Below are 142,290 nucleotides of genomic sequence, written 5' to 3'. Positions count from 1 at the left end.
TTCACTGTGTGAGTGTGTGTGAGTGTGGTTAAGATATGTTATGTTTTCATGGAACTGTTTCTTTACTTTTTGCATTTAGGCAGGTGGTGTCTGTTTTTTTATTTTTATTTAACCTTTATTTATTGTGCATAATTACCTGTCTGTATGGAAATGAATGTTCATGTTCAGTGTGTGTGTGTGTCTGTGTGTGTGTGTTTGCACCTATCCTGCATCCTCTCACCCTGAGCTGGCTGACGGAGCTCAGAGCTTCATGTCGACTTATCAGGGATCCAGAGGGAAACAAAAACAGAACTCATTTACTGTCTCCTCAGGGACCAACATCCCAACACACCCACCACCACCACCCAACTCCCAACTCCCTCCTCAGCACATCAGCTCATCTGCCTCATGTGACAATGACAGATGTATTTTTAGATGTAGTTTGGCAAAGCATTGCACTACTGAATTACCCAACACTACAGTGAGTAATGGTGTGTGTGCGTGTGTGTGTAATTGATGAGTCTGAAGACTCTCAGAGGTGTGTTTCCAGTAATAGAGAGCACATGAAAAGGACATATTACCATATTTCATGAAGCAGTGGGGGAGGTTAAAATGGAAAAAACCTCTTTGGTCTCAGTCCAACACCGTTTTTTTTAGATTGGATCTTAAAAATCTGAGATTGTGAGCATGTTTTCCTCTTAAAGGTGAACTGAACAGCTTTCATCAGTAGGTTTTTTCCCCCATTGCTTGAAAAATACTTGAAGCTGCAGCATTTAATGACCTTTTCTAATCCCAACCGTTTAGCACTGTGAACTGTGAATAACTAATAGTTGCTAATTTGGTCTTTTTTTTTTCAATGCTCCTGGTGAGGAAGACTCTACCAGCTTTAACTCTGTGATACGAGTGATGCTTTAGATCGGTTTGAGCTTGGGCTTGGGCACGCACACACATGCACGTGCACATCATTTTCAAACGTGAATTTTACCTATTAGTTCAGTGTCACCTCTTCAGGCCTCTGCGCTGTAGAGTGTGTGGAGTGAATCTGAAATATTTCCCAGCTTCATTCTCTTTTCTATTTGAAATCGGTTTGACCGAAGGGCTGTTTTTTGTGCAAGAACCCAAAGAGCTTCCGTGAGATTGAGGAGAGGAGATAAGAGGAGAGGAGAGGAGAGGAGAGTGCACACCTTCTCAGAAAAATGTCCCTCATGGCCTAACACTTGCAGAGCATACAGCACAAGGTTCATTTTAAGATAAATCTTTTCCCATGCTGCCACACAAATGCTGAAAAGTAGCGTGAGGGAAATGGGGCGCTGACCAGGAGGCTGCTGAGTCGGATCCATGAGCTGATACGAGCAATGTGTGCTAGGAATTAAAGAAATTGTTTCTCTATCCGTGAAAACTGGTGTTGCAGTGGTTTGGTGTCTGTGAGTGCTTTAGAGGAGTTCCTTGGTAGGAGGCAGCAGTAAAGACAAAAAGGATCCAGATCATCCAGGCTCGATACACTCCCTGACTGAATAAAAAACACATTTTCTGCAACTTCCATAAACCACATTTAAATTCTGGTAACATCATTATTGCTTCCTGTCACAGGTCTGTTGTAGCTGGAAATTAAATGTGGAGCCTATCCAGTGGAACTTTGTGATAAATTATTCATTTAGTTTTGCTTCATGGTGCGGGAGGACAGGTGTTTAAACTGAAAACAAAATGCATCATTTCATACTGTGTCATGATGTAACAGATTCTGACTGAACAGAGGACACTCTGGTTAAAACAAGGCATCACTTTCATTTAAAGACTAAATGTAATATGTTGTTCGTCACAAAGTTAAAGGGGAGATGTAAAACAGTTTGTGTGAGTCAGTCAGTTAATGTGATGAACATGAGCAGCTTCTGACTGACTGACTGACTGACTGATGGTGTTTCTACTTGTCAGTGGAGTGGGGAGCCACATCAACTGGCTGCTTGGGAACTTCAGTGAAGTGCAGGAGCACTCCCACTACACTTACTGACGACTTTCCTTCCATGTATCATCAGTACTAAAGGAGGCAGTGGAATAAATACAGATAAGACACACTGTGAGACATAATTAACAAGACTTAACAGCTATGACTAACTCTACATATCAAACTGAGGGAGCAGCAGAAATCACAGCGCAGTCTTTATCTTTCATTTCTCTGTTGATCTCTTATCAGACGTCACTGCAGATATAAAATTAGGATCAGACAGTCCAGCCATTGGTTCTTGTTTCCTAACTATATCTGATGTGTAAGATAAAATATATTAACTTTTATCTTGTATTCACACTTGTTGTGGTGTTCATAATTAATTGCAAGCCCTTATCTGTTAAATTACTTACACAGTTCTTTTATCACTGTGTCTCTTAAACAGACACCATCATTCTTCTTACTCATAAGATTTTGTGCTTTGAATGAAGTTTTAGAGAACACTAAAAGGTAGTGTTGGAGATCCTATTTTGGAACATTTCTTTTACAAAATTGCTTGAAATCCTCTTCACACTCCGATTGCAACCAATTAATTAAATGTAATATGTTGTTCTTCACAAAGTTAAAGCGGAGATGTAAAACAGTCTGTGTCATTATTGTCTTGAATATGAGAGAAGAAGTCCAGTTGCTTTTTTACTACAACTCCACAAGAATAAGATGACCTGGATGACTGAGAACCTTCACGGACAAATTAATTAAATGCTTTTTTTTTTTTAAATGTCAAAAGTGGGATGGACAATCCAATAAAAACAGCATCCAATCCTTCTTTAATTTAAGTTAATTGGATCGTTATGTGTCAATCAAGCTGCTGTCTCTCTCCCTCTCTCCCTCCTCTGTGCGTACCACTCTACCACACAACGACAGCCCAATGTACCACACTCCAGTCTGGTCGGTGGCAATGTAGCTTTAAGTTGTATGCTGGGTGGTTTATTCTTTCACGTGAATGAGTCGTGAGAAAAAGCTGGCGGACAGTTAGCGTTGCTGCACAGTGATACTCAACAGTATTGCGTCGCTCACAGTGGGATTACATTGGGTCGCACCACGAGGGCGACACCTTCGCGGCTTCACCTTGATGTGAACTCAGCGCTGAACAAGCGTTGCATGTTCTTGACCTCTGGAGACGTGGCTTCAGAGAGAAGTCTGAGAAAAGGGGCTTGGACTTTTGACTTGACTATTTTCAAAATGTGGCCTGCTAGAACCATTTTTCCAGGATCTCCAACCCTACCTTTCAGGTTTTCCAGCTGTCATCTCAATTTACATAATTTCACTTTGATGTATAAGGAATCTACTGTCACAAATGTAATTTTATGCTTACGAAACTGCAAAATCATCACCTCTACAAACTAAATGCACAAACGCCTGGAGAAAGATGAGAAGTTGAGGTGAAAACCTGGTAATTGTGAGTAAAGCAGAGGTATGGATGTCTGCTTGCCCTTTAGTTTCCACCTGCAGTGTGACCACAGTTGTATACAAAAATATACACGCAAGCCAAAAACAGAAAGTAGACCGGCAACATCAGCATCACACGCACGACTCTAATTCCTTGACTAAGAAGCTATTTGGCAGCAGCCTGAGGACTGAAACTGACTTTAGACCAGAACACAATGGAGGAACACTTGGCATACAGAGGAAACACGCAGCCCAGTTCCTCTGGTTTCTTCCTAACTCTCTTTTTCTTCTAGACATTTTCCTTTTACGCCCTATTTAACCTCAATTTATTCACTGATTTCCTGTGTGCTCTTACATAGTCACTCAGCTGATGCACTTATCTTGAGTGACCTTTTGTACAGTAAAGGCAGCGCAGCACTATTATCCTCTGAATTCCTAAATGATTGGCATTATAAATAGATGCTTATCCATAATCTGATGATTTACCCCCAGAATTACAAGCCATCAATGACCTGTCACTTTTTCAATCCAATCTTAAAACCTTTTTATTTACAGTGGCTTTTAACATTGAGTGATGCTATTTTACATGTTTTAATTTTGTTATCATTTAATGTTTTAATGTTTCAATGTTTGTCTCACTCTTGCTGTGTTCTTAAGTTTTAGATTTAATTTTATATATTGTAAAACACTCTGCTATAAATAAACTTTGATTTGATTTGATTTTGATTTGATGATGTAAGAGGAAGCCATGGGACGACTGAAAGAAGCAAATAGTGGAGGATAAAGAAATGTGAAGAGTTGTATTTTATGTCCACAGCTTTTTAGTGTTTTTCTATCGAGTTCAACTGTGACAGTCACTCAATTAGATCACAGAGAGTTTGATTTTAGACACCGTGAGACTGTCTCTCTGAAGGTAGAAGCACAGTAATCCACACAGAACCAGTGAAAACAATGAATTCACACAAGACGAGCTCAGGAGCTAGACTCTGATTTCTGCCTCGAACAAAGTCAATAAATCAGCCCAACAGACGGACATGATGTCTCTGATGTTTTGTCACTAGAGGAAAAAGTCTGGTGGTTTTAAGATGAATTGTCTCCAACGTATGAAGCCCTTATCCTCTGCTGTACCCAATGTAAGACACCTTGATAATAACAACTGCCTTGTGGGTCTGAACTTTGAACAACAGAGAAATTGTTTGAAGAACAGAGCAGTGGTTTCAGACCTGTGGGTTGCAAGTTCACTGACAGATCAGTTAGAAAATAGTGTTTGGTGAAAAATGAAAATCTGGTTTAAAGTGTTTTTTTTAAACCATAAAAAGTATTAGTCCCATATTAAGACCCATATTAACCCTAACCCTATCATTGTGTTGGCAATGCTGGAAACATTAATGTTGTCAGCTGCCCTCATCGAATGCTACTGCTATGTGTGCTAAAAGATAAGAACCAAAAAAACGTAAGTATCAAACTAAACAGAAGAATAAAAAGAGGACCTGGTGTCTCCCTGACCTAAGAACAAATCAATTTAAGATTCCCCTGGTCTCAGTTCAGCCATGAATGTTTCCATTGTCACTATTGAAATAAAAATTGCTTTGAGAATATGTTATTTGGCCTCCGTGTTGTTATGAGGTCAAATGTGTGCTGCAACAATCTGGAAAGTTTCATTAATGTTGGAACTGCTGCGATAAAGTGACAGAGGCTATTAGTTTCAGGTTTTTCAAGTAAGGATAATCAATGTTAGCCACAGAGAAGATGGAAACCAGGAAAAGAAGAAGTGTTAAGAGAAGCAGACAAAGAAAGACAGACAACATCTATGTACAAATAAACATCTCTATATTTCAGTTTTTTACAGGAAACACTCTAAATCACTCAAAATAGTTTTTCAATGAGTTTCAGCTGCTGTTTTGTTTTTGCTCTTGTTTTTTTTTTTTTTTACCATCTTGTGAATCTGCATCAATCAGTGGACGCTGAGGTTTTCAGCTGGATCACACCATCTTTATTCTGACTTTCAGTCACAGCCTCACACACGCTCCTGTCCAACTCTTTTGGAGGAGACCTGGGACCACAGAGAGACTTTCTTTTAGCATTTTTAAGGCTTTCCTGTGGGTCTGTGGATTTGAACATGACACTGTGCTGCTCCTCTCTGTCTCTGTGTCTCTGTGCTGTGTCGACTGACACTGATTGTCCGCTCCAAGACAACAAGGCTCAGAGGACATAAAGAAAATGATTGTTGAGAGAACAATTTGCTCCCTGATTTAGCCTCAATTTATCCTAATGAGAGTTTGTGTGTGAGAGAGAGAGAGGGAGAGAAAGAGAGGTTGTATTGGTTAGCCTCCCTTTGTTATTTGTGCTGTGTGATTTGACAGGCAGGCCATGTGCAGCATACAGTCTACAGTCATATCGTCTTTACGAGACAAAACCAACTCTAAACCAACTCATTCTGTACCTAATTTGAGTCAAGGGTTTGTTGTACAAATCGCCATCAAAGCAGAAATATGGTCATTATAAGTGGCAGTGAGAGCAGAAACCGAATTAAATCTCATGAATGAAAGCTGACGGACCTTCCCAGTTCTTAATCTCAGTGGACGAAGTGCAGAAAATGAAAATGGAAAACCTGAAAGCAGAATGCAAATGACGTGTTTGCTGTGTACATCATCCAGCCAGCGCTTCTACATGCACATCATTTTCACATTCATCATCTGCAAATGAGCTCTACAAAACTGAGAGAGACCACAGTGTTGGGAAAGGAGAAATTCTCGCAGCAGATGGGACGGAGGTTGATCATCTAACATTTTGAGGCAGAGAGCAGAAAAGAGAGGCGTAAGGAAAACACGGTAGTAAAGAAGAGTTGAAGAAGTGCTGTGCGTCTGAAACACCGGGTGTTTAGTTTGAATCTAATTACAAGCAGAGTTCAATTAGAATTTCAAATGAAATGCAAAACATTATGCTATTGTGACTTTCATTAAACACCTAGACTTTAAATGTGATTTAAATTACAAACAAATTTCCTTGAGAATGCATATGCGCTGCTTTCAATTTGAAACAAACTGCCTCATTTATATGAATCAATACAGCCCCTGGCATTCTCTCACACAAGTGTGACTGTTGCTACTCTCTGGAGTGTGAGGCAATTAACAATTAATGCAGTGAGACAGCCAGTACCATGAAAACTAATGCCCCATGTTCTGTTTGTGCCTTCAGAACAACCCAGAGGTGAATGAGATGGAAGTCAAGATGAGAAACTGTACGGTTGACGGAAGGGACTATGATACATCATATTGACATTTGATTCAATTTCAAGAAAAGTGTGTAAAGTCAGGGCTGATAGCAGAAGCAGTTCAGTAAGGCAACCATCATAAACAGATGAGCTGAAGCAAAAGGGGGTCATCAACTCTGCAACTCACTGGTTGACCCTCAGGCCATCAGAAGATGATCCACCTCTCTCATTGAAATCAAACAGGAATCGCTCTCCTCACTCATGTTCACTATTATGCGTGAACAGGTTAACTGATCATCTTGCATCCTGATGCAGTTTATGGTCTCATTTAATTACCTCTCAGTTGTTTAGTTACAGTGCAGTAGAGTGGAGTCACATCAGTGTTGTTTCCTGATAGATGTCTCACTGTTCACTCGCAGCTATCAGAGCTGAATCAAGTTACTGCAAATGTATGTATTTCCTTCTGCTGCATCAGAAACATTCAGCTTACAAAGCTCAGGGTGGCTTTATTTGCCAGGAACTTACAGTAGTTCTGCTATTGATCACTAAAAAAAACAAAAAACTAAGCAAACAGTTCAGTGAGTGTCTGATTGAGGAGCTGCCACTGGGCTGTAAGATGAGATGGAGGCTTCTCACCTCCAACTGTTCATCAAGGTAAACCACTCCTTCTACCGAGCCCTGCTGTTGTGTGGAAAACTGATTGCTCAGCGAACACCACAAAGTCAGATTGTGGTTTCTCACAGCCTGACTGAAATTCTTGACTTTATTAAAACGTGACACAATGAATCCTCATACGATCCTACCATTTGTTTGGCTGCACTGTAAACAGATGCACCAGCTGCTCTCTCTCTCTCTCTCTCTCTCTCTCTCTCTCTCTCTCTCTCTCTCTCTCTCTCTCTCTCTCTCTCTCTCTGCTGCACACATGCACACTCACCGGTCCGTTACCATTAGCAATCACAACAGTCACGAAAGTCAGTCAGCAGTCAGCAGCTGCTTTATGTTTTAAGAATTTTTTTAAATACAAAATGTGTCACTGTTTTTTTCTTCTATAATGTTAATGAAGCACCATTTAGCATTTTAGTAGAATATGTTTCTCAGGGTCAAAGCGGCTGCGTTGGAAATATCCCTGTCGTATCGCTTAACTGTAGAATTTCTAGTAAGTAAATTTCCCACAGGAAATATGTGAGAAAGCTTTATTACTAATATTTCCACATGGACTGACAAGTTAAACTACTGTATTTAAGCAGCCAGTTTAATTCTCTGGTGTCAAACTACACACACACTATTATTGAGTCTATGATAACTTACTGACTCGGCTGAGGTCACCTGGATTCTCCTCCTCCTGCCACTTGAGCTTTTACAAAGAAACTACTCCACTGTTATCTGCTGACTGCATGTTCTCTGTTTACTGAGCTGCCTGGACTGTCTCCATGAATAATTCACACATGCTGGAAATGTTGGTCTGTACTCAGGAGTGGCCTTGTTCGTGTTGTTTAATTCCCTCCACATCTTTACTGACTGGCAGTAATGCAGACCATCCACAATTTCTAGTTTAATCTAGTTTATTTGTGCACTCAGCAGGAGTTGTGTGTAAAAGCTTCAGCTGAATGAATGAAACAGATAAGTGTTTCTGTTTCAGTGAGCCCAGTATTACACGCTCTTATCATTAGCTTTTAATGTTGGTGGAAACATAATAAAAACCCTTTTTCTTCTTCATTTTATGTAGTTTCTCATCTGCTGCTTCAGTTGATAGCTGGTAAACAGACCAACCTCGCATTGACACAGCATTTTATATGTGGGTGTGCGTACATGCTTGTATACGCGTTGCTAAGCAGCAACTTGTTGTTGCCAAAGTGCTGTTTGTGCCGTGCTCTTTGAGAATTCCCCTGAAACAAAGGGAGATCAGCGAGACACACACACACCCAATCAAATTAGCTGTTATTAACATTGTAAATGTATCACTGAAATTATGCAATGTCTGCAGCAGAAAAAAATGCAACACACTCACACTTTCTCATCAAGTGATGAGGCGAGATGTTCTCCCAGCAATCCCATGATGCTCTGGGTGCCACAGATAAAATACATAAGGTACCAATAGCAAGAGGAGAGACAGATACTGAGCATGAGAGAGGGAGAATGCCAACCTTCCATGCATCTTAGATATTATATTGTGTCCGTGTACAGTATGTATGTGTGCATGTAACAGCAGTGTGTTGAGTCCCTGTGTCTCACAGGTCGGGTCATTAATCACTTTTACTGGCTACCTGCTGTTGCTAGCTGACGCTGCTTTGCCAGGTACAGGCCAGAGACACACACTGTTGGTGTGATGGATGGGAGCTGATGTGTGTGTTGAGCTGTGTGTTTGTTTGCTACAAATTTGTGATCCAAAGGGCTATTCAAAGCTCATGCATGATGGGGAGATAATGTCAGGTGCGTGAGATTTATGTGGAAGCATGTGAAGTGTGTTGCTGTTTGTTGAATAAAAACTGTGGGATTCTGACTTATGAACTAAGTTTAGTTTAGTTTAGTTTAATTACGTTTATTTGTATCAGGGACAATGTACAAAATAACATTGGTCTCGAAATGAGAAGAGATGCCTTGTACCGGATTTAGCTTACTAGCTACTTTCCAATCCGTAGTCCCTGGGCAGGTGAATAAGAACAATAGAAAGGTAAGCTTATCAAAGCAGTGAGATGAGAGATGAGATGAGAGATTCACATATAGTAACAGTATTACTGTCATTGTCTCTAATTAGACACAGAGGTGTAGACATAAGCATTGATTAGTTGTTGATCCATGACAAGTCCAACGAGTTCTTGCAAGTCACATAAGTTAGAGGTCTGGAAATATCTACTAGTTTTCTCAGTAAAGTTATTTACCTCGTGTTATTTATCTAAGTATATGCTGTGTATAAGATTTCAAAATTTATAAAGCTGTAATCCGTAAAGTATTTACCTGGGTTCTCTAAATGAGATTGGTGGCCTTAGAAACTGGGAGCCCACTGCTTTGTGGGAGCCCCAAAGTGAAAATGGTTGTTTAAGGGCTAAGACTTATTTTCTTGGCTGGGGTTGGGTGTTTAACTGTGAGGATGGGGAGAGGGAACACACAGTGTCGGTGAGTGTCCTCACAAAGATAGGTGAACAAGGACGTGTGCGTGTTTGTTGGCGTCCTGCTGCTTACACAGATGCCTCCTGTTTTATCTTTTGCCAGTCGAGAGTGACATCACCTCTGAAAGGGCACCACACCCACACACACACATGCAGACCTATTGTAAGCCCGCATCAACACTGGACGTTTTGCAAAAAGCAGATTATGTTAACACTATCGAGATCAGATGGACCTTCAAACTCAGAGGTTAAACGAGGACATTAGAATTTAAATAAATACATCAGAGCCTGTCCACACACAGGTGCATGCTGGGATCATTAACATCCATCACAGATGAGATTCCTCTTGAGAAACACCTGACAATCATTTCTTCCTAGAAATTAGCGTCATCAAATTTTACAGCTGACAATTTTTTCACTGAACCACAGCCAGCTGGTGTGGTGTCCGATGACGGCCAATCAAATCATTCCTTTGATAATGGATGATGAAGTGGGCACAGAGGGAGGCAGTAGTGTGAGAGAGGAAGATGGAAGCAGCTGAGGACAGTATTCAACATCAGTAATTTCCAGTGACTCAAATTAAGGTTTAACCCTCTGTGTCTACAGGCAGCGATGAAAACAACATTTCAGCCATTTGTAGAAGAAAGCTGAGCTGCCTTCTTTTCTCTCTGTATGCCAGCCCATGTAATCTCAACTTTTTCCAAGCTTACGAATGCAATCTGGGAAAGATCCATGGCACACAGGGCTGTAAATCTTCTTGATTCTGCTTTAATTTCTCTCCTAATGCTTTCACATTACATCTAATGATTAACATGGTTATCTGTTAAGTGAGGTTAAATGTTTATGTTTCAAAGTTAAATGATCACAAATCATCCTCAAGTTTGGGAAATCTAATGCACAGTGAAGCGTTTGTCAGAACAAGCAAACTCTCCTAAACTGAGTGAATGCTGAGTGCGTGAGTGAGTGAGTGAGTGTTTCTGAGTAACAGCCGACTCAGATGAGCAGGTGAATGTGCTTCAAAATGTGAGAGCTCGCAGAAGTCAGTGTAAGAAGCTGGAGAACAAAAATCTGAATTTGTGTTTAAGTTTTCACTCATGTTAAATATTCCCACCCATACAGTAGTCTGATCACCAGTTCGACTCCCAACCGAGACACACATGTCATCTCCCCTGTCTCTCTTCACTGTTGTATCTAATAAAGACATATAAATGCTCCAAAAATAACTAAAATTGGAAAAGCAAATTTATTTTCTCTTGAACAATTACAGAAACCATATTAAAATAGTCATCTATTCATTTTTTTTTAGAACTAATTGCTTAGTTGCATTGCAGTACATCATACTGCCTTTGTGTCCATATGAGAGCTGTTAAATTTAAAACTCTTGCAAGTCATAATTTTAAATGGAAATAAGAAAATATTTCTCAATTTCTGTCCAAAATCATCATATAATGCATGATACCAACCAAAGGTTTGTGATAAAGACAAAGCATGTTTGTGCTGCAAACTCTTCTCGGATGCATAAGGGTTAAAAGTAAAAGAGCAAGTCCTTTTGACATTTTGGTTTCATTAGACAGAGTGGTCTGCTGCCTCTCATCTGTAGATTAATGCTCTAAAGCCTCAAACACTACTGCCTGATGTTCTGGCAGCAGCTGAGAGGACAAACAAAAAGCCCTTCACAAAACAAGACGCTGTGTACAAGGAGCAAACAGAGCGAGATTAGGGAGGCTGAGATGATGGAGAGAATTAGTGGCAAAGCATCACATAAGATGTTTATTGGCTGACGACAGGAGAATTTTTTCAGTCCAGGTAACCTGCTGTGTTTGGCTAATCCTTGTCCTTTAATCGGGGAAACACTCACACATGGTAAAAACCCACCAAACAAATGTAGTTGAAAAGCTGCTGAGGGAGAGGGTCTGTGCATGAAGTATAATTCAAATGTGTCGTTCATGTTGTATAATGAAAAATCCCATGCATGGACCGGAGAGAAGGTGGGAGAGAGAGAGAGAGTATCTCTGCCACCACTAATGAAATCTGCTTTTAAAACAAAGTTGTAAATAGCCCAGAGTGACAGGTGTCCTTGAGTTTACTGTCCTTTCATCCTTTCCCAAATGCTTCACTTCTTTATGGTGCAGTAGAGTCACTGAGGACAGGCAGGAAGTGAGGGGAGTGAGAGTACAGGAATGACATGCAGTAAATATCAGACCGGGAACTCACAGCTCAGGGCATTTACAGCCAGTGACATGTAGTAGGTTAGTGATGCAACTGTTGTGATTACTTAAAGGAGAATTACGGTAATTTGTGACCCCTAAATCGTTGTCCTGATGGTCACCCGGTGTTGGGGGGAGCAAAAAACGCTTGTTGTGATGATTTCTTTACAAAAATAAAAGGTCAAGCAGTGCAGTGGTAATGTCCAAAATATCTCTGACCATTTATTTTTGTAAAGAAATCATCACAACAAGGAAAAAATGTTTGTTTCTGTGGCGGGGAGAAGGCGCTCTGCGATCGCTTAATGTCTTTCCAGGATGTTTCAGAGTTAAGCTGTCTGAGGTGAGTGATTACATGCAAAAACACAAAGATACTGTTTATACCGGTTTTTATGAGTTCAGTGGTGTGTCATAAGGATTCGAGTCATGTACCATAGATATTTGATTGTTTTTTGAGTGATTGGGCCCTAATTTCTTGGCGCAACTCAGGGTGGCGCAGCGAAGCGAGCCCTGACGCAGCTGGCGAAGTGGTATTTTCGTCCAGTGCAACAAGGTGCGCAGCGGATTCGGTAAATTGGCAGACTGCTGTGCGCTGAGATGGGAGTGGTCGCGCAGCAGGGGGAGGTGTCGACAGATTCGCCGTGGCGCAGTGACAATTTGTTGCCGATAGACCGCGCGGAGAGTGCGCCGAAAGCTCGCCAGCTCCAACCTGGTCTAATGTCAGCGCAAGGCGAAGCGCAGCCAGCGCAGTGGCAATTTGACTGCCCAGCGCGCAGTGCAGACACGTCACCAAGACCCCACAGGCAGATTTCCACACTTCCAGGCACATTTAAATGCAATTAACAATAATAATAATAATAATAATATAATCACAATAACCCCTATTTATTGTATCTGAATCAGCACATACACCTATATCTATATAGATTGTCCCGTCACACTGATGGCAGACCAAAGGCTTGCGTAATGGAAACTCAGCCTGACTGAATTAACACAGATGAAACCAGGTAGGGACTGAGACAGCCGTGGATGTCCCAAGAGCAGGTGTTGACACTACACACTGTGCCGTTGCAGATGATCAGCTATTTATTTATTTATTTACTTATTGATTTATTAGGGGCCAGCGCCGCATCTCACGCGACCATAACAAATAAAACTGAAATGCCTCCGTTACGCACAGCTGTTTGTTTATGCTGTGATCTGTGCACACTGTTTAAATATAGGTTAGATAGATAGATAGACCTGCTCCCTCCTCCTCCCTCCTCCCTCCCAGACTACTTTTGCATCATCAGCCCGTGAGGTCTGTTCGCGCGACCGGACACTGCCAGCTTGGACCGGACGAGAACATCAGTTTCCTCCCGTCTCACTTGCTCTGACAGATTGAGAGCTGTTGCCCAGTAAAAAAAACAAAAAACAAAACACACACACCCCTTTTCCATTAATAAAGACACTCATATTTAGTAACCTATATTTAAACACGTGTGCACAGATCACAATATAAACAAACAGCTGTGCATAACGGAGGCATCACGGAGCGTCTCTCTTTTTCTTTTTTCTTTAGAATTTACCTGAGATGGATATGTTAATATCTGCTCACTATGATGCCAGGCTGATTGTGGTTTGCTGTGAGAGATGATAGTTTATTTGTTTTCAGTTTTATTTGTTATGGTCGCGTGACGATGCGGCTCAATAAATCAATAAGTAAATACATAAATATAGCAGATAATCGTGTAGTGTCAACACAGTAGTAATCCATCCTCATCTTTCATCTGTGCAGCCTTTGATGTGTCATCAGTGTGACGGGACAATCGATATAGATGTGCTGAATGTCTATGCTGTAATCTGTAGGTGCTGATTCAAATCTTCTCTTCCACGGTGAAATCAAACGTCCGCCTTGCGCGCGCGGCGGATTTAAAGGCGAGGAGAGGAGCTCATTTGATTGGTGAAGATCTGACTCGGCTGTGTCAAACCCACTCCACGCCTTCTCTCCTCCCTCTATGCCATTTGCGCCGGTGGGAGGGAAGTAGGCAGGATGCGCTCCGCTGCGTCTCGAAGGAAAATTGCAATCTACTCCTGACCACTCCCCGTTGGTGAAGCGAAGGCGAGGCGCAGGCCTGATCCGCTCCGCCTGCACCTAGTTCACGAAAGTAGAGCCCTTTGTTGTGGTTGAAAAAATTGCCCTCGTACTTTAGCGTTGTGGCTATCGCTAGCGCCGTTCAGCCATGGTGCAACTCCGGTTTGCCTGCATCAATTTTTGTCGCGTTTTTTGCTCCCCCCAACACTGGGTGACCATCAGGACAACGATTTAGGGGTCAAAAATGACCGGAATCCTCCTTTAATCAACGCAATCTAGTCCAAATAGTCACCAGTTAATTGTGTGAATGTGTCGTTAGTTAGGACACCTGTCCAGATGAGATACTGGACGTGTAATAGCTATGGTCGTCTGTGTAACTTTCAAGCTCTATTTATTTGCAGCCAACCTGTTGGTGTTCCCAGCTGATGCTCCTCCACTGCAGCGCCCAAGTTCAAACTGACATGACAGCATAAATCCAGCAGACTGAGTAAAGGCTCTAGATCCCTTATGTCTCTAGGGCCTTTTCTGAAGCTGACCTCTGACCTCCCTGTGGAGGATGACACATGTAAAGAGATAATAACCCCCTCAGGGATCAATAGAGTGTAGTAAAGAGGAGAAGAAGTATAGCTGGCTGTAAACTCATTTCACAGTACACATGTACACATTCTCAGGATGGCTGACCCAGTGACAGAGGAACAAAAACAAGGCATTTAAATATTAAATTCCTACACACTTGAGATTTTCATATGTTCAGTATCAGATACTGTATGGGTGTTATAGGCACAGCCACAATGATTGTAATGTTTGGATTTTGATTGAAGGAATTCATTATTCATTTATCTAAATGTAATCAATAATGTCATAAAGCTTTCTTGCGTATGTACCAGCAGACACTACACAGCGCTGGAAAAGGGTATTGGGTTTATTTTTTTATTTTATTATAGGTCCCTTAATTTAACTTTTCTTTAATTTATTTAATCCATAAAAGGATAAATGTGAGATTTTAAAAACCTGCAGTGTAGCTTTATATCTTCTATCTCTCTCCAGTACCAACAGGCCAGCTGACTGTTTTCTTAATTCTTAATCAGCCAAAAACGATGGCTCATCCTGAGGCTGCGTTTCTGAATCGAGGCTGTGGGCGTTTCTACTTTCACAATGTTAATATCGAAGTTGGCCCTTCTTCATGATCAATAAAGACATGGACATAAAAAATATAAAACATAATATACGGGAACTTTAAATAAATGATATGATCTCCATATCTTTATCCATAATTGATATTGATCACCAGCCTAATATGGGAGAGTAAAGCAGCCGGCTCTTTGTAGTAAAGTTTGTTTCATTCGTTTGATCCATTAAAAAGTATCAGGTGTCTGTAGGAGACAATGAGTCAAGTCAGCAAACTATATAGTGGTTTATATACGGTAGATAGCATTTTCTCCTTATACTGCCATTATCATTGAATACATAATAACCCATTACCTGAAACCAGACCCACACCCTTGATTCAGTTAAGTAGTACAGCTGCATTTCATGGGATGTCATGTTATTTCATGGTGCAGAACGGTTTAAAGGCTGTTTTAATGAGGAGCTGGCCTGCTCCGGCCCCTGTGACCCTGAACAGGATAAACGCTGTCAAAAATGAAGTAAAGTCATTTCACTGTTGCACTGATATCTGGACCTTTTCTCCCTGTGTTCTCATATACATTTGGTTAAGTGTAGTCAGCGTTTCTCCTCCTCCTCTTCTTCTCCCTCCTCCTCTTCCTCTCCCTCTTCCTCTCCCTCCTCCTCCTCTTCTGCTTCCTCCTCCTCCCTCCACATGTGATCAGATCTAAATTAGTTCTCTTCTGAAAACTCAGTTAGTGTGTTTGTTGCTGTGGAAACCTGTATGGTTGTAATGAAATCCTTCGCTGCCCAGTCAGTTTCAGCTCAAATTACTTATTGATATGAAACATCGATTTGTCATTTGCTATGTTATTTGCTCAGTGGATAATGGAGGGAGGGAGGGACGTCTCAACATGTGTAGTATGACTCTACTGTAGATGGCAGAATGTGTGTGTTTAGTTTTTCAGTGGAATATCATGTTTTACAATTTATTCAAATGAATTTTATCAGTTTGTCTTTTAATCCCTTACTATGGAGTCTAATGGCTCAAGGAGCTCCATGTGTAACAACAGAGGCAGCAGCAGCAGTCAAACCTCTTCTCTGTTGATTCTTAAAGGCTAATTAATGGTTTAGTGTCTAAATGTCACTGTGGTTATGAACGGGAAGTATTAATGCTATCAGCACACACAAACAACACATCAATCTTAAACTGACTCGTACTTGTTTTGTTGAACACTAACACACCACAGCTCAGGAAACCAGGAAAAAACAGTTCACACAGTTTATTCACCTGGACATGCTACATGCCAGATGGGAACCAGACTGAAATTAAATGTTCCACTTGTGCTGTGTTCAACAAAATAAGCAACACAACTCAGACTGGGTAATAACATAACATTAAACTTGTTAAAAGTCCCAGTGATGACTATTTTATAAAGTGGACACATGTATGACTTCTTTCACAGCGGTGGGGTGTGGCTAAAGACATTTCCCCAGGTTGAACACTCATAAAACATGATGCATTGTTATAAATGAGGTTATCTAATATATATATATATATATCACTGACCCAGTTTCACATTTGCAGGGCTCTAACGAAACACCAGGTTACCTTTTGTTGTGAGGAGCTCCTATTGTAGCAACTAGGATCATAGTGTATGACTATATCTATGGTCGGTGTATGTGAGGCAGTGGAGAACTTTAGTAAAAGAAAAAAGGGTCAGGTAGCCAGTGTAGTGCAGAAAGTATTGAGGGTGATATGGATTGGAGTGATATGGTATCATGTGAACAATCGTAAGGTGGGAGATGTCCTTTTTACTGAGCCCCAAATAGCAATCCAGATAAGATGAGATGAAAGCATGAATTACTTATTCAAAGTCTTGGGGTAAATAATATTAAAGGGGAACTATGCAAGTCCGGTCACTTTTCTGCTGTTTTGCTAACACTCCTGCTGGCCATGTGTATTTGTTTACAACGACGCCGGCGAGAAATCAATCAATAGAGCGGTAGATAACGTTATATATCATGATGTTACAACGTGTATGTGTAGTGTTATCTGTCATAAACAAGAGATTACAGGTTACGGGGTGTGTTTGTGTCGTTTTTCAGCCAAGAGACGCGTACGTGGAAGGCAGAGAGCCTCCATCTCCCTCGTAACAAGTTACGGGTCATTTATTAAACCATCACAATTACTCTGAAGCTGTTTAATCAAGGTAAAAATGTAGCATAGTTAAGCTAAAAATCCTGCATAGTTCAATAATGAATAAATGAATGCATGACTAAATAATATTTACCTTTTGCAATGAGAAACCCTAATCCTGTGCTACGTTTGTGGCTGTTATATAAAATATAATTTCGTAATCAAAGATCACATCCAGACTGCTGAAGAAATGTTTGACGATGGAGAATAGGTTCCTAATATTCTTTCAATGTTGCAGGTTTGGGAAGCCGAATAAGGTTCCCAGTCACTCATTTAATGGATGAAGAGGTTTTCTGATGACGGTATTTGATAGCCAAGAGTCAATCCATAACATGAGGACATTTGTTTTTGTCACTGTCAGTCTGGAACATGAAGTTACACGTCTTCTGCATAACAGCGGAAATTACTATCACACCTACAATACAGATCCTTTGACCCAATGGAATAAGATTGCAAAAGGACAGAGCAGTTGACTAAGAGAAGTTGATAATAGAGATGATGTGTGGTCTCAGCCTAAAAGACCTCTTTCAAAAAATATAGTGCAGTGTCTAGTTGACAGGAGGAAGAATTTAAGTGGGAGATTACCTCCTCTAATTCTAGCATTGAAGTGAGACATACCAGCAGAGGGTTCAGTGCAGATGAGGAGATTTTTTTTGTCACAGGTGTGATTTGGAACTTAATGTCAATTATTTTATACATGAAATAGTGAAGAAATTACCCACATATCTCAGTGGAGGATTAACCACTAAGGCGATTTCCTGAAATAAAACCCTAATAAAATTGGAAAAGTAAGAATACACTGATAGGCCAACATCAGGCTTTTTAGGCAGGGCTTTACAATTTACACATTTTATAGGGTCAAATCAACAAGGATTATCGAGCAGATCATTCACGGAGAGGCCCTTTGATTAAGGGTATTATAAGAGGCATCTTTTTATGGAGACTGCAAGCTGACATGGAATTAAAAGACCCAGAGAGAGGAGAGAGATAGGGGGCTAATGAGCAGGAGACATGAGCAAGATACAGAGAATTACTGCCTTGTGATCAGAGACGATGAAATTTAGCAATTCACAGTAGGATTCAGAGAGACACCACAGGACAACACACAGTTCAAAGGTTAACATGAAAAGACTCAAAGAGGGGGCGACACAATGTTTATTTTAACACCAAGAATAAAAACTTATATTTGGCCTTAAAGGGATAGTTCACCCAAAATTCAAATTTCACTCATTATCTACTCACCCTCATATCGACTAAGGGCTGGGAGAATCCGTGCCTTCTCGGAGTTTACGGGGGGGTCCGCGCAGCAGTATTTGTCCATATAATGGTTGTGAATGGTACTCACTTTGCTTCGTCCAAGAAGACACACCAAAAAACATCCAAATACCTCCATACTGCTCATCTGTAATGTCCCTCTTGTATTGAAGCCCCGACATGAGAAATTGTTCCGCCGGTCAGATTTGCACTGACACAGGCAGAGCAGTGAACTGAGACACTGGGAGCTTCCGCTACAAACAAGCTTAAAATATAGACTTATTTCATTTTTTCGGAACAATTTCTCATGTCGGGGCTTCAATACAAGAGGGACATTACAGACGAGCAGTATGGAGGTATTTGGATGTTTTTTGGTGTGTCTTTTTGGACGAAGAAAAGTGAGCATCATTCACAACTATTATATGGACAAATACTGCTGCGCGGACCCCCCCCCCCCCGTAAATCCGAGAAGGCACGGAGGACTCTGAAACTTCTCCCAGCCCTTAGTCGACATGAGGGTGAGTAGATAATGAGTTGTGAGAAATTTGAATTTTGGGTGAACTATCCCTTTAATAAATGAGAAGATCAGAAAATCCAGTATTCATAGAATCACATAGTACCGGGCATTGCACATTTTAAAGACAGAAAGGAAACAGACAGAGATACAACAAAAGAAAAAGAACTAAGAGAGAAAAGGTAAGTAGATTATACGAGAAGCTGAAATCGCTTGTTGAAACCTAGAAATATTGTATTATTTTACAGTGTGTGCAGAGCAACAGCAGCTCACCTCAGCTGTAACTGGCAAGGTTAGGCCCCTTCGTTTCCCTTTCTTGCTGATGTTGCTGATGTCTTTTTGGTGCACCAGTGAACACTGTGGGCCCTAGTTTGCTGGCGCAGCGCAGGTGGCGCAAGGTAGCGCAGCCAGTCTAATGCAAGTTTCGACCAGCGCAGCCTAGCGCAAAGTCAGATTGGAAGATTTGTAGATCGCGCTGCGCTGAGATAGGCGTGGCGGCGCAGCAGGGGGAGGCGTCACAGATTCTGCTTGGTGCAGTGGAAGTTTCGTCCGAAAATGTCCCGCCGAAGTTGCGCTGAAAGCTCGCCACCTCCAACCAGGTCTAGTCTCAGCGCAGGGCGGAGCGCAGCAGGTGCAGTGCAAGTTTGGCTGACTGACCTGCAGTGCACACACGTCACCAAGACCTCACAGGCAGATCTCCACAGTTCCAGACACATTTCAATGCAATAAATATCCACAATAACCACTATTTAATGCAACTAACGGAATCAACACGTGGATTTATATCTATATAGATTGTCCCGTCACATCTGACGTCAGATCAAAGCAGAGATCAAAGGCTGTCGGCGCGTAAAGGAAACTCCACCTGAATTAACACAGCAGGGACGAACTGGCACTGAAAAGCAGCTGTGGATGTCCCAAAAGCAGGACTGAGGGTGGATGACTGCATGTCGCTGCCGTGTTGAGATACCACTCTGCCCTTGTGATGATCGCTGTATTTATTTATTTACTTATTAATTCATAAGCACGTGCGACCGCATCACGCAGCCGTAATGAAAAACAAAACACAAATCATCATCTCTCTTAGTCCACCACCACTGCCTCGGTATCAGATAGTCAGTATATAGCCTACTACAGTATATTCAGCATCTCTATCACAGAGAAAAAAAGAGAAAAAAAGAGACGGACAGAGAGAGAGAGAGAGAGAGAGAGAGAGAGAGAGAGAGAGAGAGGGAGAGAGAGAGAGAGAGCGCGTCCTTGCTGATTTCATCCACATGGTGTGTGTTTATGTTGTGATTAGTGTAGCCTACACCTCTGATCTTATACACAGGGTTTGAATAAATGTGAGTTTCTTTATTAGTTTATTAGTTGTTGTTTCTTAGATTGCGTAGGGGTTCTCAGTGTATCAGATCAATCCTGGTTAAGTATATTAGTAAACTCATTATTGGTCACTCTGAGCTCGGACCTCCGGGGAAACAGCTGTTTCCTCCGGGGAGAGGTTCGGCCTCTGGCGTCGCTGTTTCCTCCGTCCATGTCCAAGTATAAAATGACAAACTTGCAGCGCGCATCACCCGCCGCGCAGTTAAAGGTGAGGAGAGGAGCTCCTTTGATTGGTGAAGATCTGACTCGGCTGTGTCAAACCCACTCCACGCCTTTCTCTCCTCCTTCTGTCTCCCTCCCGCCCTCTCTCCTCCCTCTTCGCCGTTTGCGCCGGTGGGAGGGACGAGGGGAGGGTTTACGCTGGTCTAAGTCTGACTGCGCGGCCCACGAATCTTGCGAAATGGACCTGGTCCAGCCCCGTTGGCGTGGCGAAGCTGCGCTGATCACAGACTTCACCTGGTCGACGAAACTAGGGCCCTGTGACATTCAGGCCCCTGTGTGTGTCTATTTGTGTTTGTGTCCTGACAGAACACACACACATTACAGTAATAGGTTTAAATGTACCTTTCTTCCTGCCCACCACCAAAAGGAATTAATAGGAACAGAGCTATCAGCATCAGCAGTCATTGTTTAATGCACTGTTTAAACGACTGTTAGATGAGAGGAGGACTATAGCCAGAGGCTGATGAAGGCACTTACGGTAACATGTGAGATGGAAGAGCTAGAGATCAGATAAACACAGATAAGAGAGGGAGGAGGAAACTGGAGTGAAACACTAGAAGCAGGAGTGTAACAGTGTGTGTGCAGTTATGTGTGTAACATAAACAAGACTAGGTCAAAACCACACATAACCACGTTGTGCATTCTCCCAAGTATCAGCCGGTTTCAGCTCTGTATCTGTTTGCTCCTCTGTTCTCATATACACAGTATCTTAAAGGGATATTCCGGCATAAGTTTAACTAATGGTCTAACACACCGTGACACAGAGTAAGACCCCCCCCCCCCCCCCCCCCCCCCCCTCAAGAGATCAAGCAACTTTAGCAAAGACCGCACGATAGCAATACACTGCAGTCTATTTCTCCACCAACCAAGCGCCATCAAAAAAGCCACTCATAGCCACAAATAACGCTCAGAAAAGCACCAAACTTCAGCAACAGTACAAATAGTGTCCCAGCCCATAATACAAGGCATCAAACACCTGCTGGCTTTGCCTGAAAAGAGACGAAAACAACTTACCCACTCTATCTATAATTATCTATCTATCTATCTATCTATCTATCTATCTATCTATCTATCTATCTATCTATCTATCTATCTATCTATCTATCTATCTATCTATCTATCTATCTATCTATCTACTGTATCTATCTATCTATCTATCTATCTATCTATCTATCTATTTACCTTCTATTTTTTGACCTCTCTCCCTCCTGCACTCTCTCTCTCTCCCCCACCTCAACATTGCTTGTGATGATCAATCACCCCACCAAACCTTTCCCCTGGTTGCCGTGGCGACATACTTCGCCTGTTCTCTCAATGGTGACCATAAACATGTTTATGACTTTGGTCCACATCATTCCCGTGTCCCTGATTTTATTCCTCCAACCCTCCAACCATCGCTTCCTCTGCCTTTTCTATACTGTTTTTTTTTATTATTTATTTTTTTTATCCCTCCTCCTGTTCTGTCCTGCACTTTGATCATTTCCTGTTTTTCCATCCTGGTCTCCATTACGTCTTGGGGTCCCCCTCTTATTTATTTTCTTTCCATTACTCCAGCTACAACCTCTTTTTCTCATTTCATTCCTCCATCTGTGCCTTTATGACTTAATTCATCACCTATTTTTACGCCTCTTTAATCAACCCTTTACACACACACACACACACACACACACACACACACAGCTTTTTACTTCTCCTACCCCTCCTCTTATCCAACCCTCTCCCACTCCTGTCATTTCTCCATTCTCCCATCTATCACTCCCTCTAACTCCCTTTGAGCCCTCTCATCCCTCCTTTTTTCTTCTCTCCATTTATCATGTTTTTTTCGCCCCATCTACCTTCATATCAACCCTTTTCCACCTTCCACCTCCACTTTATCTCTCCTCCCCTCCTCATGTTTTCTTCTTGTTGTTTCCCTTCTTCCTACCTATTCTACATTACGTTCCCTCTAGCTCTGTCTCATTTTTTCTTTCTTGCCTTCATTCTCCCTCCAGTCTTTCTCTTCTCCCTCTCTCTTTAAGCTCCACCTTCATCCCTCGCTCTCACATTCTGTCACCTCATCAGTCAACGTGAACATTTCACAGAGAACATTTCTTTTTCTTTCTGCTCTGTGTAAACACCTGTTGGAAACACGGAGACATGCTTAAAGGAAACTGTCTATGTATGTTAGCAGCATGTTGTCTGCTCTTTGATGATGCCATTTCATTCATGCACCTCTGCCAACACATCAGTTAAATAAATAACTTCTTTCAAACTGCACTTTTTAATGGGGACTATATCAAAAGAAACCAATGTTGGATACAAATCACAGAGGAGTCCATTAGTCTTCAGTCTCATCTCAGCTCATCTTCACTGTAGCGCTTTCAGATTGGAGGTGAGCTCAGACTCTTTGTAATGAAGCAGCTGAAAGAGGAAATAAAATTACATTGATATGACATCTAAACTGATTATTATCATCAGTCATACTCAGCTATGACCCTAACCCTAACCTATAAAAAACAGGGGCATTATTTTGAAATGATGTTGACCTTTAAGAAAACAGAGACAAATAGAAGAATTAGTGCAATATAATAACTTGTCACAGGTGTTCAGACAAAGCGTGTCTCTGAGGCTTCACCATGGAAGACACCATTACATCTCTACTAATTAGCTGCAGTCCCTCCCCGACCCTTACTTTAACTTTAGTCACAGCAGCACTGGGTGAAGCCTGGAAATTGGTATTAGAAACAAATGGATTGACTGTATAACTAATCACTCTGGTACCACTGTTCAGAGAGAGAGAGAGAGAGAGAGAGAGAGAGAGAGAGAGAGAGATACGTTTTTCATGACATGTTTGTTCTATTGATATATTAATGTGTAAATACATATCATTTGTCAGGGGTCAGTCATTGTTGTACTTGATCCTAAAAATGTTGACCTTTGCACTGCCCCTCTGACCACAGTCTGTACCCTATGATGACAGGCCTTTTGGCGCCATTTCCTGGTCGTATGAACATGATAATAGGAAAAAGTGGTGTGTGTGTGTGTCTGACATGTGTGTGTAGATGTGCAATATGTGCAGACAGACTATTATTAGAGACAATTCACATCTGCCTGTATGTTTTATTTGAGCATCTGAGCTGATCATTGTAGTCGGCCAATAGGAAAAGAGCTGCAGCCTGGAGCTGCTTCTCTGATGGGTTTTGAGAACAAACTGAACTTTCCGGATATGTTGCACTTTTCATCCTGACAACATGATTCTCATTCATGTTGTGTTTCTTGGCAGAACCGTTCAGCAGCTTTTAGTGTGCTTTAGGGTTCAGGCCACGGGAGATACAGAGAAGCAAACAGGGAAAATAAACACAGTGTGTATAGTTACACAAATCAAAATCGCACACACGATAAACATCTACTGCCATGTGTGTTTGTCATATCAAAACACTTTGCTATCTCCGCATGAGTGATCAGGTTTGTCAAAGGCGACATCCAACATTTAGAAAAGCTGAATTGCTTTGTTATGTAAATATTACACAGTATTACACAGCAGCAGGAGCTCAAACTCAAACTTTATTTATTTAGCATCTTTCATACATATAAAATGCTACACAGTGCTTTACAGGTTAAAAAGACCCTACCCCTCCCACACACACACAGACACACACACTCACACACTCAGGCATGCCCACACAGCCGCAAACATATACTTGTTAAGATATGGCTGGGCACGGAGGATCCAGGAAGTCACCAGTCGGTAAACTGGGAGGTTTTCTGTGGCAATGAAGAGTTTTATTTTTCAGCTATGTATAAAAGATGTTCTCACATCATAATGGCAATATTAGCAGTGTTAAAAAGTTGTTAACATGTGATAAAGTTCAGATTACTCATTATGGATGTATTGTTTGTCTTCACATGAACTTCATGAGAGAAACATATTTTTTAGCCACTTCTTCAAAGTTTCAGAACAAATTGTGTGACATCATCTGTAAGAACGTAAAAATGAAATAAGCCCCTATACTATACTATCTGTTTTTTGACAAACATACACATCACACACATTTAAATACCAACAGGAAAAACGAACAAATCCATGACCACTAGTCTTTATAAAATCAGCTTGTTTTTCCACTCAGTGTCTTGCATACATGACAGAGAAAGGCTGTGCAGTGATAGATGGAGTAGGAGTTGAAAAATATAAAGGCAATAAACTGAGATTATCTGAGGTGTGTTACAACAGAAGGTGTTAGCAGGTGCTCTCCTCCTCGCAAATGGACAGATGGAGAGAGAGAGATGAAACAAGAGGAAGGAAGAGAGAGGTAGAAGATTAAGGGCCGATGCACATACTGTAGGAAACAGGGTTTAGTCCATCTGTCCATGCTTTGGTTTCACGCTGAGGTTTAAATCTCACCAGTCGGTGTACACACGCAGACCTGGTCTGCTATTCCTGTGGGGACACTCGCTGATAAAAATGCCTCCCACAGCCCCTAACGTCAACCATGATTAAACCATCAGGTAAATATCTAACCCTACACCTGGTTCTGCCCCTGACCCTAAAACCTCAGAGAGCAGCCTCTACCCGACAGAGAGCCAAAAAATGTGTGTGTGGAGGACGTTCGGTAAATAGTCCTGGGTTTATATGATTATAATAAACTCAAACACAGACCTCGTGTCATCAGCCTCTTTATCAAGAGGTCACCATGGTGACTCATCCCATCCCCTCTTCCTCTCTCCGTACCTTCTCTCTATGTCAGATTTTGTATTCTCTGCCAAATTCATCTGCCAATATCTCTCTTCCTCTGTGTTTGTCTTCTTTCTTTTCCTTTCCTCTAAATTTTCTTTCATGCCTGATGTGCGAAAAAGAAATTGAGAGACACAGGATCTGCAGATGATGCCACGCCGCTGCAGGGTGTGAGATGCGCATCTCATGCGTGTGTCACACAGGCAGTGTGTTGCCAGCCATCCTAACTCGCAGACAGGACTCTGACTCCTGGTGTCTGCTGCGATTGTCAAACACTTTGCCTGCCATTCACCCCAACCACTTCATGCTGACTCCTCTGTCATTGATTAATGTGACAGTTCATTCCCTCAAAAATCTGCAGCCTCTTAATGGGAAAATAATCCTAAAGATGTGTTGTGTTGTGGTGCAGTTTAGTTGTATACAAATGTAATTAATAGGAGACATGGATGTGAAGTGTATTCATGGTGAACACAGTGAGGCCAGGGCGTCCTGACTAATGTCCATGAGTGATCGGTCAAAGTGAGAACGTCTTGCTCTTCATCTCTCTCTTGTGATCTTCTTCTCTGTTGTCTTTCTAGCTCCTCCTCCTGCCTTTGCTTCTTCACCAACTCTTTTGTAAGAACTGTTTTGTTGTATTTCAGTGACTCACCACCATCAATAGAGTGAGCCAGGTTCTCAGCCAAATCACGTCATCTGCTGTGAATCATGCTTTTCACCTCCCTGCTTTTCTCAGAAATCTTTTATGCCGGTTAATTCTGGATATTTAAGTGCGCCCACTTGAGGTCGTGCTTAATGTCCAAGGACCACCGTCACATGGGGAGTGACAACTCCATGTGAATGGAGGCAGAGAAAAGAAATTAGCCTGGACTGTGCATCCTGAGAGGGCTGCGTCATTAAAAAGCAAAAGAGTGCCACTGTTACTGCACAGCATGATTTTTGAGTTTCTGCACCCATGTCAGCCTGACTGAGCAGAGCAAGGTTACTGGCTGCTGGGGAAAGGTGGTAGATTAACAAATAAATCGAATGGACAAGCAAACAAAAAGAAAATGAAAGTTTTTTGCCCTGCGATCAGATCAAAAATAATGAAACCTGTGCAGAAAACCACTCAAACCAAACAAAAACAGTTGCACAACAAAGGCAGCAAATTGATCTCTGATGCCTCGATCTACTTTCCTACTACCTCACAACTCGATACCTCACTCATTTATCCAGCTGCTCTTTTTCTAGACACCACCAACTGTTACACATTTTCGTTAGCCAATGAGCTGAGCATTTGTTGGCTGGTGATGTTCACTAACTGGTCACATACACAGTGACTGCATACGTACCTGTGAGAGTGTGTATTTCTATTTCTATTAAAAAAGTCCAGATCTCTCTGTGTCTGTTCCTTTTCGAACTTTAAACAGCTGCAGTTACTTTGCTTACATTTAAAAACTGTGGTCATTTCCTTTCACTTTGTATTATAGCTTCCTCTTAAACTTGCTTTGTGATCACTTGAATACACCTTCACATTTCTGACCAAACAAACAGACCTATGTGAGGGACAAGCTGTTTTCACTGTCCACTCTGTTGTGTGTTCTTTGTAATGGGATTTTCTTCTGTGTTTTACAAGCTAATGTATTTTCTCTCTCTCTCTCTCTCTCTCTCTCTCTCTCTGTAGGTGAGCTAGTCGCACCACCCTCAGTTCTACCAACACCTCCCCCTCCTACTCTTCCTCAACCCATCATCCTTTGCAGTTCCCCTTCCCTCCCACTTCTTGTGGGAACCACACGCTGCCATGTCTCTCTTCACCTCACCCACCTCCATCCTCCTCCTCCTCCTACCCCTCCTCCTCCTGCTGCCTCCCTGTCAGACAGAGTCCCTGCGCAGCGACCCCAGCAGTGACCCCACAGTCTCGTCCTCCACGTTCTCCTCGTCCTTCCTGCCCACGGAGTCTAATGGTAACAGCAGCAAGCCCACTCCCAGGGACAAGTGTAACGAGGCCACGGTGTGTAGAAATGGCATCCTGCTGCCCATATGGATGCCTAAACAGCCCGCGCTGGGCGAACAGGTGGCCAGAGCTGTGGTCTACTTTGTGTCGCTCATGTACATGTTCCTGGGAGTGTCCATCATCGCTGACCGCTTCATGGCGTCCATAGAGGTCATCACATCACAGGTGAGGATGGGGGAATGGAGAGGTACATTGGCAGAGTGGTCAAGGAGAAAATAGTGGGAAGACACCATACCTCATGCAATACATGCCAGAGTCCACCTGTAAATCTAACTTCTTTAATATACAGTAGGTCGCAGTAAATTTCATGCCATAGGACGTATAGAAATGTATTTTGTAGCAGGCAAACTGACCGTCAGTGTGTCCTGTCTTCACTGAATACATCCTGGCGTAGACTCCGGATCAGACAACAAGTTACATGGATTATTTTGATTATCCTGTGAGGGTTTTTCAGTGAATTGTTTGGTCCATAAAATATCTTAAAGCTGTGGAAAATGCCTGAAGCTCCGAGTCCTCAGAGACTCTAAGTGAGTGTAAGCCTCAGGCATTTAGGCATGGTTTCACAGCAGCCACATGGTTCAACTCCTGCTGGACGCTGTCCTTGTTCGTCAAACTCTTCACTCCCCACTGAATCCTCTCGACTGTAAAGTCAAAAATACCAACAAAAAAAAAAAAAATCTTTTAAAGCAGTGAATCACTACAGTACATCTGAGAAGCTTGAACTCATTCATGTTGGGCATGTTGCTCTTTAAAATGGATGAATGCTCCACGTGGGAGTTGTTTTTAACTTATTTAATATTCACTTTTCCCAAATTTACATCTTTGAAAAGTTAATTGGATTTAATGAATATCATCAGCACTTTATCCTCTGAGAAAATATGCGGTGCTGTTAGAAGTAAAGGAAGCTAATCACCCATGACGCCTGTAAATAGAGAGGCGAGGGTCTGATTACCAAACATTCAGTGCAGAACCCTAACAGAAGACAGGACGATTGTCTCACAGTGTAAGGACACACAAGTCTGTATTACTGAACATTTCAGTCTGCCTCATGACCCTTCATCTGTTTAACATTTATGCCAGGAATTATTTTTTCTTATTATTTTTTTCACTAATGAGTTGTTGCATCCAAACTTAATGCACAGATTTCAACCGTATCAAGTCCTCTAACACAGTCATGCTTCCCAACCAGTCTGTGTGCATACAGGCAGTTTGCTTCAGTTTTAAACTAGAATAATAATTTATTATTTTATTTTAAGAATTTCAAAATAAGACCAAAACCTTCTAATTTTTTCGTTCTGGTTTAAAACTTAAAAAAGGAACTTCCTGAACATTCACAGACCCAAGCACCAGATCATGGATCACTTGAAAATCTATAGATCCAGGCTACATGATGCTTTCTCACTGCAGTGATGTTTCTTTTTAAGCAGCTCTTAATAGATCTTTGACACTTCATTTTGCCATGGGTGTCATCTTTTAATACACAATCTCTCTGACAAACATGTGAACACTGTCTGATCACAGCTGTAGAAAATTAGCTCCAAAGAGTTTCTGCATTATTGGCACCACAGTTAGAGCCGTAGGACCGGAGGAGAGACAGTTTGTTCTCCTTTCCAATGACGTCCACTCAGTCAGGTGACTGTTGCAGGTGATTTAATGGCTTAAAGGCTAAAGAAAGCAATAATCAGTCAAGAGCCGTGTCTAATTTAATGAGAGCATGTTAATTATTGAATGATGCAACTGCAGTAACTATAAGTATCAATACTGACAACTTCAGGCAGTATTACAAGCAGATCAACATGCTGCAGCAAACAGGGAGAGATTGAATGGGGCCCAGTCCAGGTATCAGCATTTTACATCTTTTCACCATAGTTTTGTTTTGTTAATGAATTGTCGGCCCACTTGCAAAACCAGAACACTTCATCAGTGTGTCCACTGGGAAGCTCTGCTCTAAAATGTCAACCTTTCATTGACTTTTCTTCAGCTGTAGCACTGACTTCCACCTACAGCTCTCAACCCTGTCCATTATGGGAGGCAGTTGATTCACATGGTTTGCAGAAACCACACTGGCTGTGCAACAAATAGATATAGATGGACAAACTCTGATAAGGCAGTGAGGTTGGATCCAGGTCTGTGATTCATCCATAAGTGATTCATTAAGGCCTGATATGTTCAAGGTCAGTGAGTGCATTTGATGATCCCTGATGTAGTGAAGCATCCAGTAAATGTTTCAGCGTCATCATATCGCCATCTCTTTACTGCAACCTCAGCTTGATCAGTGTCCTTCATGGACTCACACAGAGTTCCCTCTCCATTCATTTATCCTCTATAATAGTGTAAATGGCCCTCAGCTGTTTTCGACACAGAAACGTGTTATTCAGCCAGAAGGCCAATAGTTGTGAAGGAATCTATCACTCTCAATGTGTGTGTGTGTGTGTGTGTGTTCTCTCCCAGACGGCCTGTACTAGTTCGAGTGTTGAGGTTGTGCTGTCCTACAGTATGTGCTGGAGAAAAAGAGAGGAAGGGTCCTGAGAGGTTTGGATGGAGGCAGATGCTCAATGTGAGAGAGGAGGATGAGGAGATGTGAAGGTCAGCTGCAGGGAGAAAAGAAAAGAGGATGGACATGGACAATGTAAAACTAACTCCAAGAATGAAGAATCAGATCTGTTATAAAGTAAAAGGACCACAGTGTACAAATACTCTGTTGCTAGTTAATTCTTTAAAGCATATATACGGCCCATTTCCACATATCATCCATGATATTATCAGGTTTTTATTTGTATTTTTTTGTGATCAGTTGTTTATTGTTCTTTTCCATGTTAATAGAGGCAGTCATACAGTCTTTACGTGTCGAGGTTGACCCAATACAAATTACAATGGCAACTGTATCTGCCCCAACCCAGTATGCCTAACACAAAGTAGAACCTACAAGCCATATTATCAGGTTATAATTATTGCTTCATTATGTGCTCATCACTTTAATATTGCAACTTGTAAAGATGGAGCTCATTATGATAACTTAATATAGGCTACTGCTGCTGTGTGAATAATTATTCAAATCAATCTCATCTGATCTTTGCATTATTAAAAAAGCTAAAAGTAATGTCTTATGTGAAGTAAAAAGTACTTTGTAGTGTTATATTGATGTATGAGCACAGCAGGTGACCTATCCAGTGTCACCTGATTGACTCCATCACCGTTATGGAAGGATGAATACGCAGCAGAAACACAGCAGTTAACAATGTAATACTATGAGACAGGGCTGTGGAAAGTTATCAGTGGTATGTTGGTCAGTGAAGGGTAAACAGCAGAAATATGTTCTCACGTTACAAAATCAACATGCAGAAATGTCCATCTGCATCCATATCCGACCCACCACCCATGTTTCTCACTGGATGGTGTCACATTGCTTCAGCAGTTGAGCTTAGTTCAACTTTTCAGCTGTTTTTCTGTCATTTCTGATTCAAATGGCTTCTTACATTTCTTTTCAACATTCAGTAGATATACACAGTTGGAAATGAGGCCTATTTAAAGTAAATTGAAGGTATGGGAAATACAGTAATGATACTGTAATAGAGAGGGCATGAATAGAGAAAGAGAGAGAAGGCTGGGCGGGGGTCGAGTTGTTGGAGTGGGAGGGTGGGATGAATATACATGAGAGGGTTAATGGAGGAAGGAGGGTGTTCATCCATCCTTTACAAGGTCAGTGTAAATTAATGTCTGATTGTGTCCATAATCCAGTGTCCCATAATCCATCACTGTGGCAGCCAAAACACCTCAGCTATTTTGGCAGGGTTGGTCCTTGGTGTGTGTGTGTGTGTGTGTGTGTGTGTGTGTGTGTGTGTGTGTGTGTGTGTGTGTGTGTGTGTGTGTGTGTGTGTGTGTGTGTGTGTGTGTGTGTGTGTGTGGGGGGGGGGGGGGGGGGGGGGGGTCTAGTGCAAATATGTATTTTTAGCCTTCATGTTCTTTCCTGCACTTTATAAGTGTGTGTCTGTGTGTGTTTTGGTACTATGAGGATTCATGAGTGTAGGGAGGACCCACAATAGAAGGAGTGAATAAGCTGCATAAAGTGATGACTACAGTAGTGACAGGGGGATAAATCTGTCTGTGGATAAATATGAAGAGGTTGTGATGGCAGAGCCACATGTTTGATCCCTTGTAGCTCCTCATCACAGTGGCCTTCCTAACCGAATACATCTAATAAAACAGAGAAACTAATAATAAACTACATCAAAATGTAAACACTGTGTTGGTATCTGTCTGTCTCTGGTATCCGTCTTGCTCACTATTAGTCTACATTGCTTGTGCAGTAGCTCACCTGTCAGCCACACTGTGTTTCATGTTATAGCTGCAGTCTGCTGTGTGCTGCCTGTTGCTGCTCCGGCTCATCATCCACCTCTTTTTCTTTCAAGAGTTGTTTGCACTGCTGCAGTGCGTTTCTCAGCAACAGACCTTGAAGACACAGCAGTAAATAAAAGGGCTTCAATTAAATGAAATATGCCAGAAGTACATTCTGCAATGATAACAAGTAATGAGAAAACAGTTGACATACTGTAATTTGTTGGCTGTAACTTAAATAGAGCAGCTCAGTATTGCTATTAAAAGTCTGCCCTTTACTTGCATGAATTTTACAATTATATGAAAATTGCTCTGATAACTAAAGGGACCAATGAGGACAACTTCTTAAATCTAAATCGTAGTTTTTATTTTAACTGCAACACACAACTCTGTTGTTTGCTGTGCTTGAATACACCTGTTTCATTGTTGTAATGATGAAGTGGGGCTACAACTACATAGTGTGCCTCTGTGTGTGTGTTTGGACCAACAGGAGAAGGAGGTGACCATCACGATGCCTAATGGGGAAACAACAGTGGCAACAGTTCGAATCTGGAATGAAACTGTGTCCAACTTGACGCTCATGGCTCTGGGCTCCAGCGCCCCGGAGATACTGCTGTCTGTTATAGAGGTACACACATATACAGTATACTGCACACTTTCTTCTTTATCTTCATCGCGTGTTTTCTTCTACGTTCCAAACAAAACAGTCAGATGATTAGTTCTGTACCTGTTTAACTTTCTAACTCCCTCCCCTGCTACCAACCCTTAAATGCACTCTCTCCTTCTCCAGGTGTGTGGTCACAACTTCAAGGCTGGTGAGTTGGGACCAGGAACCATCGTTGGCAGCGCCGCCTTCAACATGTTTGTGATCATCGGGATCTGCGTGTGGGTGATCCCCAACGACGAGTCCCGCAAGATCAAACACCTCAGGGTGTTCTTCATCACCGCCTTCTGGAGCATCTTCGCCTACATCTGGCTCTACCTCATCCTGTCTGTGATCACGCCGGGCGTCGTGGAGGTGAGACACACTGTGGTTTACTGTAGCAGGAAAGAGGAGAGACAGAATGAGTGACACTGCACGCTTGTGCCGGAGTCAGTCTCTAAAATACATGGAGACTAGAAGACATCTTGGTCCATGTTGTCTCCTTCCTTCTTTACTTGTGTAATTGCAGATTGTGTGATGAATTGTCAAACATAACAGTATATGATGAAAAACGGTGTGGAGCTCTCACAGTTTTGCTTGTACTACTGACTTTCTACCCATTGATGCAAAATGGTGCAAATTTAATAATTTGTTTATTAGTTTTATTTGTCCCGGTTTTGAGACCTACCTGACGCAATTTAAAAAGTTGGGGCATAGCATCTTTTCCCCTCCAAATTAATGTGTATTCATGCACTGTTGTGACACTGCCCTTGTAGGAGTTTCTTGTATTTGAGTTGTTAGGGTGTATTCGTGCCCTGCAGCTCTCCTCCCAGACAATAAGAGCCCTCTCCTCAGAGGAGGAGGCTGCCTGTCTCCTCCTGCTCATTAAACTGTCTGCTGTGTTTACAGGAGTTTATCTAAAGAGACTGGCTGTTGTTTAAGCTCCCACTAACACCACCCGCTGATACTACACAATATATCTTCAAGATGCTCCATCCTTTCAGTAACCGATGGTTTGATGACAGTGAAGATGATGTCAGTACTGTAGCCTTCACATTTCTCTTCTCAGTTGAACATCGATGTGAGAGAAAGTGTGGGGCAACATGTTGAAACATGTTAAGACAGTGCTCTCACTACCATCATCAAACAGCACATGAGTGAATATACTGTATGTTTGTGGACTGGTGTTCATCTCTACTTTAGATTCAAACCACCTTAATATTGGTTCTTAGGGTTATTTGTCACCTGTGCGTCCAGTGCACCCAGATTCAGACATTGTCATTAGTGATTAACTTTCATCTAATCTAAACTGTGTGTGTGTGTGTGTGTGTGTGTGTGTGTGTGTGTGTGTGTGTGTGTGTGTGTGTGTGTGTGTGTGTGTGTGTGTGTGTGTGTGTGTGTGTGTGTGTGTGTGTGTGTGTGTGTGTGTGTGTGTGTGTGTGACAGGTGTGGGAGGCCCTGGTGACCCTGCTCTACTTCCCTGTGTGTGTCATCTTGGCTTGGATCGCCGACCGCCGCCTGCTCTTCTACAAGTACATGGGCAAGCGCTACCGTGCGGACAAGCGCCACGGCATCGTCGTGGAGACAGAGGGAGACCTGACACCCAACAAGGGTGGCATGGAGATGATCATAGACGGCAAGTTCCCGCCTCGGGGGGGTGCTGTGGTCCCCGCCGAGAACTGCGGGGGAACTCAGGATGGTGCTGCGGCCAATAACATTGGCGCGGCAGCAGGGGGCCGAGCAACGGGAACCGGAGGGAACCTGCCCAACTCCAACAGCATGATGGTCAACGTGGAGAGCAGCAAGGAGCTGGACGAGAGTCGCAAGGAGGTGAGAGACTGAGAGGGAGGGGCCACCGTTAAGCGTAGAGAGAACTGTTGTGGATGATATTTCACAAGCAGGATGTAATTCACATACTAAACGTTTTAGACATTTCTATATGATATAGGTAATATGGATATGCTGTGGTTATGGCCTCTGATTTGACATCACGTGGTCAGACAACGACAAACTAAGCTCAGCATCCATGGTTGGTTTAATATCAGTTGACATGAATCATCATCCTGTGTTGTGATTGTTCCTGTTCTAGGGGGGAGCATCGTATCAGCTCATACTGTCTGAAATATTTCTCAATACCTCAGTTTGCCAAGGGGACAAAAAAGATCAGAGCTCAGAAAAAATATAAAGGATGACGGGATGTTTGCTGTGTTGTTTCCCAGAAAAAGTGTAAAGTTCAAATCCTCATCATTTGAAAAGTCTGAGTGGAAGGATTTGCAGAAAACGTTGTATGGTTTATAAAGTGCCAGGATTTTATAACTCACAGCAACAATTTGTTTATCTCTTGTCTTAGCAGTCACAAGGAAAACAACAAGATACATGTTCATTTTACAATCTATCAGGGATGTGTAGCTACTTGATGCATGTGATTGACAGACATAGCAGTTCAATGAATGACGTCCTGTTGTGGAAAAGGTGGAGAGAGGAGATTAAGAGGAAAGAGAAATGACTGAGTGTGTGAGGTTTGACATACAAAGATGGACAAACACTGATGAGGATACATCTTATCTTAACAATTGACCTGATTGATGAGATACTTTTTGCAACGAGAACAAAACATTCCTTTGGATTTTGCTTGATAAAGTGACTTTTCACTGAATGTCAGTGTGTGTTCTCCAGTGCTGCATCGTGCTGCAGAGTGACAGGCCGTGTGGTTTGGACTTGAGAGGAGAGAGAGAGAGCAGGGACAGGCTGTGGCTTCACTTCACTTCACTGGTTCATTGAATTGAAGCTTTGACACATTGACATTTTCTTACTATGAAAATCACTCTCTTTCTCTGACACACACACAATGCATGTACACAATGTGTCATTCACAAGTCTTTAAACAAATTGAAATTTCAAACATTTATTCTCACTTTTATGTTCCAAAATCAAACCACAGTATAAACAATAAAACACTCCGCGTACCAAACTAAAAAACTTGGCAGCTAAATTGTTTCTAATGAAATACTTGGCAGGTATTGAATGTCCTCTCTGCAAATGGAGCTGATTAAATGGAGCAATGGAAATTACTCAACGATTAATTAATTTTTCTCTTTTCATTTTCCCAGCTGGCACTGAAGTCAATAAAAAAGTTGAAAAAAAGAGAAAATACCAAGGCACTCATCTTGAATAAAAATATTAAAATGCCTTTATTGCATTAAGGGCCAAACAATGTTTTCAAAGTTGCAGAATTTTAGATAGAAGTAATCATTTATCAGGCACATTAAAATTGTCATTAGCTAATGAGAGGTAAATAAAACTGTAGATAAATATGGACACAGCCTCAGCGACATCACCCACAGGTTTCTGAGGTGTAGCTCTGAGGCTGAGACTGAGCTGCTCTGCTGTCGCCAACTTGTCAGTGTCTGACTCCGCCCCCTCACTTCCAGCTAATCCAAATATGGTCAAAGAGGAAGAGTGATGTTGTTCAATAACTGACTGAAGTGTTGACTCCTGTTAACCAAAGGTAATTCACTTACTGACTATTCAGCCCACTAACAACCTAAGCCAACAAGCCAGGTATGGGGAGCACAGACACAGATATCTGCTAAAATTCATGCTATAATTTCTCTCACTTCAAACTAGAGGAGAACAGACTTCACCAGCTTCTGTCAGTCAGTAAACGTCACACGAAGACACCAACACACAGACACACTGAGACGAGTCACGTTCAGTGACTGTTGTTACCTGAGGTGAGGCTGAGCAGACGGCTAGCAACTAGTCTACTGACAGGACACCCACCTGTCACTCAAAGAGGCCACGCCCCCTATAATATATACCACTAAGCTTTAATCAAGTTGAAACAGGTGTAACTGTGTTTATTTTAGCTGTTAAACATTTTTACATGGGCGTGTACACGGACTGAGTCAGACTCTAGCGGACATTAGAAGAACTGCAGGAGGGCACTTCTGTGTTGGCTTCATTTTAAAGCCTGGATGGCTGCCACTTGATTTGAAGGTTCAAATATTTTAAGAAGGGAGGCAGTGATGTTTGTGTTGGGCTGAGAACTGAAGCATAAATCCCTCCAATCATCCACCTGCTACAGGGGCCGAAGGTGCCAAGAATCTTCACTCTGCTACAGTCAGTGTTTGTGTGATCAGGCAGGCATGCTGTCAGCGTGGGTTGTGCAGAAATGTTAATCATGAATGTGTCCTCTGCTGCTCTCTCTTCCAGGTGATTCGTATCCTGAAGGAACTGAAGCAGAAATACCCCGACAAAGAGCTGGACCAGCTGGTGGAGCTGGCCAACTACTACGCCCTGCTGCACCAGCAGAAGAGCAGAGCCTTCTACCGCATACAGGTAACACACACATACACACAGATTTATTCATAAATAGTACCTGATAAAACTCAAGGTTGCTCAGAAACTTCAAAATAACAGCTCAGGATGAAACAAGTTTATGAGTCAAAGTTAATTAATAATAAGATCTGTTTTTGATGTATGTTCTGTATTTCATTTCATTTATTTCCTTTTGACCCATCCCTGGGGTATAAGGGACAAAAAAAAGTAGGCTACAACTAATCAGAGCAGACAGTGGCCAGAATATATTAACATTGAGTTAAAGGGACAACGAGGAGTTTTGGAAAGCAAAGTGTTTTTACACTACATTTACCACGAGCCTCCGCGCACACGGTGAAATTCTTGGACCGGCGCAAGACGGACGTCTTGCCAAGAATGTTTTCATTCATCAAGAATTAACAACAGAGGTTCGAAGACGATCAGATACCGCTGTAGTTCCGACCATAAATGGCGATTTGGCGGCGTTGTTATCATGACCCGCCGGGCAGCGTCAGCGAAACCGAAAGTAAGGAAACGCTGGTCGGCTCGCCCAGCATTTCCACCATTAATTAAAATAACAAAATAACGATAGAGACAAAACGATATATTTATCGAAAATGGAGCCATTAACAAGTGTGGGTAGCGTAGATTCATCCACATTAATGTGAGACTTTTTTATAACCAAATAGAAACTCCTCGTTGTCCCTTTAATGTACATATCGACAGCTCATCAGGAGAAAATACTTAGGATTCAGTTTAAACAAATTTAACAAAATCTTTACATTATGAGATGATGAAAGCTTTTTAAATTTGTAAAGATTTGGATTTACTCTACATAACCTTCTGATGAGCTCTTTTCTATCTTCATTGAAAAAAGGACATTATGGTAAATGTGACACTACATTTAGGAAATTCCCGTCTGCCTCTCTGTGTGAAAGCGTGAGAAATGATAGCTCTTTCTGTGGCCTTCAAGGCGACTCGTATGATGATCGGAGCTGGTAACGTCCTGAAGAAGCACGCAGCCGACCACGCTCGACGTACAGCCGTGACTGACGAGGAAGCTCCAGAAGAAGAAGATGACCTGGGGATATGCAGCCGCATCTCATTTGAAAGCGCCCACAGTCAGTGCATGGAGAACTGTGGCGTTCTGACACTGGCTGTAGTCTGCCAAGGTAGTGAAATGAATAAGTCATGATCTAATATTGGATTCACATTATTCAGTCAGTGGAGACTAAGGATGGTGCAGTAATAAAGTATAACATCTTTCCTGTCTTCAAATTAATGCCAGTAGTTGAACTAACTTTTTTAACAGTCTTTGATCTGTTCAAGTTTTAGTCTCTGAGAACCATCTTCATTTTACTGCCAGGTATTTGAACACACTGGCATGTGCTTTCAGTTGCTAGCGGTAGAGGAAGTACTCTGCATCCAAGATCTTGCTTTAGGGAGCAGCGTGTAAGATTTATAATACTCTTGATTATGTTTTCATAGTCACCTCCTGTAGGGGAGATCGGGGTAAGATGAGCCACTTTTCATATTCAGGATCACATGCTCAATTTTTCTTATGGTTTCCTAGCAACAATGGGTGGTTTAACTTACCCCTAGGCTCAACTTACCCCAGTCTCCACTATCTACAAATCAGTGGGACAAATTAGGTTTTTCAACCTAAAATGATGAATAAGTAATAATCTTCATAGTAAGCTAGTCCTCTTGACAAACCCAACGCTGGTGGTAGAGAGCGCTTTTTTACCTATTTTTACCTGATCACCACTACGGGTTCTCCTGTAAACTTGGAGCAGGGTTGGCACTGTAGAGGACGTGTTCTGCAAACTCACAGCCAGATGCCACTAAATCCTAAATAAGTTATTTGATTTTTGTTTAAGCATAGTTTCATGTATAGTTCATGAAGATGAAGAATTTCCAGATGAAAATTTGCAGATAAATATATTTGTATGAAGAAAGTTGGAAAAACTCCAATCTGTGTAAGTAAAGCTACTCACTTTTTTGGTGGCCAGGCCTCATCTGTAGCAAAACAAACGTTCAGCATTAACTTTCCCAATGATATTCAGAAACTCATGGCAAAGCAGAAATTCATCAATATGTGAAAATCTGACAAGCTTTTATTACATAATCTTACATCTTATATTCTAATGTCATAAGTGATTATATGTGTCGGGTCCAGTATTATTCTGTTTTCTCTCTGCTCTTCAGGCGGTCTGGGAGAGAACACCTTCTATGTGGACTACAGGACAGAAGATGGTTCAGCCAACGCCGGGTCAGACTACGACTACAGCGAGGGCACGCTGGTGTTCAAACCAGGGGAGACTTGTAAAGAGATCAAGGTGAGTGAGTGATGAGGAGAGGTAAAAAGAGAGAGACTTAGGCAGTAGTAAACTGATTGAGGGGGGCATTTCATCTTATCTGAGCTCTGCACCACAAACTACCTGGTTGGTCCCAAACCAAAACATGTCTGTGCCACAGATAAACATTAACCCTCTCTCAGACATGGTAAAACTTCTCTGATGTTCCCTTTCTGTGGAAACAAGTTCACTCTGGAAAAACAGCAACACTGCTATTGTCTCTCCTGGATTTCCATTCAAATTATATTTATTTATCTGATCTACAAGCAGGGATTGTTTGAGACAACGTGGCAACATGATACGATTTTGTTTCCCCATAGCTTTGCATTCATTTGACAGAACACAGACTGCCACATATATAGATGGAGAACACATTTCCATGCTACCAATCATATTTTGCTTTAAGCCGCAACAGTGTTGTATCACATGTAGAGTAGACGGCCACAGAGGCAGACAGCAACTGCAACACAACACAAGAGCCACACACTGCTACACACAACAGCCCACAGCAGAGTCTCCTTCTCTAACCTCTAAACACCTGCAGCTCAACGTGCTGAAGGAGCCACTAAAGACACATTCACTACCAATGTCACTTCAAGCAATATAGTTAATTAGCTGCTCAGCTAATTAAACGGCATGTACGTGTTACTTACTACAAGCTAATATTGTATAGGAGAGCTGGACTAATTAATCAATAAATCAGTCTGTCAATGCACGGACAGTTTGTGACAACAAACTAACCATATCTGAAAAAAGAAAACCACTCATTCTCATTTTGTTAAGTCTCAGTTGTTCAGATGTTAAACACTTAAAAAACCTCTAACTCTGTTCAGTGTGTAGCCAAACACAAACATCCTTTGCAGTCCCTCATACAGTTTGACAGTAAGGAGAGGACTATTAAAGGATAAATTCACTATTTTTGGAGATGAGATAAAACTTTAATGATGTGCTATGTCATATACATTATTAAGCAGAGGATCTATCCATCCATTAGCTGCACAGCCTCTCAGTGCAGGGTCACGGGGGTAAACAGAAGATCCCTCTGTTGATTCAAATGCTCTGAGCTCAGAGTTTTATTTGATAAAAGACTGGGAGTAGAAGCCGATGGATCTTTATCTCAGAATATCAATGCATTGGCCTCTTATGATCACTTCAAACTCAGAAACCTTCCTCAGTTGGATTTTAAGTTCCCACCTCTGTCAGGTGGAGTTCTGAGCTGAGGCAAGTTTGACTTTATGGAGCTGCATCAACATGCTGCAGGCACCTGAATAACCTGCAGTACAGCTGTAAAATGTGGAGAGATATCCAAGGAGATCAAAGTGAGGGGAGAGAGTAGGAGAGGGGTGATGAGATAAATAATGAGAGTCCCAGCAGGAGACAGAGAAAGGCTGAACAGAGACAGATGTTAATATTCAAGGAGAAGACGGAGATACTGGTGCCACCAGACAAACTACTGCTGATCCCTGCTGCCACACTGTGAGACGCCACTTTTTTGTTTCACTGTTTTTCCAATTTATTTCATTTTCTCTCTATGTTAGCAGTACAGTGATTCAGTGGTTAGCACGTTTGTCTCACAGCAAGAAGATTCGATCCCCTGGGCCTGGGGGGGCTTTCTGGGTAGAGTTTACATGTTCTCTCCCCGTTCTCCAGCCTCCTCCCGCAGTCTAAACACATGCACATTGGATTAACTAGTAACACAAAATGGCCCACAGGTGTGAATGTGAGTGTGTGGGAGGTTGTTTGTCTCTGAGTCAGCCCTGTGCTAAACTCATGACCTGTCCCAGGTGTACCCCGCCCTCGCCCTCTGTCAGCTGGGATTGCAGAGATGAGCGGTACAGCTGATGGATGGAGTGATATATCATTTTTCAATTTCATATATTTATTTATAATTTTAATATATTATCTTGTGCCATTTAGTTTCAGTGTTTTTTTGTTTTTTTTTTCAAATTGATTTCCTGGTCTATATTTACCCATATTTCCACTCCTGTGAGCTGTTTTAAACAGTGTGAAAAGCGTTGACCGATTAACTGGTACTACTGCAGCTCAGTGTTACTATGATGTGCAAAAACCACCAGTAAAAATATATAATCATAACACTTTAACTGCTAACAAAGTGAAACAGATTAGTGTTTCTCAGTCTTCACATACTTACCAATGATAACAAACAGATTTTGTACAGAATGTTTCCATAATTGTTTTAGAGTTACGAATCATGTTCTACTTTTAGATCATGTTTCATTGGCCTTTACTATGTTTGTTGTGCATCTAGTGTTGTGTTTATGTTGTTTGATGTCTCTGTGCTGTTTGTCGGCTGTATGATTTTTTTGACCTGGTAGTAAAATAGTTTCCTCCATGCGGGATCAATAAAGCTTATCTACTAGTTCAATTCCAATACTAACAATAATAAATAACACAGTATCATATCAGCCATGAACTGCAATTTAGGAACAGCTGCCGAGAGAAGAGAGCACAAACAACGGAAATAGTTTCAGAATGATGACAAACACAAGAGAGACAAGAGAGATTATATATAGGTGGTTTTCCCTCATCCATTTTTTCAAGTCAAATAAAAAATAACTCATGTCAGATTATTTTAAAGGAAAAATGAGAGAAGAGAATCCCTTACATTTTAGAGAAATACAGTAATAACTTACTATGCTGCTTTTTTAAATGATCAACAACTGTCTGGTTCTCCAAATCAAGCAGCACTGTTACAGTAAAGTAATAGCACAGTTAAAGTTAGGTGATCAGCCGATGTGCTGTCTCAGCGTCCACTGTCTTCTTTGATTCCAAATGCTCCTAACTTTTTTCCCGCAGTCTGAACTTGGGATCAAACAACATCCTGAAGTTTTTTTTCCCCTGTAGATGGAAACCCAGAAATTAGTCTTTTTAAAGCACCCTGCGCCTTGTGAATTAAAAGCATATAGGATGACGGCACGAGGTAAAGATGTAATAAGATCAGTAATCTCTGCTCACATTCAAAGTCTGATGAGAGATCAAAGGGAGTGTGAGGGCTGAATGAGAGGAGAATGGTGCAATAGCCCGAAGAGTCACATAAAAGAAGCACGGGGAGAATAGGACATTAAAAAACATAAAGTATAAATTGGCCATCTAAAATAAGCGAATGGATGGAGCAACGCCGAGTGAGTAAATTACATAGGCCGGTGTCATCCATTTCTATAGCACACCAGTGGATTTCATTGATCACTGTGCCAGAAATGAGAAGCTGGGAAACCAATTTAACCTGAACGTCTCGCTCGTCTATCAGATCTCCACTTTCACTGCCGTATCAGTTCCAGTGTGTAACCATCACCGCAGCCTCCATGCTGCTAAACAGAAAAAGATGGGCTGACAGAAGCAATAAGAGGCCTGCTGGTCAGGGCTGTCCTTATCAAGAGCCACACTAGTCATATCATAATGGAGAGACTGTTGCGCTCGGGATCAAACTATCACAGTCCACCATCATTTTGATTCCATATTTATTAATTCTATGGATATAAATACTATGTTTTTTCTGGGTTTTTTTTACTAGTTAAAGTAAATGTACAGTATGCTACAGTATGGAGGGCCATGCATAAAATGACCTGTCACTGCATATCCACTGAGTGAAGGTCTGAGCTGCATCTTAAACAGGCAGTGACCCCATGAAGTTGTTGGATGAGATTGCAAGATGTAATAAATGTCTGAAATAATCAGTTGATACTGATTAATTTGCTATTCAGTAATCTAAATGCATTCATCGGTCTATCCATTTGTTTTCTTCCACTTATCCAATGTCCGAGTAGTTCAGTTGGCGCTCTTCCCAGTTAGGTTTTAAAGCTTTTACTTATTCAATTATTTTTCATGGATTCAGGCTGAAATGAAGTGTTTCTGTGTGTGTAAGGTCAGATATTATAACCTATTTCATATCTGCCCACACCCAACTCAATTTACAGGTGTCAGTTCACTTTGTTGTACCTGTGTACACCTGTTCATCACTGCAGCAAGCTCGAAAAGTAAACCACTGTTGGTCAGCAACATGGTATTCACAAGATGGCTTTTATCAACTCTTCTGAGCTTCAATCCTCATACCTGAACCTGTTAGAGAGCATGCTCCACTCTGGGTCCAGAATGTGGTGGAGACATTTTGTTCAGTGTCTTCTCCACCACTTCAAAGCTGATGAGTTGGGCCACAACAGACTAATATCCAACATCTTGCTTCACACGGTTAAGGATCTCAGCTTCCTGCAGAAATAGAGTCCGCTCATCTTCTTCTTATATACAGGGTCTGTGTTGGTCTTTTACTCCACCTTCTCAACCAGAGCATGTAGGGCTCACAAGTTGTTTTGGACTACTACTACTACTACTACATGATGGAATGAAAGACGTTACTCAAGTCCAGCAGCATACAGGATAAATAACGTTTAAAAAAAGACCCTATAATAACCAAAAAGAATGAATACAAATAGAAACAGAAATGGACACATCTTGCATCAAGATTTGATTAATCAGCACAGCAGTGCAAAGTGTTAATTAATGTAATCTTCTATAGAGAACTCATTTTTCAAAGTTTTCAAAGTGGCCTTCTTCATCCCTGCATCAGAGCTCGACTCCAGCCACAATACGGTGACATGTGGCACACACACACACACATGGCAGTATGTGGTCTGGCTTACTGCATTACAATACCAACCTAGAATAATCTGATTTGGGAGCAGCCATCTGTCATCTAGTGTGCAATGGTGTGATCAGATGACAACAATCTCATGAAGATGGCTATTGTAACTGGAGCCTCTGTTTGTGAGCCTGCTGAGGGAGAAGACTGGCTCTCAGCCCTGCTCACACTCAGTATTCAGCACAGCCATCCAGACACACACAGATCTAGCACCAGCAACCGCGCCAGTGTTAACGTTCATTCACTTCATTCAATTCAGAACCTGAGGTGAAACTGTTGTTTACATGATAAATAGTCTGGGATCTTTATTCTGCTGGCAATGAAAACATTCAGTTTTCACTTTCTCTTAGACATAATTCCACCTTCAGAGCAAAGTTCATTGGCCACAAGTATTCTGCTTTATAAAAGTGGGTATGTACAGTATCAGGCCTGTGTGTTAAGATGTGAATAGTCTGAATAATCACAGAGTAGGCTACTTGAATCCAACCCAGTTATATCTTCATTCATGCCCTCGCTTCTTGTCTCTCTCTGAAGATCTTTTTCTCAGATGCACTGTCACACCTCATGTCTTTCACATTTGCTGTGATATTGAAAGACAAAGATGTACTGTAGAGCATCAGAAGATTTGTGGAGTTTACTCACCAGAGTGTTAAGAATACATACGATCCTGATGAAGGGAATCTACTGTATGATCTGAGAAGGCTCAAATTCCATATTTAAAACACCAGGCACACATGAAAGTACTTATTTTTGATTGGCTGGGAGATTTGGTAGAGTGCATATTGAATCAGCAGGTATTGTTGTTGTCCATCCTTGTTTTACACTTGAGCAGTTATAGCTTGGTAGCTAAAAGTTAAGCTAGTCTCACTGATGGTACAGCCATGAGACAAAGACGCCACTCTGCTGCACTTTGTTGTTTTTGTGTGTCAGGACTTCCTGTTGTCTGTTTTTGCTCATGCATGGAAATGGCAGAAACATTGAAGACATTTTACAGCTGGTGTGCTCTTCTAATCTATCAAATGGCAGAGAGCAGAGCTGTGAGAGTCTGATCAGTGGTGCCTGAAGATAACGACCTTCTGTCTCTCCCTGTCTCCAGGTCGGTATAATCGATGATGACATATTTGAAGAGGACGAGCACTTCTTTGTGCGCCTGCTGAATCTGCGCGTAGGTGACGCCGAGGGCATGTTTGAGAGCGACGAAGTGGGCGCCGCCCCCAAAGCTCGCTTGGTTGAGCCTCTGGTTGCCACGGTGACCATCCTGGATGACGACCACGCTGGCATTTTTACCTTCAGCGAGCGCATGTTACGTGTGAGCGAGAGCGTGGGCACCATGGAGGTGACGGTGTCTCGCAACTCGGGCGCCCGCGGCACCGTCATCCTGCCATACCACACCGAGCCGGGCACCGCCAAGTCCGGAGAAGACTACGAGGAGGCTCGAGGAGAGCTGGAGTTCACCAACGATCAGACCACGTGAGTGAAACTTAACACCACTTCTCTTACTCTCTGGAGAGCCCTTAACCTCCATCTTCATCCAGAGTGGTTTAGTGAAACTCCTCTGCTGCTGGAGAGCAGCTGTGTTGTAGCTGTAGTAGCATGACTGTCGTTGATAATGAATAGAAAAGCATTAAAGCTTCACTAATCATCTCCTATACTGATAATGGATAAATGACTTTGTCCAGTGTGCGCTCACTCATAATGAACCCATCTATTTAGATTTTAAGGTTGTTCCAGCTGACTATTCGTGGTCACTCTCATGGCTCTCCTCATCCTGTTGAGTGGTGGGTTTACTGGGTGACTCTTACTGACGAATTGGTGAAGAAAGTGGACTGTGAAGCAGCCAGAGTGACGTGTGTTTCTGAGTAGTTGGCGAAGACCAGAGACTATATTTAGGGATTGACATTTAACCTTCATGACACCTCTCATACATTTCTGAAGAGTAGTTTTGAAGTTCAGAGTGAGCTGCTCCTCTGTCGCCATCTTGCCAGTTCTGACTCCACCTACTTATTTCTGCTGTAAATTTGGACATTTTGCATTGGCATTTATTTTTCCTTGGCTTTTTCAAGCAGGGAGTTCATCTATAAAATATAATGACCCAAACCCTCCTTATTCACGCTCACCTCTTCGCTCACTGTGCCTCTCCTCTTTGTCTCTTTCAACTTTTTCCTCTATTTCACACACACAACAGACCTGTCCATGGTTCCTTGTGGCTGATGTGAACACATTCATGTTGACTCCTCTCTAAATTTCAGTGAAAAGAAAATGTTATGTTTGTGAGTTGAAGTGCCACTTTGTTTTTCATAGTGAAGTGTTTTGGATTGTTGGGTTCACTAATTGTTCAGTGACTGCAGAGTGGTAAATGCTCCCATATAGCCTAGCTGCTAAACAGACTGACACCTCCACCTGGAAGCTGGTATTAATTCATATCAAATATTAAGCTATTTTGTCATGTCATTTGGTCAAGACTGAAATATTCCAACAAGTAGCCTAAAAATCTTAAGACATTCATGTTGCCCTCAGGGTGAATTGTAATAACACGAATGAATGACATTCCCATCAGCTAACTAAGTTGCGCACTGCATCTCACAGATGTTAGCCTGCTAACATGCTAAACTAGGAGGGTGAACATGATGTACCTGCAAAGCATCAGCATGTTAGCATTGATATTGTGAGAAAGTTACCATGCTGACATTAGCATTTAGCTTGAAGCTTGACTCTTGTCTTGTTCTGGCACTGAGTGGACTAACACCGATAGTACAGTAGATGCATATGTGACCAAAGATGCAGATGAAGGACAGCTTTTATTCTTAAACTCAGTAACTGCTGTCACCCAGGGAGTTGCAGTAGTAGATGATGGCTCTATGAGATGTTCTTGTAATCGACTGTAAACTTCTAATTTATCAATGGTTAATTCTTTATTAGCAGAAGATCAATAAAGCTTAAGAGGGCATCAAGTTAGTTAGTTACAGTAGTTAGTTAAATGTATTTGTCCCATAGGAAATATGTCTAGGACATGCATGCAGGCTGCTACATGTACATACAATAGTGCATGGTGCATGGACAGGACATTAGTGCATGTACAATTAAAGTGCATCACAATACATCTACGAATATAAATACAATCACAACACTATACTCAGCGTTGATACTGCTTTGAGTTCAGGAGACCCACTGAAAGTGGAATGAAGGAGTTCCTGTATCTTTTGAGGTAGCGTTTTTTATTCTTAACTGGAACTCTATAGCATCTGCCGGATGGAAGCAGCTCGTATTCGCTGTGTAGGACATGAGAGGGGTCGGTGGTGATTTTCTTAGCCTGTCTAATAATGATTTTATCAAAAAGCATCTGGAGGGAGGGGTATTCCTTCACCCCCATCACTTTCCTTGCAAAATGAACTCTGCTTATTTGAGATCTTAACCTAACTGATAAATTACCAAACCAAGCAGAAATCATACAACATAAAATGCTAACAGAGGTAGAATACTATCAATACTCTCTGTTCGACCCCTAGTTGTCAGATAAGTTGGTGAGTGTATGTTTTGATGTCTTTGACATCTGTGTGTTTCTGTGTTGCCATTGGTTTTATGTTTGTGCAGCAGCTTTGACAAACTGGAGTGGGCTGTCGTTAGTGAGGTGTTGATTCCAGCAGCCGCAGCAGCTCTAAGCTGATGTTGACTGACAGGTTTGTTGACAGAGACCTGGATTAGGTGAGACAGGGACGGTGTTGGGTGATTGGTGAGTAGGTGGATGTCATGTTTCTCTGATAGTGGAAAAGTTGGTATAATTTTATGGCCCCAGCACCACCTTGGCCCTGTGCTGGAGGGGTTTATTCCAGGTTGTTTTCCATGTGGTTAACGACAGCACTGTCTGCTTCAAACCAGACACCTGGAACATTCCTGCAGCTGGACTGATCATTTTGACATCTTTTTCACCTCATCTATGACTATGACCACATCTCTGGCTACTGTGGCTCTCTTCAGCTTCTCTATGACTATATAAACTCAGTCGATAAATGATGATACACTGACAAGCCTTCAGATTTGAATGGGAAAATGGCTGTAACTGCAGTTCCACATGACTTCATGCATCTGCAGCCAGCTCAGCTTTTACCTCTGTCTGTGACTCCTCAGCTCAGTGAGCTCGTTCAGGAGCTCCATCAGGAGCAGTCTGGCTCCTCACGGCTCCACCCTTTCAGAAAGAATTATGGTAAAAAGACACTACTGAGAACTGGACTAGACTCATCCAGCACTGGACTTTTATAGTCTGTCCCTGAACTTGAATCTCTGTAGGCTGAGTGAACACCGACTGGTTGTAACAAAACAGCAGAGAGAGCTTAGGCTCCTTTGTTTATACATTAAATTGTGTAGAAGCAAAATCAGGTGACACAAACCTGTCAAAGCTCGGTGTGAACAGCAAATAGTTCTAAACAAATATCAATTCCCCCACATAGACTATGAATTTTTAATGTAATCAAACTGACATTTAAATTGACCTCACAATCAGCCTTAAAATTCATGTGACATTTATAATAACGGAGTCCAGCCTGTATAACTCGCATCATCTGAGTAACACCTTGAGGGAAGTTCTTCAAGTTTGAACATTCACTTGAACTCAAAGATCAATTGAATATATACAGTATTTGATGGTCAAAGGTCACAAAACACACGGTTGTCCATAACACAACTCTTTAATTACCACTGGACTGTTTGGAGCAGGCACAGTGGTTGACTTAGCAACCTGTCCAGGTTGTATCCCACCACCAGTCAAATGTCAGCTACGATTGGCTCCAGTTAATTATTACCGTATAATAACCTAAGCAGTTATTACAGCACCAACAGACAGAGTTTCTAATTTGCACTGACTTCAGTCTGCATGGGGCAACACTTAAGGTGTGAGTAGAGTTTATAGCTCTCAGCAGTGTGATCACTGCTGTAACTCATCTTCACCCTGTCTAATCATCCAATCATCATCTAATCCCTCCTAATTTATGTCATTTCATGCCATATTGTTCTGCAGTCAGGATGACTGCCCAGTGATTGCCTCTCTCCATCTCCCTCATTTCCATCCTAATCCCTCTTTCACTTCACTTCTTTTCTGTTTGTAGCCCCACCCCCACACCTTCCCACCCTCCTCCCTAATTTTTCCTCTTTCTTCCCATCATTGTTCCCTGTCTTATGCACCCTTCCATCCAAGACATCCCTCATTCCCATCCCTTTTTTCCCATCTTCCTGTGTCAACTCCTTCCATTCTTCTTTACTCTACTGTCCTCATCATCACTCCTTCCTGGCCAACTCTGTTCTCCCCCTTCAGTTTGTTCTTTGGTCCTCTGTACCTTTCCCTCCACCTGTCATTTCCTTTCTCTCTCCATCCTTCTCTTGCTCTCTGTTGTCGGTGTTGGTTTTCCTTAAGCTGCTCTCTGCGCTGACATTTCAGTCTGGTGCTCCTCAGAGACACTAACAGGTCTTGTCATCATCAATTTATCTTCTTTTCTTCTCCTCTAGCACCAGGCCATCAATCCTCAAATGTCAGCATAAAAGTCTCTCGAACTCACTTTTTTTTTTCATTTTATGTTCTTTTGATAAATAGGTACTCTGATTTGCCTCATACAGAACATCAATATGCTGTGCATCGGCTGTTTATCAATTTATTGTCTATCATAAATTAAATATTGATATAAAAAATTATATCAAACTTTCACTTTAAAATTAATTAACGTTTCTCAGGGTAAGGAGAGTCAGAAGTTTGTGTCAGTCTCAAAATTATTACTATTGATCTGGAACACTGATTGATAATTAACCTAATAACTACAACCAAAAGGACATTAGTAAGTAAAGACTGAAGAAGTGGAGTTCATGTCTTTCTTTCTCTCACTTTCTTTTTGATTCTTTTTTGTTTCTTTTTAACCTTCTTACCTCGGCTCCTGTCTTCAACTGAATTATTGATTTTGTGTCTCTTTTCCTCCTGCTCTGATTCACACAGCAGCAGGCCCTGATCACACACAGCAGGAGGGAGGCCATCACATAGGCAGCTGTGTGTGTGTGCTTGTCTGTTCTGTATGTTTCTTTTAAATATGCCAATAATTAAAATGTGTCTATGTGTGTGAACAGTCAGACTCTTCAGATAAGAATAATCGATGACGAAGAATATGAGAAACATGAAAACTTCTTTGTCGTGCTGGAGGAGCCACGCTGGCTAAAGAGAGGGATCTCAGGTACGTGCAGACATGTTTTCTTTTTGATAGATCCTTCTGTATTCTATATTATGTGTGTGTCCATTCAGTCTCATGCAAACTGAGTGTTTTTGCCTGAGCGACGTGTTTCTCTGAAGTGTGAAATTGAACTGTGAATGTATATAATTGCCTGCATTCATTGACAGCTGACTGGAGCTGCTCCAGTGAACTGTGTTTTAATGCAGCTGAATTCACTGTATACTGTAGTTGTTCTGTTCTGTATACTGTATGTTGACTTTTGGTTATTTGCACACTGTAAAACATAATTTTCAATTCAGCAGAATCAGAATAGTTTTTCAGTTTGTTGACCTAATGTTACGTAATATGTAAGTTTTGCTTGTTTCAAGTCAGTTCAGTCTAGATCAGATTTAAGATTTATTTGAATTTTCACGCCACTACAGAGCTTGAATCAGACAAGATGGAACCTCACTGTGTGTGAGAGTCAGCCTTTGACTGACTCTGGTGTAAACTGGTTCGAGCTGTGGCTGTAGCTTCTTCTTGGCAGATGAAGAACGTCTTGAATCCATTACTTTTTCATCAGCGAGCAAGCTGCTGACTTCTCACTGAAGGCAGAAAGTGAACTCATGTTTCCATGTTCAACAGATGTAAGATGATTCACAGTGAAAGCTGCTGAGCTGCAGATGAAATCCACAGACAGAATAGATAAGAATACGGCAGCTGACTAATCTGATCTAAAATGATGACAGAGTGGAAGTAGAGGGAACAAAAAGAAATCAACAAGTAAACGAGCTGCAATATTTATCCATGAAATACAAAGAAAAAATGTGGAAAATTAAGTTTAAAATAAAAGAACAACAGTCACACAGACAGACAGAAAGGTCAGGTTATGCCTGATGTCCTGTCTCACCTCACACATGCACATTTTGACCATAACTGTATATTCCTTACCAATTCATAATGATCATACCACTGAACACAAATGTGGATAAAGAAATTAAGTGTCAATATTTTGTATCCAAAAGGTCAAGGGTCAACTTCACTTTGACTTCATAATGTTTTCCAAAGCACTTGTCTAGCCAGTCTGCAGTGAATGTTTGATGTTTAATCAGAGAGTGAATCATCAGCTGGAGTCATTCATCTCAATATAGTGCTAACTTCTATTTCACTAAAGAAATAGTCTTTCGTCTTCAATTTACTACATGGACAAACATATACTGCTATTCGACTGGTTCATTCATTAAATTTAATTCTAGCTGTCTGACTTGGTGTTTTATAGCCTTTCATTGCTTTTTTAGTTAATCATTACGTAACTGCATATACGCCCTGTTAAGTAATTAATTAAAATGTATACAGGTAATCCAAACCAGATCACATTTATTCTGGTAGGCTACATTCTGTATTCCTGGGGTTTGTTAGTTTTTCTGATCGACAGTCTGTTCTTTCTTTTGTTTTGTTTGTTCTGTTTTTAGCTGCATCAGTGACTTAACTCAAAGGGATCAATAAAGTTTAATCTCACCTTAGACAAAAAGACACTCAAAAAACTGCACACTCATTGAGGAACACAGCCATTCATCCATTACTTGTCCCAACAATAACAGACTCTCTGTGGAAAACCTGGAATGACAGAGAGAGAGAGAGAGAGAGAGAGAGAGGGTGGTTTATTTAAATGTAAAGATTGTTAAGACTCAGAGATTGTTAAGGCAGTGGTAGCTGAGCCTTTTATTAATGGTAAATACAAGAGCATTTGTTTATTTGTGGAGATAGTGGGTGAAATGAAGGCATTTCTAATAATGAGCAGGAGTGATGGAGTGATTACTGACTGTGAGCATCTGTGAGTTTGTGAACATGGAGTGCAGTTTTATGTGTTATTACAGCCTTTGATTCTGTGAATGTGTGATTTTACTCATTGCTCTTTCTTCTTGCCTCCCCCCGTCTCTGGTCTTTACAGCCCTGCTGCTCAACCAAGGTAAGACCATCTGATTATTCCTCCCACTTTAAACCCAAGATCCGTTTGCAAGGAAGTCTAGTAGATGATTTACCTCACTCTGCGTGAATATGTCAGGCAGTAAGATTGTTGGTTGGACATTAGACGTTATATTAGACATTAGACGTTGGATAAATAAGAGTCATATGATCGAGTAATCTGCTGATTCATTTCTTACTTACTTAATTGTTCAATAGAATGTCTAAAAAGATTGACATTTGCTAAAGTCAAAGATGTTAACTCTGACCAACAGTGGAAAACACAAAGATGTTTAGATTATAATGATAAGCAGCCGATCCACACAGCTGAGATGATTCAGTTGCTCATACTGCTGATTAATTTTCTAAAGATGAACTAATTGTTTCAGTTTGAAATCTGAGGCTGATGTCATCTAAAAGCCAATTACTGATCTGATATATTTGAAGCTTTAGTTAAGTCACATCAAAGCATCTGCATATTTAGAAAGCGACTGATCCATCCAGTCAGTCTGTGTTGCTAGAAAAAGAAAAGAACATTAAATGGCATGCAGATCAGCCTCTTACACAACATAATAGAAAACACATGTTTAGCTTGATGTCGTTTAATCTCTGCCTCAGCTTCTTCTGTGGGTTTATCAGTATTTCTCCATCGTCTATCCACCCACATTTATTATAACAACCTGCCCTGATGGCAACGGACATCAATGAAAGATTTAAGTTTAATTTTTAGTCAGAATTTAAAATCGCAGTCAAAACCCAATGGTGACTAATTGACGATGTGAGGTTTAGCAGACATTTGGTTTTGTTCACAACTAAAGAGTCGATATTTACATGTCAAGATGGTGTCTGCGTGAAACACTGACAGACATTGGGATTTTAGTTACTTAACGACACAACTTAAACCTAATAATAAAAATGTCTACTGTGACATTGAAATTTGGTCAAAACTTACATCCAACCAACCAAGGCTCTGTGTTTGATTTCCAGGCCTGGGAGTTTGCATATACTGTCTGTGTCTATGTGGGTTCTCTATAGGTTCTCCAGCTGCCTCCCTGGTAATGACTATAAGTTACTGAAACACTAGAGATGACACTAAAGCAGCGGGTTTTTTGTTTGTTTGTTTGTTTTTTTGAAAAAGATAATTTGTTAAAAAGCTGCGTTCAACTCAAATTTCCTTTTAGACAAGGTATTTTATCCCCATGAACAGACATTGAGTGCTGACACTTGTTGCAAATGACTTTAATGGTAAAAGAGTCATTTGCTTTCAGACGCAGAATAGATAGATAGAATAGATAGAAAGCCTTTATTGTCCCCATAAGGGAAATTCATTTTCATACTCATTTTCAGCCACCAGACACTAAGCATATCCATATACACACCAGACAACCAAACTCAGCAGGGCTGGGTCCATGCAGGGCTATTGGGGGAGGTTGTTGAGTGCGGAGATGGCAGAGAAGATGTGAATAGATGTCACATTTTCTTTCTGTTGCAGCAGCTCAGCTTCCCTCCCTCTCCATGAGGACATTGTTTACTCTGGCCCACACTCTAATAGCCTGGCTCACATTTCTGGCACTTCTTGTAGCCTGGCTAGGTGGAGAAATTGGTCTTTGTCTGTTTACATTTGGATCACAGCAGAACTGGCCCCTGGATCTCAAGAGAACAGCATTGAATGAATGCATAGATTTGCCGCGTTGATGCAGATGTAACAGCGTGTTTGTGGCCTTTCTTAGACAACCAAAGGGCTGGCTTATATGAAGACCCTGCCTTCCTTTGCTTCATATATCATATTAGAATTTGATTTTATATCTTTCTGTGACTGTTTGGGAGTCTTGTGCGTTGGAGCCAAAAGAGGGTAGCCATGTTTTCTCTAAACGTCTTCATTACACTTTGAAATTGCAAATTTGCAAAAGAGAAATTGAAACATGTGAAATTCATAAAAACGCAAACGCCACAAACATGATTTACACCCTAACAAGATGGGGGTTTTTTGCTAAAATTTAAACACTTTTTTCCACATTCACGTAACTGCTCCTGTCGTGTCAGGCCACAGGAAGTCAGTTGCAACTGAGAGGCAGACTGTGAGAAACCCCACCAGTGTAAAAAGGATACTTGGAAAACTTGATTGGTTTTTATGAAACTTATCTTATTTTTGGGAGTAGACAAGAAGACTAGAGAATGAAGATGTGTACAACATGATAGTCTGTTGAAAATGCTCAGATTTGTTTTTGAGTTGGAAATCCTCTGAGCTTGAGGCAGATCAACATTTTTCTCCACACCAGCAACAGCTGAACACAAAGGAGGAGAGATTTGCTAATAAGCATTGTCATGTGAAGAATCAGATGCACTGATTTCCACTGGGTGCACAGGTCACTGACTTCACATGCTTTTTCTCAGATGACGCAACACAACACTCGACTTTTCCAAAATTCAAAACACCTCCTGCGGCGGGGGGGGGGGGGGGGGGGGGGGGGGGGGGCTGATCGGCAGCTGAAGCAGAAATCTGAGGCTACATGAAAAGTGCAGTGAGAGCGGGAAGCCCTGCAGTGGTGATGACACATAATGATGATCATTGTCCCAAAGGTTGTTTCTCAGCCGTCTGTCACAGCAGGGCAGCTCTGGTGATGGTACTGCTCAGTGGGGCGGCAGAGTGGAAAGAAAACATATTTGAGTGTGTGCGGTCATGTGTATATTCATGCATGGGTCTGAGAATGTGTGTAGCTATGAATTATGTCAATGAATACTGTTGGGATGGCTGCCATATGCTGCTGTACTCCTACAGTATTTTCATAATTAGACTTGGCGGGTAGTGGGGGGCTATAATGCTCTTCATTCACTCATAAACGCACACTCTGCCTCCATACTTACTGAACAGAAGGGACAAATGAGAAAATGCCACTTCCAACAGACATGAACACACACTCTCGCTTTAGAAGGCCTGAAGTGTTTGTGAAGCTCTTTGTGGACCACCACAGTGTTGCACCCTCTGTTCTGTGAGACTTCAGGCTTTAATAACATGATCCCTGATTGGCTCCATTTCTCGGTTATTTCTTTAAGTTGAGCTGTGGCTGGTGGAGCTGTGGTTGCTTCTCTGTTGGCAGCTGATCAATACCACAAACTGGGCCACGCTCGCTCTCTAATAATGTTTGGAAGCAGCGCAAGAAAGACTCCCAAGTGGATCGATGTTATCAGGAGGCACAAGGTTAAGCTTTTTAGCTCCATCAAATCTATCTTTGTTGCTTTCCAACCAGCCAAGTAAATCAGGAGCAAAATCTTTATTCAAGGCCGAGTTAGTTATTTTTGCCTTAATTGCATTGCAATTAAAATTAATTTTCCATTCGTTAGTGGCAATCAGTTAATTAAACCGCAACAGGACAAAATGAATCAACAACAATTATGATAATCCATTAATTCTACAGTATAAGTCATTTATTAAGCAAACAATGATAAATAGTAAACATTCCCTGGCTACAACTCTTAAAACAACAGGATTTACTCTGTGTGACTGTATTTGGTCAGCAGTTTTATTATGGTGTTGTTTTAGATCCTGGGGAACTGTGATTTAAAGAAATCATTTAAAATGTGTGTGTATATGAATTGTCATATAAAGAATAAGGAAAGATTAACTGTGCCTTTACACTGTGTTGTTTTGGGTTGCTCCAGGTTAAAGTGGTGAATTATTTGATTGTCAGGCAACATTTGGGACCAAAACGCTACTTTAACCCGTGTTTATACATGACATGATGCAGAACACACTGGGAATACACATTATTTGGGCATTTGTTCATCAGTAGTACTGTGTTTTACAATGTGATGAAATGGCTGTGAAAATATTTATTGTACGCTGACCAAGGGGTTTGGTGGGGACAGGTCACCAGTCTGTCACAGGGCTGACATAGAGACAAACAACTTCACACACTCACACTTACATTAACACCTATGGGCAATCTAGAGCCACCAATTTATCCAGTGTGCATGACTTTTTGGACTGTGGGAGGAAGCTAGAAGCTAGATAACCTGCAGAGAGCCCACACAGTCACAGGGAGAACATGCAAACTCCCCAGGCCCCAGGCCTGGGAATCAAACCTAGAACCTTCTTGCTGAGAGTCACCACCGTGCTGCCTTGTGGAAAACATGCAAGATGGTTACCGTACGCACACATATATATTTATATGTCATATCATTTAGTCTAAAAATGAATAATTTCATTTTTATTCTCAACTTCAGTGAATAAGACAACCAACCAAATGTTGATATTTACATTTGGAGGATACTTTCTGCAAATCCTCCTCTCTATCACACATACACACATGCACACACACATGCACACACACGCACACATACAGTCAGATATCATCCATCTGTCATTTTCTCATGTCCCTCTCCCACACTGTGTGAGAAAATACACAAACGCACGCACACACACATACACACTCGCATACACTACAGGATGAAATACATTTTTCAGACCTCAGAAATGTAGTGCTGCTCTAAATAAAATGCTGAATCACAATCTATTATTGATATAGGTAGAACTTGGGAATCTCTGTGACATTTTATTTTCAACCCACGGCATCTGATCGTATCTTTCTTGTTTCCTTCAAATCACCGCTCCTTCTGTCTCTCTTTCCCTCTCTACTTTCTTTCTTCCCACAGAGGGGGTGGAGGGACAGATGAGCGCTGAGGAGGAGGAGGCCCGCAAGATAGCTGAGATGGGGAAGCCCATCCTGGGAGAGCACAGCCGCCTGGAGGTGGTCATCGAGGAGTCATATGAGTTTAAGGTGCAGCATCATTCATTTTTTTTCATTTTTTCATATTTTCATCAATCTGGTAAAATAAAGGTTCAATAAAGAATAAAGAAGAGGCTAATTCGAGGCCGTAATACTATATAAAGTACAGTATGTAGCTACTTCCTGCCCTAGAATATTTGGGCATCTCTATCCTGACGCCAAAAACCACAACACTGACAGTGTTTGAGGACTGAGGATTTGTGGACATGAAGGGAACTCTGCTCCTCTGGATGTTGCATAATCCACCTTTATACTTTTTTTTTCACACTAGTGAACCCGGTCCTAACCCTCTCAGCAAGCAGGATCTAGAATGGGTTTGAATTATTCAAAATGTATGAGTTGCCCTTGATACAGCAGCTCACTCTAGGCGTGCAGGATTCAAGCTCTCATGACATGCACAGAGGGCTGCTGCTGCTCTGCCCTCCAGGCTTCCACTGCCTTCCCCTGTGAACGGAGCAAAATTGGACAAATTAGCTCAATCCAAATGTTTGAAACGTGTGAGCTCAGGTGTATTCTAAGCAAATAAAAGCAGACAACCCTCACATGAGCCAATATAGACTGCAGGTCCCACTGAGCAATGAAATGAGTCTGTTGGAACAGCAATAAGTCTCCATTCACAAAAGGGACAGAAGGTGTAATTGCTTATCAATTCAACAATGGACTTTTACATTAGAACATTGAGGCTCCATCAAGTGCAGTGAATGTCTTCTTACAGTGTTTTACCAGAAAGAACAACAGTTGTATAACTCTGTCCGTGTGAGATGCACAAAATAAATAATTTAAATATGGCACCGCAGCATAGCCTGTTGTCATCTGCACTGTTGGCATCTGTGTTTGTAAGTTAGGCAGTCGGTGTCTCACGGTTCAGAGGCCCAGCAATCCTGGAAGTCAATCAAACATTCCTGGTTATTATCCGATCACTGACTTTAGCAGCCTTTGGTTAGGAAATATAAAATCCCTCCTTTGCTCTTCTGCAGCTTCTGTAAACAAGAATTAACACTTTATCTTTTAAAATGGAAACTTTTCACTCAACAGAGAAAGCAAACAAATCAAACATCTGCCTCAATCTGAGCCAATTAAAAATCAACAGTGGCAGAGATCGTTTGAGAATTCACCGCAGAGGGCCAGAGAGTACAACAGCAACGAGCACTGAACAAACAACATCAACAAAAGAAATGAATGAGAACCTGTTGTTCCTTCATCACTCCAAACACAGTCGACTTAAATTCAATATCCTCACCCTATATGTGATTACTTTCACCCCGTGTGGAAGTCCAATTGGCCTAGTCTCTTATGATTAGTGAGAACAAACTCACAACAACAAACTGCAGTTCAGTGTGACTGGGATTCAGAATCAGTTCACTGGAGATCAATGTGAGAAGCTCCGGCTGCTGTAGGCACCAGTAGATGAAAATGGCAAGGAATGATGTTTAATAGTGGATTGCTGTAGACTGGTGTAAGTGTGGTGTCTCTGCTCGTCATTTAACTTACTGATCACAGCTCCAAAAAACAAAACAAAACATAATTAGCTTCCTCCTTTAGTAGTAAGTGAAGCTGTAGACAATCTCTTTATGCTGCGTATAGATGTTTTTATTATTGATGCATAGACTCTGTTGTTTTTACTCTGGGAGGTTTATTTTGCTCAGCTTATAACCAACACCATTTAGATACAGAGGTTTATGAGTTTTGTGAGGTGGTGGCAGACATTTCAGCAGTTAGGAAATCCAATCCTCTGCAAATGTAACAAATGGTGCAGATCTTTTCTCTCAATTACATTTCTGTTGTTAATGTGGTTGCTGCCTTGTGTCATCAGTTTACAAAACAGAAGGCACGGCTTACAATATACTGGCACATAAACCCCTGTGAAGAACAAGACATAACTGAATTAGCTAAAATGTTAGGAGGTTTGTTTTCCTACTTTTAAACAGGGTAGTTGTTTCCCTTTGTTATTGGAGTTTGTGCTTAGCTAATTTTAAAGTACAGACATAAGAATGGTATTCATCCTAATCCATAGCTGTTGTTCACTCCTCTTTCCACCTCTTTCACTTCATATAGTCTAACAAAACTTGAACCTTCAAAGAAGACAAACTCTCCAGTACTATCCAGGCAGTTTGAAGAAGCAGCTGCAACAGACCTGTCAATAAAGAAATATAGTTTATTTATGCTCTACAGTAGTTCAGTCTGACTGCGCCTTCACCTTGTCACCTGTCCTCGCTTGCTACTGGTTGCTAATGGAGTGTACTGTGCTTCTGATTGGCAGAGCACTGTCGACAAGCTCATTAAGAAGACCAACCTGGCGCTGGTGATCGGCACACACTCCTGGAGGGAACAATTTGTTGAGGCCGTCACTGTCAGCGCAGGTGAGCTGTGTGTGTGTGTGTGTGTGTGTGTGTGTGTGTGTGTGTGTGTGTGTGTGTGTGTGTGTGTGTGTGTGTGTGTGTGTGTGTGTGTGTGTGTGTGTGTGTGTGTGTGTGTGTTTAAATAAAAACATATTCCTGAACGGAGACAAAGTCTGAGCGTCTGCTGTATGAGTGGTGAATGAGACTGATCTACCTGGTTTATTATTCATCGCGGCTCCGTGAACCAGGGGCCCCAAGTTACCCAATTACTATTGTGGTAATTCAGGTTGGTTGTCTTCACTGATAATGAATAACATCAGCCAGTTAACTTCTTCAGAAATGAGCCCAGTCTGTCTGTTTTGTGACTCTGGGTTTTGTTCTGTCTTGTTTACACCGTGTGGCTTTGAGCTGTTCACGGATGAAAGTTAAATTTTGTGACAGAAGTCTTTGTGTAGCCTATCAGATGGACTGAGATTGTAGCCCACCATCAGCTGAGTGAGAGTTTTTCTACATTTTCAAAACATGGGAGCAGATGGCTTTGATTTCTCTACTTGCATCTGTTCAGTTTCAATCCTATTCAGCAGGACTTCATTCCACCACATTGTAGAGTCTGACACAGGTGATTGGTTGAATGAAAATGGTTTCACAACTCATATATAAAATTGTGTCAGTGTGACACAGTTTCTTGCCACATTGTTGTTACAGTAACTACAACATTGATTTATGTGAAGGTTGTTCGGCATACGACCGCCCACCTAGACCAGTGTTTAACCATCTGATAATTAAAATACTGCATGTTTGATTAAAAATTGTACTCACTGAAGAATGATAATGCTGAAACATGACAATTCATGCAGGTGTCTGTCAGAATGAAATCTGTGTTGTTACTGAACCATGAATGGCTGTTAGGACTGTGACTCAAGGCCACCATCTAGTGGAAGTAACGGTTCACTGTCGACAGTGAGGACTCCACCCTGGTGTTTTTTGTACAGGAGTTTACCACATCTGTCACAGATATCATTTGTGCCTGGAAACAGCCTGCTAAGAAATTAATCTTGTGGAGAACCTTAAACTGAACTGAACTAAGAGGGGCACAAGAAGATGGAGAATTTACCCTGATTAGTGCTTCTCTCCACCATCTGTCCGTCACCACAAAGCTGAGCTCTAAAAGTCTGAATATATAATATGCACATGCTGTGACATACACAAACTGTTCATATATTTTAATATGAATGCTTAAAACTAAAACCTGTCCTCACTCCATGTTTAAATGTAAAACTTCTCTCACCAATCTTCTCATATTTCTGCTGTTTCTCTCCCCGTCAGGAGACGGTGATGATGATGAGGAAGGTCGTGAGGAGCACCTACCATCTTGTTACGACTACGTCATGCATTTCCTCACTGTTTTCTGGAAGGTTCTGTTCGCCTGCGTCCCGCCCACAGAGTACTGGAACGGCTGGGCGTGTTTCCTTGTCTCCATCAGTGTCATCGGCCTTCTTACTGCTTTCATCGGCGATTTGGCGTCACACTTCGGCTGCACTGTGGGGCTCCGGGACACTGTGACCGCAGTGGTCTTTGTGGCATTGGGAACTTCTATTCCAGGTGAGTGGAAGTCCTCTGTCAGTGTATGAGAGCAGGAAGGTATGGAGGGTAACACAAGCGAGACCAAAGAGGAACGTTTGTGGCCTAACAATCATCCTAACAAACATGTTCCACTTTGGGATTTTTAAGAGTAAGAGTAAAAGTAACAACAATGAGCCAGTCAGAGAAGGTGTTAGGGTGTGTCCTCAAGGCCTCAGTGTCTGGTTTAACCAGTTTATTTAAGGTTTTCATCAGGGCCGCTCCAAGCCTCAAACAAATTCTTTTGGGGCCCTCTATTACTGACAGTAATACTGATTATTGATCATTTACATACCTAGTATTGACTTAGTTATTTCATTTTATAATCTGGCATTATGAATCATCATCCTAACATGGCATGTTTTTACCCATATGGTTTTTTAATCTGAAATATTACTAAATTCAGCTAATAGTGTGGCCTGGGGTAGATTTACACTTAACAGTCAAAGTGGTACAGTACTAGGTGGGATTCTGAATGTCATCATCTAGGCCTACGTAACAAAATAAACCAATAGACAATGCATTTGCTATAAACATGTCATGTTTTTGGGGGTTTTAAATAAACTGCAACAGAAAAGTGCATCACTTAACAACATCAACAACAATTAAAGGTTTTGTAATTATGCAGAATTTCTTTAGGGATCAAAAGAATTTACGCACTCTAGCTGAAACAGTTAATTGCTCTTTGAGGCCCCCTAATGGTCACGGGGCCCTACTCAGGTGCTTAGTTCGCCTATGCCGTATGCTTTTTATTGCCAAAGATGTGAGGATAATTTGTCAAATGGATGTCAATGTGACTATTTTTCCACTGTATCAAACATTTGCCCAGGAAAGCAGCAGACAGTAGCATCTCCCTGCATGGCCCAGTCCGTCCACATCCCTGGTTTGGTCGATATCTAGTGCAGCTGTGTTTGTACGTGCACATGTGTGTGAGAAGGTGCATGATTTACTCCTGTCACCTCTCTCTCTCACTCAGACACCTTTGCTAGCAAAGTGGCCGCCATGCAGGACCAGCACGCCGATGCGTCCGTCGGAAACGTCACCGGCAGCAACGCTGTCAACGTGTTCTTGGGGATCGGCGTGGCCTGGTCAGTGGCCGCCATCTACTGTAAAATCCAGGGGCGAGAGTTCAAGGTGGACCCGGGGTCGCTGGCCTTCTCCGTCACCCTCTTCACCATCTTTGCTTTCATCTGCATGGCGGTGCTCCTGTTCAGACGCCGGCCCTCCATCGGCGGAGAGCTGGGCGGCCCCAGGGTGCCCCGCCTCCTGACCACCCTGCTGTTCCTGGGTCTGTGGTTCCTCTACATCCTCTTCTCCAGCCTGGAGGCCTACTGCCACATCAGCGGCTTTTAAACAGGAGATGGAGAAAGTTCTGGAAGAATATTGCACAACAACACACACATACACTTTAACTCGCAGCCCATACAGTTCACAGCTCAACATGAAACAAGTGTATGATTCATCTGTTTAATCAGCCTCACTGCAGCCTGGAGGAGTCCTGAGCTTTGATGCAGGGGCACTCAAACACTTCAGATACAGTACATGTTCACACACACACTTTATATGTACACATGTGTAAACAGATCAGATTGTAAGGGGGACACACAGGCACAGTTACAGTTGGGCATGGTGGAGGATGAGAGGAAGTGTTTGTGAGGGCCAGGAAGTGAGAATTCAGAAGGTTATAGCAGCAAATTTAGCAGGAGGAAGAAAAGATGTAGAGACAAAGAGGGTGACTGTGAAGTTTACAAGGCGACGAGAGCAGAGGTCAGCCTCTGGAGCTGTTTCAGCCTGAGAGATTAAAGTCAGGTGGGTTTAGGCTGGATCAGAGGAGCAGGCCTGTTAGTGTTAAGATGGGAGAGAGCTGTCCACACTGGAGTTACATCCCACAACAAAACATGTCCCGGTCATCTCTCCATCTTTACTGGTACAGCTCTGCGTTTCTTCTCCGAGGTGGTGGAGCGAAAAAAAAAGGAGTGGAATGTTTACAACAACATTGAGTCTGTTTACTACGGGAGATTCATATAAAGTGGCGATGCTTGTCTAATGCACAGTATAGATGAAAGCTGTTCTCCACACGCGCTGTAAATAGTAAAAACTAATGTACATATAGAGTGTAGTGTTTTCAGTAGGCAGGTAGTGCTGCCTACCCCGGGAAAGAGTTGGAGAGGGTGAAAGAGAGGATTCCCCCAGAATGCAAAGCTACTTATCTGTATAGAAAGCCAGATTACAGGAAACGGAATCGTCTGTTTCAATTCATGCACAGACTGGAACTAGGCCATAGGTCCCAAACACAGGGAAATGAAGACATCATAAATGGAGACTGAAATCTTAACAGACCAAATAAAGAAATGGTAAACTGGTGAAATCAAAGTGCAGAAGTGGCTGACAGTCTTAATGGAGCCACAGCTCCTCAGCATCTTTTTGTGTCGTGTTCCAGTCACAATGTGTCTCTTTACAGGATGTTCCCTCTCTGGTGGAAGATCGTATAGCAAACTGAAGGATTATATTTCTGCATGTGTAGCCAGTTACAGAGCATCTTCTCATATTAAGTCAGATTTATACTATGTAAAAGGGAATGAACAGAATCCACCTGTAGATTACATGCCCGCATTTGTGTGTCTGCTCAGAGAATCAGCTGGTCCTTGGTGTGTGAATCTGTGTGTAGGCAGACAGGAAGGAGAGAGCATTTTGGTCTGTACGGAACAAACAAGACATTTTCCTCCTCAGAAAGACCAAACGTGTGGAATCTCTGAGGGTTTCTGCTCCATCCATGGGCTGAGATCGCTGAACAGACATCAGTCATCACTCTTCAATCATTACAAGTGACAACCTCACTACTGTGGCATGTATCCTGACAGACTAATCCTCTATCTTTAGTGACCACAGCATGTCAGACAACCAAGACTTTAACAGTGTTTGTTTAACTTTTTGGGGCATGCCCCCCTTCTGAGGCCAAAAACGGTTTTTATCCACCATCCAAACCAACAACAGGGGAAGTAACTAATAACAGGATTGTTGTTTTGGTGAAATACAGGTCAGCAAAAACTTGTTTGTTTGTTTTTCTGACATAAATGACATTCATTCAGTTTAGTTTCACTCCATATTGTCCTCAGTCTTCACAACCCCCCTGAAGTGACTCTACTCCCTCCCTGCACAGACACACACAATTTGAGAACAACAATCTAAAGCCAGTAAATTACAATTAATAGTGATTTAAATACTGTCTATACACAAAACACCAAGATTCACTTATTGATTGGGACACAAGGTCCTGCAGGATGTTAGTCTACACCACACTGATGATTCAAGATAGTACCTATACAATGCCTTAAGGAAAATGTCCAAGTAAAAATCTAGTATTCAAGCTCTCAGCTGATCTAACTGTTCAGACTGCACTTTGTTTGATATAACTAAAACATATTGTGTTGTGTTTTCGTGTTTTTGTCTTTAGTCGAGAAACTGTTGAAGGGAGGGTCACTGGAGGAAAACTGTGAACTGTCACAAGTTTGACACATGTAACACTGGATGTTTCTTTTCTGTGGGAAGGGTTTTGTGGTAATTTGTCCCTGGCCATCCATATGTGTTGAGAGCACAATATACTCTGTGTAAGTACCTGCTTAGAATGACTCTCCATCCTGGTGGACGTTGTTTAAAAGGACTAACTAAGCTATCATGTGACGTTCACCAGGCTTTGTTTACAGTCTGTAGGTCAGCAGCAGATAGGGCTTCATTTTGCAGACAGCTGTTAAGTGCACACTGTCTAATCTAGATTTAAATGAGAGACAGTTTCTGTAGTCATGATACCATAGCACATGCTGCTTTCTGCAAAAAATCACAATAGAAAACATCCCCCTCCCTCAATTCATGTGTTGCTCAGTATTGCATAAAAGAGTTGGAACACGGTAAAATGTTCACAAGCTACTGAAACTACTGGCTGCTAAATAGACAGGATGCACAACAGAGATGCAAACCAGTGAAAAACAATGAACTATGTGACAACATCCTCTGATTTGCTGTGATGTTTACATTCTGACGTTTCAGGTTTTGATCACTGAGAAACATGAAGCCAAAAGCTCTATACATGAAAAGAGCAAATGTCACAGCAAACGTAGTGAGCAGCGCGCAGCATCATGGTGTGATATGAACTGTTAACTTCGACATGACACATCATCAGCCCCACATCTTTTTGTACACATCACAATAGACAATACAATTACTGTAATATTTACTGCCTAATATCAGTCACCTTAAAATATTTCTGTGAGAACATTGTACTTAGTGCTGCAGCTGCATTACAAACATTTCACCCTCAAATGATAAGTGCTATACAAGTGGAAATTGTTATTACTCTTATTATACACAGTAACATGAGAAAGATTCATTTACCCTTAACTAAGTATACTTTGTAAACTTTCTAAAACCGATTTTGTATCTTTTCCTTACAGATATATCCAAAGTAGATTTTTTTGTACTTCTAAACAATGTTTAGGGTAGAATCAGTATCTAGAGATGGCTGTGTAGATGACATCTTTACTGAATTTAGTGGATTAGATTTTGATATATTTTCCACAGAGGAAGCTCCCCTTTGAACCGCTCAAACAGTAGTGTATCATAACCGAGCGTAATCTCATCTCATTTAGTCAAACCCTTTATCTGCTGACATGTTCGCGTCTATGTTACTTATGTATATTTCGTCTCATGAGATTATTTAGATATTTATTTATTTATAAAAGGATTATTTATCTATGGATAAGGTGTGCCACAGGTCCTTGAGGTGAACAGTTTGGAGTTTAGTTCAAGGCGTGTGGTCTCAATGTGCAATAAAGGAAAAAAATTCATACACATCTAATTTCGTTAGTGGGTTTTTCAAGAGAGGTCAGTTGAGATGTTTTTTTCTGCTGCAGTGTTTGTTGTTAACCTCTGCCAACATACATTTCTTCATCCAGTCCTCCTGAAGAAGGAGTTTTGACTGTAAGTAGCATGTTTACATGAAGAAACAGTGTGGAACATTGTAAGTTTGATTGTCAGTCTTGGGTTGATATGAGCTGAACAGGGACATTTTGTCGATGTTAGTGGTGGCAGGTCAGTGGTGTGTGAGGTAGTGGCAGTGACATAACTGAAGTCTACTCACTGAACCAACCAGGTGGGACCAAGATAACACACATACACACACACACACACACATACACATACACATACACGGGTCTGCTGAAGTAAACTGTGACTGGGTAAAAAAAAAAATCATCAGCCTACTGCACGGACCAGATCAGCTCATGTGCCCAGTGCTCCCAGCTTTGTCCCAGCAGATGTGAACCAGATGTGGTTCAGCACCCAAGTCCAGAACTGTCTACAATGTCCGGACAATGTTCCGTGTTTCCATGAACTTCTGTACTAACTGTCTGGCTTCGGCCTTTGCTGTTCTGTAGCTAGATGTGATGCCTCCCCGATTCCAGACTCTCTTCCTCACCCCTCCCTCCCCAGTGTGTGTCTGTGTTTGCCTCCCTCCGTGTTCCTCTGCAGATGCATGATGAATCCCTGTGTATGTGTGCTAGCAGCATGGTCTACCGTGATGGACGCCTATAAGTATATTTTAACAGGTTGATTCCCCACAATCCCAAACACAAGAGATTAAGTAAAATGAGCAGGTGATGCGCACAGACACAACCACAACTCCATACAGATTGAACCAACACACACACACACACACACACACACACATAGGCAGACAGGATATGGATTCAGAGTCTCCTGCGAATTCAATTTTTTTAACCTTCAGAAGCTCTGAAAAGAGATCCTGCTCTGTTGTGTCAATGCTGCGTCTGCAATGAGCAGCACCCCAGGTCATCTTTTTTGTTTGTTGATGTACGATATTTCTGTGTCCGTGTTAGTGTCCCCTTCTTCTCCCTCCCCCTCCTCCTTGTACTCTTCCTCTACCATTCACTCCCTCCCAGGTCTTGCTCATTGTGTTTCTCTGTGAAGTTTTTTCCTGTGATGATGAAAATTTCTCTCTGCCTGAACCTTTGTAGGTAAATAATGACAGAGTTACTACAATACCATGTGATAGGCATAAACATTTATTCAATACTGTAATAAATTATTAACTGAAGATGATACAAAAGTTTTTTATGAAATGCAGAAGAAAAAAAATCTTAGAAAAAGATGACAATTTGTTTTTGAGAACATGGCATGAGGTGTAATGTGTTACTGAAAGAAAACGAAGGTCTTTAATCAAGTGAAGTTGACCTTGTTTGAATATAGTTTATTTATTTTCAAGGCGTCATGTGTCTGAGTCATTATTTTTCCACTAAATGAGACAACAGCATCTTTTCATATTATTTTGTGTCTGCACCACACATGTTGTTATGGGCTTTCATCAAAAAATATTAAAAGCATTTAACAGAGAGGCACAGCGGGGCCTCCAAACCCACTGGCCAGTTTACACCCTCAGTAATGCATCACTTTATCAAACAAACATTTAATACATAAATCATGATCAGGATTTAGGTGAGGATAGATGTAAACTACATGTATAAACCACACTTGGATATCTTGTGTGTTTTTTCGATAATGATGCGACATGACTTTAATTCACCTGTTTAACCCACAACCATGAAATATGAAGACCATTAAAAGGAGAAAACAACAGAAAGGAAAACAGACGTGGGGTTTTCATCTACTTGAACTGAATCATAGGCTACACTGTGGATGATTGCTGTTGTCTGGCATTGCCATCCCTGTAAAAGAAAAAAAGACAATCTCAGTCTGACTCCTCTGGTCTGTGGTTCCATGAAAATGGAGCAAGCCGTTGTATCGTTGTTAGAACAGGAGCAACTCTCTATATTCAAGAATGCCATGAAGACTCCTCTTAACACCTTCAACACAATAACCCACCCCCTTTCTTTTATAACTCATATTAATTGAATCTGTCTATAGATCCTTCTTTTTTGTAGTTTAAATGACAAAGTAGGCTAGTATGTACTATCTACGCTTGTAGGTTTTTAGTGTCAGATGAAGAACTGACCATATAAACTGAGAAAATATAAAGGTAATGAAAATATGTCTGTATTGACTTCCAACGTAACTAAACAGTCAACCCCACTAAATGCCCACAGGTAGGCCTAACCAAACTTGTTTTTTCAAGTTCACTTAAAGCAGAAGTAAGTGATATATTTGTGTTAATATAAGTCTTAAATAGTTATATCTTCCGACAGCAATCACTTACATAGAGTGTTTGGACTGAAACACGGGTCTCCCAGTCCCTCTGCTCTGCTCTGAGCCGAGGAGAAAACATTTATCGTATCCTACAGTTTTTATCCAATGAGGAGAGAGAACGGCATGCAGGGCTGTGTGTGCAGCCAAGGGACCCCGTGAATGTGGCGACGTAGGGACGAGGACTGTTATTGTGCGTTCAAGGAAACTCGTAACTCGTGTTTTTCCGACCTGTGAAGTTGTACCAGTTCGATCTGGTACGAGTTCACGGGTCGAAAGTTACGAGTGGCCGTTATAGTGACTTTCACAGGTAAAACAGGTCGGAAAAACACGAGTGGGTTGCCTGGAACGCTACAAAGTCGTAAGTTGTGACTTGAAGCTGTAATTTACGATTTCAAAAGCCGGCCTGGAACGCAGCATTAGCGAAAACGACCGGGTCACTTACTTCTGCTTTAACTTGGTTTTACACTTTTAAAACTGAACACAAAGTTGAGTAGGCCAAGCTGTTTAGCCGAATACAGTTAGCCAAACATTGTTATTATGACAGCAGAGGACCTTATGTTTAACAAACATAAAAAATATTTAAAGTGTAGTCTATACCAAAGCAAACAAACAAACAAAAAGACAAAAAAAATACAATTAGGCCTACCGGTAACTCTCTTTGAGTTTTGATGGTAAATTAATAAGTAGGTAAAGGCAGCCTGTAATCACTAGTGTATGTGGGACTGTAACATTTTTGTTAAAGTAGGACTATTTGTTTTTCTTTTTCGCCACAACCTACATAAAACACACAATTACCACCAATATTTCGATAGCCTATAAAGAAACAAACACCTTGCAGCGACACAACTAAACAAACTAATGTCATAGGCTATTTATTAAAACCATACACAGTCTATGATTAAAACAAACGGAAATGAATAGAATTGCAGGTTTTGGGTTTTGCTGCAACATAACATCAACAACAACAAAAAAAACACCGTCAGTTTGTCGGAGTTTTTATTTATTTATTTATTTATTTAGCAATAGCAGAACCACAGCACATCAAAAACTCAAATAGTCAAAAGCACAATAATAGACCATTACAGAAATATAGTTTAAGTTAAAGATGAATAAGTCAAAGATAGGTAGCCTACATAGGGAAAATAAAACGAGGTTTGGTTTAACCGGAAGTGCCTTCCTGCGCAGATGCGGACGTCACGTCGTCACGTCAGGAGGAGGGGGCTTTTCGTCGCTCGTTGCTAACACGGTCACCGACAGGACCGACCTGTAGACGAGCTGTTAGAGCTCGAAAGTGGCTGGCTAGCAAGTCCATATTGTAAACAACCTTTTTTTTATGTTAAAAACCACCTCAAACTTCTGTTTGAGTTGGTCCAAACCGCATTTACGCTGGGAGCCGAATCAGAAACCAACGGGGGAAGGTAAGCCTAGCCAACGTGCCGCCGCCATTGTTTATGAGCAGGCTGCGAGCGAGGCCTTGCATTCACGGGCTGAAATGCTTATATGCTCATGCGTGAAATGCATGTTGTGTATTCGGTTTTGTTAATTTTGAATGAAAATATCTGCCTTTCTTAAATTAGTGTGGAGCTTTAGAGAGCTAGAAATGCCTCCACGGTCTTAAAGACTCTGGTTTCGATTCATGAATTGCAGCGGGGCCGTTTCACAGTAACATTAACGTTAATGATCTCGCTCCGTATAATATACGATGGCTGTATATCCGTACTGCGCCATGGTTATTCAGATAAACCAGTCGCGTTTGTGAGCGAGTGTGACTCGACTGGTTTGAAACGGTATCAGTGGGAGCTGGTATCGGTGTAAAGAGACCGTGTTTGGCGCGCTAACACACCACAGGAACCAAGCGGCGCTGCTGCCGCACCTGCTCAGCCACCGACCGAGATGTGTGTAAAACCTGCTCCTCCGGGGCGCTGTTGGTCATTGTTGTATTGGAGCCACTGAGCCCACTGATGCTTTAAGGATGTTATTCTCCACACTGGTCGGTGGCTCTAGATCTATGTGTGTGGAGGGTAACGGTAGACGCCCTTAAAAACCCAAATATTCAATTCCCAATGATTAACACTTTCGCCTGTGAGGTTGGGTCACACCCCGTTTCCAAACAATAGTCTCTACAGATGTTCTGTTTTGTTTGAAAGACGACTGAAACCATTGTACTTTCAGATAGTTGTAGATCAATTTACTGAGTAATTAACTGTGTCAGGTCTACTTTACATTACACACATTTAAATTTTGCCCCTCTATCAACAGGAAGGGGGAGATGTCCTATTATTCCTCCTCCCGTAGTTCATCCCGGGCCACTGACTGTAAAGTGTATGTGGGTGACCTGGGAAATGGTGCTGCCAAGGGCGAACTGGAGCGGGCGTTCAGTTATTATGGCCCACTGAGAAGTGTCTGGGTTGCCAGGAACCCACCTGGGTTTGCCTTTGTGGAGTTTGAGGATCCCAGAGATGCAGAAGATGCTGTGAAGGGCATGGATGGAAAGTGAGTAGTAATATTCTCCTTTAATACTTCAGGAGTGTTTTTTTGTTTTTGTTTTTTGAGAGTGGTATCTCTTTGCTCTTGTGTGTTCTGTCTTGTAACAAAGTTAACAATTGCCAGATTTTACATAAAGACCTAAGTGTCATTGTATCTAAATATGTGAATTCATGCAGCCTGGAGACTACTGGCCTCTCTAACTGACTTTTTATCTGTTCAGGGTCCTCTGTGGTTCCCGTGTTCGCGTGGAGATGTCAACAGGTATGTCCAGGAAAGGCCGTGGGCGCCCCAGCAGACGCCAATTTGACCCCAATGACCGGTGCTACCAGTGTGGGGATCGTGGCCACTATGCCTACGACTGCTACCGCTTCAGCAAAAGAGGCGGCCGTCGCAGCAGGTGAAGGAATACAGGCTGTTTTGCTGCTGGCTTACACAAGCAGTATTTGCCATGGAAGGGGCAAAGGACTTACTGGAACATGTTTGTTTTTCCATTTCAGGTCTCGCTCCCGTTCTCGATCCCGGTCCAGGTCCAGGTCCCGTGGACGCCGCTATCGCTCTCGTTCCCGCAGCAGAAGCTACAGCCGGTAAGTTGGGGTCATACCTAAAAGGAAATATTAATGTAGATGCTGGCATGCTGACTAAAGTAGTGTTATTTTGCTTGTAAAGTTTGTAATGCAGACATAATAATGTTAATATATTCAAAATAATGAGTGTGAGTTCTAGAGATGGGAATCGAGAACCAGTTTCAGTTTAGAACTGATTCCAACTTGTTTCATCCATCAACATCATTTACCTTTCACTCTAGTGTAACCGTGTCTGTGTTTGTGATTTATCAGCACGGTGCTGCAAGGTGATAGGTCTGTTGGTCGTGTTTGCGCTATGAAACATGGCACAGGTGTTGTTGCAAATGACACTTGTACTCTGTCACATTAACAAGTACAGCCACTTGTTAGTAGGTAGTACGTCACACACTTGTTGAACTGCCTGTAGCTTTGATTACAGCATCTTTTCGATAGGCAATGTCACAACATTTATTTTGATCAGGAGTTGCATTCATTTTTCAAAGACTCTCATTGGGGTTCAGGTCTGGACTCTGTGGTCACATTAGACCACATTTCTTCCTTGAAGATGATGGTTCCTCACTATCCTTTCAGTCTTTAATAATGCGTTGGACAGTTCTTAACCCAATTTTAGCAGTCTCTGCAATCTTCTTAGATGTTTTATTTGCTTGATGCATGCCAGTAATTTGACCCTTCTGAAACAGACTTTTCCACAGCCACAGGATGTGTCTTCCAACATGGTTGTTTAAGAAATGAGACTGCATCAGTTAAGATTAAATAAATTGTTGCCAGCTGAAAAATAATCATCCATGCAGTAACTATCCAATGGGAGGCTCTTAACCTATTAGCTCAGTTAAATCCAAGTGGTGACTTGTTTTTTTGGAAGGGCAACTGAACTGTTTTGTCATGTTTATTACTAACAGTTAACTCTTTTTTTATTTTCTCAGGAGCCACCGCCGATCTCCATCCTATTCTAGACGCAGAAGCAGGTGAGAACAGAGTTTATATGCTGTAATGATATTTAACTCATATGGCAGTGCATTCATTTGGATGCTATGTGTACTTAAGAAGATGTGAGAGATGTAACTGCTGCTCATCTGGGTTGTGTTGATCCATTTTTTTGAGAAGGGGGGAGGACTGATGGGCAGGGGAAATAATTGTTAACTCCCTCAGGGATCAATTATAGACATTTGCTACATGTTATTTTCTCCGCCTCACTCTTGTTGTTAACACCTCCAGTGTTGCCCTTATTCCGTCACAGCTGCAATTAAAGCCTCTTTCTCCTGTAACATTAGGTCTGGCTCCCAGCCCCGTTCTAAGTCTCGGACTCCAGTGAGAAGGTGGGTTGTGTTCGCTTCATTTGAGCACAGTTTGTCTGAAATACACTGTCACTGCTGTCCCCTCTGTCCTGATGGCATGATTGTAGAGTAAGACACGCACAAAGTAAAGATTGCTTACAAAATGCTATCAACCAGTTTATCTCTGTACTTTGTAATAAGTCCTATTTTTCATAGTGACTTCAGCCATGTGAGACATATTTGTTAATACATTTCTTGTAGATTTGAGGTTCAGTGTGTAAAGGAAGCAAAGACACTTCACAATGTAAAGAAAAAAAGTGAATCGATGGAAAGGAAATACTTTTCACTAGTAACCATGTAAAGTCACTACAATCACATCACAACCATCTGCTAGATTTTATCCACGTAGATGGAGTGAACTGACAAGATGGGCAACAAAATGACATACCATACAGAGGAATTTGTTCTTGTGCACTTGAAATGTTCGTCCAAACTCTCAAACAAAAAGGGAGAACTTCCTGACACAATGGTGGATCAACCCGCCGGTCCTGTCAACAGTACACAATCAGGTTTAGATTTGTGTACGTCTGCTATTCTGTGGTTCTCTGCAGCCATCAATGACACCCATCTCTGCGTAGGTTTGTAAAGACATTTACATAACCCACCTTTATCATTTATAGTGACACTGGTAAACTTTTGTTGTTGTGTCCTCTCCAGTCGCTCCAGATCTCGATCTCGGTCTGGCTCTGCACCCAGAAGACGCTCTGTGTCTCGATCCCGCTCACGATCTCCGTCAACCAACCACAAGCGGAACAGGTAAACCCTCAGTCACTGAAACAGTTTAGGTTGTCTAATGAATTACTAGTGCATTGTTTTACTAAGACATTTATAAGTGTGTAACACCTGGGTAGGAAGAAGCTTCAGTGAGGTCTAGATGATCCATTATAGATTGTATATATCACAGCTCAGATCACAACCATCCTGTGTTCCAAGTGAGGGTGAGTTATGTTTTTTACACTGGCCAGAGCTAGATACTCCAAGGCAGGGATTGTCTAATAGACCCTCATTCCACGTGGGAGCGCTATGCTGCCAAACGACCACCACACGACGATGAGATGGGCGACTGCTGAGACTCCACACCCTCGGCGACTCGGAGAGATCTGCATCCTGCGCCATGTCTTCTGCTTCTGCTGTTGGCTAGTAGTGGAGAGAGAGGGCTAGAGGACAGGGACTTGGGCCCTCTGATGTAGAGAAGTAAAAGTAAATGTAAGATTAGACCTCTCTCTTGTGCTCTCTTTTCCAGCAATCACAAGCTCTGCACTGTTCAACCTAAATGTAACTCCTAATCAGTCCCAGTTGATCTTGGAAAAAAGAGCACATGACAGACAGTCTTTGTGAAGTCTGTAAACTGTTGACACACATTTTATTGGATTATTAACTGTTAAGTAGACATGAACAGAGCTAGCATTTTAAATGTTTTACTTTTTCTTAAATTTGAATTCCCTCCATCTTGAATTTGGCTAGATGAAGAGAACTCAGAAACATATTAGCTGACATAAGACAACACGACACCCTTGGTGTGACTAAGGGTAAGCATCTTTGCAGCACAGTTTTGTTTATTTTTCATATTTTCTTTAAAGCGTGTGGTGGGAGCTGAGCACTGCACAGACACCGCAGCTGATCCCAGGCCCAGGGTCTGCCAGCTGGCGGTGTGTACGTCCTGCGGGAGGGTGACTAAGAGCTGACCTGAGATCAGCCTTCGCCTGCATCTGGTGTTAGACAGCGAGAAAGAGGTCGACCTACCGACCAAACCCTCCCCACAGTGAACGGGCGACCGTCTGTTCAACCGACGCACACGCTCAGACGAGATCAGCCCGCGCACACATACAGTTGTTCTACTAGAGTCACCCAGCCAGCCAGCCAGCCTTCAGACGTACCAGAGGGCTGACCCACACAGATCAGAGTGCGACCACTACCTTTTTTAATCCTAACCTACCAACCAGACCCCCCTACCTACCTACCAGAGTTCTACGGCCTCTGACTTAGCTTCTGAAAGTGAGAGAAAGAGAGCTGACGAGAGATCAGTCTTCAAGAGCCTCCCAGCGCAGTGTTTCTCCAAGTTGTAGTCATCCGTCCTTCAGTCCTTTCATCCTTCGCTTCTCTGTACTTGTTGTTTCTGCCACTGTCTCCAAAGGTAACCAAAAATCAAACCCCCTGACAAGCTCATTTTGATGATGAAAGAAAATGCACAGACTTAAATGTAGTCTGGAAAACTGGTGATGACAGAGCTAAAGTTGAGCATTTAACAAGCATGCACAGAGTACAAATGTGTGGCTGCATGTGAGAGTGTGTGGATGACTGAGTGCGAGAGAAGAAAGCAATATGAATTTTAATGGGCTGATATCTCTGAGGAGGCTTTGTCAGATATGTTTTTCTTCTTGTGCCATACATGTCACAACATCAATATCATTTTAGGATTATTCTCTATTATAGTATATCCTTTGATACTCAAAACGATCTGTAGTTCATTTTCTGTTCTTGGTATAGAATAGTTTCCATCTGTTTGTGCTGACCCCTCTTTCTGTGTTGTAGTTGTTGAAGGTTTAAGTTTTAAATCTCTCTACTATGCTGACAACCTGTTCAAGTAGCATTAAAGGACACGGTGTCGCAGACTTATGATATATTTGATTAGGTGTTTGTCCTGAGGGCTCATTTGTGTTTTTAGCTTTAGACCCTGGACACTTATTATTTATTTAAAAGGGACAATACACATTAATGAACATTCGTACGTGTGCACAAATGTAAATGCGTCAGAGTTAACAACTTGCTAATTTGCATCCGTAGTCCCTTGGCAGGTAACACACAAACAGACAGAAATGCACAAGAATTGCACTTAAAAATAATCTGTGGCTCTTGAGATGAATCTTGGTTTGACAAGTTGAAGAAATATTTACAGTTAAATATAAATGCCCATCCACTTTAAAAAAAAAAATGGTATCAATATATTGAGTAATGTGGGATATTGTTCTGATTATTCTTCCAGCCTCCCTTGTGGCAAGCTAACTCTTTTCCATTTCTGTTTCAGTCGTTCCCGTTCAGCAAGTCCAAACCGCAGCCCTACGCCAGCAGATGTCTGAGTGAAGAAGACTATTAGTCCCTACCCATTACATTTCTCCTTAACAGACCGACCCTCAGTCCCTGCGCCACATCTGCTTTTTACAGCCCTAAAGCAGCTGTTTTTTGTACATGTCTGTCTAGTCTCAGTCATTGAGGTTCAGTTTTCCCCTATAGACTATTCTTTTTGCTGTCTTGCATTGTTTAGGCTTTTGTCAACACAGCAGACTGGCATCAGTTTTCAATGGACAGGGGTTATTTTAAATTATCTTTTTGCTGCGGACATAGGCCGTCTTTCTTCTTGGAAGCTGTGTAGCAAATGTGACAAGCAACACTTTAAGGTAAAACTGATTGTTGCATTTGACTTTTAGCAGTGGTTTGGGCAGCTTATACAGTTAACTGCAGTTGAAGAAACCCCATTGAAACAGTTCCCAAGGGTGAGGACATTGTATCAAAAAATGCTTTTATTTCTTGTGCTTAAATTTATCAGCCTGAAGACCCCCCCCCCCCCCCCCCCCCCAATTAAAAATCGGCATAGATCTTTTTTTTTTGTCTTGCACTCCAGTATGACTATTGAGTTCAAATGCTGTTTATTTCCACTCATAAGAGATACTTACTGGCCTGCATGCCTTTATCTATGGTGGCACATTCCTACTGTTTGTTGTTTCTGTGCTGCACTTCCCTTTTTACAACCATGATCATCTTCACTCTGCTGAATCCTTCCCCCCTCCCCGTGTGTTTACTGATTTGTTTCTGTGACCTGATTTTAGATTAAATACTGTGCTCAAGTTTGATTTCAGTAAGGGCTGCTTCAACATTTTGGTTCTGTTTCTGGCTTGTACGGTAAGACAGTGGCAGTTTTATTTTTGAATAAACCTCTTCAACAAACATCATTGCCTTTTTTTTTCTTCTTCACCTAGGTGTGTTGGGACTTGCTTTATGAATATTAGCTGCAGTTTTCACTACAAATTTTAACAGTAATGTGTCATTGGATTTTCATATGAATGCTCTTACTGTATTTGAACTCTTGTAAGAGGGGACCGCTTGTCAAGCAAAGGACAGCATAACACATTTGTGATGCTCTACTTTCAAATAAGGGCTACCAAGCTGAAGGAAAATGAGTCAAGTAGTAACTCGACTCGATTTTATGCATAACAGGCCCTGAAGTGGTCTCAGCTTTGGACAAACGCATCAGGGTGTCTTACTAGATGCTTCATAAACGTCGGACAATTACTGTAATGTCGCGTCATCGCCTTCTTACGCCTTTCTGTAACCCCATTGGCTACAACTCGGGTCACAAATTGATTGGCAGCTGATTCAGCCTATCACAGTACACGATGGCGTCTTAGTGGGCGTGGAAACCCGAGCTTCGTTTTTCTTGACTTTTCCGTCCATTTCAGTTGATCGTCACAACCACCATCCTTTTTAACCGGGACAACATGGCTACTGCAGCGAGCCGTTACTACAGCGAAGACGGCAGGGCAACGAAGCGACAGAAAACCGACGGAATGGCCACGGTGAGTCGGTTTTGTGTGGGTCGCATTGGGGAATAGTTTAAGTTGCACAATGCACCCGACCGGCCCGGTAACAGTCGTCTCGGTGGATTTTAATTCATTGAAATGCGCGTTGGGGGGGAAAAAAACTGTCACGACGCGTCGCAGCCAGGTCGTCAAATGTGTTGAGAGCGAAAGGTTGTTGTTCATGGCTCGTCTTCTTATGAACTTAAACGGGTCAACGTTGTGTATTTGTGGGGTGGACACGGGGAAATTTTGTCAGGGTGGCTGTGCTGTACCAGTGTGAATGGGCTCCTCAGAGGGCGGTTTCCCCGGCTGGGCCTCGTCTGAGCCCGGCTTTGTTCTAGCGCCGGTAACGTTAGCTGCCTGCTAGCTTCGAGCTAACGTACATAACCGTGCTCATGATCAGATTAGACCGGTCAGCATCAAACTAGTCTCTGCTTTGTGTTTGAGCCATGTTTGTCTTGGTTGCACATAAGAGTTTGAGTACTTTTTAAAGCAATGATAATGTTTTAGATCAGGGGAAATGCCCATTAAATTAAACACAGGTCACCAGGGGCAATTAACGGCCCCTTCCCCCAGCTGGCCAGAGCAATGCGAGGTTAATTAAAGGTTTGCGTAAAGGGAGCTTGGGCGAGGAAAGAGAATAAAAGTGACGCTATCGGCGAATAAAACCGCCAAATTACAAGTTTCACATGCTCCTTGCCTCATATAGCAGGAGGCGTGCTCATTCATCTAAAAGAAAGATGTTAGCAAACCACTTAAAAGAATAACAGTAAAACTTAAAATCCGCATCCACTGATAAATCAACTGCAGTGCAACACATGGTAGTTTGCTAACACCCATGCTAAACACGAGGACTGGATAACAGCACTCATCTCCACATATGATTTTGGTTCACCTAAAATAGATTCAAGTCCAGAATCTCTTCTTGAGGATTCAGTGGCATCAGATTAAGGGTTGGCACGATGGGAAATTAAGAAATGCCCGTTTTTATAATATCTATCTAATTTAGATATATTTGTCTGTTTAAGTTTTAATGCATTTTGGCGATGCTGAGCAGGAAAAACACAGCTAACATGTGTGACAAATAGTATGTGTCAAGGAACATAGTGTTGCAATGCAGAAGTGGATAACATTGATTCCACATTTGAGTCCCGACTTATTTTCCTGTAATATTTCTATGAAAAAATAACAGTTGCACCACTTGACATTGAGTTGCATCACGTCATTGACCCTAGTACAGATGTTAAGTGCATATAAAGTTCCCAGGATAAGTAATGCAAACTGCTTTTTGCAACAAGTGAGCAAGAAGATGGTTTTCCTGAATTTTAAGATATAATGCATATTGTTTGCTAACGCACATCCTCTTAAAACCGTGGACAAAGGATTTATTTTTGTTGGCAAATGCAGAACGACTGACACAATTTTTTATTTGTTAGGCACATAACATAATACAAGGATGTTAACAAGACATTGTTATCATGAAAAGGGATGCAGTGCCTATTTTCAGTCACTAGAGTTGGCTAACCGTTAACCGCTGTAACTATCACAGTGTAAATGTCTGATATCAGTTGAGGTGGTGCATACAGGCAGCTGGTTGCTTTTTATGCCTGTGCCAGAAACAGCCAGAGATCAGGTTGTTCTGTTAACTCATTCATGGATGCAATATCTCAGCAAGGGAATTTCTTAAATTTTTGTCTTGAATTGTTTATTAAACTTAGATTCTGTGTTCAGGGTCAGTGTGACCACGAACTACTTGCATAGTTGACTTTCACGTGTACTTAATATGTCATAACTCTGGATAACTAGATGTAATCTGAGTGTCTAGGACACAACTATGAAGCTGTAATTAATTCAAAACTTTACCTTTACAAGTGTATTGCGTGAGAATTGATGATAATGTTTTCTTTGACACAGGGATATGAGGATCCACACAAGACCCTTCCATCTGTTGTGGTGCATGTCCGGGGGCTGGTGGACGGAGTCACAGAAGCCGACCTTGTGGAGGCTTTGCAAGAATTTGGAGCAATCAGGTAGAACAAAAAAAATAGCAACTTCATCTGCGTAGAAGGAGGGGGTGGGTGACATTCCTCTACATGGACTTTGACGGACAAACCAATATGGGGTTTAGAAAGGACATGACATTAAGAACAACGTTTTTAAAGGCAGCTAGCTACAAAATTGGTCCAACTGACTTTGTAGTATCTGCCATTTTATCTAAGCCCACCATTACTTTGTTTTCAGCTATGTGGTGGTTATGCCCAAGAAGCGTCAGGCACTAGTGGAATATGAAGACATGAACGGATCATCCACAGCTGTAACCTACGCTGCAGACAACCAAGTTTACATTGCTGGCCACCCAGCCTTTATCAACTACTCCACTAGCCAGAAGATCTCCAGACCGGGCGACTCGGACGACTCGAGAAGTGTTAACAATGTTCTTCTGCTCACCATCATGAATCCAATCTACCCCATCACTACGGTAAATATTTTTAATTAAATTTGGCCAGTATTTTCTAATTTGTATGTGCTGGATTTTGGCTCGAAGTTGTGCTGTAATGTTGTGCTGAAAACATGTTGCATAGTAAGAATGTCAGCTGGATGCTACGAGCACGGCTACAATACAGGACTGCAATTTAAGATTATCTTCCTTGTCAATCTACCAGATATTTACTATATATGCACTATTTTATGACATCTTGTAAACTATTTAATTGAGTAGAATGCCATTAATGGGTTGCATGAGTTCTTTGATTGTGAAAAGGGAAAAACTGATGTGCATAAACAATGAAATTCTAAGGCAAAATCAAATTGTTGCCTGTAGACATCAGTGCATGATGGTTTGTTAAATTTTGTACATTTTCACAGGATGTCCTTTACACTATCTGCAACAACTGTGGTCCTGTCCAGAGAATCGTCATCTTCAGGAAGAACGGCGTCCAGGCAATGGTTGAATATCCTTTTCTATGGGTGCTGTTTGGCATGGAGATGACCTTCTGTTTGAATACTGTTCTACCTGAACAAACAGTGTGGTGGCAATTTCCAACACCTGTTTCATGTATAGACTTGTTCTGGAACATGTAGGCATATTTCACAGATGTTTGCTTTGCATGAGAAAAACAAGAACCCTGCACATCGTATTGCCTGTGTTGCTGTATTGCTTGGGCCGTTCATTTCCTGTGGTTTTATGACACTTGTTTGTTGTTTTTCTTCTGTGATCTCTACATGTTTTATCAAGCACTTTGTTACCCGTGTTTTTAAAGGTGCTATATAAATTAAGTTATTATTACATGGCTCATCCCCAGGTCTCTGGAGAACTAAAGACAGACATGTGCAGGTTTTATTATTTTATCCTTCATGGGTTTTGGTAGTCGGCCATCAAGATAACCTTGTGAATCCTGTTTTGTCCTTAACCATGTCATCACATTTGACTCTGTGCAAAGTGCCCAGCGTGCCAAGGCGTCACTTAATGGTGCAGACATCTACTCTGGCTGCTGCACGCTGAAGATCGAGTATGCTAAGGTACTACTGCAACACACCGTGTTTTACAAGTTGACACAACGTATGGTTAACGCATAAGTTGTGGTTGGTGTAGTGTATTCATATGAACTTCTTTTCTCACAGCCCACTCGCCTGAATGTGTTCAAGAATGACCAAGATACCTGGGACTACACAAACCCCAACCTGGGAGGTCCAGGTAAAACCTCAAACTTCCAATGCACTACTCTTGTAGCTGAGAAGCCTGATAGTGTTAAGTACTCTTACTGCCACTGTGGGGAGTTTCAGCAAGCAGGCTAATGGGAAGATGCAGACAACACTTGTCACTGATAATGCTACTAAGTAGATGGATTTGAATATGTGCCCAATTAATCAAATGTTATATTTTGGGAAAACTTGCGTGGCATTATGACTGAAGTGTTGCTTTGGGTCGTATTCTGACACTTCTCAATACACACTACAGTCAGGCTTCATAAGCAGGAGTGAAAAGTGTGAATTAGAAGCATGATGTGATTAGTAGACGGGTTAGATTGTTTATTATAATCTAACTGTCAAAGCCTTAACTCCAGAGAACTACCAACAAGAAGTCAGCTGTGTGGTGGGAATGGCAGAAACACATTTGCAGACAAACACATGTTCCTCTTGAAGAGCATTTAGTTTGTCCCGGTATGAAGTTGTTTAGGTTTACTTACTAATGACGTGTTTTTATTTGCTGGACGACTGGCCATTTTAGATCTTTGTAGACAGTTGTGATCTAACTACTGTATGAATTCTTTGCTGTTGCTTATGGCCAAAAAGGAGTGTTGTGAGGTCATCGTCACTTTGACCTCTGACCTTTGAACACCAGATGTGTTCATGAGAATGGGGAGAATTAACAACACTTTAAAAATAATACTGCCACCCACCAGTGCATAGACATTAACAGGCCTCCTGTCTGATCTGTCAGTCTTCAGTGGGTTAATACAACTAGTAGTAATAGTGTTTGAAGATTACTTTTATTTTACTTAGCAGTTAATGTAAAAAGTGGTAGCAAAATAGTATTGTTGTGATAAAGTGATAAACTAGACTAAATGAGAATTTGACATATTTAGATCCATGAAGTTCAAATCCTGCATTTCTGTTGTTACAGAAGCAGCTTGAGACAGAGAATATATGTGATTTTTGTCTGGTGGGGTTGAGTAACATGTTCAAGATCCCCCTTTACACACTAACTTTGTGTCTTCATGACAGAAGTATGTATCATGTTTGTCAGCATTTGCTGTTCCTGCCTTCCTTACCACACCTGTCAATGTTTGGGGTCCCTTGAGTGAAAAAAGGTGCATTAGCTCAAAGTTTAAACTTCAAGTGTTATTACCCATTTTTAATAGGTGATGTTTGTTATCAACATTTAGGTCTGTGGACACAAATTTCCTTGCCCAAACTGATCCTGGTCTTTGCCACTGCCACCTAACTTCTACCATCAAATTCTCCAATTGATTGTTTGATTTTTAATCTAACCAAAACAAATGGCATTGTACAGTCGGTTCACCTCTGTACAACCAAAATAAAGTAAAACAGAAAGTGGTTCTGACAGGAGCAGCTGGTCAGACAGCCTAGTCTGTAACTAATTTTGTTGTGAGATTTGTCTGAGAAGTGAGAACAGAGGCAACGACCAGCATCAGTCAACAGGCTGCATCTGCAACATCATGTAATGCCTTATCTCCTCCTAATACATCAGTGATCAATTAAAAAAACATGCACAGGACAGGACTTGTGCTAAGAGGCAGAATACATGCTGACAACATCACCACTCAGCAACCACCATCTCCAGTATCCACTTCTTCAGTGAGGACACAACCACTATCATACAGAGGGCCAAATGTCCCCAGAGACACAAGGGGATACGCTACAAGACACCTCCCACTCAACATGCCGATGTAGGACTGATATACCACTCATTCCTCATCTCTGCATCCCAGCACAAGAGCCACGAAGACAACGCACACTTCTAGAGGGAGGGGAGTTTTGGGCACTGAGCTATACTTGGTCCCTCCCCCTTCATTGTCCCCGTCCTGCTTTCTTTTCATTTTGAGACACAAGCGAATCACACATTGAAGCAGGCCAAAGCTTGCATCTACAAACCCCCACTGTCTACACCAAATGGAGACTGATACCAGCGAAGACACAGCATCCACCAAACAGAAGTAGTGACAGACATCAGTACAACAGATGACGCATACTGATATTAACCAGTCGACCAAGATCACATGTTTAAAGCCTCGGCCCTTCCTGCACGGGCCGCGTTGCTCGTCACGAAAACAAAACATTTGAGCAGCACACTGACACTTGCTGATGCCGTACCAACTTACACGCCTGAATCGAGCTGTAGCCAGTCACATTGGAGACAACACAAGACAACTGATGAAGACAAGACACTGCTGACAACACCATCAAGTACACTCAGAGCCCAGTCAGGCCCATTTTTGGTTTTACCCCTTATGTGTTTCCTCCCACATGGAATTCAGCTTTTCTCTCTTGCTCTTTTTCTTCATCTCTTCATCTTTTCCTCCCTCTGATTTTCTTACTACATTGCATCCCTGTTTAGCTTTCCCTTTTTTGAGTGCAGCTTTTTTCTAAATATTCTAAAGTCTCTAGAACCTGTGTAACACCTTCCATGTGATGCAGGTTTGGCAATTTGCGGCTAAGAGGAGCCGGCTTCCCAACTGAAATGTGCTCTATGGCAGCCTCAAGGCCTACCAGTGGGCGGTAAGCGGACTATTCCAAAAAGGAACAAAAAGGATGGAAACGTCAGCCAAACGGCCAACCACCCCGCCAGTGGGCGTTTCAACTTGATTAAACCAGAAATCGATCCTGAGGTGGAGAGTTGTTTCACCAAAAGAGGAAATGGATAAGAGTATGGGATGAAATGAATTGAGTGGAGAGTGGTGGAACTACTTCTGCAAATGTCTTCCTCCCACTGTTTGTAAGCATGCAGTAAGTAAATCAAGACCCTCCTCAGGGAACATAACTGCACAGCACGACATGACCCCCAAAGCCCAGCACCCAACATCGCCACACAAGACTGATATGACTCCATTTTTCCTCCTCATACAGGCTGTATCTTTCTCTTTCTGGAAGAGGGTGATGGCTGCATCTCTAATGTCACTCAAAACTACTGTGTGTGTGTGTTTGCTATGTATGTCTCGTCACTCCCTCTGTTGGCAGTTTACGGCCATCAGGAATCTTATCTTTGGGTGTGGTTCCACAAATTTGTAACAGTTAATGTGGGAATTAAATCCTGATTTTTACTCTGGGGAAAGGCTGTGAATTTATTAATTCCTGTGGGGTGTGCTTAATCCATGGTGAATTTGTTAGACACCAGCACATACCTGCAAAGCCAGCAAAGCTTTTCATCCAAAAGCCACAGTGGCTGCTGGTGTTTTGCTATTTTTTGTTGCCAAATTGCTTGTAGGGTCGGCAAGAGCCTGGCTGGTAACCTGCAGAGGTACCAAGCCATCCGCATTTTGTAGTTTGACGTTTCTTTGCTTTGTTTTTGGTCCACATTTATTCTAAACTGCTTTTCTACTAGCTTTGTCATGAGTGGTTTTACGTCACTCTTTTGTTATTAAATGGGTAATTTCACATTTGCCCGAAATAGGGGAAAAAAAACAAAATGTTAGTTTGCTTAACCTGGCTTCCATTCTGATTGTCTATTATTATTGTGTACCTGTACAGATGGTGATGCAGATGGAAATGGGAGCAATGCAGGTGTGTGTGAGCGTACAAACTTTATTTATAAATTTAGCCATTTTGTGACACTTATCCATAGTGACTTTGTTTGATATCTTGAACCCTCTTCACTTCCTAGATCACCAGCAATCCACCCATCTTTTCCATTTCCCTGTTCCTCTTTAGATGCTAAGGGTTTACCATTGTGGGTGTCTTCAGATTATAAAGACTTTTATTTTAGGGCCATTTCCTGAGAACCTAATACTGGTCTTGCCATTTGTGACATTCCCATTCCCCCCTCCCTATTTCCCCCAACTAATTTCAATGAAGATGAAGGCCCATTGCTAAGATAATGTCAGCCCTTAGGTTTAACTGTTGTAGCCTGCCTGGAGTGTAATGTGAGAGTTATGGTGGCTGGTTTTAGTCCTAGAGGCAAGATGTATCAATCTTGCATCTATGCATGTATGTGTCTCAGGTAGGGATGTCACGATTGCTTGTTTTCACAATTAAGCGCGGTATTAAACTCCACAATTAATTAATCGTAAAGATTCCTCAATCCTGTCTCTTCCCAAAAAAGTATGTCAGAACCGTATCGGCAGATGTGCACCAAAATAAAGGAAAACGCACAGATACTGGTCCATTTATTTAACGTAACATTGAATTGGTAGGAATTTAAATGTCAGCGTGTCGTTTGTAATAACGTAAACATATGCTATCAATTACAATTAATGACTTAAATATTTCAAACACTTCCCCTGGGGGATTAATAATTGGTCCTATATTAATACTTTGTGTAAATACTTATTAATGTAATTATATTTTGACTATATTTGATTTCACACATTCAGTGTTGTGAAATTAATTAATGTGATAATTGGAATACGTGATTATTTCTCTGATAATAATCGTACCAAGAAAATCTATAATCGTGACATCCCTAGTCTCAGGTGTTACTATGAAGTCCCTTTTTTATAAAGCCTCCCTAACAAATAAACAATCCACTCTATGGTGTGCAGTCTGAGGCAGACTTTGACGACACTGTCAGTTTACCATAATACATCCATTATTTTAAAGGGATTAGGCATCCCATTGTCATGTACAGATTGCAGTCAGCCTTGTTTGCAGTCACTCGTTGTCATATTTATCTTTTTTCCCCCCTTTCTCTACCTTCTCTTTTGTCCTCCTGTTCTTATAGAGGATGTGAATGCCAACCCCAACAAGCGCCAGAGACAGCCTGCTCTGCTGGGCGATCACCCTCCAGAGTACGGTAAGGCTCTCATGCCCCTGGGGAACAAGAAAATGCATTGAGACGTGTCTGCATGTACAAAATATTCTGCACACCTTTTCTGGACTCTTGCGAGCTTAAACACACAGTGTACCCGTTTATTTCCTTACCCGTTTTCTATGCAGACAGTCTAGATTGTAAACCTGATGCATTATGCTGTGTTTTCATTTGTAATTAGGCTACATACACATCTGCGTTTATAAAGCAGGGACCAAAATCTTCATAACTAGTGTTGCTCTCTGGAGTTCACGTTGTCCTGCTCAATTCTTTTATTTTCTCTTCATTTACACCCCGTCTCCTTCTTCAGGAGGTGGTTACCACGGCTATGATGAGAGCTACGGATCCCCACCCTATGAAGGTCGGCGTATGGGGCCGCCGATGAGAGGGCGAGGGGGAAGAAGCTACGGGCCAGGCTACGGACCACCTCCCCCTCCACCTGGCGAGTATGGTGCCCACGCTGATTCTCCAGTGGTCATGGTGTACGGATTGGATCCTATCAAGATGAATGCCGACCGTGTCTTCAATATCTTCTGTCTCTATGGCAACGTAGAGCGGGTCAGTGTCTGAAACTTGAATGTGTCCGTCTTTGATGGGAAGGGAGAGGGCGTCACTGAAATGTACCACACATTTAATTTCATACAAGAGATTAAATCTATGTGATTTAATATACAGACAGAAAATTACAACTATAAATTTGGTGTCAAACATATTAATGAAATATATTTACAAGAGATAAAGGGACATATTGTGCACGGTGAGAAAAAATGACAAAGAGAAATGTGCCATCAAAGGGCAAGTGAAGTCATTCCAGTTTTATGAGAATAGGGTTAGGATCTGTTCTAAATTCGTCATTAAAATCCCATGTGTTTCTGCTGAAAGAAGCCGTTGTCATGGGTCTCTGAGTAGTTGCTCTTAAAATAGTAGCAAGTTTCATCCCTTTATTTCCTCATCCTGCTGATAAAGATCAGTAATGTTGACAAGCTGATAATGAACCCTCAAGCCGTCATTTGGATGAGTCTTTGTCTCTTTGAAGCAGGATGCCACTGTTCTGTAGAAAGCTGGTCAATCCTGTCCTCTGACGCTTTTCCACAGGTGAAATTCATGAAGAGCAAGCCAGGGGCTGCCATGGTGGAAATGGGAGACTGCTATGCAGTGGATCGTGCTATCACTCATCTCAACAACAACTTCCTCTTTGGACAGAAACTGAATGTGTGGTGAGTTTACCCCACCCTGGTCCCAAAGCAGTTGTTGTCCACGAGCAGTGAATCCTGCTGTGGAGTTTTTAAGAATATTGGAGGAGCCATAAAAAGTAAATGTATAATTATCTCTCCCCACAGTGTGTCCAAGCAGCAAGCCATTGTTCCCGGTCAGTGCTATGAGCTGGACGATGGCACAAGCAGTTTCAAGGATTTCCATGGCTCCAGGAACAACAGGTTCACCTCACCAGAACAGGCAGCCAAAAACCGCATCCAGCACCCGAGCAATGTCCTGCACTTCTTCAATGCCCAGCCAGATGTCACTCCAGAGGTGTTCTCTCAGGTCAGTAGAAAGGAATGTGTATGATGGGAGTTTGACTCGACCCGCCTAAAATGAACCCTCTCCCCACTGTGGGCATTTCACTTAAACTGTTTATTCAGAATATACATGTAAGTGAGTCTTTAGAAATGAACTAAATAACTGTTTCAAGTGTTTTAAATGCTGTCGTTTGTATATAAAAAATCGTTAATAGATGTTGTGCTCTTTACAGATTTGTGATGAGATCGGTGTCAAGTGTCCCGTCAACGTCAAAATGTTCACAGGAAAAAGTAAGCAGCTTTGATTCTACTTATATTAAGGTTTGTGTGAGGTGGTTCCTGCAAAGTCCTTAATAGAGACACAAGTCTAATATGAAAAGTGAAGGTGTACAAAACTGGGAGAGCTGGGAGTGTGTGAAAGCCTTAGAGCAGGATCCTGAAGTTTGACCCCTGTTGACCCCTCTGCCCACAGGTGGTGCAGCGCCCAGTGACCGCAGTGCTTCAGGTCTGCTGGAGTGGGAGTCCATCAACGACGCCATGGAGGCCCTGGCCCTGATGAACCACTTCCAGATGAAAAACGCAGGTACGTTTTTGCTGAACAGTCTGCACCTGCTTTTACAAATGGTAACAGTCTGGTTTCAGTGGCTGTTGGTTCAGGTACCTTGAGACTGATGAGATCCAAGATTACACATGGTAGATAACACAAAGTTAAGTGGGACTATTGTACTGTAATAATCTGAAAGCAGTGTTAGAATCAAGACAGTGTTAAAGTTATGGCACTTAATCTTAATCACTGGAGTAACTTGGACTAGAGCAGGTTGGTTAAGATGTAAAATGTCATTGGTTTAATTCAGAGATTATTCTTCGACTGATTGGTCTCAGGTCAAGATTATTGTTGCCTAAATTTCTCCTCCCTTTTTTTGCAGCAGGCCCCTACCCCTACACCCTCAAACTGTGCTTCTCCACTGTCCAGCACGCCAACTGAACACACTCTTTTAGCCAGGATGATGAAGATGATGATGATGATGACTGGTCTGCCATTCCCATGTTCACATGTACTTAGATCGTGACTGCTTGCAACACACCTGGGGAAAATTGATCTTCAATATCAACGAGATATTATTGTTCACAATGTAATTGATCCCACGTTATATTTGGTATATGAAGCTGATTTAACAAATGCTAACGGGCATTTAAGATTTTGATATTTATGCCCCAGATGTGGTTTCTAGAGTATTAGTACCTGTGTGTCTTTGGTATTAAGTTGTCCTTTTTACTTTTTGTATTATGCTTATACAGTAACCTGACGTGAGGAAGCGTATGTGAAGGTTTTATGCTCAGGTGGTTCAGTGGCAGTGGACAACGTGGTTTTGTAAAGAGCTGTCTTTTGAAACTTTTATTATAGCCGACTTATTTCTTTTTGTGTTATTTTAATTGCTGCAGATTCAGTTGTCCGTCTCCATGTCTGATATGAAAATGGAGAAATGTTTTGTTCTAAGAAAATAAAAAACCTAAAGTTCCCAGTGCCATCTTTCTCAGTCTGACATCTCAGATGTTACTGTTCTCTCAACATCTTTGACTTCAGACTGGTCTCAGCTGTTGGTCAGACTTGACCAGACCCTGGTAGCTGGGGGACTAGTAAGAAAATTGTAATAACATGTTCCCAGTCCACTTTCAGTCTGTTCACCATCAAACCAGACAGCATGCAGACCTAACACAGCCAGCTGTTGACTCCCTCTCAGATGCAAACGTAGGCAGTTAACACCTGAGGCCAAGACAACCCCAGGAGCCAGGTACCAAAATTGCTCTTCCTTCCCAAATGCTTGGATCTCCTGTGATATTACAGAAAGACGGCTAAATGTTTACCACCTCAAAATGACTAGCTGAAATATGCAAGGAGATTACACTGCCAAGGTTTTCAGCATCAAACAGCAAATGTGAAAGCACAGCGTAAAATACAAATAAGAGGATTTGTAAACATGCCCCCACCACCTCTTCCTCTTCCACCTCCACTCTAAATGAAAATAGGAAAGGAGCATGCTGTAGTTAAATCACAGAAATCAGCCAAATGGGTTCAATTCATCTGTTTGAATCTGAAACATGAAATGTTTAGCTTCAACATGAGACAGTTGGGAGACGTGTTGCCCTCATGCACCTCCTCCTGCTCATCTAAAACATGTCATGGCATCAGGGAGACTTCATGGTTTGAACTGTTATTTTTTTTGTGCTCATGAAAGAAAAAGTGAAGCTAAAATGATTAAATATTTGGTCCCTCTGCCTCTGGCTTCAGGTACTTAACCTAAGCACATACACACAGACGGACTACAGACACAGACTCGTGAGAGAAGGGCCTGCATTGCCAGCTCTTCTGAGTCTCATCAAGGGACTCCTGTACCAACTCACCCAGCTCCAGGCCAGACTGGAGGAGCGGGTGGGGTTGGTCAGCAGAGGCCCGCTCCTCAGAGGACATCTCCATATGGTCCTGCCTGATATGAAGTAGCTGAGGAGATATTGTTATCTCTCTTTCACATTCTCCACATTATGTATTTCATGTGCTTGTTAAAAGCACAATGAACATGGGAACATTTGAAAAAAATGAACTGGACATTCATATTAGGGAGAAGGAGGGATGGAAATATTAGGAGGAAGAGACAAAGGTGTGAACAAATACCATGGCCTCTGCTCCACATCATATAAACAAACCATGATGGAAGAGTCATCAGATCATTAACAAGACAGCGTTCGTGTCACAAAGTACATGACATACATAAATTGATTGAGAGCTTTTTATATGAATTCAGAATATAGAATATTTTATTGTAACATTACACTGTAAAGATACAAAATCAATTTGTGGGAAACTGATGGACAGTATGTATTTATTTTCATTTTTATTTATTTTTTCATTTTATCATAACCTGTCCTGGAGATGGACAGGTTATGCAGCTCCACATATCAACACCTTTGAATAATCAGGTCTTGTGTCACTCGTGCATGTTAACCTATTGTGTGAGTGTGACAGAAAGTCTTACATCGACGTTCAGGGTCCAAAAGTCGCAGGTTCAACGTCGTTTTATTAAGAAACCGTCGAGTGAAAGCTGAGGTCCGTGGTCTGTATGACACACCTGGACAGGTGAGGATGTCGGACAGGAAGGGATGCTGGGACGCTGACCGCTGCTGAGAAGAGTGACGTGACGTCACCCGCATTCGTGAACAGTCGAAGCTGTTGCTATTGGAAACGCCACTTGCTGATAATCCTCCTGCACAGGTCTGATCAATTTCAAGGCGGATTTTATCAACTGGTTTTCCAGGTGAGCAAAACAAACAATTTGTATGCTACAGTCTGTATTTCACTTCACTTCACGCTGTGTGAAGTCTACAGCGTGTTTTCAATATGTGCCGGTTAAATGTCAATCTTCACACCGGTTCATTCAACGTAGGCTACGGTGGAACGCTAAGTTACGTAGCCTACGGTAAGTTAATGGCTGGGAGGTTTACAACGTAGAAGTCTTGTGTTTTTTAATGTTTTCATTGATATGTAAACTTGTCAACAAACTATTCTCTCCCCTTTTTTTTAAGTTCTCATTGCAGTCTGTCTCCCTAGTCTCTGATTTCACTTTTTAAAACCCAGATGGTGAATAAGATCAGCATGAAATATTGTTTTTTAAAATTAACTGCCCAAAGCATAGATGTGTAACATTATTCAACAGGAGCAGGTGCAGTGTGGAAGTGAGGGGTTGTGAATACCTTGGAGGAAACTAATGTGACTAACGTAAGAGAACAAGAAACCATCCTACTGTCTGATTTTGAATGTCTGATATGTTTGATAGTGCAGCCAGATATTTAAACAAAGCAGCCTTGGCACCAGGACAAGGGGTGTGAAGGGATCATGCCAAAGAAAGCCAAGAAGGGTGGAGGAGGAAAGATGGGGAGAGACGAGTCCCAGACTGAGGAGGAGATGGCCAAGAAGAGAGAGGAGTCAGTCGCACAGTGCCTCAGGGTAACATTCATCTTTTTTTTTAAAGAGCAGATTTCACCAAGTGCTTCACAGTTAAAGAAGAAACAAACAAAATTGAAGAACAAAATTAACTTTAAGTAGTAGTTCAACTGTCCACACACTATTCACCAACTTCCTGTGGAAGCCGGCACCAGTAAATTGTCTAAGAAAAGTCCATTTGTGGAAACTTGTGCCGAGTAGCTCATTATCTACATTTGACATCTCTTGTTTAAAACCAGGACGATTTGGAGAAGGAGGAGAAGAGCAAAACAGCAAACCTGCTGAGGCTGAATGAGGGCTGGAGGGCCATCCTCCGTCAGACTCGAGACCCTCAGCTTCGTGAAGACATCATTGCCTCCAGGCAGACGTTTGAGGGTCAGATGGACGGACTGGACAGTGTCATTCAGGTGAACAGCTGCTCTCTGACATCTACCCAGTCACTCGCACTTGACTCTGAATGGACTACCTACCTCCTGGTTGTTTGTTTTGCAGAACCTGTTGCTTGACCTGCAGGAGAAGGCGCGTCAGTCCAACTGGGTGCACAGGATGCACCTGCAGCGCCTGGAGCGTCTGTGGGACCTGCATGAAACACAGATGACGACTGTGCAGCAGCACTGGGAGAACAGCATGCAGCAGCTGAACTCCGAGTTCTACACCAAGGAGTAAGGCTGAGGAGCCATAGCGCCCCCTACAGACAGCTGTGATATCAGACAGCAAAATAATTTCCATTTTGCCAGAGTCCTTGTTTTTTTTTCCAACAGTATTTTATAGTGAGGATGTCCTACCACATCCCAAACAAAGAACTTCTCCATCACTGGAAAGCTGTGATTTAATGAGTGAGGTACTTCTAAAGCTCTCATCTGCTAACTGCTGACAAATTACACTGTGTATTCACTTCACAGAATCACCACAAAGGGAAACAAAACAACATAGACTTAACAAGACTTAATTCAACAGCAGAGAGGCAAAAGGCAACTACAACTACAAGGAGACATAAAACAATGACAAATTGGCAAAATGCAACTGCATAGAGACACAAAACGCCCCACATGCTTCATATGACCAAAAGTCAAGTGCAAATTTCTTGTGTACAAGGGGAGATAATTATAAGATAATTATGGATTAAGTTCACTGTTCTGTTCATTGCCCCTCCCGTCTGAACCGTGTGTGTTTCTCAGGAAGCGGCTGTTTGCCCTCTCTCAGAAGGAACCAGTCCACCTGGTAGACGCAATATCCTCTGTGGAGCAGGAGTACAATAAAGTGATGACTAGTATCGGCAAGCTGTACAAAGAAAGCATTAAAATGTACAAGCAGGCTGCTGAAGCACAGGTATCTCCCAGCAGCAATTCTCTCTAACTGTACCCAGTGGTGTCCTGGCTGAGTCTGGCTGACTCTCTGAGGCTTGTCTTGTGTCTCTTTCGTCTCCTGTCTCTTCCCCTCATTGTGCACAGGCAGTCTCCCCTGGACGCCGGAGAATAGTGCGGGGGGCTGTGCAGTTCTGCCACAAAAAGGAAGAAAGACTGAACAAGTTCATCAACAGAGGGCAGAGGGACACTGAAATAAAAGCTGAAGAGATGAAGAAAATTCAGGCGCTGAAGGTCAGTGCAAAAAAAAAAAAAAAACAATTATTATGTCATAACATGATTCAGGGACATATTTTGGTTTGATATCATAATCCTTTTATTTATATTACGTTTTCTTTCTTTTTTTCAACTTCAATGGCTGTGTTTTTGCATTTTCTAATGTACTATCAGGACTTTTGAGTCACAGAGCAGAGCTGTTTTTTCCAGTAATAGTCAGAAAAGCACAGACTTCATGTAACAACACTGTCCTGCATTGTATTTAAGTGCTTCTTATTGTGAGGACAGTACAACAATCCTCAGAGACTCTTATAATTCCAATGATAAAATAATAATTTTACCACAGGTTGCAGATAGGACATAATGTGACTGTCTCCCCATGTGCTCAACTTTAAGCAAATCTCCAAAACTCCTCATGTTTCTCCTCACTCTCAGCGCTTACTCGCTCAAACCAGGAAAGGGCTGAACAAGAATAAGACTAGAAACCAGGCAGAGGAACAAGATCTGACGGTCATCAGGGCTGAAGTGAATAAAAAGGCCGAGAAGCTTTCCCAGCAGCTGAACGAGAGCCGCTCAGTGGCGAGAAAACAGCTCATCAACCTCAGTGTACAGAGCGATAATGCCACCAAGAAACTGCAGGCAGTGATCGCCAAGGTGAAACCACTCACTCTGTCAACAGACACATCTATAGATATAACATATTGAGTAAGATGAAAAATAAGCAACATAAGCACTGTGTAGCGTCATCGGGAACCTGACAAAGCTACATGCGAAACGTTGCGAACGTGTTGTTCAACTTCAATAAACGGTGGTTGCTTATTTTTCATCCTATTAAATATGCTCCTGCTGCCGACCAGCACCCGACGACCTGTGGCTGTGCAAGGAGATTTGTTTCACTTCACCATAACGTATTCAGTGTTTGATCTTCTTGATCTCTGTTGTTTCAGGGTGAGAAGGTTTTACGTGTTGGTGATATGTGCCAAAAGCTGGAGAGCAAGCACAAGGAGGCCTTATCGTCATTGTCATCAGCTGCAGATAGTGAAACCTCTGTGACCGAGAGGGAGGAACCAGGACAGGTAGGCTGCCATCCTAGTTGTCAGGTCCCCCTGGTCCTCTTATATACAACAGTGCCAACCTCACTGACCTCTCCGTCTCTCTGTTGCAGACATGTGAGTTTCAAAATTTTCACAAGTTGATGGTTCGCATGGAAAATGCTCTGCTGGTTCGAGACACTCTGAAGAAACAGAAACAGGCCCTGAGGCAAGAGAACCAGCAGCTGAGGCTTCAGGTGCATCAGCAGATGGACGACATGACCATCAGCGACGACACCCTTGACGGACCACACGCTCTACTGACTGTATCGCAGGCCGCGCGCATCACAGCACCGCCCAGGCCCATCCACAAACAGCTTGTCCAAAAAAACCCTGAAGCACCTGTTATGTAGCAGTTGTCCTTAGTTTTGGATATTTACTTGACTGTTAATTTTAACTTTTAAAACTGTTTAAAACGTATGGTTTTGTTATGTATTATTCTCCATGTGTGTTTTATTCAATATAGCCTACTGGCAAATTTATGTTTAACTCTTGACTTAATTTGAGTAAGGTAAAAAATATATTTTTTTTTATGGTCTACTAAACCAGTTAATGTGAGCATCAGTGGATCCCCAAAGTGCCAGACAATGGGTGGCCCAAAGTGAGGGTCAGTTTCTGTATTCATGAACCCAGCCACAGTTTTGCTTTATCTACTTGTATATTTCAGTAAAATCGACGACTTTGACGCTTGTCATTTGAAAGTTAAGGTGATTCAAAGATTTAGTGGCCCATCTGAAGAAGATCCTCCACAGTCCGCTTATTTACCTTTTACTGGACATTTCACCCATTTCCCACGGTTCTCCTCAGTGAACAACTCACCCTGGTGTCTCAAATATATATCAAACTGGTGGTGGGTGTCCCAGTTAACCTCAGATCTGTTCAATGGGGTTTAGGTCAGTGGCTGAGTGGCTCATAAAGTCTGTTACAGTAGGCATATAGAAGATGTTAATAAGCTGCACAACATCAGGCAGGTGCAAAGGTAAAAAGTCTCCGCAAAGTTCAGTCCTCTAATGTTTCACTACTTAAGACAATAAAGAAATTCTTAAACTTCACTCTTCAAGTTAAAAGTCAGGTTCATGATGACGTTCATGTATTTTTATTTCTATTGTCTATACATTTTTGAATAAAGAAAAAGCAATACGAGGAAGAGCCCAGCGTTATGTAAGAATGAAGGATTTTAATGAAATATAGGACTCATTTGTTAAAGGCTGCTGTCCAACTACTGATTTATCATATTCAAGATGTTCAATTAAATACATTGATATTTAACTGAGTTTGGATGTAACTGAAAATGTATGTTTTTGTTTTGTTGAGGTCAGAGTCCCACTCAAACACAATATTAATGTCTCAAATGTGGTCCGTTTTATAAACTGATAACTGCAGGGTACGACTGTGCACAGTACATTATATTTACTGACTTTTGACTTTCGCTTCTTCGTCTCTCAAGTTTGAGCCTCGTCAGCCACCGTATCAGGTTGACAAGGAGGCTGAGCCGAGCTAGTTGACATAAAGGTTATTAAAACCTTGGACTGCACTTATAAAAGCTAAAACTTCTGTTTTCTATCGCAGTCCCGTGTGTCTGCTTCTGTCCGGTTTTCTGACCACCAGCGGACTGTTTGGACTGCAACGCAGGTGAGACTGTAGTTTATGTGCAGCAGTTAGCATCCAGGCTAATGTGAAGCAGCAGGCTAATAACTGTGTCACTTCTCTGTTTGCTGCAGGTTTATTGATCTAATAAGACTGTGGACTCTGCAACCTGAACACCTGCGATGTTGTCAGTCATTGTCAGGTCGACTCTCACGAAATGTAAGTGTCGTGTGTGTGTATGTGTGTGTGTGTGTGTTATGTTTTGACTGCTGTGTTATTTAGGTAAATGTATAAAACCTGACTTCAGGTGTTGTACACAGGTTTAAACGTGTTTGTTCACTTCCCTTAACTCGTGATAGTCTCCAAACTAAAATGTCTTTCAGTGAAGTAAACAGAAGGCGTGAATGGCGATGTAGGTGAAAGGTCAGGATTTCTTTATGCAACATGCAAAGAGCTTATTTTTTTATGTTGTGCACTAAAATACCTGTTGAACCTTACTTTGCATGGACAATAATCAAGTAACCTAGTAGTAATGCTAATTTTCTTTTTTAAATGAAAAGGTCAAAAATACTCTCCAGCTTCCAAGATTTGATATAATGTTGTCCTGCTGCCTCTCTTTGTGATCGATCGATTGTTATTAAATAGCGTTTGCAGGACAAAGACGCTTGAATTAATACACAATCAAATAGTTATGATTATGAAAATGATCTAGTGTTGCAGCTACTATGATTGATTGGTTAGTCGAGTCTCGACAGAAAATAAATTGGCAATTGGCCTCAAAGGTCTGAGGGGAAATTACAACAGACATTTTAAAGACAAAAATGATTCATTAAAAATAATCTGCAGATGAGTTGTTTTTTTGTCATTGTCTTTTGCTGTAGACCAGTGGAAGTCCTGTTTTAAACTCTTTGCATGAGTGTTACCCTCCTCCCTAGCACTAGAGAGTCAATCACACTTACTGATCTCATCCTCAGCATTTGAAAAACTGGAATGAGAATATTGTTGAAAGAAGCAGTATAGTGATTATTAATCAGAGATACGTTTTCAGATTTATTTCCAGATGAATCCATTTATCTCTGTGCTAAAGGCAAGTCTTGTGCTGTTGCTGCAGTTTAAATCAGCACGTTTTATTCGTATTCTTTATCCTCCTCTCACCTCAGACAGGAGTTTGCGGCTGTCCAGTCAGTCTCTTGTCAGAGCCATGTCGTCTTCAGCGGGCCCCACCTCTCCGTACACCACCCTGGCCATCAGCCACCCGGCAGAGTCCGTCACACATGTGGAGGTTCACCGGCCTGAGAAACGCAATGCCATGAACAAAGCCTTCTGGAGGCACGGCCAGTTTAAAAAAACATACAATTGTTTGTGGTAGATGAACACAGGGCTATTATTCTTCTCTTATAGTACAGACAGTTTAAATGTAGGCTATTCATTGGTCTTACCTGAAAAATCAGAAGGTTCTTTTGCATTTTGCGAAATTTTGTAATTCTGAAAATTTGGCAAATTGTTGGCTGAACTGAAAATGCTGAAATGTTCACTTCTCACTGATACTTAGGATCGTTAAACTAATGTTAGATTTAGTGGAACACAAGTTGTTGGCAAAGTATTTTTTCTAGTTGGACAACTTATTGTTTTTCACATTTTAAAAAGCAGCTGTCTTACACATGACTTAAAATGGAGATTGTGTTGTGTTTAAACAGTGAGAAGATTTCTGTCTTTTTAATCAGAGGACACTTGATAAAAGAACTGAAACATTTTTTACTCACGTGAAAAAGCAAAGCGCTGTATTTTCACCAGTTTTTCGGACGCTGACAGAGATGTTCTTTTGTTTTTGATCCTCTCTCCCAGTGAGATGGTGGACTGCTTTAATGAAATAGCTGGAGACCCAGAGTGCAGAGTGGTGGTGGTTTCTGGAGCAGGGAAGATCTTCACAGCTGGTGTGTATCCGGCACTTTTTTTACACACTACGTTTTTAATGTTAAATTATTTTGTTTTTTGTCATAGAGTTGTTGATTTATTGTCTGTGTTGTGTTACTGTCCAGGTATTGACCTGATGGACATGGCCAGCGACGTACTCCAGCCACAGGGCGACGACACTGCCAGAATTTCCTGGAACCTCAAACAGAAGATCGCCAAGTATCAAGAGACGTTCTCCGTCATTGAGAAGGTCTGACCTGAGGAGTGTATCTGTTTAACACTGCCACTTGTTTTCTTCACAAGTTGATTATTTATGTAGTCTAATAATAATAATAATTTCCCTTACCCCACAATAATGCTTGTTTTGCACAAGCACCAGCCCAAAGTCCTAAAGATCAGTTTAATAACATGAAATGAAGAAAAGAACAACATCATTTTATTTGAAAAGGTTGAAACAGGAAGTGTTTGGTAATTATGCTTCAAAATGACTGGACTGGTCTGTGAAATTACCTTTTGCTATTATTTTCTCCCTGTAGTGTCCAAAGCCTGTTGTGGTGGCCGTTCATGGAGCCTGCGTCGGAGGGGGTGAGTGAAAGCATCGGTGCATTGTGAATTAAAGTTCTGGTTTTCCTCTTGCATAGAGCTGGTCCAGTTTTAGACCACCATGGTCAGGGCCAGGGTTACTTGTTGTGTTACATCATGTCTGTCACTGTGTTGCTGCAGTTCCTGTTGTTAGTACACAGTCGTGTTCACAGTGGATGTTGTGCTCTGTGGCAGGTGTGGACTTGATCACAGCCTGTGACATCCGCCTGTGTACACAGGACGCCTGGTTCCAGGTCAAGGTGAGTTCATTTATGTGCACCCAACACTGGTCATTGGTTCTAGATGAAGAGATGGGAATAGATGAAGGGCTGAAAAATAAAACAAGCATGTGAAAGACAACAAGAATGCGTTGGAATTTACTTTGACAGGATGACAGTCAAGGAAAAGGCTTTATGTTTATTTTTATACTCCATTCTGATTATTTTATTTGTGAATCTGTGTATCTTTGAGGGATGTATTCAGATGTATTTGACATGTCAGTGCTCCATGTCAACAAATATTTTCACAAAACCTGTATCATCCTCAACCACACTGTTTAATTATGGGGAAATAAACATTATGAAATACAGACAAGTGTTTAAGAATATAAAGATAGAAATAAGGACAGGGTTTTTAATTAAATTTGAGACATAAATAAACGCCTCTGTAGTAAATACTACAGGTAAAAAATCATGAATCATGATATGAAACTTGAAGATAATACAACAGTCTTCATCAGTGTGTCTTTCTGGCTTCGCAGGAAGTTGATATTGGACTTGCAGCAGACGTCGGGACTCTGCAGAGACTTCCTAAAGTCATCGGCAGCCGCAGGTAAACACACCTCTTCAGTAAATCAAACACACACCCTCTGCTCCTCCTCACTGTTGAGTCTGTAGCCAGTCTGTTTGAATGTGAGCGTGAATCGTTTAAAAGTGACGAGAGTACAGGACCTCACTCCCACACACTGAGCCCTTAACAACCTGAGCAGCTGCTGCACAGATCCACACAACTACCAGCTGTGCACCGCTGTGTGTGCAGCAGAGAGAAAGACACGAGTCATCAAACATTACCTGTGTGATTCCATGATGTTGAGAAAGATTGAGGCTCTGTGGGGGGGAAAGACCACCTCATTCTTCTCCTCCGCCCTGAAGATTGTTCATATGACTGTGGAGGGATGTCTGACGATGGAAATATACAGAACATTTAAGAAGGAACATAAAAGCTCTTGATAGGAACATGTTTGAGTGACTAACCCCTTCAAGGTTACATTTCCAAATCCTTTTACATGTGCTCTAAGTCCATGCTGTTGTTGTTTCTGCAGCCTGGTGAACGACTTGGCTTTGACGGCCAGGAAGATGTATGCAGATGAAGCCAAGAGCAGCGGGCTCGTCAGGTAAACACACCCGATTGTCAACCATCCACAGAATGATGCACTTACACATTTCTGTCGTTGTTTTTACCATCAGTCATTCAACAAGTGATGAGCTGCAACAGCATCTATTGCTAAACTCACGAGCCACAGCAGAGACGACAGCGCTGACAGGATCAGTGTTGTTCATTGTAATGTGTGTTAGCCAGCAAGCCAGTCTCACTTCAGACCGGCAACTCCCCCCTTATTTTTAAAGTAGCACTATCACAAATTCCAATTCTTTGTTTGGCCACTAGATGGGGCCAGTGGTGCAGCGTATCAGATGTAAACATCCTCGTTCTCTAAACATAGTGTGCTGTTCAGGAGGTGGGGCTGAGCGCCGGGCCGGCTTGTCTCATAACATAAAGGAATTCTGCATTTGCTCCACAGGCACTACACCGTTTTTGTGTACAGATAGTTATGGCTCCCCTGGACATATTTATTGCGTATTTAAGTTTTTTTTATTGCCATTCCTGCTGTATTTGCGATAGTTCTACTTTAAATGCTCCACACTTTGTCTCCAGCCGTGTGTTTGCAGATAAGGAAGCCATGATGGCTGGAGCTCTGGAGATGGCCGAGGAGATCGCCGGTCGCAGCCCTGTAGCTGTGCAGGGAACCAAAATCAACCTCATTTACGCCAGAGACCACAGCGTGACAGAGGGACTGGACTACATGGTGAGATCATCGTATGCCCTTTCAAAATAAAGACAATAACAACGGCACGCTTTTCTGCTCATCTTCCATCAGTATCGTGGTGTGACTGACGCTTCCCTTTCCGACTCTAATCACCACCTCATTTGTCCCTGCAGGCCACGTGGAACATGAGCATGCTCCAGACTCAGGATGTGATGAAGTCAGCTCAGGCTGCCATGGAGAAGAAGAGTCCAAAGACGATAACCTTCTCCAAACTCTAACGCTCACTGAGGCACAGCTCAGATACAACACCACCCGGGCCTTTCTGTGGGAGGAGGAGGAGGAGGAGCCCCATGTGACCAAACACCAAAACTAGAATCTGTGGCCATGTGGGGAGGAAGGACTTTGATGTAACAGACTAACAGAATAACAGAAGTGGAGGCATGTTGGAGAAACAATCACAAATGGATGACCACCAACGTGTTTGTCTCACCCAGTATGAGCCGGTCATGTCCTCAGCTGCAGGTGATGTTTGAGTAGCAGGACAGGAACAGAAGACTAAATCTAAAGTGACCTCACTCACTCCTCAGTTTGCCTTCAGCAGAAGATTCATGCTGGAAACGTTAGCACTGTTTTGTATAACCTGTAAATGACTTGATGAATGTCTCATCTTATTAAAAACTCATCTGAAAGTTTTGACTGAGGTGTCTGTTGTGATATTTTACTTGATACAAACACATGAAGTGCAGAACTAGATTCAAATAACTTAATTCTTTATTGATAAAACTTTACAAAACTAAATTTACATGAGTAAAACTAGAACATTTAAAGTCGGTCACTGCAGGGTCTGCTTGGCACGAAGCTTCTGTAAGGTTTTCTGTGAAGAGAGAAAAAACATTTCATACACACTATTACTTCAATATCACCTCAAACTCAGAATTTGAGCAACTTCTGGTACAGACATTTCTTTTTTTACCATGTGGAACTCTTTGGCCTTCAGTCTGTTTTTCGCATTAGCTTCCTGTCTGCCCCTGATTGTTTTCTGTTGCTTCACCTCCTCCAGCTGCTCGTACAGTCTGCACAAACAAGTGCACACAGAAATGATGTGGTTTTGACAGAACAAAATGATGCAATTTCTATTTAATGCATGTTTTTACTTAGACCTCGATATAATATGACCAATGGTAAGAAGCAGTTTTAGACTTTGGAAATGAAACGTCCAGACTAATATCTGTAGAGTTGGTGGTTGGTGTACAGTGTCTACAGATAATATTTACTTGTAGCTCAAAAATGTTGAAGATTAAAATCTGATATTATTGCAGTACCTCCGAGTTCTCTGGTGCATCTCAGAAACATCCAGCTTTCTTTGCTCTGGTGTGTGGATCTTCAGCACATCCATCTTTTTCGGCCTGGAATTACGCACTGGCAGAAATATGTAAATATTAATATATCAATATTATTAAGTTAACTTAAGTTGCCTTGTTAATTAGCACTACAGTTGATATCTAATATTTAACTTTTAATTCAAATTTCAGGTTCTCATTATGCCTAAATAATAACACACAACATAGCACAGAGGCAACGGGGCAATAAAAGTTTCTGTGAACAGAGACATGAGTAAAGGATGAGCAGAGAAAGAGGTACACAGTTAACATTCTCAATTGTTTTTGTAAAAAAACACAACAGGAACAGGAAGTTGATTTGGTTTGCCAAACTTTTAATAGAAAAGGAAAACAGCCCTTTTGCAACAGTTTGTATTACTGGTCGTGTTTTGTTGAGCAGCTGATCAGATTAATGCAGTTCCTTCTGGTGAACAGTGTCAAGTTTCTCAAGTATCATTACTGACAAATCAATGCAAAGTTTGAAATGGTACAAATGTCTGAGGGAAGACTCCTGACTAAGGATCTACAAATTGCGTGTTCTGTTTCCCATAATATTAATGCTGTGATTTGAAATGAAATGTGAAACGGTCTGTGAGGTTAAATCGAAAGCAACTGGACTTACTTATTTGTCCTTAGTTATCTGTCCAGTTGCTTTCGATTTAACCTCCTTTGAGATACTATGATCTGGACAAATGAGAATATGCACAGGCTTATCGGTCTGTATGTAGCTCACATACCTGGTGGGGGGAGCTGGGCCTGTTTCAGCTTGAGGCTGGATCCTTCAGTCTGCTGCTGCTCAGCTCGTCCTCCCTTCGACTTGTGATGAGCCTCATGTTGAAGCTCTGGTTCAGTCTTTGTCTCACTAGAGACTGGTTGACATTTCCCAGCTTTAGACTTCTCTCTGGGTTCAGATGAAGTTTGGATCCCAGGCTTCATCCTGGCCAGAGCTCCTTTGGCCTTGATGGCCTCGACCCTGCGGGCTGATCTCTGGAGCAGAGCGTTGCGCTTCTGCTGGTCGACCTGCTGTTGACCTCCGCTAGGCCCCCACTCAAACTTCTGTAATGTCACTAAATATTAGAGACAGGGGAAAAAAACAAATGTTCCCTTTTCACACATGAATGTACAATGTTTACACAAAGTCGTAATCACATGCATTTTGCTCCTTTTGTGTTCTCGATCACATCCATATTTAAAAATCCAAATCTCACCCCATCATATTTTCATTTTGTTATATTCACAGCTGTGATTTTTACCTTGGTGTGTTTGGTCCTTGTCCTCCACTATGTCCTCTGGTAACAGTGTGGATTCTGACCCCTGTAGGAGACTCATCTTATTTGGACATACGTTTTGGACTTGGGCGACAGGTATTTTTATTATGTACATACACAGCACAGATTTGTGATATACAGTTACCTCTGTCTCTTGGCCTGTCTGTCCTTTCACCCTGTCCCTGTGTGGAAGTTTGTCTTCCTGAACTGGATCTCCCTCAGTGACGCTCGTCTCTTGGTCCTGCAGCGTGGTGTCTGCCAGGCTCACAAGTGTTATCTGTGACTGCTCCAGGATCCCCTTCTCACTCAGTCCTTCCTGATGTCCGGGGAAAGATCAAAGATGACAAGAACACAGCTCAGCCAGAGATGTTGCACATGAGTACAAGATATTTAAAAAGATGTTCAGCCTTTTTCCAAGATTAAATCACAGAAATCATACCAATATCTTATCTGAGACTGAAAGCTCATCCCCCTGCTCAGACTTCAGTTCTTCAGCACAAGGGTCACTGAATGGGCCTGAAAGTTGAAGATTTTCAGAAACGCTGTTTGCTTCTGCAGACATGCCTGCTGCGGATGGTGGCAGCTCCAGAGCAGGTGAATCATCACGCATGGAGAAATTAGACAAATTCAGAGCCGTTAGTTCCACGTCTGTCTTCATGGTATCGTCCAGCGTGAGCACAGACTCCTGGGGCTGGCTCTGGCAGGATTCATACACGGCGTGTTCGGTTCGAAGGCGTTCAGGAGAAGGATCAGAGTGGGTTTCAGACTCTTCATGAGGGGTGGGGACACGGCGTCTCCCAGTGGCGGGCTGTCCTTCAGGTGAGGCAGGCACGTTGTGTTCGAGCAGGTGAAAGGTCATGGACGCGTCGACTGTTTCATTGTGGGTGATCTCAGCAAGTAGTGGGTGGAATGAGTCGGAGCCTGGGAAAACTAACATAAAAAGTGATGAACATGGACATAATGTGCAGTGACTGTAGTTAAAAAAGCAGAAACCGAACGAACATGTGAATGAACATCAGACACCACACAGATATGGCGCGGGTCATATTCTCCTTCTGATGCAGCCACCAATAAATCCTCACCTTCACTTCTCTCTGGGCCCAAGTCCACGTGACGGCTTCGGTCGTGCAGCTCCTGGTGTTCTGGATGCTGACTCACACTTGGGATGGTGGAGCTGTGTGATGAAGCCTCAGGAGGCAGCGCTGTGTACACCGGCACACAGGATTCAGTCGAGACGCCGAGATCTACACAAGTTCTTTCGCCTACAAACAGAAACAAGTTCTCACCTCAGATCGTTTTTCTATACTTTGACAAAGTCCATTTTTACCTTTATTTGTTCAACAATAATATTTCAACAGATGGGCATCGTCTGATAATTTGACACACTCAAAAGGTTGAACTCTTGTCTTCAGGTCATTTAGCAGCCTTATTGCACATTTTACCTGAGCTTCCACTGTGTTGATCGTTATCCAGCTCCCCGACCAGCGGCCTCATGACACTCTCCTCCTGCCCTTCATCCAACCATGTGGTTGACGGCTCCTGCACCAACTGCCCCACCAGCTGGTCTGCGTAAAAGTCCTGCCCACCACTCAGCCAGTTAAAGCTGGACTGATGCGAGAGCTGACCGATCATCCGACTCAGTGTGGAATCCCATCCACCCTGATCCAAGCTCACCGAAGCAGGCAGACCTGGAAGGTGACCAATCATGGACGAGTGAGCCGAGGGTTGACCGACCAGTCGCTCCATGGCCGAGCTCCTCTGGTCAGCGGCCAGACAGGACGACTGGTCTGCCGGCTGGCCAATCAGAGGCCTGAAAGAATCCTGCTCAGGGTCCTCAGCCTGTGACAGGTCCCCACCCGAGTGCTGCTCATGGACCGGATCGACTCTTTCCTGTGACTTAAACGTGACAATTAATTATTAATTAAACCGTATTTCACTTTTTAACTTAATGTCATCAGTTATAAGAGTGGTTCCCAAACTTTCCCTGCTGTGCCCCTGAATAAGCTACAATATCCCCCATGTGGTTTAAGACTCACTGACCTGGCCACTGGTTTGTGAGGAAAGAGAGCGACGACCTGCAGAGTCTTCAAGCTCCCCACTTCTCTCCGAGTCTTGAACCTGAGACTGCTGTGAAAGTGAAGACCCAGATTCCTCCACATACGAGCCTTCGCTGTCTGCAGAGGGATAAAAGAGACACTGACATGGTACCATCTTCTGATGTAAAATATGTGCAATAAGCACAGCAACAATTAAGGGCCACAGCAGAAAGCCGTTAAAAATCCACTGTGCACAACCTGCTCAGCACCAAACAGCAGACGGTTAGCTAAGAATTTCAATGACCCCATGTCACAGGAATCTACCAGGTGTGCTGAGAGTTGTAACTTTGTATGATCATCACCTCTGACCTGCGAGTGAGGCCGGCGTGAAATGCTGTAATTGCACCGTCTCACTATGATGTTAGTAACTGCTGCACCAAACTAACAGCAGGACAGAGACCTGACAGTGACACCTGCTATCGATCCATCAGGTTGATCAATGAGAGGGGATCCTTGGAAGAAACATGTGGACTTGGTGTAGTGTACCTGTGGTTCTCCCAGCAGTGCTGAGGGAGATGTTAAGCTCCCTCGTGTATCTGTCGATGATACGTTGGATGCTGCTGTCGTTAAACAGAGAGTCTACGGCCGCTGCAGCTGAGCCCTCCTTGATACAGGAGCTTTGAGCAGATGGAGAAGAGGCGTGACGTAAATCTGCTCCTCTTCCTTCTTCCTCACAATATCCAGCTCCTGGAGATTTATCTAAAGAAGAGGGAGAAGAAGAACAAAGTTGAAAGTACACCTAACATGTGCAGAGCTGAAGCAATTATTCCAACAGGTCGTTTTTCCTGCTACTGGCATTTTCCAACATGAATACTTCTTGGATGTTTCTATGCTCCAAGTACAAATCAACTACATGTTCAAAAGCATGTGTACAACAACACACACATACACTCCTGTTCCTCACCAATGTTCTGCTCAGGGTCAGTGGTGATGTAGCTGCCGGTGGAGATGGTGGTGGACGAGAGACAGTCAGACTCAGGAGGCCTGTGGGGAGACTGACGCACACACATTCTCAGGGTCAACGTTAAACATTAACACTTAAGGGGGTAAATAACTTGAACAGACAGTTCACACATGATCACAGACTCACTGAGCTCAGTTCAAGTGTAGAAACCATCACAAAATGTATTTTGATTAAATACACTTCAGGTTGAGTAATTTTACATCATCACTCAGTACACACAGATGTACACACACACACACACACACACAAAGAAGAACAAATACATACACAGACACATACAAAGACAGAGACACACATTAACATTAACAACATCAACATTAAACATTAACACCAAAAACTTTGTACTAAACTAACAGACAGTTCACACATCAAACACTGACTGAGCTCAGTTCAAGTGTAGAGACCATCACCAGATGTATTTTGATTAAATACACTTCAGGTTGAGTCATTTTTCATCATCGCTCAGTACACACAGACGCACACACACAGAAAGAAGTACAAACATGCGCGCGCACACACAGAAGTTCACTCACACACATTCACACAAAGCTTCTCAAGCTTAATCACAGGCTGAAGACACAGGTTGTGCTCCAGCCTCCAGCTCTCAGATTTGGCTATTTTTTCATCATCGATTCACAACACGTGAACCTCAGAGAGAGAACAACCGAGAGGAGACGGATGCTCCTTCACTGCTCTTTGTCTTGTTCCTTTCTTTGCTGCAGAAGTTTGCCACAAAAACATGAAAGAGCCATTAATAGTTTGTGTACATGTTCAGTTGCCCTGGTTACCTCTGTGAAGGACCTGTAGCTTGTGATCGCAGGACCAGAGTAGTCGGCTCCTCTCCCAGAGTCAGAGGAGAGTGGTGAGATTACTCTCAGGGCTGAATCTGGAAAACAATATTTAAATCAAGTGTAAATATATTTTTGACGCTTTTGTCCTGTTTTGTAATAAAATACCACCACCCCCTCCCCAATCTGCATTCTACATACCAGAGTCTGAGGAGTCAGCCCCCATTAGCAGTCTCTCTCTCAAGGTGAGATGTTTTGATCTCCTTGTCCAAGAGCTGCTTTGTCTCTCAGCAGTCCAATGCTCACTGCTGGACTCAGAGGGCGTCTGCAGAGTCCTGTTAGTGGTCTCAGATGAATCCGATTCCTCGTGTGGATCCCAGTCCACAGCATGTGAAGGAGCCGTCAGACTTTCCTCTGGACCTGGTCGATGGGAAACAACAATCAACCCACGATTCTCTCCCGAGTCTGACACATGGTTTGGGTGTGTGAGAAAAAGCAGCATGTTATTCGTGTGTTTCTGGGTCTGAGCCAACCTGCCACTTGGCTGACGTTGGCTGGAGTCTCCACCTCCTGAATGGCACTGAGCTCATGTTGTTCAGTCATCAGCTCCATGATTCCTGGCCTGACACGGGTCACCGGGGGCTTCGCTGCTCGAGGAGGAGGGGCAAGTCCTGAGGGGAGGACAGACTGTGGGACAGATCCAGCAGGAACGGCGGTCTGAGCAACAGGTTCTGAGGAGAAAGTGAAAAACTTTACAGCTTTGAGTGTTTCATAATAAAATCTAGGTGTATGCCATGAAAGCCATGAAAGCCATGATGGCACATTTAAAGGGGAACTGCGCAAGTCTGGTCGCTTTTCTGCTGTTTTGCTAACCCTCCTCCAGGCCATGTGCATTTGCTTTTAAATGAAGCCAGCGAGAAATAAATCAATAGAGCAGTACATAACACTATCAACAACTGGTCCGTTACCTGTCTCACCCCTGCTACATGGATGTTGCTGAGGGGAGCCATCTATCTCCTGAGGGTCTTCCAGATGTGACAACGTGCCTCCATTAGATTCCTCTATAGCTCTCAGCAGGGACGCCAGTAATCGGAGGCGAGTCTGACTGATGTTCTCTGAAACCAACACTTCACTCTTGGCCTCTGGAACCGCCTGCGTGAGAAGAGTCATTTTGTTATGTGCTGCTTTTATTGAGATTAATAAAGAAGTGAACTATAATTTGTCTTCTGAACTGTAACAAAACACCAGTGCAGGAGTAGTTGTCTACACTTACTTGTGTATCAGTTTGAATCAGAGCCTGCAACGTCTCTCTTTGCCACCTCATCTGCTCCATCTCCACTTCCTGCCTCTGCCTCTCCTCTTCCTGCCTCTCCCGCTGCAGCTCCATTGCCTCCCTCCGCTCCAGCACCCGTCTCTGAACCTCCTGCAGCTCCCTCCTCTGCTTCTCCATGTCGTCCTCGCTGGAGCTCGGGGATCCCAACTGCAGGGACCGATGCAACGTGGCCCCGGGCTGAGCTGCTGCATAGCCTGGGACCAAAGGCGCCTCATCCGCGAAGGTGGGGCTAAAGACTCTGATGGGATCAGAGGCTGGCTGGGGTGAGACGACGGCCGAGTGACGTGGTGTGAACACACTGTGAGGTAGTGGCTCTGTGGTGAGGGAGGAGGGTCTCACTCTCTCCGGAAGGTGCTCAGTTACCCTCTCCATCACCTTGTCAGTCAGCCAGGCACACACCGGTCTCTGGGTCCTTAGACGAAGAAAATCAGACTCTGTTTCGTCCTGCAGCACTTCAAAGCCACTGCTCAGACTGGAGTCAGTGGGGCGGGGAGGTGAAGGCGACATGTCAGACTCTCTTGTGGGAACTTCCACTGAGGTTTGTGGTTGTCTATGAAAACATGTCTCCACTGCAGGGGGAGGGTGTTGTAGAGGAGGTGGAGGAGGCACTGACAGGGGACTGTGCTGAGGAGGGCGACCGAGGCCTGGAGGTACGACAGTGGGCAGCAGAGACAAGGAGGTCATGTTGTAACGTATTTGTAGAGCGCGCTGGTATTCCTCCAGACGCTGCCGAGCCACTTCCACTGATCTCTGATGAATCCTTAAAAAAAAAAAAAGTAGGCCAAAAAATAAATGTAAAATGTTATTCAAATTACGAGATATCACAAGTTTAACTCAGGGGATAAACAGCATGATACACACCATCCTTAAATCCCCTGAACTATGGTAAATACAGCAAGGGTAAGCTCTACACAATACATAAGCAGGGTCAATCAAACTGTCTGAGATCTAACTATGTGGAAAACTGGTGAGAGAGACAACCCCGGCCCACAATGAGAATCATGGTATCAGGTATTGTGTTGTCAGGCCTGAACGCACCTGTTCTGTTCCAGCAGCCGTTGTTGGTATTCTCTGATCCTCCTGGTGTGGTCGTCTTCACCTGCAGGAGGCTCCAGCTGCAGGGAGTGTTGCATCAATCATTCATCACTAAAGTAACTGTACTAAATATACTCCAAAAGATATTTATAAAAGGCTAACTAGTAAGATGAAAAAAATGTTATTAATTCGTCAGGAATATTAACAATAGCATATATGCCCCTGTTTAAATGTCTAATTTCAATTGGGCTATACAAATTTAAAAATTCACCATCAAACACAAAAATAATTTCACAAACTCCCTCAGACAGGCAGTGCCACCAGCAAGATAAAATCAAAAAATCTCTAAACCCGGATTAAAAAAGAACATTATAATAGACCAACCTCAGTGGCTTGACCAGAGGCGACAGAGGTGATGTCCTGGTCATGGACAGGTGCGTCTGCTTGGTTAACAGTCACTTCCTGTGCTGCATCTGCAGCAGCCTTCAGGTGTTCCCTCTCCTGCTGAGCCTCCAGCAGCATCTGCTCCAGTTTGGCTTTCTGCTCCTCCAGCTCCTGGAGCAAAACCATCTGCTTCTGCTTCTCATTCTCAAGCTCCTCTTCCTGAACAACACATCAACAACAACAACAACAGTGTTTTGCTGAATATCCACTTTGAAGGAGAAGAGCCAACTGAGAGCGAAGCTCCTGTGTCCCTCAGCTGAATGTAGGTCCGACATCCATCAGCCTTCATTATACTCATCTTCATTTTGCTTTTGATTTGGACATAACGACAGAAAATCTTCAGCATGTTGGATTTAAAACAGGAACCAAGCCAAATTCTGTAAACATTTGAAGAAAACAGTTTCGAAGTGGGGAAAAAAACCAACACAGAAGATGTGAGGTCTCCTCTGAAAAGGCCCAATCCCCTCTGCTAGACAGAAGCTGGACTGATGAAGTAACGAGGAACCCCTGGATCAAACCAATTGACCAATCACAACAACCATACGCAGCTGTGAGGATAACAAGTGAACCAGGCTGTGGAGGCTGTATATAAACTGTATAGTGAATATAGAATATGGAGATTTGTCTGCACTGTCAACAAAGTCTGGTCCAGGGTTCCTACAACTTAAGCCAAGTTAAATTTAAGACTTTTTAAGACTTTTTTAAAGCCACTTGAAATGAAATTTAAGACCGACTTCACAATAAACACAAATGCAGAAAAAACACCACATCACTTACATGGGGTTATAGGGACAATTTTACAAAGGTAAAGTGACTGCTACATGAACATTGGATTGTGTCTCTTTCCAGCTGTCCTTTCAAAATAAATGCATAAAAAGTCCGGAAAAAAAAAAAACACTGACTCGGGAGCTGGTGGCGGTGAGAAATTTAGCGTTGACGGCCGCCACTAACTTCTCTATGTCAAAATGTTACCAATTATTTTAAGATTTGAGACTAATTACAATCATAAAATACCACTTACCAAGTGTTAACATTTTTAAGACCTTTGAAAAATTGTTTTAAGACATTTCAATGCCAATTAAGGCCTTGTTTTTAGATTAATGAATTCAATGCCTTTTAAGACTTTTTAAGGATCCGTAAGAACCCTGTGATCATAGCACCTACCCTTTTCTTTCGTTCATCTTCAAATGCTTGGATTCTGTTTGCGAGTACGTCGGGAAGTCGAGTATCTGCTGCTGTCGACTGCTCTGTTGTTTCCAACACTGATGGAATTAAAAACAAGAAAACGCAAATGTTAGAATTAAACACAGTGGAAAAAAACAGGTGACAAACCAGGCATTTTTAAAATAGATGATTTGTTTTATATATCAACACCATGATGTAGTGTAAAATTATTATTATTAACACTGAAGGTGCCATGGCATAGACAGTAAATGTGAGTAGGGGGAACATTTGAGGTAAAAAAACAAAACAAAAAAAACCTCACTATTATCTAATATCAATATACATTGATTTACTTATTCAGGTGACTCTGGATAACCGACCTTGTGGCTCAGGTAGTTCAGTGGGTGGCTGTTTCTCCTTCTCCTCACTGGTCAGAGAACCTGTCTCTATGGATGTGTCCCGTTCTGGGATCTGATCAGTGAAGGCAGTGGGTGAACTGGCCTCAGGAGCACGACTCCAGGCTCCAGTACGCTGACTCTTCTGGTTCCTGATACGATCCAGGAGTTTCTTCAACGCTCGTCTGGGAGGAGGTCTGGAGGGTTCCTCTGCAGAGAAAGAAAAACACTTGTTGGTTAAGAGTTTCTACTACTATTAAGAACTTAAGTAATTAGCAACTTAGCAAAGGAATTCATGTGTTATGTGTATGTGGAGCTTCTCTTCACCTTGAGCTAAGATTTCCTGCTCAGTACTTGCAGCTTCTTGCTCAGCGTCATGTTGTGTGTTTTCTGTTCCCTGTGTGGTGACTTCATCCTGTGTGATGTCCAACTCCTGGTCCTGGCTGTCTGTGGAAAGAGCTGGCAGAGGCTCGGGCACCAGCTGGACCACCAGGTCACCTTTAACCCCTGGAATCAGACATGGTGGGAATTAGAGAGGCTCCAATGAAACCGTACATGCAGACTACATGTCCCATGAAAACATTGTGGCTATTTTGCTATCAGAATCTTTGCTTTGTGACAAAACAAAGACAATACAATGACAAAACTACAAAGACAGACCTCAACCCTCTGGCAACTCCTATTGTAAATAACTTCTGAGGTTTTAAACTAAGTTGCATACATGTTTTATGTAGCTACTTTTTTCTTTTACAAAACATTCATAACAAGATGCTGCACACAACTTACTCCTTTCTCCAGTATACATGTCCTCAAAGGCAAACTCCATCTCCCTCTGGAAGTCCTCCCTTGTCTCCTGTCTCTTATAGAGAGGCTGGAAGATCTGAGGAGGCATCTGAGACACCTGCTGTCTCCTCCTCAGCAGGTCTGTCTGCTGCATGTGCTCTAGCTCAACGAGCAGACGCTCACGATCCTTAAAGAATACATCAAATTGCTCAGACACAGAGAGCTGCACTTAACACAGCACCAAAACATTTCCTGTCTTCTATTACAAAACCATTAAAGATTTGCAGGCAACAGCTATTTGTCTTCCTATTAACCCCTTGCTAGGATACACATCTGTTTCTATGTGACAGATGTGTCAGTCATGAAGACAGAACATCCATGTAAAACGCACCACACACAATGTTTTATGACTTAGATGATAGGTGTCTTATCTCTGGTGCACACTGTTGTTTTGCTGTCATTCATTAGTGTTTGCTACAGTGATGGAAATCTGTCGGACACGTGAACTATGTATTAGTAACAGGTAAGTTGTACCTGCACCAGCTGTTCCCTCCTCAGCGCCTGCCTCCCTCTGAGACGAGCCTTCTCCAGCTGCTCCTCTCTCCTCCTCTGCTCCTCCTTCTGTAGATCCTGCAGTCTCCTCGCCTCCAGCTCAGCTTCCTCGTGGGCATTAAGCTGCAGACACAACTCCAGATAAGACAACAAGCGAACACTAACGAAACGTGGAGTTAAGTGCGGAAAATTAGACGGCTTACCTGCTCTGTCTCTGCCTCCCTGTCCACTGTGCTCTCAGACATGTGGTAATGAGTCGCAGCGAAGGCACTCACATCAGATTTCTTAACGACATGTGACTTCCTGGAATCAATGCTCTGTTTGAAAAAGGAAATTAAGTTTCATCTTGACTCCATAAAGAGCCTGAACTGTATAGCTCAGAAAGCTTATGCTAATTTTATAATCAGAATCAAATCTGGCCATCTGTTGCTCTAAAGCATAACCATTTTATCGTAATATCTCCACTGTATTATTGTTTCAATAATAACAATAGGACAACTATAGTACCTCTGAAGGATTATGAGTATTTGCATATACAACAAATGATAACATATCATGTTGGATTTACATATGCTGTAACAGCCAAAGAAAAGACTTTTAACACAAAGCAAAGTCATGACACTGGCAATACTGTACATCCGTTTTCATCCAGTTACATCTATTACAGTTGCCATGTCAGTACCTTTTGTGACATAATTGTATCACGTGAAGCATTGATAAACCACTTAGCCCAAACTCAGCGAAACCTTTACAACACTTGGCTAGTAGTGTCGGGACAGTTAACCAAAACGTGAGCCAACAAATAGAGCCGGCTTGTCAGGTGTGTCATTAATACGACTGTGTGTGTGGATCACCTGAATGAGGTTAGAGGGGGGAGGGGGGAGGCTGGCCACTTTTGCTGATCTTTCCTTTTCTGACAGCAGTGCCTTCTTCCTGGCATTGATGAGTCTACAGAAAAACAAAGGAACATAATTCATATTCAACAAATAAACACTCTTAAGTAAAATATCTGTGCTGTACTTAAACATGCTGCTCACTGGTTTTGTCTCTCAGTGTCTTTAAGCCTCTGTAATTTCAGCTCCCTCAGAGCTTCTCGATAACGTTCCTCTGCTTTGGTGTGATTTTCCTCTTCCTTCTTAGCTATGGCTGCCAAGTCGGGTTCCTGATTAAGATAAATAAAAGTGGCACACAAATAAATTATTCAAATACTGTATTAATATTAGTTTATCATCATACTGAGGTTTTGTACATTTTAGTGTCAGATGCTCTGAAACTCATTTGTATGGAAGATCTGAAATGACTGACTGAAATGTCCTTAAAAGCTGTGACAGTTTCATTAGCAGGTGTAGTATCTTCAATCAGCAAAAGAAACTCTGGCTGGTGAGGACATAGCTGCAGTGTCCTCTTTTAGCCCACGATCTTACGTTTTCTTTAGCACTCCTGTGTCCCTGACCAAGGAGCTGTAGGCTCTCCTGGTATAACCTCTGCAGGGTGTCCAGTTTCTCCCTCTGCTGTCGTTCCCAGTCCTGCCGCAGCTGCTTTTCCAGCTGCTCCAGCTCATGCTGCCGCTTCTGTTCAACCGCCTGACGGATCTGCAGTGCAATGTACCGCTGCTGCTCTCGCACCTGGAGGTTAATACAAAAATTACTCATAGTGACCAAGAGGTGTCATGAAAAAACAGACTTTGAAGACTTTCCAATGAGGTGTTTACATAAAAAGATGGCCATGGCAATTAAACCAAGTCTTGTTTTTGAAATATTTGTCTTTAAGGAGCTTGAGAAATTGAACCAGGACAAAGCTGTTGCCACATTTTACCAGTGCTAATGTGACACTGACTCCTGTTCATGACACCCTATGCCCAATGCATGCGGCTGATCTCACTTTACCATCAGACTACTTTATCGTCCATCGAATGTAAATAAGATGGATTATCTTTTGAACTGTTCACTGGTTATAATACCTTATATAGTAAGTGATTGGCCGATTAGTCAAGAAATTAATCCCAAGTAATAGCAGCCGGACCTATGTAAAGTGGCAACTCTCCTGCGTAAACTACGTTGTTTATTAATCAGACATGAAGTGAGGCCTCACTAAAGGCCACACGTGACTTTATTTACCTGCTGTATTCGCAGTTTTCTCCTTCTTTCATGCTCCTCTCTTAAAAGCCGAGCCTCTTCGTTGGGGCTCAGTCTCAGTTTGGACACTTTCCTCTTCATTGTCGGCGGAGGCTTGACAACGGTAAACAGCAGGTAGCTCGTCCGTTAGCCCGGTGGTCCTCCACCATCACGACCGCCGACATTTTAAGAAAACATTTCAGTCGTAAAACAAGTGCGAACTAACCCAGGGATGCTGGAGTAATTACCAGAGAGAGAGAAAACAGACGCGAAGAGTGTTTTTTCTTTATTTACCATCAGACCTCCTCCAACCGAAACAACTGCACGGTTTTGTTTACAACGTCACTTCCGGTGGTTTAAATTACCCGCCGTACCCGCTCCGGTCGGAAACAAAATTTCTCCCTTTAGTTCCTACCATGGATCGGTTATCCACACGGTTCCTACCCACAAACTACAGTCCCCCCCCCCCCCCCCCCCCCCCCCTTTAGAAATGTGGTGACTTTATATTAAAAAAAAAAAAGTACTCAACTTAACATGAACAGACCCAAAGTGCAAAGTGTTTTGCACTTTTATACTGCACTTAATTTTTCACCTGCATCACTACCCTCTTTGAGAGTATGTTACAACTAACAATTAAAAACAAACAAAGAACTGCACAAAGTTCACCCTGTATCTGTTGCCCTGAGTTTCTTCACTACTTGTTTGGAGGAAGAGTGGCTTAATTAAACAAACTTTCAGGCTTTTGGAGTACATGTTGGAGTACTGTACTTAGTGGTTAGGATTTATTAGATGTAGATTGTAGTGTGTGGTGTCGACCATAGACATATGTCTATGGTGTCGACGGCCTGCATAGACCTGTGCCACCCCTTTACATGAACGCATAGAGTAGCGGGAGCATTGATGTTATTGGACTATCAAAATATGCAACAGCTGAAATAAATTTCATTAGCCTACACATAATAGGTAACACTTGCTTAATGCCTTTATTAGATATACAGAGGTAGAAAAAAGTAGCTTTTTTTTGATAGGGTAGTTTGAATTGATAAAAATCGACACCGGAACATAAGATCCGGACCCATCGTTCCGCCCTGCCACTGTTCTGCGGGGGACAGTAAAGTAAAGTGCACGTATTCCTGTGTTGTGGGCGAAGAATGAATCGTATTCAGCCCAATACATCCATGATTCAGCCACAATATCAGTGACTGACCTATTATACTCTGCAGTCTTGTGAATCTGAGTGGTAAGAATTGCACGAGTTTAATATTGTGTTGTCATTTTTACATTTCTCTCCAGCTCCGGACGCCTTTGTTTATCCTGTCAGGTTAGCAGCCGGCTAACGCTAGCTGCTGTCGTTAGCTCGATACAGACAGACACACACACACTCAGTTAAAAAAAAAAAAACTGCTACTGGATAATTTTATAAACTATCTGTAATCTTAAAAGTGTTGGCAAACTCCTCCATTTAACACATGAAGCAGCAGGCCTCGCAGAGTCATGATTTATAAAATAAGCAGAATAATCGCAGTCTTGAAAAGTCATATAAAACACCGAAACACAGAAAAACCTTCTTTCACTAAAATAAGTAACGTAGGCAAGTTTTGAGTTTTTATTTTCAAAGATCTTTTCAGTTTTTTTTCTTGCCAGTCAAAATCAGCTAAAATAATATTATGTTGTTTTCTCCAATCCCCAGTATCATTGTTTTAGACATCAGGTGTTATGGACAGTACAAATTATAGTGCATGTTGATCTTGCTTAAAAATATCTATAATATGGTTTCTTTTTGGCGTCATTGTTGATAATGTTGTCTTTCATGTATATCCTTCAGAGTTTAGTTGATATGACCATTAAACGTTATATTAAAAATATTTTATGTGGCATTACATTTTTCTGTATGTGTCTCAAGTTTAACACGGAGAACCTTGCAGAAACCCGATAAGTAAATGACTGAACAGGACAACTTAAATCTGTGTTTTTACTTTTCTGAAGTGACTTTGTTTTGTTTCGTCTGATTCACAATAGGCTAAAAAGTAATTCAGTTGCAGAGCTCGGATAAGCGGCGGACAATGGATGGATGGATGGATGGATGGATGGAGATATCCTCATCCTAATTACTTCTATTAACTGTGTTTCAGTTACTCTGACGACTGAATCCCTGTGTCTGTTCTCCTCATCTCAGCCTTGTCATCATGTCTGGTGGTCCAGCAGTGACAGTCAGCATCGAGTCTTCCTGCGAGAAGCAGGTGCAGGAAGTGGCCCTAGATGGGACGGAGACGTATGTCCCTCCTCTGTCTATGTCCCAGAACTTGGCAAAGTTGGCACAAAGAATCGACTTCAGCCAGGGATCTGACTCAGAGGAGGATGGGGTTGAACCAGGTGAACCCAGGGACCGCGAATGGGGCAAGCAGGAACCAGAAGAAGAGGAAGGTTAGTGCAGATGTATGAAAACTTTTACAAAGGAGAGTTTGTCATGGTGTCAGATCACTTCATTTCACAATGTTATGAAACTTTGAGAAATCCCTTTTCAGATGGTGCAAATCACTTAATTTGGTTAATTGCAAGGTGAACACCAGGCAGTATTGGAGTATTGGGAAATTCAGCTATTTAAGTAGATATATATATTAAAACCTGAATTGCATTAGATGCAGTGGTAGTTTAGTTATCATTATCTACAGTGTAAAGTAAAATCTGAACTGTAATTGTCTGGCCTTCTCACTAATGTTCCCCAATAATCTGCTGAACAGACAGTTTTTAGCTACATGGTCTTCATCAAGCTGGTACATGATGTTGTAATCTCAGTAATTCTTCAAAGAAGCCATGTGTTGGCTTTTCTATTGCTACATATCAACTCAGCCTCACCATTAGCAACTGTTTACTCTGGAAGAGATGTAATGTTGCAAGTACAGTAATTGAATTGCCTGACTCACTAGGAGCTGTCTGGTGCTGTAAGTCTTGTCTTGCCTCTATGTCTGTCATTCTTTTCTTCCTCTGAAGTTGCCAACCACTAACCAGCTAGAAACTGTTGTGCCCAGTCTGCCCTGAATAAGAAGTGCTGCTCAGAGGTCATATTGTAACCTCTTGTCTTGTAAATGCAAGCAATTGCAACACTTACAAATTAGCTTCTTTTAAAATGTTACAACCAGAAAGGTAAGGATTTTTTTTGGATCCAGGAATCAATCTGCAGGATCTACAGATGGAATCTGTTCTGATAAATAATAAAAACACAATACTTCCTGTCAGCTATCATACCCATGGTCCTGCACCGGATAAATGGTTATTGATGACAGATGGACGGATTGAATGAAAACAAAATGTACTCTTTTCATCTGTGATACAAGAGTCACGTGGATTCTTTTTACTCTGTGAAAATAATATCTGATATTTGGTCTCTTTGCACAGGCCAAGTGAAGTTTCAGCCATCTCTTTGGCCCTGGGACTCGGTGCGTAACAACCTGCGCAGTGCCCTGACTGAGATGTGTGTACTCCATGATGTGCTCAGTGTAGTGAAGGAGAAGAAGTACATGGCCTTAGACCCAGTGTCTCAGGATCCATCAGCTGGCAAGGTAAAACGCTAAAGAATAATCAATCAATCAGTCCATATTTAAACATAGTGACGGTCCGAGCACCTTCTGTGGCAAGCAGTTTGACATAACAAACCCACCAGGGTCCATCCATAACAGTGTTTTCTTGTCCTTGTGCAGACGCCACAGGTGTTCCAGTTGATCAGTAAGAAGAAGTCACTGGCCACAGCAGCGCAGCTCCTCCTGAAGGGAGCAGAGAAACTCACCAAGTCAGTGGCAGAGAACCTGGAGAACAGGAGGCAGAGGGACTTCAACTCTGAACTGCTGCGTCTCCGCTCACAGTGGAAACTACGCAAAGTGGGAGACAAGATCCTGGGAGACCTCAGCTACCGCAGTGCAGGTGATGAGGCCTCTAATGTACCGTACATTCAGACAACTCTGTAAAAGACTTTTTACACAGCAAAGTTGCTCTTTTGTCTTCCACAAAGTAACGTGCTTTTAACTTGTCGTCTGACCCCGACCAAATGTGCTTTGACAACGGTGCAGGTTCCCTCTTTCCTCATCACGGCACATTTGAGGTGATAAAGAACACGGACATCGATCTGGACAAAAAGTTACCAGAGGACTACTGCCCCCTCGACGTCCAGATCCCCAGTGATTTAGAAGGATCTGCTTATATCAAGGTGAGAACCAAACAAAACCTGGACCAGTGTATTTCTCCACAACTGCAAGTTCCATTAAATATTTCGTTTTTAGACAAAGGAGAATCTCCACGTTATTTACAAATAGTTTGGTGAACTTTTGTTTTACCATTAAGTGTATTTTACATTTACCAAACTACTGTCACCTGCAAACACCTGTGACTACAGATATTTGAGAAACATATTTTAATAGTCCATCGCTGTTTTTGTCTTCAGGTGTCCATTCAGAAGCAAGCTCCAGACATTGGTGATCTGGGAACAGTCAACCTGTTCAGGAGACCTCCAAAAACCAAAGCTGGTATGGTTCAATGCAGACATGACAGCCAGGTTCACTCACTGCTTGAATCTCTGCCTTTGTAATTCATAAATGTATCACAGCATTGGAATTCTCCAATTTTACCTTCCTCCATCTTTCACATTGAGATCATCTTTTCCTGTCTTCCCTTCACCATCCACCTGACCTCTCTCTTCGTGTCCTACCAGGAACCCAGGCATGGCACGTGAAGTTAGAGGCGGCCCAGAACGTTTTGCTCTGTAAAGAGATCTTCGCCCAGCTGTCCAGAGAAGCTGTCCAGATTAAATCTCAGATCCCTCACATTGTGGTGAAGAACCAGATCATTTCGCAGCCCTTTCCAGGTCAGAATCTCCCCTGACAACATCAAAGATGGAAAACAGACAGTTGTCGCTTTGTGGGTTTTTATGCCCCTACACCATATATAAGTACAACAGTTATAGATGATTCAAAGTTCAATGGCTCCCCTGAAACATAGTAAAACACTATCAAATTGCTGATACTATAATTATAAATCATTAATCAACTGGACTCTGTAGTTGGCATGGATTTTGTTTTCTCTATGGAAGTATAAAACTAATAGACTCATGCCTTGTTTGTTCCTGGGGTTCCTCTGTAGGTCTGCAGCTGTCCATCTCACTGTGCCACTCTACGGGAGAGAAGAAGAACCAGCGGGCGTCTCCAGAGAAACCCAAACCCGACGACCACCTTTACGTACTGGAACACAATCTGCATCAAATGATGAGAGAGGTGAGACGCTGTGTGAAGTCGCTCACTGCAGCTGCTGCAATATCAGCGTACACAGCTGATTCAGAAATAGTTCGGGCCCATCCGTTAGACCACGTCTGTCACTTCTTTCCTCATGGTTTGGATTTATTATTTCTCGGTGCATTGAACAACTTTGTCTCTGTTACAGTTCCACAAGCAGCAGCTGAGCTCTGTGGTAATGCCCCATCCTGCCAGCGCCCCATTTGGCCACAAGCGCATGCGCCTGGCCGGACCGCTGGCCTACGACAAAGCTGAGATCTCCAGTCTGCAGCAGAGTGAGGGTCTGCTGGAGAAGATCATCAAACAGGCCAAACACATCTTCCTCCGAAGCAGGTAACATTGGTTTTCTATCTGTTCTTTGTTTTGTTCAAAATGTAACGTAAACTGTTATTATCACACATAGGTAGGTGATGCTTATGTTTTCCATTTTTTGGTCAAATCTCTCCACCTACCCGACCTCCCTAGTAGACCTCGCAGGCCATGTCATAGTTTTTTGTTTTTTTTTCTCAACTCAAAAACTAAATCTAAAAGACAATGACACATGTTGAAGATGTGGGAGGTGTTTAACGCAATCAACACAATGTTTAGATGTCTATAACTGTCTGATTTAGGTTTTCACAGAACCATGAGTAACCTCTTACCTTGGTCAGAGGGGAAAAGTCTTTTACCGTAATGAACAAAGTAGAGGGGAAATACATGTTAACAGCAGGCAAGTGGAGAGTCTTGTAATGTTGAGTTGTTCTGAGGAAGAACATCATTGGTGTCTGGAGCTTTTATATTTGAAATACAGGATCAGCCAGGACTAAACTGATGTGTGTGGAAAGATGGAGCCTTCCTGTCTGATTTAGTGGGTTTTTCTTGAATGATGTATGATGTGTGCTCATATTGTTCTGTTTCATAACTCAATGTTTGCACGTGTGGTCACCAGGACAGCACGCACCATCGACAGCCTGGCCAGCCGCATTGAAGACCCTCAGATCCAGGCTCATTGGTCCAATATCAACGACGTGTATGAGTCCAGCGTCAAGGTGCTCATCACCTCTCAGGGCTACGAGCAGATCTGCAAGTAAGTGGAAGAGATGAAGGAAGCAGACGACAGGGTGGAGGGATAGGACACAATATGGAAGATAACATGTTGACGAGCTGCGCTGCTCTATGATGTAAAAGCGATAAACATAGTTGGAGGCCAAGTTACAAATTAGAAACAATGAGCCTAACATAAGCAACAAATACCACGAGTAGTCTGATTTTATGATTGTTATATGTTATATGTTTTTCATGTTGTGATTGTCTTCTCTCTGACTGACACGTATGACCTAGCTTCAGCTGAGACATCACATGATTTGTGTGTTCAGGTCGATCCAGCTGCAGCTGAACATCGGTGTGGAGCAGATCAGAGTGGTGCACAGAGACGGACGTGTCATCACGCTGTCGCACCAGGAACAGGAGCTGCAGGACTTCCTCCTGTCACAGGTATCACAGCACTTCTCCCCACATTGTGTGTGTGTGTGTGTGTGTGTGTGTGTGTGTGTGTGTGGCTGTCGACCTGCTGTCTATTGAACTGAGCAGAATACACATCTTACAAATAACCATTTTGCTCTTGTCCATGTTGTGTTATCGCAGATGTCGCAGCATCAGGTGCACGCTGTTCAGCAGCTGGCCAAGGTGATGGGCTGGCATGTCCTGAGCTTCAGTAACCATGTCGGTCTGGGCCCGGTAGAGAGCATCGGAAACGCCTCCGCTGTCACTGTGGCCTCTCCCAACGGAGAGTATGCCATCTCAGGTAAGAGGGCTGACGTTGACTCTGAGGTGATTTATAATAGTTTCTCTGTATGTGCTGCCAAAATAGCACCATTGTAAATTCATATTGAAAGTATTATCAGACATATTGTAAAGATCAAAATATGAATTTAGAAAACTTGTTGTGTGAACTTGCTGGTAGATATCCAGTGCAACTAGCTTCTTTAGCAAATAATGTTGCTCTCTCTCAGTCTCACTGGGTTTTGAGTCCGTATTTCAGAGCCATACTAGAGTTTCCTGCTGAGTCACAGGGATGACAACTTAAAATGTTTGCTATTCCACCTAAGCGACCTCAGTGCAATGCAGAAAGGAGAAAAGCTGCCACGTGTTGAATTAGTGGGCAACTGCTGTCAGGCTGTGTGATAACATGCAGAGCTGAATACACACAGGCCACACCCTGTCTTCTGGAGGTTGTGAAAACGTTGAGAGCGGTAGATAATCACTCAAGAGTGAAGAGACAGGTTGCTGCAAGCTGAGGGATCATTAGGACAACCAGTCGCAGCACTGTATAGTATACATAACATATCATAGCAACATCATTGCCAAGAAGTACGGTTGTATCAACACACAAGCGGATTTTAGTCACTAGTAAAGCGAATGTGTTTCCATCTGTTCTGTATCCATCTAGTGCGTAACGGCCCAGAGAGCGGGTGTAAAGTTTTGGTCCAGTTCTCTCGCAGTCAGACCAAAGAGCTGCCAAAGAGCGACGTGATCCAGGACACCAAGTGGAGCCACCTCCGAGGGCCCAACAAGGAGGTCCACTGGAGCAGGATGGAGGGACGAAACTTTGTCTACAAGATGGAGCTCCTCATGGCTGCACTCACTCCCTGCCCGTAGAGAAAGTCTCTGTCTACACACTCCTCTCTCTGGCAGGGAACTGGACAACCTACAACTAACACACAAACTAAAGCTGTGTCACAACATTTGACCGGGGCAGAGACACATAGGTTAGAGCCCCCCACCCTTTTTAATAATGAGACTTTTCCTTCCAATACACTCATGACACCCATGGACTTGTTGAACGGTGAACAGTGTCTACGACCTGCTCTGTTTTTCACCGTGTAAGGAGTGGAGTGTTTATACAGTAAATGTAGAACAGTTTGATACAAAAAGAAAAGCAGAGTCCACCTGTATGTGTTAGTGTTGTTTTGTGATATCATAAGAATAAAGCTTTAAGGCTTCAATGTATTTTTACTGAGAAGGAAGAGTTTGTGTCTTCTTGCTTTATCTCTTCCGATTTGAACATTTCAAGAACGTCTTTCTCAGTCTGATTCATTGGTTTTAAGAGCGAACTGTGTGTTAAGTTTGAGTTCCACCAGCCAACAAAGTTAAAAATATCCTCGTCATTTAGTATATATTACACGCTGTAGAAAAAATAAATCGACTATCACTGCGTCTGAAGTCTGATACAGAAGACCTAAAATTCAGTGTGGCCTGATTTGTTTGGATTAAGCACATAAAGAAGCCAAAGTTTAAAAAAATCACAAAGTTCATTTGCTTAGACAATAAATACCGCATGTATTTTTTTTCCAGAGGCATGATTAATCTATTTACATTGAATCCAGTGTCATCAACAGTGATGATCAGTAACTGCACGTGTCAATGCGAAACATAGGCATGACACAGTTTTTCATGCTTTTTACACCATCTTCCTAAACAAAACAAAAAAACAATTCAGTTGTTTTATGTACACATACATTTTACATTTATATTTAAAGATCACAGTCCTTGTGTTGCAGAGCTGACGGGTGTGATGAACAGTGAGGTGTGTTTCGAGCTGCACATCGGTCAAAGGCGCTGCAGCTCCGTCGCATCGTTTTCTGTGTAAAAGAAAAATGAAACTTTGTCAACATAGAAACTAACATGAATACAATACGGCGGTCCAAAAAACCACAATAGAACTTTGCAGACCTTTGTACTCAAAACACACCCATGCTTATACACAGCACATAACCTGAGCCCACATCCATACCCACTAAACCACATTCATACATTTCACACTTGTAGCAGTAAAGAGGCCCAAAGTAAACTATGAGATCCAGCTCAAATGAACCATGGTTTTATTATGCTCTGTCATGTTATATCATTGCTTAAAATGATTAATCAATTTTGTGGAATAGTAGCTACTGTGTAAAGTCTCATTCAGTAGGGAAATTAGGTTAGTGTTTTGATAGGGCCATCATGTCTGAGTGCAAAGTTCATCATGCGGGTGTTTCAGAGAAACATTGTTCATAAAGCTTTGAATACTTTGGATACTTATTTACCTGGCATCTGCTTTCTGTGTCTCCAGGCCACTATCTTCCTGTAGGCCTTGTCTAGTAGCCACACAGCAAGCATGAGGAGAGCAGCCACACAGGCCAGTGCCAGGGCAGAGACAGACAGGTACTGCAGGTCCTCATACAGCACCTCTGGAGGACGGAGGACAGAGACACAGGAGCCAAAATAGATTTACTTCAACAGAACAGGTACATGACACAGAAACACCTTGAGGCCAGGCTGCTCTCCAAAGATGTCACCACACACACAAAAAACATGTTCATAATGGTACAGCTTGTGTGTGGAAGCGGTAACACAGCAGCACGAGGACAATCACTATAATCCAGTGTTAAGACAGGTAGTATAATATACTACCTGTCTTAACACAGTTTTATATTCTGTTTTATTCATACATGCAAATGTATTATATTATACTACATTTGCAATGTATTATATATTACAATGTATTATATTATAACACATTTGCATGTATGAATAAAACAGAATATAAAACTACTCTCACATGACACTTTGTAATCCTAAAATCTTGTATCAGATTGTAATGTTTATCAGACAGATGTTATGAATAAAGTCACGTACACTGTTTAAAGTGTTGTTCTAGCCTCCACAGATACAGTGTCAGTTTTTCTATTTGTGCCATTGATTAGCTATTCAGGGAGAGCCAAGCTGTCTTAGACTGGAACACCTTGACCTTATTCAACTCACATCTGCCTCAGTCTTATGGTGGTATTGAGGGAGAGACATTTTCATTGTCCTCCCACACGGATCTAAGGGCTCTAATTTTGAAATCACCAGATACGTTTGGTAACAGTGCTTACAAAGTTGTTCCCTATAAGCAGTTGTTTGGCACATAATGGCTGTTTATTCTAGTCTAGACCTGCTGTTTGAATTAAGCAGCAGGTAGAAGAGTGTGAGAATAAGCACTGGGTATTTTCTTAAATCCGTCCAAGCTGTCAGTGTAAAATAAACTGTCATTTAAAAAAAAAAAAAACTCCTACACAGAATCCCAGCTCCAACTCACCGTTCACTTTCAGGACAAAGCCAGTGTCCTTGCTGCTTCCTGATGCGTCTGTAACAGTGACCACGTAGAATCCAGCATCCTGCAGCCGCAGGTCTGACAGGCTGATGGAGCCGTTGTTGTAAGACTGCACTCTGCTGCTGTAATCCACCGTTATGTTGGTGTACACGCCAGGCTGCCAAGTCCCTATGGCGCGGCTCACCGCTCCTGACATAAAGGTCCATTGTATTGTGGGGATCCCACTGCAGGTAATGTCCACTGAGAAAAATACATCCTCCTGCACTGACCTGGTGAAGCTCCTCTGAGGAGAATGGATGGAGATGGCTCCGGCTTCGAAAGTGAAAAGGACGAGATTCAGTGTCAGATGTTCATTTCTATACAATAAAAATGTACTTTAAGCAATGTAATAATTGCAGAGAGAAATAGCAATATTTCAGAAGACTACTTGATAAAAAGTCACAGTAAACATCTTAACCTTTCACACCTTTAGCCAACATCAACCCTCATGCAGGTGTGTTTCAGATTCAGAACGCTTGCAGAAGGGCAATTCAGTTAGTCACTGACTGGCTGGCTCGTTTACAATTCTATATGTCTTGTTCATGAACTTGCACTGTCCCACCCAAATAAAATTGAATTGAATTGAATTAACAAGACAAACATTTATACATTCTCAAACAAGGGAGCACAGTATGAGGCTTGTAGGGTATAAAAAAATTGAATATGCAAATAAGCTCAAATAAAAAACAACTTAAAAGAAAAAGCCTAAGTGTATAAGTGTATTGCACCAGTTTGATTATAATTACACCTGAAACACATTTCAGTGTATGACACAACACAGCGCTATGAAAGGGAAATATTTCACCGTCACAGCAAGACACTGTGACTCATTTCTACTGAATTCCATGTGCAGTCAGAAAAGTGCCACACGGTTACAAATCACACAGCACTGTGTGCAGGAATGAAACTCGTCAAACAAGCTGAGAAGCACCAATTTGAATGCAGCAGTTAGTAAAGGGCTTGTCTGCTGTGGCTGCTGCCCCCCACTCACATCAAATATTTCCTCAGCAGTTTCAGTGGGGGATCTGGTTCTGCAGGTGGTGTGTTTGCTTAATGAAGCACAGGAAAAGAATTCAACCTGAGAGTACCAGTGCTGACTTAAGAACAAAGGCATTGTGGGAATAAGTGTCTGACTTAATATGCAGAGATCACATTTGAAGTGATGATTAAGCGACAAACCTCTTTGACACTGACACTTCTCACAGTGTTTTCTGTGTGAAAGAATCTGTTACATAAATGCCCTCAGTGCTGTTTCCTCACTGCTGTGTCCTGGAGACTCAATGTGCAGTGGATTTGAATGCTTGAGTACAGAAAAGCATGATGGTAACATTGTCCCGCTGTGTACAGGACTGTGTTGATACTCTTATCCTGGAACCAACACTTAGAAAATGTTGTGAGTTTAACCTCCAAGTTTGTTTTTTTTGTTTGTTTTTTTTACTCCCGCCATGATCTCAGTTCTCAGTGTGACCTGTTTAGTCCTGAACAAAGGCAGGATTACCTTGTACGCACGCTGTCAAACACTACAAGCCAAATATGTCAGTGCTTTGGAGACAGATCAAATTATAAAGATGTGTGAGAAATGCTTACCTAAGTCACATATATAAAGTGCGATGCTGAGAAAAACAGCAACATCTTGAACATCCCAGAGCCTAAAATGCCACATTAGAATCCAACACCCATCGGTCAGAGCACAGCAGAAGAATCTCCTCCAGGTTATCTCACATTGTGAAGCATTCTCCTCTTTGTTGTTTTCACTCCACAACGGCCTGTTCTCCTTCCGAAGGTTTCCTCTTCCACCTTCCTTGTCCCACTCTGGTGTTAGTAGTGTATGAGTGTGTGTTCGCCCCCGCCCCTCTCGGTGAAATCAGCACTGTCACAGAGGTTCTGCACTTCCCCTCCTCTCAGGACTTCAGCTCAGGACTGTGCCGGATTCCTCGTCATACCTGCACAAGTCAGTGCCAGTGAGTCCACACCTATCAGACAGGTTCAGCCAGAGATTACTCAGTAAACAGGCACCAAGCATTACGTGATCACAAGCCCGCGCACACATACACACATACACACACACACATACACACACACTTTAGGGAAGGAAACGTTAGTATACACATTTATTCCTCTCAGTTTCCTCACAGCCCCCCACCCAACAAACACTCACCTGGGTACACGCACAGACACTATATTGCAAAATGAAACCAGGCGGTGTTCTGTCGAGACACACCTTGTCAAACGTGTCAAACAGGAAGTGTGGATTCACATGTATGCACAAAGAAACAATAACACACAGCCAAAGTGAACTGATCATTCCAGTCAGTCTGTGCCTGAGATTCCCCTGTGGGATAAAGATATTGATCACTAAATGGGTCTATTCCTGTCTGAGGTGTTGTACAGACAGAGCCTGTCATTGCTTCAGCTGCTGTAGCTGCTTCTCTGACCTCCCACAAAGCTGTGCAGCAGCACAGAGGCTGGCTGGTGGGGTAATCAGAGAAAATGGTTTTGAGAAGTCAGGTCTAAGTGATTCTTATCAGCCAAATAAATAAACTTTAAATCAGAAATTGCACTATTTAGTCTTCTAACTACATCTACAGAGAACCAAACTAGGGCCCAGGATAAAACTGAAATAAAATCTTACCATAGAATGCATTACTCTGAATCTCTTCCTTTCTTGTTGTCTATATCCTGTACATCCTGTATAGACTACCATGGCTCCGGGACCTTGGCATTTGGATTGATCAGGAGTTATTCTTAGAAGTTATGTATCAAATTTTGCCGTTATTGATCCTGGTCCAGACTGCACTGTACAAATCCTTGCTGAAGCAACAGTAGAATTAAAAAAAAAAAAAAATCCATTATAATTTGTACAAGCATGCCTCAGCTATAGGTCTAAAGGTCATTGGTGCAGTTGCTCTCTCAGGTTCATTATTAGTTGTGTGTTTAAGACTCACCATGTTATCACATGCATCCTTTGCAAAAGGTTGAGTGATTGCAGGAAATATGCCTTTATGTATTACATTCATGCTAGTTTTGTCCACTGTTTGTTTTGTTGTTTTTTTTATCTCATGTTCCTACAATTACAGTATCTGCTCAGCATCATTGTAAATGAGGGCTTTATGGTCAGGGATATAATAATAATAATAATAATAATAATAATAATAATAATAATAATAATAATAATAATAATAATAATAATAATAATAATAATAATAATAATACTGATGTCTAAATATCAAATAGGAAAAAAGTGAAAGAAACATTAATGAAGAGATTCAGTTGTTTGAATCTATCAATTATTTTTCTTATTAACCTCTGACTGTATCAATAGCAAGGTAAGTGCATAGATGTGTTTACAATAAGTGCTGACCATGCTGACCTGGATCTTTTGCATTAATAAAGTTGGTTTGAACTTTCATGCATTAATCATTTTATCAATTAATAACTGCATCAACTCATTTTGACACAGCTGTGTGTGGATAACATGATAACAGTTTTACTTTCACGTTCCAAGCTGAGGGACACATCAAAATCACTACCACAGCTCACTTTTGAGGGTTTACGTAGACCTACGGAAGTCCTAGTATAGACCAGCTGTCTGGATAATTCTTCTGTTCAGGAGTAATGTAGTGCTCTCGTAGAAATAAAAAACTAAAACTGCTGCAGTTAAATACAGCTGTCCTGCAGTAACCCCTATTTTCCTGTGAAAGTTTCAGTGTTCAGTTTCAGTAAAACATTTTTAGAGGGGCTAATTCCTCTGTATGTTGTTTACTGATGTAGTTTGTGGTAACAGTATTGTGTAATGTTGATATGTTCCTACTGTTTTGTCTACCCCCTATTCAAATCAGTGAGGGTAGGCCAAACGACTGACACACCTCTATAATGTATTACAGTCCCATAGCACCACAACCCACAGCCCTCATGATGATCACAGCAGGTCAATTAACACCTCTGCAACACAGTTTCAACAGGAACTTAACATTATGACCTCAGTGAAAGAGGGTTGTATCAGTATGTAGCAGTTTTAGCTACATGTTTCTCATGAATAAACAAATAAGAGCCACCCACGTTACAAGACCAATAGGTTTGTGGGGGTGTGCACTTAGCTCTGGTCTCCACTAGAGGCTGCTACAAGAGCAGTTGTGAAGTGAGTCTCGGTCACTCACTGAGTTGAAGTGAACTCCAGTCATAGTTACTGTAAATATGTGCATTAAAACCATAAAACATAAACACTTTACAAGTAAAAAGCTGAAACGTCATCAACAACTGCACCACATAGTTACCCATGGCTGGACACTTTAAGCACAAGTGGAAAACACAGAAATTGTTACACTGTATTCAATGTATGAGAGTTGATGGCCAATAACTATTCATGCGCTTCCTAGAATTTGTCTAAAGCTAATTTGTAAATCCTTTCTGCAAAATAAATGAAAAGCATGTTGAAATCAGTAATGTATCCCGTCATGCTGTACCTGAATCTCACAATACATTTCCTCAGGTCTGTTGAGGGAATTCATATCCAGCATCAAACCTGAATGTGTGTTCTGTGTGGCTCTGACATTGTACAGAGAGATCATTTAAATGTACAGAAGTAAATCTATAGCACACATACATGATTTTTCCCAGAAAATTTGCAGTTCCTTGAAATAAAACAATGGCTGCGTCAAACATACTAGATGTGTAATTGGAAACCAACCTGAGGGAAAATAATTAACTTTTGGAAACCCCATCTTATTGGTAGAGGTGCAGAGATGCTTCACTATCTCCTCGGGCCAGCTTCTCATGTCAGGACTTGTGCAGCCAAAGCAGGCGAAAAACCTTTTTGCACACATATGCAGCGAGGAATGTTATGGGGATAACATTGGTGGATTATCTGACTGTTGGAGAGCTGGATGACTGTTGCTGACCGACTGATTTGGAATAGGCTACCAGGAGTCAAGGTAAGAAATCTTTTTCTTTTCAATTTCCTGGAAATCTTGGAGGTTTGCATCAGGTTACTTTGGTGTAGCCTACCTACAGGTAAACTCTTGTTCTGCAGTAAAAAAAAAAAGAAAAAAAAGAAAAAAAAGTGTAAAGGGTCCATGTCGGACAACCTACCAACACAAGACAGTAAAATAAAACATTCAAAGCAATTAAGTCCAATCAAGACAATTAAAATTAATTGTAAAACGGTTAAACTCGTTATATCCAGGAGCTATAAGTCCTCTCCCTCAGATCCTGTGCCTCCTCAGTCTCTGTCCTTCACTGTCTCTGTCACTGTCTACCAGCGTGAGAACCGACCATGTGACGTCACAGTTTGTCTTATACAAGATGGTCGCGCCGTTGCTAAAACACACAAAACACACAAAACTAAACTAAAGGCAGGATGAGGGAAAGAAGACAACAAATTTCTCTCTCCACTTCGCTGTTGTATTATTAAGTGGACAACATTCAATACAAACATATTCGGACGTGCGTTAAAGAAAACCAGCAGCTAACTTGCTTTTGCTTACATGTCAACAAACTCTTAAGATAATAACATAAATGTGTTAAACACACAGCCACAACAACCAACAACGACAACAATCTAAATCAACAATCAATCAATATATTATTATATTATTATCATATCTAGCTACAGTAAAAATCAATTTAGAGCATTATGTTCATTTGACTGACTGCTTCATCTCCCCTTTAAATTGGAAGATGCTACTGTGCAATGGACTGAATGATGAGATCATGGGATGTTATGCTATCACTTAAAAGATTGTAGCCTACACCTGGGCACCTGTGTTATATGGGGCATTATCTATTTCAGATCATTGTTAAGAGGTTAGCTTTAAAATACTTTTGACGAAGGTTTGGAGAGTGACTGAAACATTTGGGTGATCATTAAGCGAGAGTAATGTTTTTGATCTTTTCAAAACTTAAGAGACTCTTTCCAAGATGATTGATTGTGCAGGAAATGGTTTAAAATTACATTTTCTCCCTGTCCATCATCGGAAAAACTTGAATCATTGAAACATTTTCATTGCAGATGTCTAACTAAGGGAAGTTAATTCAGGCCACATGAGAGCTGGAAGGTTAAAGTTTCACTTCACACTAGTGATTGGTCAATTTTTGTCAAAACGATTAACTTGAATTTGATTGTTTTGGCTGATAATCACAACTAGAAAATTTCCTCTGGGAAATTTTGATAGGACCACGGGGGGATACTGCCGGTATTAAAGGAGCTCAGTCTGATACTAGAGCTACTGAGGTTTCTAACTCCGGAATAACCTGGTTGACACACCTCGCCTTGGCCTCCGCTCTCATACCGTATTGAATGAATGTCCACGCTGTTCCTTGAGTTGCAAACACAGTGGGTTTATTGCTGTGCATTGTCCATAAACAAAGAAAATAAGCAAAACAAACAAAACAGCGGCATGAAGCGCCTCCGCGCCACAGCGGTCAAAAACCGTTTGCCCTTCCGGGTCAAAACCTGAAAGAGAGTGAACAATGCCACCTATATGCACTTGAGCTCCCCAGGTGACAGCACAGCGACCCCATACACACACTGAGTGAATTACACCAGAAACCTCAGAACACAACCAAACACATTCAGCTCCTATAGCCGGGTATACCATCTCTGTCAACATGGGAATCAAACCCACAACCTGTGTGTGTTTTACCTTTGGGAAATGGTAGGGGGTGAAATCACCTTGCTGTATAACTGGGGGTGTCGCCCCATCCCCCACGGGTGCGACGCCCATGATTTCATAGCTGTAGGGGCCAGTGCTCGGTGCAATTGCCCCGTGGCCCTAATTACAGTGACGCGTTACAGCTTCTCAGATCATTGTTTTAGACCAAAACAAGCATTTAAAAAATGTTGTTAATCATCAGCAGTGTCACGTGTCACTCTATAGTAAAAGGTGAGAGGATGTGAGTAGATAAGTGTGTAATACCAAAAAAAAAGAAAAAAGATTTGAATCACAGGTAACCTGAATCTCCATTAACTCTGAATCACCATGCAGTGGATGTGCTGTGGTCTCAGCTCAGTGTGCTCTTTGTTCGTACAGAAAAGCTGCTGTTCGGTAAACAACAGACTGTCTCCTGGGGAGGGGGAGGAGCGTGACTAAGGTAACAAGCACCATAACCACCTCAGTGCTACTCCTGACCTTTGCAATTCAACACCTGTGCAGCTGAGGCTCATCATACCTGATGAGCCACTTGTGGAAGCAAATACACGGTCTAACTGTACAAGATCAAGACTGAAGTTATTAACAGCAAATAAGATGGAAAACGGACGCCCACAAGACAAAGAGGAGTCTGAAAAAGACAAAGAAGAGGAGGGGAATGGTCTGGATTGGCTGCTTGGAAATGACAGCTCAGAGACCATCCCTGCACCGATGGACACCAACATTTTAACGTCAAGGTAACCGGCCTTAATGTGAAGGGACTGTTAATACTCATAGATTTTAAGTATTAAATAATACCTACTATCTGCTAGAGTCATCAACATAGAAATCAGTGTGGTTATTTTAAGGATAAAGATTGTATTTTAGTCTTAAGAGATTAAGAGTGTCAGATGACGTGTGGGAGGATTTCAGGTTAAACACACATCTTTGTTATACAGCCCTTATTTGTTCACAGACTGGATCCTTTTCAAACAGTAAACAAACATTATGTTAAAGTTATGTTTGGAGAAGATCATATTCAAAAACGACTGGCAATGCAATTTAGGGTTCTTGCATGGTTTAAAACCTTGAGCTGCACAATGTATTTGATCTTGTGTGATTTCCCCCTCCCCATTTCAGACAACAGAGTTCCAAGATTGACAACATTTACATTGAAGCGTTCACCAGGGAGACGGTGTTTGAAGCAGCTTCCCAGGGGGACGCGAGTCAGCTGCAGGGCCTGCTCCACTACCTGCAAGTTAATGATAAGCATCTTACAAGCACTGAATTCACAGGCAAGTGGAAAGACACACTTTTATCTTCCTGTTATCTGTTTCCATGTTAATTTGTATTGGTGCCACCATGACCAAGACTGGTTGGATGAGTTCTGAATCAGCTTGTGCAGAAAAGACATCAGTGAACCAGTCATGTGAAACAGTCAATACTGTTTAGTCAAAATAAAGATCTTACCGGTAATACCTGAAATATTTTTTAAAAAGATACCAAATAAGATGAAGCTGAATGTGAACTGTGTCATTTAGGTTAATAAAACTCCTCTTGAACTCATTGTGTGTCCAACTTGTAGATGAAACAAATGGGAAGACCGCCCTCCTGAAAGCTCTGCTGAATCTAAAAGACGGAAAAAATGACACCATTGAAGTTTTGCTTGACATAGCAGAGAAATCCGGAGACTTGGAAAATTTTATCAACGCGTCTTACAATGACTTTTTCTACAAAGGTAGGTGACATGAAACAGAGGGTCATGAGTAATAAACATGTAGGTGCTAACAACAGGGCACTCAGGAAGCGTCCGCCGTTACAGATTTTACTAAATTCCTCAACTGATAAGAGATTTTTACTGTGATACTGACTGTGGCAACAAACTTCTTGTCACAGGTCAGACAGCCTTGCATGTTGCCATTGAAAGACGGAGCTTCGATCATGTGAAACTGCTGGTCAAGAAAGGAGCAGACGTACAGGCTAAAGCCAATGGGAAGTTCTTCCAGCATAATGCAGGAACAGGCTTTTATTTTGGTGCGTAATTACATCCAAATAATCTGAAGCTAGATTTACTACCTCAGTTGTTAACGTCCAGATCTTGTCAATAAAGTCAAAAAATGTTTGTTTTCAACAGGAGAACTTCCACTGTCTTTGGCTGCCTGCACAAACCAGCCTGATATTGTGTCTTTCCTGATGGAGAACCCTTACAGAAGAGCAGACTTGACTGACAAAGACTCACAAGGAAACACTGTCCTGCACACCTTGGTGGTCATAGCCGACAACACACAAGAAAACACTGATATGGTTGCAAGGATGTATGATGAGATCCTCATTCTGCACCACAAACTGGAGAAAACAACAAAGGTCAAACTGGAAGATATTGAAAACAATCAGGGGTTAACTCCTCTGAAGTTAGCGGCCAAGTTCGGGAAGATCGGGGTGGGTCTGTTTTTATTTGACGGTCTGAGTGTATTCCCAGATAAGCTTTGTTATTGATGTACAACCGCTCTATTTAACTTAGGTGTGTTGGCCTGTAACATGAAGTGTGGGAAACATTAACGTGCGTGTTCAAGTCACAAGAGGACACATCTGTTGTAACATGAGATAATAATCTCCTCTCTGATCTGTCGCTTCCCAGCTGTTCACGCACATTTTGCGACGGGAATTTGTGGATGAGGAGATGAGGCCGCTGTCCAGGAAGTTACTAGAGTGGGTCTACGGACCTGTTCACTCCTCACTTTACGATATGAGTTCCATCGACACCAATGAAGACAACTCTGTGTTGGACATAGTTGTCTGTGGCAGCGAAATTCCGGTTCGAGTCTTTACTTTGATCTCATTTGAATTTACAACTAACAAAAAAACAATTGTAATAATCCTCCTTTTGTTTTTGTTGTTGAGTGTTTTCAATGTGAAAACTGTTCTTGAACATTACCCCAGAATCGTGCTGAGATGCTCCAGATCGAGCCTCTATGCAGTCTTCTCCAGGATAAATGGGACCGGTTCGCTTCCAAATTATTCTTGGTGAATTTCTTGGTGTACCTGACGTACCTGATCATCTTCACCACAGTGGCCTTCTACAGAAAGGAAGGGCAGGTAAAACCCAACTAAACCACTGCCTAACTCAAAACATCACAGTCTTTGTTTCGGCCTAAGGACTCCTCCTTTAACTTTTTAACCTGCAGCCACCGTTTCCTGTTGAAAACACCCCGGCTGACTACTTCCGTTGCATCGGTGAGCTCATCAGTGTCCTTGGAGCGGTGTGGTTCCTCTACAAAGCGGTGAGAAAGTGGAATCTGGTGCAATAATTCACAGAAAAAGTGATACATTTGATTTCAAACTATTTCCAAATTTCCCTGTTGTCTCGATTTCTAAATCCATAGATATGTATTTTCAAGAGGAACCCCCCAACCTTCAAGTCTCTCTACACTCATGGGTTCTGTGACATCCTATTGTAAGTGCCATTGCTCTTGTGAAGACTAGCTTTTACTATCAGTGCTTTCTTACCACTACACGTTGTTTGTTTGTAGTTTTCTGCAGGCCGCACTGCTTCTGATCTGCGCATTATTGTACTTCTGTGGACGGAGAGAATATGTTGGACTCCTTGTGCTGTCACTGGCTCTTGCCTGGATCAATGTCCTTTACTATTCAAGAGGCTCTAAAGAACTGGGGATGTACAGTGTCATGATGCAAAGAGTAAGACTTAAGTCAGTTTTATAGTTACCTAAAGTCTCAGTATGGGCCACCTGGTTTTAAGTCTGTGTGTCTTTTCAGATGATCCTGGGTGATCTGTTACACTTCTTATGTGTCTATGGTGTCCTGCTCTTTGGATTTTCTGCAGGTAAAACTCAAATGGACTCCACATTTAGACATTTTAACACATGGAGAAATTAAGAGTTAAGATGTTTTTTTTGTTTTTGTTGTTTAAACTTTTCTTCTTATCCACAGCTATTGTTGCACTCATAGAAGACTCTCCTCCAACTCTGGCCGATGGCACACCGGCACGTGGAAGGAGCTTCGCTGCCGACACGTTCAAATGCAAGAAACCAAGTTACAATGACATTCGTTTTACAACACTGGAGCTGTTCAAGTTCACTATTGGAATGGGAGATCTGGAGTTCACTGACCACGTTCAATATAAGGAGGTTTTCTACATCCTGCTCATCTTGTACATAGTGCTCACATACATCCTGCTGCTCAACATGCTCATAGCTCTGATGGGAAACACAGTCGAAAGAATCTCGAAGGAGAGTGAAAACATCTGGAACCTGCAGGTGGGAAGATGCTATGGCCTGTAAACTTGACTTCAGTGCGCAGAATCAGGGTTAAAATAAACTCACAAATTCTGGATTTTTCCTAAAGATGTCTGTAAATGTACCTGGATATCAGGTTGCGTGTTGCGGTTAGGCCAGAACAGAGTTTCTAAATTATGTGTAAACATATTAAACATTTTATGTAATCTACTATCATTTTGTTGCACATCCTCAGAGAGCCTTTACAATTTTGGACATGGAGAGGACTCTGCCCAGGTGCCTGAGAACTAAGCTGTACTCAGGAGTGTCAAAGATGGTGTGTCTTGGAGGACAAAAGGATGAGTCTCGGATATTTTTCAGGTATAATAAATATGTGAATTTATTTAAATCATGTGCTTTCGCTATATCTGTTCACTACTTGGTACTCCACTACGTAACAGGGAAAAACATGGTAAATTTATTTTACCTTTCACAATAGCAGATTAGAGAAAATACAAATCATAAAACCAAACTGAATGTAAAGTTAATAAAGACAGTAGTCATAGACCTGGATCAACACCTTCATTATAATAAATAATTGTCTACTGCATGATATAACATCACTGTGACCAACAGCTTATAATTTTGATATTTTAAGAATATTCTGTACTTTAACTTTCATATTCAGTTTAAGTTAAAGGCCTAAGTAAAATCACACTGGATCTCTTTAACAACTGAATTTTAACACTGCCCTCTAGTGTTGTGTAACCCTGCAGAAGGTTTCAGTTTTATATTGTGCTTTGTGACATGGAACTAGGTAACAGTGACTGTATTACAGTGTTGTAGTTACTCTTAAACAGTGATGGCATCAGATTATCCACATCTCAAAATGGCACTCTGCTGAGGTTTTAATTATTAATTGATGCTTTGCACCACAAACTAAACTTTACTCAATTACTTTGCACAGTGGTGGTAACAAGATATATTGAATACCACCATGGGTAGTTTCTCTTTTATTAATTTAGTTGAACTGGCCCTTTAAATCCTGTATTATCAGTTTATGAAGATATGATCGTGTCAAGCATTTCTAGTCCTCCTTGTGATCATGAGTCTTACTGAACTTCAGGGTGGAGGAAATTAACTGGATACAGTGGAGGTCAGATCTTGGTGTAATCCAAGAGGAGGACCCGGGGAATCAAATGATTAAACCACAGCCCTACGACCAGACTCTTGGTACGACCACACACACACACACACACACACACACACACACACACACACACACACACACACACACACACACACACACACACACACACACACACACACACACACACACACACACACACCTATACATGTGTCTCTTACTGGTAAACCCGTCACTGAGCTGCCTTCTAATCTTTCAGGGAACCGTTGGAACCTAAGTCCGCTCCTGGAGAGGATTCGTTCAAGACGTCGCCAACCTCAGCTTCCCAGCAAGTCCACAGTTTAAATGTGAACATTCAGGATTCATGTGGACATGAGCATCCTATCTGGATTTACAGTATTAGATTCAGACCAGGGGCTGGTTTCACGAAGACAGACCGTGGCTTCGATAGGACAAGAATCAGTCATCTGTTGCACAAGGTACAACAGATTCTGGGACAATTAAAAAAGAGAGTTACCCCAGCATGAAATGTGAAATGAAAATGTGTTACAAGTTACAGTTTCAAGGATATGTTACTCTGCATTCAGCAGAGTGAAACGATAATTTTCCTCAGGCGAATTGGAATCGGCCACTCCCTGACACACAACACAAGATTTCAAATGTGCAACCTTTAAATGCAGCTTCAAAGTTTCAAAAGCCCTACTATACACCAAATGTGTATTCTGGTTATTTCTCAAATATTGAGAAAGGTTGACGTTAGGAGGAATGCACCAAGTGAGTTGGACTGATGTTTTCCAGCCAGCAACACGTGTCTTACAGAGCTTAGATGATTCTGTAATAAATGCATAACTGGAGTCTATGCATCAAGAGATGAGATGAAATAGGCAAATTTTGGGTTTAAATTAAAATAATTCAAGATCCAATTATCAGAGCCTGGTGTTATCATTTAACAAATGCATCAGCAGTGCTGAGACAACTCACCACATGGAGTAGACCTTGAAGAATTTGATAACCAAAGTGGACACTGTAGCGTTTGGGTAAACCTGACAGATTCTGGCCACCAGTATAGCCCATGATACACCGCCTAAGAAGCCCAGCTTGTTTGAGTATATGTTACGGCCTGAAGAGAAACAAAAGGACAGAGTTGTGTAAGACTTATATAAGAGTTCATACCTCTATTTCATTTTACATCACATTCGCTTCCAACTGTTGTTAATTGAGTCCAAGTTTAAACAACAGATGTTTAGAAAGACCAGACAAAATATTCATGGCTACATGGGACATTGAAAAACATAAGCCTGGGTATAAAAAAGAGAATAATATAACAGTTTTAGAATGATGAAACACTGTCCTTGTGAAGTCTTTCCCCTTTATATTAAAACGCATCACTAATCTTTCCTGTTTGAAAGAACATCAGCACTGTCACCCATTGTACAGATCCAACTATTCTGTGTGTTCAACTCACATTTGGCCCACTGCTTGATGACTCTCAGTGTAAGTCTGAAGTTATGCACATTTGGCACAAGGTTCAATATTTCTTCTGTAACTCTGTAGCCTGTATAAAAAAAATGAAAACAAGAATGACCACACAAACAGAACCAAAGGGGCAAACCACAAGTGAACAGTTTTGTAGACTGTTATACAACAAATAAGTGCAGCCGTCATCTAACACTGAATTCCTCAGTCATTCAGTTGGGTGCTTTAATCTGATGTTTACCATTGAGACTCCTGACACAGTGTTTGTCTATGTTCTGTAACCACTTGTCATCAAGGAGGTTGATTTTTTCAGAGACGCTCTTCCGTGCTATACGGGCAAAGACCATGTCGATCTAGAAAAACACAAAAACAACTCACATGCAGACAAAACTTTGATTGAGAATACTGTGGACAGTTTGTACTGATTTCTCAGGACAAATTACCTCAATTCCATCATAGGACATTTTAATGACAGGGACAAATGCTTCCTCAATGGCCTAAGGGACATAACACTGTCACTCACAGCACTAGGGTGAAAAATCTCCTTTGACTTGTTTGTAATAAATCACTGATATGACTTACCTGTATATCTTTGACGTCCTGCTGGGCTTTCAGCTTCTCATAGAAGGAGGTAAAGAACTCATTTCTGTCAATAAATCCAGGTCCCACACAAAGGACATCAATGTCAGCACCTGTCAAACAAAGATTCACATCATAGGAAAGTCTAGATGTAAACAGACCATTGTCTCTGTGTAACGGTGCAAAAAGGAGAATGAAGACAACAAAACACAGTTTAGGACAAGTTGCCACAGTCCTACCATGCTCTGAATGCGGTGAAAGAAAGACTCTCTGACTTACCTTTTGAGTAAGCTCCCAGATAGTAGGAGCCAAAGGGAAGGACTTCCTCCAACATTTGCAGTGACAGATTCAGGTACGTTCTAAAAATCAAAAAGCATTGAGGATCAAATTGTCCTGTCTATGCAATAACATTTATGTTAATTAAAAAAAAAACATTGAACCAACTATTTCTTACCAATTCTACACATATTCCTTTGAGCCACACCTTAAAAAGGGACTTCAGTCTTTTCATGACCATCTCTCTGCAGATAAAAGATGCAGCTTACGTACAAATATCGACAATTCAAGCAAAGCATGCTTTTGTCCTATTCACATGAGCTCTGCCGCTTGCCTCCCTCTGCCACAAAAGTTTGCTGAGGATGCTACTTTTAAATCACTCTTCTCTTAGTAAAAACACCCCAGGAGAGAGATGTCAATGCAAGACACCCAAGACACCCATGACAAAAATTAACATGTTTTTTTTTTTTTTTTTTCAGTTCTACCTCTCCAGGCTTTATGAAAAAACAAGGTGGCGGCAATGACACAGAAACAAACAGGTGTCAAACCTGTGCTGCAGCTCCGAGTCGTCCTCAAACACACCACAGGACTTGAGCATGTCAATCAGTTTCTTGGTCTGGACCAAGTCAGTCTCTTCAGGCAGGTCCTCACTGATGGGACCACTGATACCAAAATACTTGGGCATGTTTGGCAGCAGAGGAGCTTGACTTAAGTGGATAATTACACAGTAGGTGAGACAGTCATGAAACAAAAAGGTATGGATAATGGACAGCAACACACAAACATCAAGTATACAGTGACTTTAGCCTCCTGTTGTGATGATATCATAAATAATTTTAGCTTAAAGCAGCTACTCTCGCCATGATGTAAGTAGCAATAGCCTACTGATGCAAAAATATACGAAATCACAACAAGCTACAATCAACTTCAAGTGTGACTAGCAGAGAATACACAGAAAAAACAAAACAAAAACAAACCAACAGGACGTGCTACTTACCAAGCCATTAATGTAGGCTAACGTTAAGCACTTCTTTGCCTACCTTTTACGTCTTTTTCTAAAATTCACTGGATAAAACACAGGGAAACTCAGCGCAGTTCACAAACACCTAGCGGTACCGATGAACAATGAGGTTCAGAACGTTACAGTTCTTAAAACAGTTCCATGTTCGAACTCCTCAGTTGTCTTGGTTCCAGCGGGAGAACGACTGCACGTGACCTCGACAGAGTGACAACCATAGTTAGAGTGACTGAATTTAGCTTTGTGTAGCCTATGTGATATTTCCCTAATATTATTATCAAGTTTATGACATACAGTTCTTTCTGTTTCTTACTTTTGACATTGTGGACACCAAAAAGTACCTTGTTCCAGTCTAAAGAAAAATCTGAGTCAATCTTCAATGTGATGTAACGCATTACTTCTTTCCAGTAGGTGGCAGTATAGTTCCAAAACAGGTGCATCACAGTTTCAGGCTCAGACTCACACAGAGAACAATTCACACATAGATCTTTCTTAAATTTTAACAAATAATGTTTGGCAGGGTAATATCTATGAATTAGTTTGTAAGACACTTCTCTCACTTTATTTGTAATTAGGTATTTGTATGGAAGGTTCCATATTTGGATCCATTTCAGTCCATGAACTATATTAGACCAGTAGGCTACTGAACAACAGATGGAGTCATGGTAATATCAGTTTGAAACAGTGATCTTTATAATTCCTTTTTTTTAGTATTAACAGAAAAACACATATGCCCCACTGGTGTTAGTATGGGATCTAAAGGAGGACAAACTGGTTTACCAGCACCTCTTAATAGAGTTAGGATACCAGAAGGAACAGCATCCATTACAATTGCAAAGTCCCTTGGGGGTCACAGGAATACCATATGTTGAAAGGAATTCAGTGTAATTAAGTAAATTTCCATTATCATTGAGTAGTTGGGTAACTAAAATAATGTTATTATTGATTGATTGATTGATTGATTGATTGATTGATTGATTGATTGATTGATTGATTGATTGATTGATTGATTGATTGAAATGTTTATTTCAAATATGAAAAGTAATAAAAAAAGAGAATAAGACAAAACATTTAAACATGAAAAAATAGAATACATATTCGAAAAGGAGTGAGAAGAAGTAGCTAAGATCCTTGTCTAAACATATCTTATGTTACAAAATCATGAATATAATTTATTTATAATTTACTTTACGTTTTAATTTAATTTACGTTTACTAATAATTTACTTATACACACTAATTATGCATACATACTAATTATACAAACATACATACATACATGTCCACACACAGATACATACACGCGCACATACATACAAAAGGAAAAAAAGAAGAAACAACAACAAAACAACAACAACAACAACAAACAACACCACAAGATAATGACCAGGGTAAAAGATAAAAATAACTGTGCACAGCAACTTCATTACACTTGGTGCTACCCAACATTTACCTCGTCCCTGTACTTCTGGAGAATAGACTCTTTGTACCTCATTTTAAACTGTTTCATGCTTGGACACTGCTTCAACTCCATAGTGAACTTGTTCCATAGTCTCACCCCGCTGACTGAAACACAAAAACCTTTCCTGTTTGTCCGAATTAACGTTAACTTAAAGTTACTTTTACCCCTTAAATTATAACTCCCCTCATGAATACTAAATAATTTTTGTATATTTGCTGGTAATAGATTATTTTTTGCTTTGAACATGATTTGCGCTGTTTGATAGCCCACGATGTCTGTAAGTTTTAGAACTTTGGACTGTAAGAATAGAGAGTTTGTGTGTTCCTGATAGCCAGCGTTGTGAATTACCCTTATTGCCCTTTTTTGGATGATGATTAATGTTGGATGATAATTAATTAATTATCAAACCATGAATTAAGAAATAGAGATTTATTTTTATATTTGATGTGTTGATTGTTCCAAATAAAGCATCTATGTGGAGAGAAGTTGTGCTTATAGATTAAAGACCATGCCAACAGCATTTGTTTATGAAAGTTGGATAGAATTTGGGGAAGTTTTTCTATTTTATAATCACATAATAACACATATTCAAGGCCTCCAATGGTAGAAAAAATAAATTTGGGTATAAAATTCCAGATGGATGTAGGATTATGTAAGAACTGCTTTATCCAGTTAATTTTAAAGGTATTGTTGAGGGTAGTAAAGTCAAGAAAATTTAGACCACCAGACTCATAAGTGTTCATAATAACAGATTTTTTCACATAATGCATCTTGTTTTTCCAAATAAAATTAAATAATAACTTATCAATGGCACTACAGATTTGCTTTTCGACAGACAAGGGAATAGCTGCATAAGTAAGACAATCCTTCTGCCTTTGTTAGCAGTATTCAACCTTTTAGAGATAAATCCCTTTGAAGCCACTGGTTTAGCTTTTTCCTTGTCTTATCAATAATCATATTAAAATTTTCAGAGGACCTATCGGTCTGATTTTTTACAATGGTTATCCCAAGGTAGGTGATTTTGTTTTTAACAGGTATATTGTAAATCATTGAATCATCGCAGAGGAAAAAGCTCACATTTCTTTAGATTTAAGGCAAGTCCAGAAGCTGCAGAGAATACATCTATTGTATGGATAGCAATGGGAACTTGTGTGACAAGTGAGCTCGAACTGTGTGAGATTTTTAATGCTGC

General features: G+C 41.8%; 9 protein-coding genes across 14 annotated transcripts; 7 read left to right on the top strand and 2 right to left on the bottom strand.

Moving 5' to 3' along the window:
- Positions 1-27,131: 27,131 nt before the first annotated feature.
- Positions 27,132-61,899, top strand: slc8a2b (solute carrier family 8 member 2b; the record flags this gene model as incomplete). Of its 2 annotated transcripts, XM_083984289.1 has the most annotated exons (14): positions 27,132-27,509; positions 32,170-32,307; positions 32,470-32,697; positions 33,769-34,152; positions 36,538-36,663; positions 37,616-37,814; positions 38,851-38,981; positions 44,750-45,123; positions 49,756-49,859; positions 51,787-51,804; positions 56,454-56,578; positions 58,848-58,947; positions 60,253-60,528; positions 61,523-61,899. In XM_083984289.1, 14 exons carry the CDS (start codon positions 27,132-27,134, stop codon positions 61,897-61,899), a joined length of 2,958 nt encoding a protein of 985 aa, XP_083840415.1. The 2 variants fall into 2 exon arrangements, with proteins under 2 accessions (XP_083840415.1, XP_083840416.1); XM_083984290.1 differs by lacking the exon at positions 51,787-51,804 and having other exon boundaries at positions 27,348-27,509.
- A 7,057-nt stretch (positions 61,900-68,956) lies between these two features.
- srsf7a (serine and arginine rich splicing factor 7a) lies at positions 68,957-76,100 on the top strand. Of its 3 annotated transcripts, XR_014595886.1 has the most exons (9): positions 68,957-69,179; positions 70,021-70,254; positions 70,469-70,645; positions 70,746-70,832; positions 71,756-71,797; positions 72,104-72,148; positions 72,824-72,922; positions 73,747-74,300; positions 75,192-76,100. XR_014595886.1 is itself a non-coding variant. In XM_083985455.1 (8 exons), exons 2-8 carry the CDS (start codon positions 70,031-70,033, stop codon positions 75,241-75,243), a joined length of 726 nt encoding a protein of 241 aa, XP_083841581.1. In that variant the 5' UTR covers positions 68,957-69,179; positions 70,021-70,030; the 3' UTR covers positions 75,244-76,100. The 3 variants fall into 3 exon arrangements, 2 of the variants coding, with proteins under 2 accessions (XP_083841581.1, XP_083841580.1); XM_083985455.1 differs by lacking the exon at positions 73,747-74,300; XM_083985454.1 differs by having other exon boundaries at positions 73,747-76,100.
- A 508-nt stretch (positions 76,101-76,608) lies between these two features.
- On the top strand, positions 76,609-88,262 carry LOC310996123 (heterogeneous nuclear ribonucleoprotein L-like). 2 transcript variants are annotated; one of them, XM_083985457.1, is made up of 14 exons: positions 76,609-76,737; positions 78,655-78,770; positions 78,982-79,219; positions 79,606-79,693; positions 80,165-80,259; positions 80,362-80,434; positions 83,950-83,982; positions 85,139-85,210; positions 85,536-85,783; positions 86,321-86,442; positions 86,566-86,767; positions 86,976-87,033; positions 87,215-87,325; positions 87,672-88,262. In XM_083985457.1, exons 1-14 carry the CDS (start codon positions 76,660-76,662, stop codon positions 87,725-87,727), a joined length of 1,590 nt encoding a protein of 529 aa, XP_083841583.1. In that variant the 5' UTR covers positions 76,609-76,659; the 3' UTR covers positions 87,728-88,262. The 2 variants fall into 2 exon arrangements, with proteins under 2 accessions (XP_083841583.1, XP_083841582.1); XM_083985456.1 differs by having other exon boundaries at positions 87,669-88,262.
- A 2,369-nt stretch (positions 88,263-90,631) lies between these two features.
- Positions 90,632-93,763, top strand: LOC310996286 (dynein regulatory complex subunit 2-like; the record flags this gene model as incomplete). The annotated part of the gene is made up of 8 exons (XM_083985663.1): positions 90,632-90,742; positions 90,979-91,146; positions 91,232-91,401; positions 91,918-92,068; positions 92,191-92,337; positions 92,755-92,973; positions 93,267-93,395; positions 93,485-93,763. 8 exons carry the CDS (start codon positions 90,632-90,634, stop codon positions 93,761-93,763), a joined length of 1,374 nt encoding a protein of 457 aa, XP_083841789.1.
- A 1,083-nt stretch (positions 93,764-94,846) lies between these two features.
- On the top strand, positions 94,847-100,233 carry ech1 (enoyl CoA hydratase 1, peroxisomal). The gene is made up of 11 exons (XM_083984712.1): positions 94,847-95,042; positions 95,132-95,216; positions 96,158-96,326; positions 96,843-96,931; positions 97,037-97,161; positions 97,448-97,496; positions 97,689-97,753; positions 98,254-98,324; positions 98,815-98,886; positions 99,426-99,576; positions 99,711-100,233. Exons 2-11 carry the CDS (start codon positions 95,180-95,182, stop codon positions 99,813-99,815), a joined length of 933 nt encoding a protein of 310 aa, XP_083840838.1. The 5' UTR covers positions 94,847-95,042; positions 95,132-95,179; the 3' UTR covers positions 99,816-100,233.
- A 105-nt stretch (positions 100,234-100,338) lies between these two features.
- Positions 100,339-114,187, bottom strand: cep295 (centrosomal protein 295). Of its 2 annotated transcripts, none has more exons than XM_083984463.1 (29): positions 113,856-114,187; positions 113,163-113,363; positions 112,776-112,900; positions 112,593-112,686; positions 111,942-112,055; positions 111,721-111,861; positions 111,190-111,373; positions 110,731-110,910; positions 110,389-110,613; positions 110,009-110,106; positions 108,785-109,003; positions 108,404-108,480; positions 107,306-108,125; positions 107,001-107,184; positions 106,566-106,763; positions 106,234-106,452; positions 106,033-106,130; positions 105,185-105,275; positions 104,767-104,979; positions 104,225-104,358; positions 103,627-104,080; positions 103,267-103,446; positions 102,624-103,114; positions 102,330-102,500; positions 102,170-102,230; positions 101,654-101,983; positions 100,860-100,956; positions 100,511-100,610; positions 100,339-100,411 (listed from the first exon to the last, which is right to left on the bottom strand). In XM_083984463.1, exons 1-29 carry the CDS (start codon positions 113,952-113,954, stop codon positions 100,370-100,372), a joined length of 5,640 nt encoding a protein of 1,879 aa, XP_083840589.1. In that variant the 5' UTR covers positions 113,955-114,187; the 3' UTR covers positions 100,339-100,369. The 2 variants fall into 2 exon arrangements, with proteins under 2 accessions (XP_083840589.1, XP_083840590.1); XM_083984464.1 differs by having other exon boundaries at positions 103,627-104,074.
- Positions 114,188-114,998: 811 nt separating this feature from the next.
- On the top strand, positions 114,999-122,030 carry med17 (mediator complex subunit 17). Its single transcript, XM_083984539.1, has 13 exons — positions 114,999-115,092; positions 116,029-116,276; positions 117,249-117,412; positions 117,551-117,770; positions 117,917-118,053; positions 118,288-118,369; positions 118,555-118,707; positions 118,983-119,113; positions 119,280-119,464; positions 120,060-120,197; positions 120,487-120,604; positions 120,755-120,914; positions 121,560-122,030. The coding sequence occupies exons 2-13, from the start codon at positions 116,039-116,041 to the stop codon at positions 121,766-121,768; spliced, it is 1,935 nt and encodes a 644-aa protein (XP_083840665.1). The 5' UTR covers positions 114,999-115,092; positions 116,029-116,038; the 3' UTR covers positions 121,769-122,030.
- Positions 122,031-122,686: 656 nt separating this feature from the next.
- Positions 122,687-126,046, bottom strand: vstm5 (V-set and transmembrane domain containing 5). Its single transcript, XM_083984903.1, has 4 exons — positions 125,871-126,046; positions 124,230-124,556; positions 123,196-123,339; positions 122,687-122,751 (listed from the first exon to the last, which is right to left on the bottom strand). The coding sequence occupies exons 1-4, from the start codon at positions 125,944-125,946 to the stop codon at positions 122,720-122,722; spliced, it is 579 nt and encodes a 192-aa protein (XP_083841029.1). The 5' UTR covers positions 125,947-126,046; the 3' UTR covers positions 122,687-122,719.
- A 5,481-nt stretch (positions 126,047-131,527) lies between these two features.
- LOC310995466 (transient receptor potential cation channel subfamily V member 1-like) lies at positions 131,528-136,732 on the top strand (the record flags this gene model as incomplete). The annotated part of the gene is made up of 15 exons (XM_083984533.1): positions 131,528-131,667; positions 132,059-132,204; positions 132,495-132,647; positions 132,806-132,943; positions 133,044-133,348; positions 133,548-133,724; positions 133,850-134,005; positions 134,095-134,190; positions 134,293-134,363; positions 134,440-134,605; positions 134,684-134,750; positions 134,858-135,183; positions 135,398-135,522; positions 136,268-136,374; positions 136,548-136,732. 15 exons carry the CDS (start codon positions 131,528-131,530, stop codon positions 136,631-136,633), a joined length of 2,259 nt encoding a protein of 752 aa, XP_083840659.1. The 3' UTR covers positions 136,634-136,732.
- Between the last annotated feature and the right edge of the window lie 5,558 nt (positions 136,733-142,290).

Source organism: Trachurus trachurus (assembly GCF_905171665.1).
Source record: "Trachurus trachurus genome assembly, chromosome: 13".
Taxonomy (NCBI): domain Eukaryota; kingdom Metazoa; phylum Chordata; class Actinopteri; order Carangiformes; family Carangidae; genus Trachurus; species Trachurus trachurus.
This window is presented reverse-complemented; position numbering and strand designations above follow the sequence as displayed.

Excerpts from the sequence above, each read along its gene's own strand:
- srsf7a (XM_083985454.1), top strand. The coding sequence starts at position 70,031 with ATGTCCTATTATTCCTCCTCCCGTAGTTCATCCCGGGCCACTGACTGT. Across the intron at positions 70,646-70,745 it reads AGAGGCGGCCGTCGCAGCAG|GTCTCGCTCCCGTTCTCGAT; the intron begins GTGAAGGAATAC and ends TTTCCATTTCAG. Across the intron at positions 72,923-73,746 it reads ACCAACCACAAGCGGAACAG|CGTGTGGTGGGAGCTGAGCA; the intron begins GTAAACCCTCAG and ends TTTTCTTTAAAG.
- LOC310996123 (XM_083985456.1), top strand. The coding sequence starts at position 76,660 with ATGGCTACTGCAGCGAGCCGTTACTACAGCGAAGACGGCAGGGCAACG. Across the intron at positions 79,694-80,164 it reads CGTCCAGGCAATGGTTGAAT|TTGACTCTGTGCAAAGTGCC; the intron begins ATCCTTTTCTAT and ends ATGTCATCACAT. Across the intron at positions 80,435-83,949 it reads CCCCAACCTGGGAGGTCCAG|ATGGTGATGCAGATGGAAAT; the intron begins GTAAAACCTCAA and ends GTACCTGTACAG.
- ech1 (XM_083984712.1), top strand. The coding sequence starts at position 95,180 with ATGTTGTCAGTCATTGTCAGGTCGACTCTCACGAAAT. Across the intron at positions 96,932-97,036 it reads AGGGAAGATCTTCACAGCTG|GTATTGACCTGATGGACATG; the intron begins GTGTGTATCCGG and ends GTTACTGTCCAG. Across the intron at positions 98,887-99,425 it reads AAGAGCAGCGGGCTCGTCAG|CCGTGTGTTTGCAGATAAGG; the intron begins GTAAACACACCC and ends CTTTGTCTCCAG.
- cep295 (XM_083984463.1), bottom strand. The coding sequence starts at position 113,954 with ATGAAGAGGAAAGTGTCCAAACTGAGACTGAGCCCCAACGAAGAGGCT. Across the intron at positions 112,901-113,162 it reads ACAGGAGTGCTAAAGAAAAC|GAACCCGACTTGGCAGCCAT; the intron begins GTAAGATCGTGG and ends TATCTTAATCAG. Across the intron at positions 106,453-106,565 it reads CAACGTCAGCCAAGTGGCAG|GTCCAGAGGAAAGTCTGACG; the intron begins GTTGGCTCAGAC and ends CCCATCGACCAG.
- med17 (XM_083984539.1), top strand. The coding sequence starts at position 116,039 with ATGTCTGGTGGTCCAGCAGTGACAGTCAGCATCGAGTCTTCCTGCGAG. Across the intron at positions 117,771-117,916 it reads CCTCAGCTACCGCAGTGCAG|GTTCCCTCTTTCCTCATCAC; the intron begins GTGATGAGGCCT and ends ACAACGGTGCAG. Across the intron at positions 118,054-118,287 it reads AAGGATCTGCTTATATCAAG|GTGTCCATTCAGAAGCAAGC; the intron begins GTGAGAACCAAA and ends TTTTGTCTTCAG.
- vstm5 (XM_083984903.1), bottom strand. The coding sequence starts at position 125,946 with ATGTGGCATTTTAGGCTCTGGGATGTTCAAGATGTTGCTGTTTTTCTC. Across the intron at positions 124,557-125,870 it reads ACTTTATATATGTGACTTAG|CCGGAGCCATCTCCATCCAT; the intron begins GTAAGCATTTCT and ends TCACTTTCGAAG. Across the intron at positions 122,752-123,195 it reads ACACAGAAAGCAGATGCCAG|AAAACGATGCGACGGAGCTG; the intron begins GTAAATAAGTAT and ends TCTTTTACACAG.